The 108,181-nt window shown below is 45.0% G+C and overlaps 5 protein-coding genes and 1 pseudogene across 10 annotated transcripts; 2 read left to right on the forward strand and 4 right to left on the reverse strand.

The window, feature by feature from the left end:
• The first annotated feature begins 10,574 nt into the window (after window positions 1-10,574).
• CSTA (cystatin A) lies at window positions 10,575-37,080 on the forward strand. 2 transcript variants are annotated; one of them, XM_070072205.1, is made up of 5 exons: window positions 10,630-10,812; window positions 14,590-14,714; window positions 24,163-24,364; window positions 32,851-32,952; window positions 36,850-37,080. In XM_070072205.1, exons 3-5 carry the CDS (start codon window positions 24,299-24,301, stop codon window positions 36,979-36,981), a joined length of 300 nt encoding a protein of 99 aa, XP_069928306.1. In that variant the 5' UTR covers window positions 10,630-10,812; window positions 14,590-14,714; window positions 24,163-24,298; the 3' UTR covers window positions 36,982-37,080. The 2 variants fall into 2 exon arrangements, with proteins under 2 accessions (XP_002716862.1, XP_069928306.1); XM_002716816.5 differs by lacking the exon at window positions 14,590-14,714 and having other exon boundaries at window positions 10,575-10,812.
• A 1,868-nt stretch (window positions 37,081-38,948) lies between these two features.
• LOC138842965 (glycine cleavage system H protein, mitochondrial) lies at window positions 38,949-40,025 on the reverse strand. The gene has a single exon (XM_070073174.1). It carries the CDS (start codon window positions 39,997-39,999, stop codon window positions 39,478-39,480), a length of 522 nt encoding a protein of 173 aa, XP_069929275.1. The 5' UTR covers window positions 40,000-40,025; the 3' UTR covers window positions 38,949-39,477.
• An 8,936-nt stretch (window positions 40,026-48,961) lies between these two features.
• On the reverse strand, window positions 48,962-77,232 carry MIX23 (mitochondrial matrix import factor 23). Of its 5 annotated transcripts, XR_007924649.2 has the most exons (6): window positions 76,399-77,224; window positions 61,104-61,229; window positions 58,336-58,482; window positions 57,118-57,205; window positions 53,380-53,439; window positions 48,962-49,265 (listed from the first exon to the last, which is right to left on the reverse strand). XR_007924649.2 is itself a non-coding variant. In XM_002716815.5 (5 exons), the coding sequence occupies exons 1-5, from the start codon at window positions 76,447-76,449 to the stop codon at window positions 49,215-49,217; spliced, it is 435 nt and encodes a 144-aa protein (XP_002716861.1). In that variant the 5' UTR covers window positions 76,450-77,232; the 3' UTR covers window positions 48,962-49,214. The 5 variants fall into 5 exon arrangements, 4 of the variants coding, with proteins under 4 accessions (XP_002716861.1, XP_008265065.1, XP_017202547.1 ...); XM_002716815.5 differs by lacking the exon at window positions 57,118-57,205 and having other exon boundaries at window positions 76,399-77,232; XM_008266843.4 differs by lacking the exon at window positions 57,118-57,205 and having other exon boundaries at window positions 76,373-76,496.
• A 33-nt stretch (window positions 77,233-77,265) lies between these two features.
• On the forward strand, window positions 77,266-102,281 carry FAM162A (family with sequence similarity 162 member A). The gene is made up of 5 exons (XM_002716629.5): window positions 77,266-77,417; window positions 93,858-93,980; window positions 96,561-96,669; window positions 99,727-99,835; window positions 102,015-102,281. The coding sequence occupies exons 1-5, from the start codon at window positions 77,384-77,386 to the stop codon at window positions 102,105-102,107; spliced, it is 468 nt and encodes a 155-aa protein (XP_002716675.1). The 5' UTR covers window positions 77,266-77,383; the 3' UTR covers window positions 102,108-102,281.
• On the reverse strand, window positions 90,582-91,834 carry LOC100358368 (glyceraldehyde-3-phosphate dehydrogenase pseudogene; annotated as a pseudogene).
• A 2,524-nt stretch (window positions 102,282-104,805) lies between the features above and the next one.
• WDR5B (WD repeat domain 5B) lies at window positions 104,806-107,691 on the reverse strand. Its single transcript, XM_002716628.5, has one exon. The coding sequence runs from the start codon at window positions 106,981-106,983 to the stop codon at window positions 105,994-105,996; it is 990 nt and encodes a 329-aa protein (XP_002716674.1). The 5' UTR covers window positions 106,984-107,691; the 3' UTR covers window positions 104,806-105,993.
• Between the last annotated feature and the right edge of the window lie 490 nt (window positions 107,692-108,181).

The raw sequence follows: 108,181 nt of genomic DNA on the forward strand, positions 1-108,181 counted from the left end.
GTGCACGCTAACTTCTGACCCAAAGAGGAGACTGTACTTCAATTTGCTATCTCCCCAGGCCTGACTACACAACCAGGAAGTGATCGTAATGCGGCTTCCAAGCTGCTGGGCCCTGCTTTGCTGGTTGGTGACGTGAGTCATCCAAAACCTGCCAGGTCAAAACCTGGTCTGACTACTTCTCCTGGACTTCACGACTCCCGGCCCCACCTCTGGCTCCAGGCTCTTCTCTGTCTCGTTTTTTTCCCATGGGAAATCTGACAGCCTTGCCTTGTCACATAGTCTCACAGGCCAGAAAATGCAGAGAAATGCAGCTCAGGAGCAGGCAGGCACTGGTGCTACACAGAGCCGGTGTAGGATGATGACTGGGACGGGCAAGAATGCCGCTGTCATTGCGAAATCCAGGCCTCACTTCACCCACAACCTCCGTGTTCCTCCTATGTCTCAGTTATCGGTAGTTTTGCTTTAGTTTTTATTCGGAGTTATAAAGTGGTTGACATCCATCAGCTATGGTGAGCTTCGGCTGTCTTCGGATTGGTGTGGGAGTTGCTATGAAACCAATGTCGCTGAAGAGGGACGCTTGTGTGGCTTGTGCTGAGAACTATATCCTGGCTAATAAGCTTTTAAAACCGATCTCTGACACTCTGAATCCTTGGAGGAAAGCTTCAAAATTTCATCCTGGGTTTCTAGGTCTCACTGGCTTTTAGTTAACATTCATTTAATGCAGAGGATTTTAACTGCTCCCAATCTGTTCATCATTCACTCAACTATTTATTGAATGCCTGGAATGTGTAAGATATGACACCAGACATGGGGGATGCAGGGATGAGCAAAGCAGACCCAGTCCTTGTCTATCAAGTTCACGGTCTAGACAAAGACGGCATTATAACTGAGGTAACAGAAATACGTAGTGCAAGCCAAGAGCTATGGTGCACCATGGAAGGCTCTGGGTGCTATGATTACTGGAAGCAGGATTGGCTGTAGACTGATGGAGAAGAGGAGGAATGACCATGCCGCTGTGACGGCGTAAGGAGATGGAGACCCAGATGAAAATGTGGAAGGGACTGGAGAGGCACTAAGACCCAGCTGGAGGGGAGGAGCTTGGTGCAGGAAGAGCCTGCAGAACCTGTGTGCTAAGCTCAGAAATTTAGAAGGGATTTGACAAACAACAGGAAGTACTTGAACTACGGAGCAACATTTTTTATTTACTGTATGAGAAAGAGTTGGGATTTCAGGCAGAACTAGTAGGACAGGACCCAGTGAGGAGGAATCAGCAATAAGCCAGAAAGGGGGTATGGAAGCTTAGAGGGAGCGCTATCTATGAAAACACACGAGGACGGGTGCCTCTGAAGGAACTTGCGAAAGCAGAGCTGCTCGTATGCTTAAGTAATTCCTGACAACATCATCCCTGGCTTGAGCTGTTAAGTTGGAGGTCTCCAGCATCCTAGAAGTACTACATCAAGAACTTATTGATTCAGTCTAATGATATTAATACCGCTTCAAGGAGGCAGTATTTCTAAATATCAATGAGTATAAATAAGAGAAGTTTGGGAGCCGGCGCTGTGGTGTAGCAGGCTAAGCCTCTGCCTTCAGTGCTGGCATCTCATATGGGTGCCAGCTCGTGTCCCGGCTGCTCCTTTTCTGATCCAGCTCTCTGCTATGGCCTGGGAAAGCAGCGGAAGATGCCCCAAGTGCTTGGTCCCTGTATCTCCGTGGAAGACCCAGAAGAAGCTCTTGGTCCCTGGCTTCGAATCGGCTCAGCTCCAGCCATTGCAGCCATTGGAGAGTGAACCAGTGGATGGAATACTTCTCTCTGTGTGTCTCTCCCTTGCTCTGTCTGTAACTCTCTCAAATAAATAAATATCTTTAAAAATATAAGCAAATTTTTAAAGTCTGACTCTGCCTTCCCATCTCTTCCAGGTGGCTGGAAAAGTGCAGGGGGAAAGGGATATTACAAGGGTGAAAACAGAAATGACACAGAAGGTAACATCACTCTACAGACTGTGGAGAAATACTGATCTGCTTGGCCTTTCTGTCCATAAGAATTGTACATATTCATGGGGTCAGCTTGGCTTTTTACATATTCATTTGTTTGATTTATTTGAAAGGCACAGAGAGACAGAGAAAGGCATCATAAGCTGTTTATTCCCCCAATGCCTCAGACAGCTGGGGCTGACCAGCCTGAAATCAGGAGCTGAGGATGCAATCCAGATCTCCCACATGGGGGCAGAGATCCACCTGCTGTGTGCCAGCACCTGCTGCCTCCCAGGGTGTGCACTGGCAGGAAGCCGGAATTGGAGGCCATAGACAGGACTCAACCCCAGGCACTCCGATATGCAATGTGGGCATTTTAACTGTTAGGCCGAATGCCTGCTCCCAGCTTGGCTTTTGACAGATGATGTGCTGGCACTATAACCACCATCTGACTGAAAAGCTCCACCTGCCTAGCCATGGAATCCTCAGCTGGGATTGGGGACACAAGCACAGGGCTAGGATAAACACTTTGAGGACTGGCACATTACATACCCTCATGTAGCATATGCTGCATGTACTAGAACATGAACCCAGAATCAACCTGCATCTCCCTCAGTGTGAATAGCAGTTGTTGCCAACATCCACTGAAGCGCTTTCCCTGGGCTGTTGTCCTGCGTTTTCTCTGGGGCTTCCATCTAGCAATGGCCTGCTCTTCCATATTTCCAACTTTTCATTTCCCTACTGCCTCTAGAACTTAGGGCACCAACACTGTAAGTTACTGAGTTTCTAAATTTAATGCACAAAAGAAGTGCCAGGGTGGGGATGGGGTCTGTGAAATACAGATGCTAGGACCCACCCCTATGCAATGTGATTTAGTAAATCTGACACTGAGCTCAGGAACCGGCATTGGACAAGCACTGTGATGAGTCTTGTGTAGGTTGTCCCCAGATCACCTCATCAGAGCGCTGCTTAGTTGAATCCAGCAACCTAATGGATCCATGTCAAACACAAACACAAACATTAGCATTTATCAAGAATCTTTTGTGAACACGGCCCTGTATGTTTGCATGAGCCTTGCTCCTTTTTCCTAGGGCGTAAACCCACACAAAGTAATGCTGGAAGATTCCTGGGATCCTAATGTGTAATTCTGGTAGGGACAGAGTTTTTCCTTGGGGATAGGTGAAGCAACATTGTTTGCATAATGTCACTCCACCCTGGCATTTATTATTAGTCACGAAAACTGAGCCAACCCCAGTACTGCCCTGTTGTTTGATGTGTATTCAGGGTGCGCAGACCCCTACAACTCCCTTCCTTCTCCTCTCAGAGGAGAAAACACAACTCATAGTCCAGGCAACAGAGCAAAAGTCGGAATGACCCTTGAGCTCACACAAGCTTCTCTGGAAGCTTTGCAATCTTTGGAGATTGGTGGGTTATGCAGAGTAGCATTGCAATGGGAGTATGGGTGCCATCCTGAACTGTGGGTGTATTCAAGGAGGGAGAGGCGGGGAAGTGTGCAAAGGCAAAGTGAAGAGGATGACAACAACTGTTTTGAAACAATAATCCTTGGCTGCCAGGATCAACAACAAGGGTGAGATTAGGACAAGGTGAACACACAGGTATTGGATAGAACATCCTTCAAGAAGTATTTTTTATCCTGAACAAGAAAAATCAAAGTGAAGGCATCACAATATCTGACTTCAAAGTATACTAAAAAGACACAGTAATTAAAAATAGCTCAATACTGGCATAAAAATTGATACATAGATCAATGGAACACAGTAGAGAGCCCAGAAATGAATCCACATATGTACAGACAACAGACTTCTGACAAAAGTGCTTAGACCATTCAGTGGAGTAAGAGTAAGGATGATTTCTTTAACAAATGGTGCTGGGAAAATTGGATGTATATATGTAGAATGAAATTAAATTCATATCCCTCACCATATACAAAAATCAACTCAAGATGGATCAAAGACCTAAATTTAAGACCAGAGACTACGAAGTTGCTGAAAGAAAATGTAGGGGAAACACCCTAGGACATTGGTGTAGGGAAAGACTTCTTGGAGCAGACCCCCACAGCACAATCAGCAAAAGCAAAACTAAACAAGTGGGAATATATCAAACTCAGAAGCTCCTGCACAGCTAAGGAAATGATCAATAGAGTGAAGAGGCATATCACAGAATGGGAAAAAATATTTGCAAATCACCAATCCGACAAAGGATTAACATTCCAAATATATCAGCAACTTAACAAACACAACAACAAAAGCGAACAATCCAGCTGAGATATGGGCAAAGAACTTTAACAGACAGTTCTCAAAAGAAGCAATACAGGGGCCGGCGCTGTGGCACAGTGGGTTAACACCCTGGCCTGAAGTGTCTGCATCCCATATGGGCGCTGATTCGAGATCCGGCTGCTTCACTTCCGTTCCAGCTCTCTGTTGTGTCCTGTGAGGGCAGTAGAGGACGGTCCAAGTCCTTGGGCCCCCACACCCGCGTGGGAGACCCAGGAGAAGCTCCTGGCTCCTGGCTTCGGATCGGCACAGCTGCGGCCGTTGCAGCCAATTGGGGAGTGAACTATCAGATGGAAGACCTCTCTCTCTCTCTTTCTCTATGCCTCTTCTCTCTCTGTGTAACTCTGACTCTCAAATAAATAAATAAATCTTAAAAAAATAAAAAATAAAAAAATAATTTAAAAAAGGAGCAATACAAATGGCCAACAAATATGTGAAAAAAATGCCTAACACCACTAGCTATCAGGAAAATGCAAATGCAAACCACAATGATATATCCCCTCACCTCTGTCAAAATGGCTAAAATCCAAAACACAGAGAGCAATGAGTGCTGGCGAGGATGTAGGCAAAGGGAAACACTTAACACTCTTGGCGGCAATGTAAGTTAGTGCAGCCACTGTGGAAACCAGTGTGGAGATTTCTTAAAAAACTAAGAAGTTGCCATATGATCCAGCAATCCCACTACTGGGAATACCCAAAAGACTTGAACACAATGTGACAAAAAAGATACCTGCACCACCATGTTCATAGCAGCACTGTTCACAATGGCCACAATTTGGAATCAACCAAGGTGTCCATCATCAGAATCAGATGAATGGATAAAGAAAATGTGAGATATATATATATATATATATATATGCACACACACACTACGGAATATATTCAGCTATAAAAAAGAATAAAATTCTACCATTTACAGCAAAATAGACACAATTGGAGAGGACATAATGTTGAGTGAAATAAGCCAGAAAGAAAAACACCGCATGTTCACCCTTATATGTGAGAGCTAAAATTAAAAAAAAAAATGCAGAAAGAAAAAAAGAAAAGAAATGTCTGTGTAACAGCATTGCTGCAAATATAGTTTTGAACAACTTTGTTTTATACCTTTGACAAACCAGTGGTTAAGAATGTTATACTACTATAATTTTAATGGTCTGTGATTACTTTAACATTTACTGTACGTGGGTGAAATGGTCATTTTTCAATTCAATTATTGTTTATAGCCATTTTCTATATTCCCACTAAATTAGGATCTGTTGCTTTACTTGTTAAACTTCTTTTTTGGTTAAGTATTAAGTCTTTTTACTGTAATGTAATTTTAAAATATGTCATCTCAAAAACTAAAAAAAAAAAAAAAAGAAAAAGAGGGACAAAGAGAGAGGGTGGGTAGGAGAGGAGAGAGGAGGGAGGGACGGAGGAGAGAAGGGAATGTCATTGTGTTCTTAGAATTATATCTACAAGTCACATAGAAACTCTTAAAAACTAACTGAAATAAAATTTTATCAAAAGGAAAAAAAGAAATAAAAGTTACAAAGATTGGAAACAAAGAACTATATCTAGGAACTACATTAAATCTGTTATAAATAAAAAAAAGTGTTTGCTGTGGAAGATTGTGGTGACCCTTGTGCAAAGCTGTGGTTCCAGAAGCCTCTTGTGATAGTTCCTGCTATCAGGCATAAGCGTGACGTCCCCTCCTGCATAATCTCCCAGCTGTGTTTGGCCCCGTATATGTATGTAAGGACCTGACAAAAGTAGCTCCATTTTCATTCCGACAACTTTCAAACTTTGAAGTGAGAAAAGTCAGTGGTTGAAAATCCCGCTCTCAAAAGATGTTTCCCATCTGTTGCTTCTTCAACCCTCCAAACAATGCTCCCACCTCCCACCTCCCGCCTCGGTGTTCTGGGACCTGGGGGGAAGTGCTGGGGCAGGCACAGGCCCCAGACTTGTTGGCTTGAGCTACGCAGGTCCCACAGTCAGTCTCAGCACATCTGCAAAAGCCCCACTGATGTGGAACAAGACTGGGACAACAGGAGGAGACAGGAGCTAAAGGGCCTCTTACAGCCACCCCGGCCTTCCTGCCCTTAAGTCAACTCCATCTCCAACCCACGGCACAGTGCTCCCCTCCCACTCAGGCTCAGAACCCAATTGTTGGGGATCTCCCAGAGACCTCACTGCTTGGTCATCACTGACAACCACCTCCAATGAGAAGCCAGAGACCTCTGTGACCAGAAATTATTTTTCTTTGCTCTGTCTAGCATTTTTGTTAGTTTTTCTTGGAGTTCCATAAATGCTCGCTAGCCAGAGATGTCAGTGAGGTCCAAGACATTCCAAGTGGCTACAATGCCATGAGCCAAATAATCAGGATGGGGTTGGCTAGGAGACCCAAATTCACAGGTACATTGTATTTTTAAAAAAAAGAATCGCTAGTAAGCTAATGTTTGGTGTCGCAGTTAAAATACCTGCATCTCATATCAGGGTCCCTGGGTTTGATTTCCTGCTCTGGCCCTTGACCCCAGCTTCCGGACAATGCAGACCCTAAAAGACAGCAGTGATGGCTCAAGTAATAGAGCTCCTGCCACCCACATGGGAGACCAGAATTATGTTCCCAGCTCCCAGCTTTGGCCCTAGCCATTGAAAGGCATTTGCGGAGGGGCTGGCACTGTGGCGCTGCAGGTTAAAGCCCTGGCCTGAAGCACCAGCATCCCATATGGGTGCCGGTTCTAGTTCCGGCTGCTCCTCTTCCGATCCAGCTCTCTGCTATGGCCTGGGAAAGCAGTAGAAGATGGCCCAAGTCCTTGGGCCCCTGCACCTACGTGGGAGACCTGGAGGAAGCTCCTGGCTCCTGGCTTCAGATCAGAGCAGCTCTAGCCGTTGCGGCCATTTAGGGAGTGAAACAGTGGATGGAAGACCTCTCTCTCTTTCTGCTTCTCCTTCTCTGAGTAACTCTGACTTTCAAATAAATAAATAAATCTTTTAAAAAAAAGGCAGTTGGGAAGTAAACCAGCATATGGGCGCTCATTCATTTGCTCGCTCTCCCTGTCTTCTCTCTCTCTCTCTCTTTTTTTTTTTTTTTTTTTTTGGCCTCTTAAATAAATAAATAATTTTTTAAAAAGTAAAAAGAACTACCCAACTTCATCGAGATTAATCACTGGAAAAGATTTAATACAGATACTTACCAATCTCTAAACTCTACATTTAAGTAGACAACCTAGAGAAAACTTAATATGAATACCTGGGAACAGACACATTTTTGTTACTTTTTCAACTCTTATCTAGCATTACTGAATCCAACCTTGCTTTACCCATATTACAAAATTACTTCCTCCCTTGTGCAATGACTTCTCAATTGTCAGTCTTGCTAACTTTAGAGTGCTGGAGCTAATAGACAGGCAGGTCCCTGGAGAAGGACGGAAGTGAAGTAGACCCTGTGGATTAATAAGTCGGAACAAATTTTTGAACCAAGGAAATTTTTGCTTTACGTGTTTAAAGGGAAGATAATCACTTAACTGATCAAATTCATAGATGCTGTAAAGAAACTTACCTTCCCTAAATGTATTTGTTCACCTCACGCATGAAATCTCCCTGTTACATTCCCTCATCTCAGAGCACTCACTCCAGTCAAAATGCAAGCATCTGTGAGATTTTTCACTTGCACCAGTTTTAGGGAAGATTTACAGATTCTCTCCTCAGAGTCAGTTTTCGTAGCTTAGATAGGGAGAGTAGGTGAGTACAGTAGCATCCAAGGGGACCGGGAAATGAACGCAAACCTTGGAAACCTCACAGTTCCCGCGCCAGCAGTCACTGCATCCACATAGCCTGGTTCCCAGCCAGCCACTCGGCGCCTTTATCAACAGAAGGGCACACACTCAATGAGCAAGGCCAGCAGTGTGAGGGAAGGGGAAAGCTGACAGCCGCACGTGACCTCCTTCCACCTGCCCACTCTGGACCCCGACTGCCCAGGAACAAGCCGGAAGTCCACGGCCTCTCCCCCATCTCTTGTCTTAGTTTATCAGGCCCTGGCATGACGAAAGCCAACCTATTTACATGAAATGCACAAACCCGCATTTCCATGCTCAACTGGTTTTCAGCAAAGGCGTCAACAAAATTCAAGAAAGGATTTTTTTTCCCAGTAAGAAAGGTTGTAAGTAGCTATGTGCCAAGGCAAAAGAAGCTTAACTCCCCTTGCTACCCTCACCCAACACACACACACACTGTATGTATCATACAGAAAGAAATTTGACATGGATCATGCCCGCACGCGTAAAAGCGAAATCCATAAAGCATCAAAGAGAAAATACAAGGAGATATGTTCCTGGAAACTTAGGGCAGGCAATTATGTTTTTAAAAATACATCAGGCAATAACCATGAAAGGAGAAAACGGACTTCATTGAATTTAAAAACTTCTGCTCATCAAAAAACACCCATTACAAAAGCAAAATGACAAGCTAAACACTAAGGGGAAGGAGAAAAAAAGAATTCTTCTAAAATGGAAAGAAAAATAGGGATGGGGAATTATTTGAACAGGCATTTCACAAAAAGAAACATCCAAATAGTCAATACACACGTCAAAGGTGCTAAAAATTATTATTCATCAGGTAAATGCAAATGAAAACCACAGTAAGATACTTTATATCCCCACAAGAATGGCAACATTAGAAAGACTGACAAAACCAAGTCCTGGAGAAGATGGAGCCACTAAAATTCCCATGAATTATAGGTTGAGTCTAATTTTTTAAAAGATTTTATTTATTTATTTGAGAGGTAGAGTTACATAGAGAGAGGAGAGACAGAGAGAAAGGTCTTCCATTCCCTGGTTCACTTCCCAAATGGCCACAACGGCTGGAACTGAGCGGATCCATAGCCAGGAGCCAGGAGCTTCTTCCAGGTCTCCCACGCAGGTGCAGGGGCCCAAGCACTTGGGCCATCTTCTACTGCTTTCCCAGGTCATAGCAGAGAGCTGGATCAGAAGTGGAGCAGCCGGAACACAAACCGGTGCCCCTAGAGGATGCCGGCACTGCAGGCAGAGGATTAACCTACTGTACCATAGCGCCAGCCCCGGAATCTAATTTACTGTTTAGTTTTGCTTTATTTGAAGACAGAGACAAAGAGAGAAAGATCCATTAATTCACTTCCCAAATGCTCCCAACAGCTGGGACTGGTCCAGGCCAAACCTAGGAGTTGGGTCTCCATCCAGGTCTCCCACGTGGGTGGCAGGGACCCAAGTACTTGGGCCATCAGCTGCTGCCTCCCAGAGTGCGCATTAGCTGGGAACTGGAATGGGAAGTGAACCCAGGAGTCTAGCCCAGGCACTCCCAATGTGGGATGCAGGTGTCCCAAGCAGCATCTTAACTGCTCTGTGTTGGTGGCATTTAAAATGGCTCAACCCTATTGGAAATTGTTTGGCAATGTCTAACAATGTTAAACACACACCTTCCCTAAGTCCCAGAATTTCTATCCCCAGATATATGGCCAAGAGCAACGACTTCACAGTGGTTTTATTCAAAATCACCTAAAACAAACAAAACATCCAATGCTCCCAACAGGATGCTAAATAATCAAACATGCTATATTCATACACAAGAATACTACATAACAAAAAGAACAGGGTACTGATAAATCTAACAACACGGATGAATCTCAAACATTATTCTGAGTAAATGAAACCAAACCACAACCTGATTCCACTTATAGGAAGTATAAAAACAGGCAAAACTAGTGGTTGAGTGGATGGCACTGGATGAGAAGGGGCATGAGGGAATTTTCTGGAATGATGGAGACATTTACAACTGATTGCATGGGTGGACAACTGCAAAAATGAGGCACTAAGCTGATCACCTAAAAGTTGCGCATTTTACCACACATAAACTATACTTCAATTTTTTAAAAGGAAGGAAAAGAATTCCCCTTGGAATCCCAAAACATGCGTAACCCAAGGGGGAACCCAGGAACGCCCAGCCAATCAGAAGTGGTTGGAGCCACCTGCTCCTCCACCGCCCCCACGGGCTGGCTCTGCTCCCGGGGCTCACCCTCAGGGCTTCCAGTACGCGTTCTGCTCCACGTCAGTCCAGGCAGGGAACGCTGACAGAGCGCATCAAGCCCCTCCTCACCAAGCATCCCCGTAGGCCCAGAATTCAGAGACTTCTGCCAAATTCCTGCAGCTGTGGGGTCACAGGGCCGGGTCTCATCATGGAGTCCAGCCTGGCCCTCCTACCACCTTCCCGGCTGCAAGTCTCTCCGCCCTCTGAAGGCAAAACAAACACTTTGCTTTTGCCAAGCCAGAAAGCCAGCAGACACCCTGGTCACGGGGTTTCAGTTTCCAACCCGCAGGGGCCTGATGAGAAAATTCTCGGAGAGCGCCCTCTACAGGAATTCTGGGAAACGCAGGCTTTCCTCTTCCCCCCAGCCGGTTTGTGCGAGGCCGGGCCAACGTGGTGGGAGTGCAGGACAGAGGCAGAGCCCCCGGGGCCACCTGCTCTTTCCTCTTCCCCGTTTCCTCTGACCTCCGGCCGCCGGGGGAACTCTGAGAAACCTTCAGCGCCTCTCCAGGTACGTTTGAAAACCTCTGCGGGAATGTGGGGGTGGAGGGATTGTATAAAACTGGAGTCCAGGGGTCTTGTGTATAGAAACTGGCTGGAGCAGAGATCCTAGTCCCAGGAGTGCCCCCGACCCCGGATGCCTACGAGTGGCCACAGGCAGCCACCCACCAACCACCTCGCAAGCTCTTGTGTGTATTTCTAACATGCAGACACCCCTGGAGAGCGGCTGGCACACCTGCACGCCCCTTACTCTCCACGGAGCCCTCCTTGCCTTCCTCCTCCTCTTCTTCAAAAGTCACCGCGCAGGCCTGGGCCTGATCAGACACCCGTTGGTCACAGCTCTGATACTGGAGCCCTCAGTCCACACCTGCCCCAGCCCCTCTTCAGAGGCTGGCTCCTCTGTCCCCTGCAGGACCCTGGTCTGCTCTGAGGATGACCGGGAGGGCCTGAGCTTTGTAATCCTCCTGGCTCCTGGCTTTGGCCTGACCCAGCCCCAGCCATTGCAGCCATCTGGGGAGTGAACCAGTGGATGGAAGATCTCTCTGTGTCTGCCTCTACCTCTGTCTATCTCTGCCTTTAAAATAAAAATAAAATAAATCTTAAAAAAAAAACTTGTTTGGGAACGTTTATAACAGCATTACTTTAATAACCAAAAACTGAAAACAACCCAAATGTTCATCAGCAGGTGAAAAAATACACTGGGGTATACTGATACCACTTGAACAAAATCCTACTCAACAATAGTATTAATACTTGCAACAATATAGACGAACCTCAAAACTGTCAGGTGAAAGAAGCCACACACAAAGAGAGGCCACACTGTTTGATGCCATTCATATAAAGAACACGGAGCGAAGCGGGCACCTGGGCTGGCAGTTAAGACACCAGTTAACACCTGTGTCCCGCATCAGCGTTCAAGTCCAGACTCTGGCTTCTGACTCCTCTTTCCTAACAGTGTAGACCCTGGCAGGCAGCAGGTGATGGCTCAAGTACTAGGGTCCCTGCCTCCCACGTGGGAGACCTGGACAGAGTTCCCAGCTCTCGGTTTCCAGCTACAGCTGTTGTGGGCATTTACAGAGTGAACCCCCGGAATGGAGTCATTCGCTCTCCCTCTGTGTGTGTGTGTGTGCCTCTCAAATGGTAAACTTTTTGATTAATGATAGTAAGTAGATTAGTGCTTCCTTGGGGAAGGAGGGTGTAGAGAAGCCCGGGCCAGGGCAGGGCAGGGGGAGTTGGCGATTACAACAAGGAGTGAAGAAACTTGGGAATGACTGTGGTATCTATGTATGTCTGCATTTACATATAAGTCAGGAGTTATGCAACTGAACATTTTAAATATATAATTTATTTTAAGTCAATTATACTGCAGTAAAGCTGTAATTCTTTTAAAAAAATTTGAGTAACAGAGAATCACAGAAGAGCTAAAAAGCTCCTCCAAGGCCCACCCCAAGTGCCTCTTCTCGGATTCTTTCTCCAGCTCTCCAGACAGAGTTGGTCCCAGTGCAGACACTTCCTGTGCTGTAATTAAAGGCATTTTTGAAGACTCATTTTATTTATTTGAAAGGTAGAGTGACAGAGGGTGGGAGGGACAAAGAGACAGAGATCTTCTGTCGACTGGTTTGCTCCTCAGATGGCCACAATGGCCAGCACTGGGCCAGGCCAAAGCCAGGAGCCAGAAGTTCTTCTGGGTCTCCCAAGTGGATGGTAGGGGCCCAAGCACTTTGACCATCCTTGGCTGCTTTCCCAGGTGCGTTAGCAGGGAGCTAGATTGGAAGGGAAGTAGCTGGGACTCGAACTGGCGCTCCAATCTGTGCTGTTGGCATCACAAATAGTGGCTTAACCTGCTGTGCCCCAACGCCAGCCCCAGGAGGCATTTTTCATGTGTTCCTCTTCCTCTCTGAGCAGATAGATCCATTGGAAAGCTGGTGGGCTAAGCAGTAAATAACCATAAGATTACCCAATTATGATTTTTCCTGGACAAGACAGCTGACTCACGAGTTAAAAGGGCTTTGGCCGGCACCGTGGCTCAATAGGCTAATCCTCCACCTTGCGGCGCCGGCACACCGGGTTCTAGTCCCAGTCGGGGCGCCGGATTCTGTCCCGGTTGCCCCTCTTCCAGGCCAGCTCTCTGCTGTGGCCAGGGAGTGCAGTGGAGGATGGCCCAAGTGCTTGGGCCCTGCACCCCATGGGAGACCAGGAGAAGCACCTGGCTCCTGCCATCGGATCAGCGCGGTGCGCCGGCTGCAGCGCACCGGCCGTGGTGGCCATTGGAGGGTGAACCAACGGCAAAGGAAGACCTTTCTCTCTGTCTCTCTCTCTCTCACTGTCCACTCTGCCTGTCAAAAAAAAAGGGGGGGGGGGCTTTGACGGCTGCCCTGGAGGTCACCACACAGCGGCATTTCAGAGGGTCTACACGACTGACTTGTAGGCAAACTTTGCTCACCAGTTGAGGCCAACCCAGATTTGAACATACATATCAATCCAACGAGAGCTGCTGCTCATTCTCACCTCAGAATTCCCCAGTGAGAGCCCATCTGTGGGGACAGCAATCACCACGCACCGGCCCATTATGTCCTGGACATGCCCACCTTGACTCATGGTGGGGGTGCGGTGGAGCTTCCCACCAAGCTCACGTGAACCTGCTCATGTGAGTAGCAGCTCAGAACTGTCTCAGCAGGGCCCAGCCTCCAATGCTGACTGATTGGCAAAAGGGCGTTTGGAGTCCCATAGGGTCTTGTCTGTGCCCCAAGATCCATGAGGGGAGCTGAGTACCCTTCTGCTCTCACAGTGTGCACCCAAAGCCAGAACTGCGTCTCAGCCGATTGTCAGACACTGGCCAGGCCTGAGAGCACCACGTGTTGAGGGGGTTCGGTCCCCAGCCCAGCTCTGCCATGACTGTATGTGACCATGAGCAAGACACTTTGTCTCTCCTGCATTCAACATCCTCATGTGTAAAAAGGGCCTAGTTTCAATCTGTGATTATTTAAAAAAAAATTAGGGAAAGATGTAGACAACTCATTTTTTTAAAAGATTTTATTTATTTGTTCGAGAGGCAGATTTACAGATAGAAAGAGGCAGAGACAGAGAGAGAGGTCTTCCATCTGCTGGTTTATTCCCCAAATGGCCACAATGGCCAGAGCTTTGCCGATCCAAAGCCAGGAGCCAGGCTCTTCCTCCGGGTCTCCCACATGGGTGCAGGGGCCCAAGGACCTGAGCCATCTTCTACTGCTTTCCCAGGCCATAGCAGAGCTGGATCGGAAGAGGAGCAGCCAGGACACAAACTGGAGCCCATATGGGATGCAAGCACCGCAGGCAGAGGTTTAACCTACTGTGCTACAGCACTGGCCCCAGACAACTAATTTAACAAACAAACAAACAAAAAAACAACAAAAAAAACCTTTTGTTTTGTTTGTTTTGAGAGGCAGAGAGACAGAAAGAGCTCCCACCTGCTGGGGCACTCCTCAAATATGCCAAGGCAGGGCAAGGCCAAAGCCAGGAGCCAAGAATGCCATTCAGGTCTCCCACATGGTTGGCAGGCATCCAAGTCCTGGAACCCTCACCACTGCCTCCCAGGTCTGCCATGGCAGGAAGCTGAAGTCAGGAGCCACAGCTGGGTGCTTCAGTGCGTCTTAGCTGTTGGACTAACCGTCTGCCCCTTGACTAATTTTTAAATAGGATCACTGTTTAGAAGAAAAAGAAGTGATGCTCCAGTTAATGCAGGAGTGGGAGCCAGTGCCTCATTCCTGTTTCCTCTGTTCCTCTGTTCCTTGTCGCTGCTCTCTCCCAGGGACCCCGAGACATCCCGTTCCCAGGTTGCATCACTAGATAAAGTTGAGGAGCCACATGACCCATTCCGGATGGAGAGTTTGGGAGCATGCCTTTATCCAGCAGCCAGGGAGTGGTAAGCACAAGGTAACAGAGAGGAAGAAGACAGCCAGTGCTCCTTATAGCCTGATGGAGGAGAAAGACAAGTAAATAGCCAATTATTCACTCAGTAGACACTGACTGTCTACCGTCTGCCAAGCATCATCCCAGGCTCCAGGGATACAGCCATTTTTTCTAAGCAACAAAGAGTACAAAAATAACCCCAAAAAGCACAGGTAGTGAATGGTGTTGAAGCTGTTGTGAATAGGGTTACTGTGAGTAGAGACTTGGGCGGGGGGGGTGCCGCAGGAGAATTCTTCTCTTGGACTAGGACGTTTCCACTGAGATGTGATGGATACGAAGGCTTGGAGGAGATGGAAAGAGCACTCCTAGCCCACAAAGCATCAAGGGTCCAGAGTCCGAGGTGCAGAAAAGCTTGGCCTGCCTCGGTGGAACCAAATGAGGCCGGCACACCCAGAATGCGTCAAGGGGAAAACATCATGGCTTGATGTTGTAGAGTTAAGCAAAGACTGAATCACGCAAGGTGCATCAGGCTGTGGTAAGGAGTCCGGGATTTGTTTCCTCAAGTCAGTGGGAAGATATCAGAGGAATTTATTTATCCATTAGTTGAATACCATTTAATTGGCACTTGCAAAAAGCCCTCTGATTGCTGTGTGGAGAACAAGGAACACATGAGACTTTTTGTGCAAGAAAAGGCAGAATTTTCTGATGGGTTGGGTTTGGCGATTTTAAGAAAGCAAAGCACGGCTTTCCCCTCTGGATTGAGCAGCCGGGCAGCGGGGCAGGAGACTGCGGGAGGAGGCGTCAGCACAGGGCAGGGTGATTTCACCCCACAGCTCCAGCCAGACACAGCAAATGGCTCATGGCTCGCAGCCCAAGCCGCTGCCTCTGGTCCAGATCTTTTTTTTTTTTTTTTTTTTGTCATAATTTTATTTTTTTTTTCATTTATTTTTTTTTAACTTTTATTTTTTATTTTTTTTAACTTTTATTTAATGAATACAAATTTCCAAAGTACGATTTATGGATTACAATGGCTTCCCCCCCATACCGTCCCTCCCACCCACAACCCTCCCCTTTCCCACTCCCTCTCCCCTTCCATTCACATCAAGATTCATTTTCGATTATCTTAATATACAGAAGATCAGCTTAGTATACATTAAGTAAGGATTTCAACAGTTTGCTCCCACACAGAAACATAAAGTGAAAAATAATAGATGATTTTTTTTAAATGATGATGAAATCAGATCAGACCTATTGTCATGTTTAATCCCAGTGAGAGTCAAGTTGGGAGCTGATAATTTCTTTCTTTTTTTTTTTTTTTTTTTACAGAGGATCAGTTTAGTATGCATTAAGTAAAGATTTCAACAGTTTGCACCCCCATAGAAACACAAAGTGAAATATATTGTTTGAGTACTCGTTATAGCATTAAATCTCAATGTACAGCACATTAAGGACAGAGATCCTACATGAGGAGTAAGTGCACAGTGACTCCTGTTGTTGACTTTACCAATTGACACTCCTGTCTATGGCATCAGTAATCTCCCTATGCTCCAGTCATGAGTTTCCAAGGCTATGGAAGCCCTCTGAGTTCTCCGACTCTTATCTTGTTTAGACAAGGTCATAGTCAAAGTGGAGGTTCTCTCCTCCCTTCAGAGAAAGGTACCTCCTTCTTTGAAGACCTGTTCTTTCCACTGAGATCTCACTCACAGAGATCTTTGGCCAGAGTGTCTTGGCTTTCCATGCCTGAAATACTCTCATGGGCTTTTCAGCCAGATCCGAATGCCTTTAGGGCTGATTCTGAGGCCAGAGTGCTATTTAGGACATCTGCCATTCTATGAGTCTGCTGAGTATCTCACTTCCCATGTTGGATCACTCTCCCCTTTATTTATTCTATCGGTTAGTGTTAGCAGGTACTAGACTCGTTTATGTGCTCCCTTTGACTCTTAGTCCTTTCATTATGATCAATTGTGAACTGAAATTGATCACTTGGAATAGTGAGATGGCATTGGTACATGCCACCTTGATGGGATTAAATTGGAGTCCCCTGGTATGTTTCTAACTCTACCATTTGGGGCAAGTCAGCTTGAGCATGTCCCAAATTATATATCTCTTCCCTCTCTTATTCCTACTCTTATGTTTAACAGGGATCACATTTCAGTTAAATTTCAACACTTAAGAATAACTGTGTATTAATTACATAATTAAACCAGTCATATTAAGTAGAACAGACAAAAAAACTACTAAGAAGGATAATGTATTAAGTTGTTCATTAACAGTCAGGGCTATGCTGATCAAGTCACCGTTTCCCATAGTGTCCATTCCACTTCAACAGGTTTCCTTTTTGGTGTTCAGTCAGTTGTCACCGATCAGGGAGAACATATGGTATTTGTCCCTTTGGGACTGGCTTACTTCACTCAGCATGATGTGTTCCAGATTCCTCCATTTTGTTGCAAATGACTGGATTTCGTTGTTTCTTACTGCGGTATAGTATTCTAAAGAGTACATATCCCATAATTTCTTTATCCAGTCTACCATTGATGGGCATTTAGGTTGGTTCCAGGTCTTAGCTATTGTGAATTGAGCTGCAATAAACATTAGGCTGCAGACCGCTTTTTTGTTTGCCAATTTAAATTCCTTTGGGTAAATTCCAAGGAGTGGGATGGCTGGGTCGAACGGTAGGGTTATCTTCAGGTTTCTGAGGGATCTCCAGACTGACTTCCATAGTGGCTTGACCAGTTTGCATTCCCACCAACAGTGGGTTAGTGTCCCTTTTTCCCCACATCCTCGCCAGCATCTGTTGTTGGTAGATTTCTGTATGTGAGCCATTCTAACCGGGGTGAGGTGGAACCTCATTGTGGTTTTGATTTGCATTTCCCTGATTGCTAATGACCTTGAACATTTTTTCATGTGCCTGTTGGCCATTTGGATTTCCTCTTTTGAAAAATGTCTATTGAGGTCCTTGGCCCATCTCTTAACTGGGTTGTTGGTTTTGTTTTTGTGGAGTTTCTTGATCTCTTTGTAGATTCTGGTTATTAACCCTTTATCTGTTGCATAGTTTGCAAATATTTTTTCCCATTCTGTCGGTTGTCTCTTCACTCTCCTGACTGTTTCTTTTGCAGTACAGAAACTTCTCAATTTGATGCAATCCCAATAGTTAATTTTGGCTTTGACTGCCTGTGCCTCCTGGGTCTTTTTCTGGTCCAGATCTTGGCAGCCTCAATCCCAAGTCACTGCAGCAGCATCCCGACTACGAAGCTCAGCTGCCTGGCCTCCCGCCTCTCGCCGTGCTGCTCCTCCGTGTTGGTTTTCACGTGTCCTGTTGCACTGTTCTCATCCGTCTCCTTCCCCTGCCGGTCTCAGGGGAAGCTGTGCCTTGCTTCTCCACTGGCTGATTCTCTGCTTTCTATGGCACACTACAGAGAAACAAATGTTGACACTGAACGTTTTTCAGAGAGCCATTTAAAATTTACACCCAGACAGTGTAAAGGGAGGAACTAAATCCTAATGGTCTGTAGCAGGGCTGGAAAAGGGTGACATCTTTCCTCCCTGTACTAGAGTTAATGCGGACTCTCCTATGACAACAGGTTAATGGGGAAAAGCACTAGCAGATCTATTTTATTCTTTCACATGATACAGGAGGCTTCAGAAATGAAGACCCAAAGACCCAGGGAAAGGTGTCTACTTTTGTGCTTACAGTCAATGAAGAATGGGCAGCCACACAGAAATGTCATTGGCTGGGAAGGATGTGACCTAATGGTGACAGGCTGTGCGGGGAAACCCTGCAAGGTCTCTCTGTTCCAATTCCCCTCTGTGTGGCTTTCCTTCCTCCTCTAGACCCTCTAGAATGAGAGGCATCTGGTCTACTACCACAGAAGGTAGGCCAGGGGGCATAGCAGGTTAAGCTGCCACCTGCAACGTTGGCATCCCATATGAGCACCAGCTCAAGTCCCAGCTGCTCCACTTCCGATCCAGCTCCCTGCTAATGTTCCTAGGAAAGCAGAGAAGGTTGGCCCAAGTGCTTGGGGCCCTAAACCCATGTGGGAGACCCAGAAGAAGCTCCTGGCTCCTGGCTTCGGCCTGGCCAAGCTTGGTTGATGCAGCCATTAAGGAAGTGAACCAATGGATAGAAGATTCTCTCTCTCTCTCTCTCTCTCTCTCTCTCGCATTCTCTCAAATAAAACAAATCTTTGAATTTAAAAAAAAAATGGTAGGTTAGAGAATATCTTTAGGGTAAGCAGGAAAGGCAAGGGAAGGTTAGAGTAAATTTCTAGGTTTTATGGCTGTCATTGGAGGAAAGGGGCTCTGATTCCTATGGTCTGCTTGAAGAAGGGGAATTCTTCGCTTCGGTGGCCTGCTTGGGGTGAGACAGAGGAGCAGGAGAAAGACTGGAAAAGGCCAGAAAGGCATGACTTTGGAGTCCCTTTCAATGTTTTTTAGTTCCAAGTATTCAGCATGTCAAAGCTCCATACTTTGGGGTATCATTTCTGAACCCCAACATTAGTGAGGAAGTTTATGAGAGCAAACCATTTCTTAAAGATTTATTTATTTACTCCCCTGCTTTCCCAACAAATCATTTTTGGGATAGCAGTTTTTATAATTGCATTTAGGTGAACACACAATTATGTAAACATTTTATTTGAGAAGTAATAATTTGCTACATCTGTAATCACGTAGAAAATATAGAAAGTGCAAATTAGGCATTTTATAAGGGAAAAACTCTATTATTTTATGAGAAAATAACTAGTTTCCCAGATTAAATCTTAATTCCATTAAAGTTCTTCAGAAAATTTCCCAAATATTTCATCAAGAAAATGAAATTTCTTCTCAGAGATTATGACTTACGATACTAAAAGATTCTGTTCTAGACCATATTTGAGAAAATATATTCGATAGTAGTCAAAATTTATTATGGGAAAAATCCTTGCACTTCGTAGTAAAGTAGCAGTACAGAACTGAAGTTATTGTTGACAATATACTGAAATAAAATATATTCAAGTCTAACAAGACCTTTGTCTGCTACACATCACTGCTTCTAATTCTTTGCACCTCAAAGGTCAGTGGTCTGTTAATGTTTTCCAACCTCCTGTCTTCAGCTTCACCAAAAATGATAATAGCCAATGTGGCATTTTTTTATTTCTCAAGGCTTTTATGAAATATGATTAAAATTAAATTTCTATCTCTAAGGCCACTGGAATATCGAGGTCCATTATTTCTCATTTCTACACTACAGTACTAAGGCCTGGATTACATTGTTTTGCAAAGATCACTCTCCCCAGCATTATCCTGGCAGGGGAGAGGCGGTTTTTCTTTTGCCAATTATATTGTTGTACTTTCCTCATTGCTTCCCTTGCTTAAGCCTGCTCTTCTCCTGTATTCCTGAATTTTACTAATAATACAATTATATTCCGGGTCACCCCCCAGAAAACGTCTGTCAGCCATTCAACTTCCTTTTTCTTGTCCTTTCCCCACTACTATATTACTGATAAAATTGTCATAGCTGTCCCATTCCTCCCCAGGCCATTGGTCACAACTTTGGGTCAAGTTCTCTTTAACTTTTTGTTGTTCCAATGACAACTTCCCAACCAGTCTTTCTCCAGAATTTCCTCCTCCAGTCCAGCTGTGATGTTATGACGTATATATGTCATATCTATATAAATTGGTCTTCATCTTTAGTTCCTGGCATGAAGACCCCAAGCCCTCATAATTCACTGAGCATCAGGGATGCTGGCAGAATCCTTTGTTCTGATGTTTGGTCTTTGACCCTGGTTCCAGAAAGCCAGCCTCCAATCCCTTGGATAGTCTCAGGGTAGGCGTATCTTTTGTTGGGATGAGGCAACTCCTGGTGGGCTCTTGGATGGCAGCCTGGTCAACACAAAGACCAAGCCTTGATGAAAAGCTTAGAACTCTCAGCCCCACCCCACGGGCATCCTTTGGGAAGGGGGAGATCTAGTGGATTCCACCTTAGTGATGAAACTGCCATAAAAATCGCTGGACTGTGGGGTTTGGGGCGTTTCTGGGCTGGTGAATACATTTACATGCTGGGAGGTGGAGCCCCCAACCCCAACTCCACAGGACAGGGACCTTCCAGAGCCTAAACTCAGGACCCTTCCAGAATCCAGTGTGCACCTCTTCCTGGCTGTCCATCTACATCCTTTATTAAATAATAAACTGGCAAATGTGGAACCCTGAGCCCTAGAGCCATCCTAGCAGATTATGCAGCCTAATGAAGGGGCTGTGAGAACCCCAATTACAGCGAGTCCGTCAGAAGTACCTACCGGGCACAACCTGGGACTTATGATTGGCATCTGAATATAGGAGGCAAAGGAGAGGTCCTGTAGAATTCTGCCCTTAACCCGTGATGTCTGACGCTAACTCTGTTTAGTATCAGAATTGAACTGAACTGTAGGACTCCCAGTCAGTGTGTGTGATACGGGCGGGAGGAGGGGGACATCCCCCACTTGCGTGACCAAGTACACTGAAATGTGTTGAGCCCATAGCAGGAGCCAACAGTCGGCTGGTGTTTACGCCTGCCTACACATTGCTTCCGAGTTTATCCTCCTAAAGCACAAACCATTTCTGTAGCGCTCACAGTGCTCAGTGGCCTCGCTGACCCAAGAATCAAGGTGTAAGCCGTCGCCATGATCCTTCCTCCATCGGCCCCACCTGCTGCTCTGCCCTTCACTGCGGGACAGCCCGGAGGAGTGACGGGGTCCTCCCCATGAGCACACACCCCAAATGGGGCCCTCACCCATTCAAGGCAATGCGCAGACGCGGAGGTTGTTCAGAGTCTCCTGAGAACGTTAGAAGGCGCAGGATGAGAGCAAGATCCGGAATACGGAAGTTTTCCAAAGGCAGCCTTGCTTCCCCACCCATCTCAGGGGCGGGGCTGACGGGTTTTAGTGGCTGTGTCCGCGGTATAACCACTGCCGCGATACAGAGATGGAGCAGTTCCACCTCTCCCGGGCTTCCTCCTTCCCCTTTGCACCTACGCCTTCCCTCACCCCCATCTCTACAACGTCTTCATCCACTTTTTCTCACTGTAATTTTGTTTCTTCTAGAGTTTCACGCAAATGGAATGAGACATCTACAGCTCTTTGTGTTTCTCTCTTTCACTTTCAAAGACTTTCTGTTTATTGATTTTATTTATTTGAAAAGCAGAGACAGACAGACTCTGACAGAGAGAAGTCTCCAGCCCCTGGTTGCTCCTCAAATGCCTTCTCTTCACCTGAACGCTCACCTATATTGCTGAGTGTGCTACTAATCTTAAAGGTATTTTTAAAATAAGTGTCTATTCAACTTAACAATTAAAAGACAAAAGTAATATTTGCTTTGGAAACAGTGTTTACTTCTCAAAAAGTTCTTGAGAATCAAGAGAGAAGAGCTAAGAGCAATAGGACATAGGCACACGAAAGTACAGAAGACTTGCTGCTTATCCAGTCCCCACCACTAGGGATGTTGGATATGGATGTCCTGGACTAGGAAGTAAGCAAGGCCGTGGAAACAAACTGTGCCCTCAGTAAAAGCTGTGGGCCAGACTATGAAAGGTCTTGACTTGGGAAGGCCACACACAGATGAACAGAACCTGATGTGACTGTGGCAGGTTGTCTGTGGTCAGAGCCAGCAGTCTCTGAACACTGAGCCAGAATTCAGACAACTTTGTGGCCTCTTGAGGGAGCACCTTGCCATCCACATTAGCTATTCTCCTCAACACAGGGCATGAAGGCATTCAGAATGGAGAGCCACCTGCCCAGCATCCCCTGGATTAGCCAGCAAGACACCCATCTCCAGGGATTTGCCAAGCACCTGCCCAGTATCATAAAGAATGCAGCAACCCGCAAACTGTTGAAATCTTTACTTAGTATATACTAAGTTGATCTTCTATATATAAAGATAATTGAAAATGAATCTTGATGAAGAATGGGATGGGAGAGGGAGTGGGAGATGGAATGGTTGTGGGTAAGAGGGAGGTTATGGAGGGAAAAGCTGCTATAATCCAAAAGTTGTACTTTGGAAATTTGTATTTATTAAATAAAAGTTAAAAAAAAAAGAATGAAGCACCCCTCTGTGTAATAGTAGACAAAAATCTCTAAAATGCATTGTTAGGGAAAAGAGTTTATCAAAAGAGTTTATGTAGTAGGGTGCCATTTATATACAAGAAAAATATACATACATATATACATATACATATATATGTATGCTTAAATGTGTATATATACACAAAGATATGTGTATGAGAGGTCTTCAAAAGTTCATGGAAAATGGGCATTATCTTTTGATTCCATTTTTGCAAGAACTTGTTGTGCTCTGTGTGGGTGTTCATAGTTAATAATTTATGTATATGTGTCATAGATTATGTCTTTGAAGGAAACACAGGAAGGCAGTGGTAGTTTGTAGAATAGACTGGCAGCCAAGGCGAGGATGAATGAAGACTTCATTATTGTTATAAGCCCGTGGGTTCCTGTAGAGCATTTTTGACACGTGTATGGATTACATATTTCCAACACTGAATAAAATACCATAAGTAAATATTGAAACAGCATAGTGATTTTGCTTCTAGATAAGTTGCCCACAGAAGCCCTCATTTATGTACAAAAGGGGGAATATGTAATATCATCTGTAAGTGTGAAACATTAGAAAGAACCACATCTTCACTGACAGAGAATCACAATTAGAATGAACAGATCTAATGGAGAGCAGCATGCAGCAGTTAAAGGACATGAACTGGACCGATCTGCACCTCAACTTGGAGAGACTCCAAATCATATTGAGTAGACAATGAGCATAAGATAGAATATAGATTTAGCACACAATTTAAGCAAAAAATTTATAACACCTACCTGAGAGTATAAAACTGGTCCAGTAGAACACCAGACTCCCAGTGTCATTTACCTCTGGAGGGCAAGGTTGCACCAGACTGCGAAGCTTCCTCCACACCTGTAATATTTTATTTCTTAAAAGCATCTACAAAAAGAAGAAGAAGAAGAAGAAGAAGAAGAAGAAGAAGAAATAAACATCACAAAGTGCTAGAAGGTTCCATTCTAAATGACATAAATATAGATGCTTGTTATGTTATTCTTTGTATTTTTCCGTAATTTAAACATTTCTAAAGTATGCAGCCAAGGTCACCCAAGGAGATCCTTTTACTTTCTGTATAAAGTCAGGTCAATTCTAACCAGTCGGCCTTGCATTCTTCTCAAGTATTCCTTTTTCAAGATAAAATTTTGTAGGCGAGGTCTTAACATTGGGAAATTGTGGCTGTGGTTTCAGATTTCATACTTCTGACTACGCAACAGGATGAAACCATTGGCAAAGAGAATGCAGGGACTTTGGGTGCTGGTTGTGTACCACTTCAGCGCACAAATCTTTGTTGATCCCAGTCCAGCGCCCCCATTCTTCCAAAGTCTACTTCCATATTCTGTTGAAGACGCAGCCAGACTTGCCCTGAAGCGAGTCATTTTCCTTTGCTTCTTCGTAGAAGAGATGAGCGCGTGACCTCCTTTGGTCTTCCTGGAAAGGCGGAGCTTGTGAACACCTTTTAAAAACCTGAGACTCCACCTAACCTGAACACTTGGGTTCCAGCAACCTGCTCGGCAGAGAAGCAATTAGCCAAAATGATACCTGGAGGCTTAACTGACGCCAAACCTGCCACTCCAGAAATCCAGGAGATGGTTAACAAGGTGAGTTGTTGCGTTTCAGGAAAAAGTTTGACCCACAGTCTTGTCCCACAGGTTGGCCCTGTGGGAAGGCTGTGGGTGAATAGGAAAGCCAGAACATGGGGAAATGTGTGGTTTTGTTCAAGTTTTCTTACCACCAAAATTGGAAAACTGAGCTTGTCCGATGAGACCTTGAGTAAACCTGAAGTCTGTGAACTTGAGACCTGGAGCAAGTCACGTTCCTTCTCAGGGTCTCTGCTTCCTGTTTGCAAAGGCAGACTTGGTACTGGGTCATCTCTAAAGCCTTACAATGTCTGATTCTAGAATTACTAATTCAGTTTCTGAGAAAACCTCTGCCAATCTCATGAAGCCAACACATAATGAAAGCCTAAGCTTGTTAACAATTTGATGACGTCAACTTTGCTCTGCAGGGAGATTTTGTTTAGATGTTCTGGAGGAAGAACCATATTGTAAAGGCAATCCACTTACCTACATCCTGCAGTCTGCCCACAGAGATGTTGCTTTAGTTGGGTAGTAAGTAGAAGGTGGTTGGAGTAGAAGAGAAGGGACACAATCTATGGTGACTCCGCCAAGTTCTAAGCAGCCAAATTAACTGTGGGAAAACCAGAACTCAATGTGTTTAGCAAGCTGGCACATTTTTCTAAGTGCTATTTTATTAGCTGTCAATCACCTAAATAATAAAAATGTGTTATAGTCCATATTTTATGAAGGAGAAAAACATATAAGTGGCTAATATAGGTTTGTAGTTTTGTTGCCTTATTTTCTTGTATCATTCCCTCTTGTTTTCTCTCTCTTAAACCCCTTTCTATCCACTGCTTGAAAACAAGATGGGAGTGGAAATGGTGGGATGCTGTGTCTCTGAGGAGCCAGGTGCTTGGGATTCTACTACTCCTTCTTTGGGGCTAAATATTTTCAAGAGTTTTGTTGGTTTGTTTTTAATAACTGCCTTGAAGATGTTTCTTCTTAGAGGAGATACTGATCCATTACTGACTTCATTTGGGTCCCTGTATCAGATCAGTGTTCTGGACAGGAGTCACCTGCAGGTCTTGATAAGAGATTCTGATTGAGGAGGTCCGGGTGGCCTAAGGGTCTGCATGTTTGCCAGACTCCCAGGGGATGCAGCAGCTGCTAACTATGAACTCCCTTGCCTGCAGGACCGGAGATACGTGCTGTCCTACAAGGACTGTGGGACCTGGGGCTTTTAAAAACCAGGGTGTCAAAATAAAAGTGTTCATTCCACTCGTAAAATGAAGCCCACACCTCTCGCCTTTTAATCTGTGCAGACGAGGTGAGATAATGTGCATAAAAATGCTTGCCTAGGTGAGACATCACAACGGCTTTCTTCAAATTTTTGCCTGCTATCAGCCCTGATCCTGAAAAAATTCATCTGACTTTCCAGGGATTTGGAGCTACAGAGGGATAGGGGGAAATAGAGATTTGAAATATTGATGACTAGGAGATTTTAATGGGTTTTTAAAAGCCTGTCACCTGGTTAGCAAGAATAATTAAAAAAAAAAAAAAAAGGAGCAGCAGCTAGAAGGTCTTGTATTAATAACACCTACCTGTGAGCCACATCTTAAATTATAAAACTGATTAGAATGTGTGTTTCTTGCTGTGTTGCCTCAGGCTCCAACTTTGTCAGACAGCTGTAACGAGAGTTGGATACTAGCAAGAGCTGCTTCACCCCAGGGAGGTGCTGTGCCGTTTTGAAAGCCTTGACTTCCACTCAATCTCTCATTCGATCTTCTTAACCCCTGAGGTGGGCAGGAAAGCGTTATGTCCAGTTTCAGCCGATGAGATGAGGGTTCAGAGGTTAGGAACCACCTGGTTAGGAACCTAGCCTTCGCCCAGATTCTCGACTTCTTGCCCTTCCTGCCACACAGCGGCAGAATACGGAGAAGCCTGGTGAGGTAGGGGAAACTGGTTGACGGGGGATAGCACGGCCAACTTGTCCTGTCTGCGCAAGCGCAAGCCTCACATTCAAGTCCATGTGAGAAGAGCACGCCAGCGACTTGCTTCCTGCTACAGGCATTTCTTGGGTGTCTCCTACATGCTAACTATTATAGAAGCTGCAGAAGGGCGTAAGATATGCCCCTGCCTCCAGGAAATTTACAGTGTGCTTGGGGAAGTCAAGATATCTGAACAGAATATAAAGTGATATCCAATTACATGCTTTTTCTTTTTTTTTTTTTAAAGATTTATTTATTCTATTTGAAGGTCAGAGTTACACAAAGAGAGAAGGAGAGGCAGAGAGAGAAAGAGGTCTACCATCTGCTGGTTCAATTCCCAATTGGCCACAATGGCCAGAGCTGCACCGATCCAAAGCCAGGAGCCAGGAGCTTCTTCCAGGTCTCCCACGAGGGTGCAGGGGCCCAAGCACTTAGGCCATCTTCTACTGCTTTCCCAGGCACATTAACAGGGAGCTGGATCAGAAGTGGAGCAGCTGGAACTTGAACCGGCACCCATATGGGATGCCGGCACTACAGGCAGCGGCTTTACCCGCTACGCCACAGAGCCAGCCCTACATGCTTGTTCATAATCATAGGTTGTGGACCAGAGAGGACATTAGTGGTTCGTTATCATATCTCCTTACTTTTCAGGACTTGCTATGCGGTGCTTCAGCTCCCCGGATGCTGAACTCCCAGTTAGCTCTCAGCTGTCCTCAGGGGAATTCCTATGAAGTGCTGGAAATAAGAGGCAAAGCCAGTGAGCGCTTCCTAGTTTAGGAAGCAATTTAACATTGATTAAATCATTTATTGCCCAACAAACAACCCCATAGGGCAGGCATCCTTAGAAATGGAATCAGCTCTTTCTCCAAGGTTCTAGAACTGGGTAGGTCCCCACATAGTGCTAGGCAAATGGGTAAGGCATTGGTGATCACGTGCCCACTGTGATTGCCGGGATCCCAGGAACACCTCCACCACCAGTCTTTTACTTTGTAGTTTTTACTGTCGATTTCTGCATGCATTTCTGTTTTTCTAGTTACTTGGTAAAATGCAAGTATGCTTGAGGCTGGGCATTTGACTTGGCATTTAAGACATTGAATAGGGCCCCTTTGAGTCCCAGCTCCAGTTCCTAACTCCAGCTTCCTGTTAGTTCAGACCCTGAGAAGTAGCAGGTGATAGCCCAAGAAGCTAAGTTCCTGCAATCCAGGTCCAGGATCCAGACTGAGTTCCAGGCCCCCAGCTTAGGCTCCCCCACACACCTCCTAAATTGTGGGCATTCGGGAGTGAACCCGCAGATGGGAGCTCCCTTTCTCTCTCTCTCAAATAAGTTTAAAAAAGAAATTCTGCACTGCAACTGTTCTTAGAAAAGCAGGTGTTTATCAACTTTCTCTGTCCTTCTGTAGGAGCTCCCTAGTGGAATGCAAGAAGGGCAAGCACAGGGTCTGGGGTTGAGAGATGCGCATATTTTTGAGGGCAGAAGGAAAGAGTTTCCCCATTCGGTAGAAAACAAGCTGGGTGGGTGGCGCTGGTTCCCTGCACTAAGGGCTACAAAGGCACTTGGGTGCAGAGGGCACTTGGAAGAAGCCCCTCTTCCGAGATTGTCTGTGTTAGCTGAGCTCATTGCTTATCTCTTCCCTAAGGAAAGCAACAGTGAGTGGCCTTTCCATTCTGAAAATGTGAATGATGTAAACGATACAGTGTGAATTGCTACAGAGGGGAACAGGAATACAACGTGGTCTCTGCCCTCTAGGAAATTTACAAAACGCACTGGAGGTAAGAGAGATTAAAAAAAAAAAAAAAAAGGAAGAGGACCACAGCCATGAAAAGCCATAGTATGTGTAGTGACGGCTGATTAAACGAGTAGGCTAAAGAGCAAAGACCTCAGCGTCCTTATTGGTGATCCATTATCTTACACCCTACGCAGATATCCATTGGATGGGAATTCTGAGTATGTTTATGTGAAGAAATGTTATTGCAATCATTATTTTTAGAAGTAAGGGCCATGACACACACATACAAGCACGCACATATGCGCACACGCACACACACACACCCACCCACCCACCCCCACACATGACAGGTCGTAAAGCCGATTGCTGAATACCATTCCTGGGAAACACACACACAGCATGATTTGTTGGCCAGGACACTGCACAAACATCGTATCTACATACCATCCTGGGCACACCCTGGAGCCTAGCGTGTCGTGGCTGTCAGTCACCCCGTCCACACATTGGTGTTGCCTTCTCTTAACCACAGCTCAGCTGCCTCTCCCACTGCCCCACACCCAAAAAAACCTGCTGTCAGCTGCCCCGGAGTCCTCGAGCACTTACGCTCCCGTCTTCATCAGGACATGCCGAGGCCCACTCACCAGACTGGGCCCCATGACACATGGTTTGCACACTCCTCCACCGGGACTCCCAGGACCCGGGAACTCCTGGCATTGCAATCCTCATCAGAGATGGCCCCCACGGCCAGCACTGCCTCTCCAGCTTCTTCTGCTCTGCTCAAGGAAGACACAGAGCCACAGCAAACCCCGCCCCATTACAAATCTACAGATTCGTGCCAAGCAACCACTACAGGCCCCTGGGGCTATCAGAAACCCTGTTGGATGTTTTCCAGATGTCCTCCAGAGGTGGGCCTGTGCCTCCTCTCCCCTCAGTTGTTCAGCCCCACCCATTACCCACACCCCCACCAAGAGGACGCCTCCCTTCTTAGGAGAGTGCGGGGCTCTGGGAAGAACATGCCCCTACTGTCTCTCCTCCCAGTCTCAGGCTCTGTCCCCCTCTCTTCAGCCAGCCCTTCCTCTCTCGGGGAACTTCATTTCTTGCATCCTGGGGTCCCCTTCCTTCAAACCACTGTCACATGACAAATGTCCACAAGTCCCATCTTACCAGCCCTACCAAACTCTCCATTTTTCTGTAAAAATCCCCCCAGATATGGCCTCTCCACAATGCCACCATTATCATCTGTCCATTCTCTCTTAAATTATGCACAGCCCCCCGGGTTTCTGCAGATTGATGTGATTAGGAGAAATGCCTGGGCGTTGGGTGCCAGGTGGCTCAAATCCTCAGAGCCCAGGGGACTAACAACTTACCAGGAAGACCTGAACGAAAGCTCTGGGATAAGTGGGTTTTCCCAGGTGCTTCTCCCTGGTAGTTTCCTTCTCCTGGCTGTGGACCAAACGACAAGCCCACACTGTTCCCTCCGGCTCCTCAGCCAGCCACACGCACACAGACCGAGAAAGGGGAACGCCAAGTGCATTGAGTGCCAGGTGTGCCTGTTCACCGCCAGGCTCCAACCACCGTTCCTAGCTGACTTCCTCCTGCCAGTGCCCATCCTGAGACGCTCTTAGCACCACGCGACCCTCTGAAACGTCAGGTTTCATTGTGAGCTCCTCTACCCCTTGCCCAGCTCCTAGCTCAGATCTTACCACTCCGTGGTCTCACTGCACAGCGTGCAGCGTTCACCAGCAGAAATCTGGTTGAAGGGAAAGAGGGAGGAGGAGGCTGTGAGTTGCAAGCCTGGAGAACCAGAAATCAAGGCGCAATCTGACAGGCACCAGTGCACCTGGGGAAATAAACCAGAACACCAGTCCTCTCATGGAAAATTCTGGACTCGTAGATTGCACTCATGTAGCGGAAAGGTTACAGATGTGGCTGTGTTTCTAAACAATAAAATAAAAACTTGGGATAAACACTAACAATAACAATGACCAAGAAACTGAAAGCCAGAAGGTACATTATAGGCCAGACAGGTTATCAGGCAAGGGCTTCGAGATAATTATGCAGGTGATTTTCCCACTGAAGCACTCATGCTCTCCTCTTAGTCTCAGGATCATTTGCAAAATGAGGATGAAATTAATCAGTTCTGAGAAAGTGTAGCGGTTAACCCTTTCCAGTGAGCTCTTAACCACCGGTGCCTGGCTGCCCCCCCACCTCCTCGGGAAGCTCAGGATGGGTTGCAGAGGGGGAGCCTGACGCAGGAACCTGTGCTCACTCGGCTTCTCTCCGCACATCGCTGCCTCCCCGCATCTTACCCACACTCCCTCGCCCCGCGTCCGTTTTGTTCTCACGATCTGTCTTCTCCCTTTCCTCACGCTGGAGCTGCATTTTCCATCTCAGTTAGGCACGCACTTTCTATCTATTCCCAGAGAAACGGGTGGTGGCCCACAGAGTGGCCCCTCAAAATGGCGCTGAGTTTGCAGATGCATATGTCGTGGAAAACAATTCCAGTGCCCAAACTGTGCACTGCTGGGAAGGACTCACTAAAGTTTACAAATTGCATAAGGGACTCTATAGCTCCCTTCTCCTGCTCGGTCTGGGAATGCTGGCCTCTAAGGGCACCTCCTCTTGTGGAGGACGGAATGACGACCCTCCCAAGGTCTGCACACCCTAATCCCTGCACCCTGTGGACATGTGACCTTGCACAGCCAAAGGGACTTTGCCTGCAAGTAATTTGAGGCTCTGAGCTGGGAAGATCATCCTGGATGGTCTGGGTGCATACAGTGTAACCACAAGCTCTTTGTAAGAAGTGTGCATCAAGCCTGCACTCTGGGTTATAGATGTATTTTTCACAGGGACATAGATGAGCAATTCTGATCCTATTTTATCCATAGACTGGATCTGAAGAAATAAGCCAATATATTGTGAATAATGAGAGCCAGGCTTTTTCTTGGTATTTGAGAAGGGAATTACAAAGAAGGAAAAGACCAGAGCTAAGTGAATCCTGTAGATTAGAATCTCGATAGATTTTTAATCAGAAGAATACAAATATATCATACATGATAGATATAATGTGTCATATTAATACACATATACGAATACATATATAAGTATACACATATACATTACATCTTATGTGCCCTTATGCGATGCTGGAACTATAAGCGGTGGCTTAACCTACTATGCCACAGTGTCAGCCCGGTAGAATTCCAATTAAATGTAGAAGGAATTAGGGGCCAGCGCAGTGAACTAAAGCCCCAGCCTGCTGCGCTGGCATCCTAAATGGGCACCAGTTCAAGTCCTGGCTGCTCCACTTCCATTCCAGCTCTCTGCTAATCCGCCTGGGAAAGCAGCAGAGGATGGCCCAAGTCCTTGGGCTTCTGCTTCCATGTAGGAGACCCGGAAGAAGCTCCTGGCTCCTGGCTTCGGACTGGCTCAGCTCTGGCCGTTGCAGCCATCTGGGGAGTGAACAAGCAGATGGAAGACCTCCCCCCACCCTGTAACTCTTTCAAATAAGTAAAATAAATTTTAAAAAACAATGTAGAAGGAATTATAGAAAATTTAAAATGTTACCATTTAGCAAACACCACAGGAAAAAATATAAACAACAACCATCAATGAATGACGGTATGACGCGGAACAGGACAGCTGCATAGTCTGAGAGTGTCTCCTCTCTCCTCACAGGAGTTGCATTAATTTCCCAGGAGGGGCCGGTGCTGTGGCTCACTTGGTTAATCCTCTGCCTGCAGCGCCAGCATCCCATATGGGCGCCAGTTCTAGTCCCGGTTGCTCCTCTTCCCGTCCAGCTCTCTGCTGTGGTCCGGGAAGGCAGTGGAGGATGGCCCAAGTGTTTGGGCTCCTGCACCAGCATGGGTGACCAGGAGGAAGCACCTGGCTCCTGGCTTTGGACTGGCGCAGCGCCGGCCTTAGCGACCATTTGGGGAGTGAACCAACGGAAGGAAGACCTTTCTCTCTGTCTCTCTCTCTCTCTCTCATTTCTATAACTCTACCTGTCAAATAAAAAAAAAATTCCCAGGAGAAGATGTGGTGACTCTACAATGGAGAAAGTTGGCAGACATGTATATCCTGTAAGAATACACTACGAGTGTATCACTTTGCTGCTGTCCTAACCAAAAACCTCTCATGCTGTCCCAAGAGAAGATCAAATAAACCCAAACCGACATGCTGCGGATTAACAGGCCAGTGTTCTTCAAAAGTGTGAAGGTCATGAACAGCAAAGACCTAGGAATTAACCCAGAGTGGAGGAGAGGAAGGAGACATGACAACTGAATGCGACGTAGGCTCCTCAATGGGATCCTGGACCAGAAAAGGGACATTCTGGGGACAATTGGTAAAATTCTAGTAAGACCGATAGACTACTTAATAGTCATACTACGCCATGTTAAGTTCCTGGTTTTGGTTGTTATTGTAGGAATGCTATGAGAAAATTCAGTATACTATTTTTGCAACTTAAGTATGAAATTATTTCCAAAAATGTAAAATTAGTAGGAAGTAATGCTGTCCTGTGTTTTAGCAACTGAAAGCATACATAACTGTTAGAGCTTTAACAGTCAAAATGTTACTAGATTGCCTTGCTATACTGAGCATGTATGTAGTATGCAGCCTAATACAACAACATTTGACCGTTTAACCCACGTTGCCTTGAAATAGGTGTTTTCTGCTGAAATACTAACAATGGCTCACGGACCTCGGTACCATCTTTGAGGACATTTAGGAGCACGAGATCCCCAAGTTTGAAAATCACATAATGGAGCGCAATACAACTTTGGTAATTTGTTTCCTCTTTTCTCTTTTTAAGTTTAAAACACAGCTTGAAGAAGAAACAAATGAGAATTATGAAGAATTTGAAGCTGTGGAGTACAAAACTCAAGTAGTTGCTGGGATAAATTACTACGTGAAGGTTAGCATTTGGCATCCACCTTAACACTAAAAAATACTGTATCTATAATTTGATGTGCAGTTCCCTATTTCCCCTACCGTATAGTTTGTTCCTTCTGATTGTCCTAAAACTAAGATGCCTACTGTGATAGTTTCCAGGTAGTAGACTCTCAAGTTTGGCAGATAATATTCTATCTATACTATATTTTTCTTGTGAATTTATTTTTTAAAAGACTTATTTATTTGAAAGAGTTATACAGAGAGAGAAGGAGAGGGAGAGGGAGAGGGAGAGGGAGAGGGAGAGAGAGAGAGAGAGAGAGAGATCTTCCATCTGCTGGCTCACTCCCCAAATGGCTGCAACAGCCTGGGCTCGGCCAGGCAGAAGCCAGGAGCCAGGAGCTTCATTCAGGTCTCCTTCATGGGTGCAGGGACCCAGGGGCTTGGGCCATCTTTCACTGCTTTCCCAGGTCATTAGCAGGGAGCTGTATCAGAAGTAGAGCAGCTGGGACTTGAACTGGTGCCCATGTGGGATGCCAGCGCTTCAGGCAGCAGCTTTATCCACTATGCCACAGCACCAGACCCAGTGTAAACTATTTGTGCTCTTTAATTTTTATGTATTTGAAAAACAGAGAAACGGAGAGGCAGATACAGACAGAAGCAAAGAGATCTTCTATCCGTTGGGTCACTTGGCAAATGCCTGAAAGAGGCAGTGTGAGGCTAGGCTGAAGCCAGGAGCTGAGAACTTGATGTGGGTCTCCTACTTGAGTAGCAGAGACCGAAGTACTTGAGCCATTGCCTGCTGCCTCCCAGAGTGCGCATTAGCAGGAAGCGGAGATTGAAAGTGGAGCTGGGACCAGCAGCCAGGCCCTCTGATACATGGTGAGGTGCACCTGAACTGCTGTACCAGATTGCTTGCCCCCATTTTTGTCCAAGTACATTTTTGATTAATGTAATTTAACTTTTTTTTTGGGGGGGGGACTCAAGTAGATTCAGCTGTGGCACTCTGGCGATAAAGTAGTGAAGAACTTTATATATTTAAAAAATAATTTTATAGATCTATCAAAAATTAAGTCATGTACCAACCCATTCTAATTGAAGAAAATTCTTTTGACTTTATTTAGAGGAGATCAATTCAACAAGTCCATTGTAGGTACTTGAGAACCATTTTTGTTCTTAAGTAATAAAAAGATGGGGCCGACGCTGTGGCATAGTGGGTTAACACCCTGGCCTGAGGTGCTGGCATCGCATGTGGGCAGCGGTTCTAGTCCCAGCGGCTCCACTTCCGATCCAGCTCTCTGCTGTGGCCCGGGAAAGCAGTGGAAGAAGTCCCAAGTCCTCAGGCCCCTGCACCCGCGTGGGAGACTCTGAGGAGGCTCCTGGCTCCTGGCTTCGTATCGGCTCAGCTCCGGCTGTTGCGGCCAATTGGGGAGTGAACCATAGGATGGAAGACCTCTCTCTCTGTCTCTTCCTCTTCCTCTCTCTCTCTCTCTCTCTCTCTCGCTCTCTCCTTCTCCTCTCTCTGTGTAGCTCTTTCAAATAAATACATAAAATCTTAAAGAAAACGTATTAAAAAGATGATCATAAAAATAGCATGCATTCAGGTGTATTTACTTATCCATTGGATGAGAGCACAGTTTGTCTTTCTTCTCTTGAACAATTAACTACAGAACAGATAAAGTTTGCAGTGTTTTCAGCACAGAAACAAAGCAAGTGCAGCCAGCTGGCTCTGAGAGAGGACGTTATGCGGATTGCAGCTCAGTCCGGCCCAGTCAGCTCTTGTTCCCTGCGGAGATACTCGTGACTGAGACCCTGCTCTGTAGTGGGACAGCCACCACGGTGTTTTCCGCCCTTCATAACTTGCTGTTCTGCACAGCGAGAAAAGATAATTTCCCAGGTAAAACTGATCCTGTCCAAATAAACAGCCCGTCACAACTGGGACCAGTTTAATAACGTAAAAGTAATCCAAATGCGTAAGCTTCACATATTATTAACCCCCTGACGATTTAGTGAAACACTCATCAGAAAAGAATTCCAGAAAGCTCTTCCTCTGACTGCCCTGCGGCCCTGGTCTTAGCCAACTGTGCTTTCTCTCTCTCTCTCTCTCTCTCTCTCTCTCATCTTTCCTTCCTCCTGCTATCAAGCTTCTCCTGTTGGATTGTAGCCTCTGGCCTCAGGCACCCCCTTTACTACCTGGCAGTCTGGGTGCTGGTCCCTTTGCCCTGAGCCGCTGTGCTGATTTAAGGTCTTGCTAGTGACATGACAGTCTCTCTGGATCTTGGATTCCTGCCAAGAAGCGGGGTGGGAGAATGGAAGGACTACAGGCTTTGATGTTCCAGCAGCCCTGGGTTTGAGCCCTTGTTTGAACTGTTCTGTTAGTCAGCACCTGTCGATGAAGCCCCTCCTCTTCTCTGAATCTTGGATCCCTCAGCTGCACAACAGGTATAAATAACTTGCTGATGAGGAGTAAATATATAAGCACTTGCAATGTACCAAGCACTGTTCCAAAGCTCTGAGCTGGGCATGTGCTATCTCATTTAATCCTCACAGATCATCTATAGGTGTGATCACTTATCTTGGGTTACTAACGAGAAAAAGAAGCCTATAGGAGGTGAAGTTAACTAAAAAGGGAATATAAGTGTGTGAGGGGTTTTCAAAATCTTTGTGGAAAATGTGATTTATGAAAATCCTATGCATGGATTTCTCAATTTTTCACATCAAAATAAGCTTATCTGTTAATTCTGGTTTTCCCCAAACTTTCTGAAGTCCCCTGGTCGGAACCAGGATTTGGAGCGAGGGAGTCTGAGGCTTAGCGACTCACTGCTGCTGCTGGACAGATTTTCAAAGATGATGCATGTTCCAAGCACAAAATAGGTGCTTTAATTGGCTACACTTGGTACCATAAAGTGTTCATCTTAGTGATGGCCCATAGTAAGCATTTCATGCATGACATTTGTTAAAATTAGGAAAAGAAAGAACATCAAGTCATGATAAATATTAGGAGATGAAAACTTCTGTCTCAAAGAAGAATCCAACCAGAAATTTTTACCGTAAGTTCTCCAGGTTCTGGATAAATGCCTAATCCGCCCTTTCTGCTTTGCCGCCAACGACTTCCCACCGAGACCCTTTCACTTCACTGCTCCTCGGAGGTCTTCTGCCTCCCACCAGCAAGGCTGCGTGAAGTAGGTCCTGATCCACCCCGGATTTGCCAAGGCGGTTCTGATGTTCCTCTCTGGTGTCCAACTATGTGGCAGAGAGTGTTCCAATTTGAGAGTCGGAAAAACAGAGTCATCAAATTATAGGCTGTCACTCGTTCTCTTGCCCTGCACATCTTGTGAAAATAGAACACAATCTTGGACTGTCCTTTGTGCCAGATTATAATAAAAAATACAATGGCCGGCGCCGCGGCTCAGTAGGCTAATCCTCCACCTGCGGCGCCGGCACCCTGGGTTCTAGTCCCGGTCGAGGCACCGGATTCTGTCCTGGTTGCCCCTCTTCCAGGCCAGCTCTCTGCTGTGGCCCGGGAAGGCAGTGGAGGATGGCCCAAGTGCTTGGGCCCTGCACCCCATGGGAGACCAGGAGAAGCACCTGGCTCCTGGCTTCGGATCAGCACGGTGCACCGGCCGCAGCGGCCATTGAGGGGTGAACCAACGGAAGGAAGACCTTTCTCTCTCTTTCTCTCACTGTCCACTCTGCCTGTCAAAAAAAAATTTTTTTTAAATACAGTAAAATCACCCTGAGACCTGTGCTCCTTGCCATGCCTTTAGCCTGCCCTTTCTCTCATGCAATAAGGCAGTGGGTTTTGGAAGCAGAGTCTAAGAATGTGGGCCTGGGTCTCGAAACATTGTTTTGGTGAAGTCAACTGCTGGGTTGATACACACCCAGATGAATGAAGCTTCTTTTTCTTTTTTATGCCTTTCAGGTACGAGTAGGTGAAGACCGTTATATTCACATGAAAATATTCAAACCTCTTCCTGGACAAAATCAGGATTTGGTGCTTTCTGGCTACCAGATTGACAAAAGCAAGAATGATGAACTGATAGGCTTCCAGTAGCGTGTTCCCAAAGCGGTTTGATTCCTTGCACCAGCTATTGATTAATGATCCTTACTAACACATATAATCATCAATAAAGATACATTCTTTTCAAATAAATTATTTGCTCAATTATTACTCATTTATTATCATCTACAGAAATAACTATTTTCCCCCAAACTACTTTATTTCTTTTTTAAAAAGATTTATTTATTTAGTATTTGAAAAGCAGAGTTACAAAGAGGCAGAGGCAGCGGTGGGGGGGGGGGGGGGGTTCTTTCATACGCTGGTTCATTCCCCAAATGGCCACAACGGCCAGAGCTGAGCTAATCCAAAGTCAGGAGCCAGGAGCTTCTTCCAGGTCTCTCACTTGAGTGCAGGGGCCCAAGGACTTGGGCCATCTTCTGCTGCTTTCCCAGGCCACAGCAGAAAGCTTGATTGGAAGTAGAACAGCAAGGACTTGAAGCAGCGCCCATATGGGATATCAGCACTGCAGGTGGCTGCTTCGCCCACTAGGCAGCAGCGCGGGCCCCAGTGGGATACTCTTAAACTGGGACATAGCACCTTTATGCAGCACATCTGAGTACAGCTCGCTGTGGAGGCAAGCTGCTTGGGGTCAAGCTCTTGGTCAAGTGTGGATGGAGGGTAGCTTAGGTCAAATTTTATTTTAGTTCAGCAAATATAATCTTAAGTTTGTGAAAAAGTTGCAACAAACTTTTTCATGAAGCTTTCAGACTACCTTTCATTACCTACAATGATGCCCCATCACCAGCAAATACTAGGACACATATCAGCGAGCATTTCCTACAAAAGATGAGATTCTCCTGTGTAACTGAAACATGATATCAAGATCAGGAAGTTAATCTGACACCCAGTCCTCAGACACCATTCTCATTTCCCCAGTTGTCCCAATAATGTCCTTTGTTACAAAAAAGATCCAAGCCAAAACCATGTACTCTATTTATTTATTTCCCAAAATTTGCATTCATCCACTCACTCATTCACTTATATACTTCAAAGACAGAGAGCCCCCAACTATGGATTTACTCCCTAAATTCCTTCAGTGGCCTGAAGCTGGGGACTGGGAACCCAATCCAGGTTCCCCACACACATGGTAGGAACCCAACTACTGGAGTCACCATTGCTGCTGCCCAGCCTCTGTGTTAGCAGAAAGCTGAACTCAGGAGTCAGAGCAGGGAATTAAACTCAGATATCCCAAAGTGAGACATGGGCATCCTAACCAGTGACTTCACCACCAGGCCTAATTCCTGCATTTTTCACTCATTTTCATTCATTCATTTATTTAATAGATAAAGACAGACGATCTGCCATCTACTGGTTCCCTCCTCAAGTGGCCACAAAGGCCAAGGCTATGCCAGGCCAAAGCCAGTAGCCTGGAGCTCCATCCAGGTCTTCCATACGGGTGGCAGGGGCTCAAGTACTTGGGCCATCTTCCACTGCTTTCCCAGGCACATTAGCAGGAAGCTGGCTGGGAAGCAGAGCAGCCGGGACTCAAACTGGCACTCTGATATGGGATGCCAGAGTTGCAAGAGGCAACTTAATCCATTGCACCACAAGACCAGCCCCTTCAGAAAAGCCACTGTGCCAAATGTCTGCCTCTTCTCTTTTTTAATGTATTCACTGGGATAATTTATGTGCCATATGATTCACCTATTTAAAGTGTGTGACTCAGTGGTTTCCATGGCATTCACAGATGTGTGTGTGCATCACCACGTACCCCTCAGCTGTTACGTCTACACCCTCCCCACCTCCTATGTCCCAATCAACCACTAATTTACTTTATGCCTATACTTGCCTGCTCCAGACACTTCACATGTGAGGAACAGCATAAGATGCGGTCTGTTGTAACTGGCTTCTTTGATGGCGTAATCTTTTCAAGGTTCATCCACGTTGTGGTATCCATCAGCATCTTATTTCTTTTTCTTTTTTTTTTTTTTTTTTGAGGAAGTTGAAAATTTATTTATGTTTCTTATTTTGCTGTAGAGCTGCTCCTTCACTGCATACAACAGCACCAGCAAATGCAGTATATTGCAAAAATTAAGATAGTATTGTTCTTTCTCTGGCACTGCAACTAACAAAAACTGTTGTGTATTCCCAGTTACTTCCAATGGAAAGATCATTACATATTTTGGCCCCAAACCAGGGATGAGTATAAGCAAGTTACAATATTACATAAGGCTTAAGATAACAATGTTATCCTTGAATTACATTATTTGTAAAACTAATTTTTACCACAGATAACTTCATGTATTCTGAATACCAGTGCCTAGGGCCTACTATAAAAATCACAAGGTACTGTGAAAAAGATGCATATTGAGTTTTTCTGCAATCATTACAAAGTTAGGGTATATTTTCTTCCAGTAGCAGAGTTGAAAGTGGTATTTCTTCCATCAAGATTGCTAAAAGTTGCTATTTTAAGTCCTGTCCGCCACTAATTTAAGAGAAAACTGTGCTGGATTAAGTTATTCCATACTAGTTCATGTAAGGGTTCCACTTTCATTCCTCAATAGATTTTATGTATTTCTCATAGGCTTCTTCACTCATTAGTTCATCTAGTTCTGAAGGGTTACTCAGTGTCATCTTGATCAGCCAACCATCTTCGTAACAAGATTTGTTGACAAGTCCTGGGTTTTCTGCAAGGGCTTCATTAATTTCAGTTACTTCTCCTGATAGAGGAGAATAGAGTTCACTAGCAGCTTTCACACTTTCCAAGGCACCAAATTCATCTTGTTTTTTCAATTTTGTCCCAACTTCAGGCAGACTACAATAAACAACATCTCCCAAAGCTTCCTGTGCAAAATTGCTGATTCCCACTGTTCCAATACCATTTTCTGTTGTTATCCATTCATGTTTCTCTGTGAACTTACGGACCGAGAGCAGAGCGGGTCCAGTGCGCAGCGTCCGGACGGCGCCCGCCCGCAGCCGCCAGGGCAGAGGCGAGCAGGGTGCGGCGGGCGCCGAGGCCGCGAGCAGGCTGCAGGCCGCGGCCCGCAAGCTACGCGCCACTCGCAGCGCCATGTTCGCAGGGGTGCCGAGGGTCGCAGCGCTGCCTTATTTCTTTTTCAATATTTAATGAAATAGTTTGTATTTGAATCTATAAATATATTAGTAGTTAATAAGTTTCCATGATGTTTCTTTAATTACATATTGATAGATTATAGCTGTATGAGCATACAACGATAGGTTACAAAGTAATGTTATAATTTTTCAAAATTTTCTTTTTAAAAAAGTTTATTTATTTATTTGAAAGTCAGAGTTACACAGAGAGGAGAGGCAGAGAGCGAGAGAGCGAGAGAGAGAGAGGTCTCCATCCAATGGTTCACTCCCCAATTGGCCGCAATGGCCAGAGCTACGCCATCCAAAGCCAGGAGCCAGGAGCTTCCTCTAGGTCTCCCACGCGGGTTCAGGGGCCCAAGGACTTGGACCATCTTGTACTGCTTTCTCAGGCCACAGCAGAGAGCTGGATCGGAAGTGGAGCAGCTGGGCTTTGAGCTGTCGCTCATATGAGATGCCAGTGCCTCAGGCCAGGGCGTTAACCCACTGCACCACAGCACTGGCCCCAAAATTTTCTTTTCTTTTCTTTTTTTTTTTTTAAGATTTATTTATTTATTTATTTGAAAGAGTTACATAGAGAGAGGAGAGTCAGAGAAAGAGAGAGAGAGAGAGGTCCTTCATCCAATGGTTCACTCCCCAATTGGTCGCAACAGCCGGAGCTTCGCTGATCTGAAGCCAGGAGTCAGGAGCTTCTTCCAGGTCTCCCACATGGGTGCAGGGGCCCAAGCACTTGGGCCATCTTCCATTGCTTTCCCAGGCCACAGCAGAGAGCTGGATTGGAAGTGGAACAGCTGGGCCTCGAACCGGCGCTCATATGGGATGCTGGTGCTTCAGGCCAGGGCCTTAACCCACTGTGCCACAGCGGGGGCCCCCAAAATTTTCTTTGAGGCACAGAGAGAGAAACCTAGCATCCTCTGGTTCACTCCCAGATGGCCACAACAGCCAGGGCTGGACCAAGCTGAGCTGAAGCCAGGAGCCAGGAACTGCATCCAGGTCTCCGAGTGTGTGGCAAGGACCCAAATATTCGAGCCAATATCTGATGCATTCCAGATCCAATGTGATCAGGAAGCTGCAATCAGGAATAGAGTTGGGACTCCCACCAGGGCCCCAACGTGGCGTGTGGGAGTCCTAGGCAGTTTCCCAAGCATTGTGCCAAACACTTTGGCTAATGTTAGGATGTTTTTTAAAAGCAAAACGATATGATTAAATCAAACTTATTGACCCACCTGCCACCTCAACTATTTGACTTTTTTGTGTTGAACACATCTGAGATTTACATTCTTAGCAATATTGAAATGTACACTACTCCGTTTATTAGCTATATTTACCACACTGTGTAACAGATCTTTTTACTATTATTTTTTAAAGATTTATTTTTTATTTGAAAGGTAGAGTAACAGAGAGAGAGAAGGAGAGACAAAGATCTTCCATCCACTGGTTCACTCCCCAAATAGCCACAACAGCCAGGGCTGGGCCAGGCTGAAGCTAGGAGCCAGGAGCTTCTTCTGGGTCTCCCAAGTGGGTGCAGGGGCCCAAGTACCTGGGCCATTTTCCACTGCTTTTCCAGGCACATTAGCAGGGAGCTGGATCAGGAGTGGAGCATGGGCCAGCGCTGTGGCTTAACTGGTAAAGTCACCACCTGCAATGCTGGCATCCCATATGGGTGCTGGTTTGAGTCTGATCCAGCTCTCTGCTATGGCCTGGGAAAGCAGTGGAAGATGGCCCAAGTCCTTGGAGCCCTGCACCTGCCTCTGCCTCTCTGTAACTTTGCCTTTCAAATAAATAAATAAATCTTAAAAAAAAAAAAAAAAAAAAAAAAAAAAAAGTCAAGCAGCTGCCACTGCTGCAGTTACAGCTTTAACCACAGTGCTGGCCCCTAACAGATTTTTTTTTAAAAGCTACCAAAAATCAAATTTCTTCCTTCTATCTAATGCTTTGTACCTTTTTTTCTAAAGATTTATTTACTTTTAAAATCAGAGTTACACAGAAAGAGAAGGAGAGGCAGAGAGAGAGAGGTCCTCCATCTGCTGGTTCACTCCCCAGTTGGCCTCAACGGCCAGAGCTGTGCCAATCCAAAGCCAGGAGCCAGGAGCTTCCTCCAGGTCTCCCACTCAGGACTTGGGCCATCTTCTGCTTTCCCAGGCCATAGCAGAGATCTGGATCAGAAGTGGAGCATCTGGGTCTCAAACTGGCACCCATATGGGATGCCGGCACTTCAGGCCAGGGCATTAACCCACTGCGCCACAGTGCTGGCCCTGAGGGCCAATCTTAAAAATCCTTGTCAATGTTATGTAGTCTGGCTCTCACATTTTCTTCTAGCGGTTTTAGTTTCAAATTTCTATGTCTAATCCATTCTGAGTTGATGTCGTATCTGTTGTGAGATAAGGGTCCACTTTCATTCTTTTGTATATGGACATCCAGTTATCTCAATACCATTTATGAAAGAGATTGTTCTTTTCCCACTCTATATTCTTAGCGTTTGTGTCACAAATCAATTGACATGGATTCTGGGGCTCACTTCCGGGGTCTGGGTTCTATTTCATGTGTCAATTTGTCTGTTTTTTTTATCCCAGTTCCATGCTGTTTTCATTATTACCACTTTATAGTTTAAAATAAGGTTTAAAATAAGGTATTGTGGTGCCTCCAATTTTGTTTTTTGTTCATGATTGCTTTGACTGTTTTTTCCTTGTGGTTACTATGAATTTTATGATTTTAAATACAGCTATGAAAAATGACATTGGAATTTTGGTAAGAATTGCACTGAATCTACAGTTCACTTTGGGTAGTATGTGTACTTTAATTATATTATTTTTCCCAATCAATTAATATAGGATTCCTTTCCATTTACTTGTGTTACTTAATAGAATTTTTTTTTTTTTTTTTTTTTTGGACAGGCAGAGTGGATAGAGAGAGAGAGAGAGAGAGAGAAAGGTCTTCCTTTTGCTGTTGGTTCACCCTCCAATGGCCGCCACGGCACCACACTGATCCGAAGGCAGGAGCCAGGTGCTTCTCCTGGTCTCCCATGGGGTGCAGGGCCCAAGCACTTGGGCCATCCTCCACTGCCTTCCCGGGCCACAGCAGAGAGCTGGCCTGGAAGAGGAGCAACCGGGAAAGAATCCGGCGCCCCGACCAGGACCAGAACCTGGTGTGCCGGCACCGCTAGGTGGAGAATTAGTCTAGTGAGCTGCGGCGCCGGCCACTTCATAGAAGTTCAATCTTCTTGCATTTGCTAAAGCTTGTCTTGTTCTGTGTGCTGTGTGCAGTTGAGAAGAATGTGTGTTCTATTGCTGTTCAGGGAAATGTTCTGTATATCTCTTAGGTTCATTCAATCTAAAGATTTAATTGTAAGGTTTTGTCATTAATATTCTATCTGGATGAAGGGTCCCATATTGGAAGTGGTGTACTGATGTTCCCTATTATTGTTCTGTTTCCATCTACCTTTTCCTTTAGATCCTGTCTTGTTTGCTCTATGATTTAGGTGCTCCAGCGATGAGTCCATGTGTGTGTGCACTCTTGATAAAATGATCCCTTTATCATTAGTTAATGTCCTGTGCTTTTTTTAAAAAAAAGTTATTGATCTAAAGCCCATTTCGTCTGATTGCTGCTATTGCACTCCTCTGGTTTTATTTATGTGGAATATCTTTTTCCACCTCTTTGTCTTCAATCTGTGAAGTGAGTCTCTTAGTATATGGTTGGGTCTGTGTCTTTTATTTATTTATTTTTTTGAAAGGCAGAGTGACAGAGAGATGAAGAGACAAAGACAGCAATCTTCCATCCAGTGCTTCATTTCCCAATAGCCAGGGCTGGGCCAGACAGAAGCCAAGAGCCAGGAACTCCATCCAGATCTCCCATGTGGGTGGCAGGAACCCAAGTAGTTGGGTCATCAGCTGCTGCCTCCCAGGCACATTATCAGGAAGCTGGATCCGAAGCAGACAAGCTAGGACTTGAACTGGCACTCCTATACAGGATGCAGGCGCTCCAAACAGCAGCTTAAACCTCTGTGCCACGATCTCATCCCACTCTATGGCTTTTTATCGGAGAATTTAATCCATGTATGTTCAAGGTAATTATTGATAGGCAAGGATTCGCTATCATCATTTTGTTAATCATTCTTTTTGTTATGTAGATACTCTGTAGAAAGTGGTGGAGGTGTTTCAGATTCTCAGGGGTGGAGGCAATGAGGGGAAAGAAAAGGCTTCCAGCACTGCAGTTTTCTCAAGAATGCCCCAACCGTCTTGCATTTATCTCTGACCAGAACTGTCTCATTGTCATCTGACGTTACAAGGGAAGCCGGGCTCACTAGTACTCTAAACTAAAGCAGCATTATATTGGTAAGGAAGGGGACAATGTATACAGAGCAGGACACCAGCAGTGTCGTTGGTACCAAGCACTGAGCAGCACACAGCCAGCCCTCAAAAACTGGAGCAAGATGACTCCAGCCACCTAATTCGCACCCTGGGAGAACGGCTGATGTAGTTGGGTTTCTGCTTCCCATGGAAGATCTGGATTGATTGGATTACTGGCTTCTCACTTCAACTTGGTCCAGCTCTAGCTGTTATGGGCACTGGGGGAGTGACAGAGGATGATGCCATGTGCTCTCTGCTTCTCAAATAAATCAACTAAGTTAAAAAACAAAAAACAAAAAAAACAAAAACAAACAAACACTGGTGAAGAGATAAGCCAGCAATTTAACAGATAAAGATAAAACTATAGGGGTCGGTGCTGTGGTGCAGAGGGTTAAAGCCCCAGCCTGCAGCACCAGCATCCCATATGGGTGCCGATTCAAGTCTCAGATGCTCCCCTTCCAATCCAGCTCTATGCTATGGCCTGGGATAGCAGTAGAGGATGGCCGAAGTCCTTGGGCCCCTGCACCCATGTGGGAGACCCAGAAGAAGCTCCTGGCTCCTGGCTTCAGATCAGCTCAGCTCTGGCCGTTGTGGTCATCTGGGGAGTGAACCAGAGGAATAGAAGACCTCTCTCTCTCTCTCTCTCTCTCTCTCTCTCTCTCTGCCTCTCCTTCTCTCTCTGTGTTACTCTGACTTTTAAATAAATATTTAAAAATATATAAAAGTATAGTTACAGGAGCACATAAAAAGACAGCTAATTCAAATTTGGGAGATCAGAAAGAGGTCGCTGAGGAAGTGACAGCTGAGACAGGACGCATGGGTAGGACTGCCCAGGGAAGAGTGTGCCAAGTTCAGAGGTGAGACTGGGTCTCCTCTGGGAACGAAGTCGCTCGGTGTTGATGGGGAACAGCGTGCGCTGCGGAGGCAGGCGCCAGGCAGAACATGACTTCAGAAGGAATGTGTGTGCGTCTTCAAGACGGTGAGAAGCCACTGAGGGAATTTCAGCAGACAGATACTTCTTACCAGTTTTACTGGTAAACTGCAGTGGAACAGTCGTTCAGGCTAACGCAATACTCTTTAATTGCCAGTGATCTAGCTATCCCCTCAATGCACCAGGAGGCCCACCAATTCAGTTAAGCTCTCTTTACAGGGGTGTCCTCAGCTGGCCTCTACATTAGGGTGTGACCTATGTTTGCTAAACCTTTTATTAGCACTCTGCATTCCCTCCTCAATATAATTCTAGGGGATAAAATTAGGCTTGCTGTAGAAGTGCTGGGGTGATCACTTTATTAATTCATGTGTATATGTGCTCAATAAGGATGTTTCAGGTCAATCCAGGGTATTCTGCGAGGTTAAGTACATACACAAGCCATGAGTAACGTAAATATTCTCTAACAAGATAGATTAGATCACCTAACGAGGCAGTCTATTCACTTTTCTCCATGGAAAATGGGCCACACATGGCACTGATCTCCCAGGTTACAAGTTATTCCTGGACACGTAGCACACCGGCAAGGACCACTGCAGGAAGGAGTACTGGGTACATTAGCACTCTGTTTCCCAAATAGTATCTTTGAGCACACATTAGAAAAGTACTTGAAAAAAAAAGTATTTGAATAACTTCTTAGAAAACCTCTCTTGGTTATTGCTCTTGAACTTCTAATTAAACTGGCTTTTCAAAGACAAGGACATAACATTCTCCTACCAGCTGAGGAGTTATTTGCCACCTACACTCCATCCCTATGCGATTTTTGTATACAACGCTGTCACATTTTAACATACTATATAACTTCATTCATTCTGTACTGTTGTCTCCCTTTGTTAAGTGCAAGCTCTTGGAAAGCATGTATTTTTATGCTTCTTCAATGATGTAACAATAGTGGCTAATCCAGCCTACTATATACAAGGTGCTCTTTTCCAAAAAATCATCTGGAAACGCATTATCACAGGCGTTCCTTCACGTGGTTGTCTTCTGTCCTTCGAGGAAGAGCCAAACTCACCTCCCAATTTTTATCAATTCTGCTTCTTCTCTTTTTTTGGTGGGCTCGTGTGGCTAAATACTACCTAGTCAAGCAACAAAATTGTAGGTAGTAATTGCACACTTTTAGAAGGCAAATCAACTTTCAAGAGCAATGAACCACTCATCTTTATAGCTGAGGTCTTATATGTCATTCATCACAAACTGAACACTCATTCATACTGTCGCTGCACACCGCCATAAGCGCATGTGTCCTATGGCAGCTGTTACACTGGAGTGACTCAGGCATCCTCCTGATGCAATGGAGTAGCTGACTAGCCTCTGGCAGACCTGACATTCCGGGAAGGCCGTTATGACTCCTTTCTGAGGATCTGAATTTCTTCCCCAGAACAGCACCAGAAGATTTATCATTCTTGCAATCCATCCTTTCTACTTACGCACCCATCCAAGAATTATGCATCAACTCCATACAACCTTTTTTCACTGCTAATCCCTAGGAAATTTTTCTTGAAAACAAACTATATGACAATTTCTACGAAAGTAGTCTTGTTAACATATCCTCAACAAACTAAAACAGTGACTCACAGTTAAGTGCTCAAAAGATTTGTCGAAAGAGCAGTGAACGTTTATGCCTTTATTGTTCATTTCCAAGTGCACAGTCTTACGAGGGTCAAGGTCCTGGAGACAGAGGCCTACCCGAGAACTAGTGAGTCAGCCTAACCGGGGCACAGCCAGGCGGCTTGTGCTCACAACCTTCTGGTAGGCAGAATCCTAAACTGGCTCCCCAAGGTGTCCCACCTTCTCCTTCTAGACTGTGAATGAGACACCGTACCTGTGACTCCGTGGAAAAACAGACTTGAATTACAGATGTAATTAAAGTCATAACCAGTTGACTTTCAGTTGACCCAAAAGATTATTGGCAGGACGAATCACACAAACCCTTTAATGGCACAGCTTATCTGGCCTGTAGCAGAAGCCAGATGTCAGGCAGCTTGAAGATGGAGGAGCCCATGTGTTCATGTTAAAAGAAATGTGGTGGTTTGAGTGTCTGGTCTGGTGGTTAAAATGCTGCTTGGGACACGTTTTTGAGTCCTGGCTCTAATTCCAGCTTCCTGCTAACGCACAGCCTAAGAAGCAGGCGATGGATCAAGTAGTCAAGTTCATCACCCAGGAGGGAATCCTGGACTGAGTTCCTGGCTCCCACCTTAGGCCTGGCTGATTCAGCTGCTGTGGGAATTTTGGAGGTGAATAAGAGGATGGGAGCTCTCTTTCGTAATAAAATAAAATTACAAACATAACAAAGAAATGTGGGTAGATTCCAAGAGCAGTGGCACCTGACAATCAGAAACCAAATGGGGACCTCAGTCCTAGAATGACAGGATCTAATTTCTGCCAACAAGCTCTGACCTGATCCTTTAAAAAGACAACAAGTGAGAGCCCAGCCTGGCTCTCAGCTTTTCCGCTTTCTGAGACCCTAAGTGAGAACCCAGACCAGGGAAGCCTGCCCAGGCTTCTGATCTACAGAACTGTGGGATACCAACCAGCTACATTTGTTAAGCAGCAACAGAAAACTACTATAATCATCCCATACTAGAAAATGTTTTTCTGCAATGACCAAACCTGTAACTGTAGCAATTTTTTTTTTTTTTTTTGGACAGGCAGAGTGGACAGTGAGAGAGAGAAAGGTCTTCCTTTTGCTGTTGGTTCACCCTCCAATGGCCGCTGCGGCAGCCGGCGCACTGCGCTGATCTGAAGCCAGGAGCCAGGTGCTTCTCCTGGTCTCCCATGTGGGTGCAGGGCCCAAGCACTTGGGCCATCCTCCATTGCACTCCCTGGCCACAGCAGAGAGCTGGCTTGAAAGAGGGGCAACCGGGACAGAATTCGGCGCCCTGACCGGGACTAGAACCCGATGTGCTGACGCGGCAAGGCAGAGGATTAGCCTAGTGAGCCGCGGCACCGGCCAAGCAGATTTTTAAGTAACTCACTTGTCAAATCAAAGGTACCAACTCATTTCCCACCATGTAAACCCACTCCTGCATTTCCCTTTTCTGGAGTTTCACTGTTTTCCCTTTCAGTGTCCATGGAACTACTGCCCAGGAAAAAGAACTCCACCGAAATTAGTTTCTACATCTGAAAACAAGATAAACGGAAGTTACTAACTAGGAGAAAGTTTCTTTGGACAGTGTCCAGCTCCTAACACTGGTATCTGAAATAAACCCAGGGGGTAGATTTTTAGCCTGGTAGTTACACACTGGTGTCCTATATTGGAGTACTTCAGTTCAACCTCCAGCTCTAGCTCCTGATAATGCAGAACCTGGGACGCAGCTGGTGATGGTTCCAATAATTGGGTTCCTCTCAAACACATGTGAGACCTTGGTTGTATTTCTGGCTCCTGGCCTTGGCCATACTAGTTGTGGGAATAAAAAAAAATGTGTTTAAATTATAATGAATCCACAAAGATAAAGGGATAAATGTGGCAATACCCAAAAAGTTGACATCCACGTCAATAAATTTGCAAAACTAAAAAAGGTAGACTGCAAATAAAAGTGAAATTATGTGCAACTTCTCTCACTAGACTCAAGTTGGAAAACAAGTGAATATGTACACTGAATCAGAAAATTATTTTAATAGTTACAAAACATCTCTTTTTACAGAATTGGTATAAAATAGCAGTTGATTTCTCCATAATTATCAGAATTATTTATACTTGAGGTCTTGGCTAAGTGGGGCTGAAATCAACACAAGGTCTTGGACTGCTGGCTCAGAAATCATCCTAGGAAGCCTGCCCGCTGATGCCTGTCATGCTTAGCTCTCGTGAGATGATCCGGTCCTTAAAAAAATTCATCTTTCCTTCTTCATTCATTCTTTGGAGGCTTGAAGTGAATTCGGCAGCGTTCATTAAACACCTAAGATAGATTAACAGAAATAAAGGTTGCTGAGTCATCCTGTGTAAGTCAGGTCTGGAACTAAATTCAGTCTGCCATGCTTCAGGAGGAGAGCACCATTTTCACCCCACATCAAGAGAATTAGGAAACTGACTTACAAGGTGTAAAGCACACAAAAGGCCTAGATATCTACTCACAGGGCAATGAGAATTTTTCTAAAACTGAAAATAGTCAAAGAAAAATCAAGAACCAGCTAATTTTGTAACTAACAAACACTTCAGATCTACTTTCTGGACGTGTGTTGGACAATCAGATAACACTATCAAGTAGTTTTAAGATAAACCATTTTTCTCTTTTTTAAAAACAGACTTTGTTACTTAGATACTAGTTGTACTTCTCTAATTGTATGCTAGATCTTTCTCACAAGCAGGTATACCTGCCAGGTAAACCAATATTTTGTTAAATTGTATGAATCCATATTTCTTGTTGTTTACCTTGTTTCCCAAAAATCTAAACAAATAACATATCATAAATGTTATTTGACTATTTTCAATATGGAACTGTAAAAAAATTTTGATACAACTATGCAATGGAATATAATGCAAACTTATAAAAAAAACAAGGAAGTTCTTTATGTTCAGATTTGAAAAGCTCTCCAACAAAAATTAAGGGGAAAAAAATGAAGTGTGGCTAGGATTTTCCTATTTGTGTAACAAAGAAGGAAAAACACACACATAAAATTAGAAAGGCTGCAAATAGCTGAAAGCCTGGACCACCCTCTCAGAGGGAAAGGAAAGAAAAAAAGGAAGTAGTTGAAATAGAGGGCTGAGAGAATTGTTACTGTGGATCTTGTTTTAAAAAGAATTATTTTATTTATTTGAAAGGCAGAGTGACAGAGAGAGAAAGAGATTTTCCATCTGCTGGTTCATTCCCCAAATGGCAGCAACTGCTGGGGCTAGGCCAAGCTCAAGCCAGGAACCCAGAATTCCACCCAGCTCTCCAACATGTATGGGATAGAGGTCCAAATATCTAGGCCATCTTTTGCCATGCTCCCAGGCCCATTAGCAGGAAACTGGATAGGAATTAGAGTAGCGGAGACTCAAAGCAGAGCTCTGAAATGGGATGCTGGCACTGCAGGTGGCTGCTTAATTCACTGTGCCACAAGTCTGGCATCTGTATTTCTTTTAATACTTAAATGCCCAATTTAAGCATTGTGGCTAAGCAGGTTAAGCCACCACCTGTGTTTAACATACCAGCTATTCCACTTCTGATCTAGCTCTTTGCCAATGATGCAAATCAATCTCTCTCTCTCTCTCTCTAATTCTGCATTTCCAATAAATAATCTTTCTCAAAAAGATTAAGAATAAATAAATAGGGGCTGGTTCTGTGGCATAGTGGGCTAAGCTTCTGCCTGCAGCGCCGGCATTCCATATTGGCGCCAGTTCATGTCCCAGCTACTCCACTTCTGATCCAACTCTGCTATGGCCTGGGAAAGCAGTGGAAGATGAACCAAGTGCTTGGGTCCCTGCATCTGTGTGGGAGACTGGGAAGAAGCTCCTGGCTCCTAGCTTTGGATTGGCCCAGCTCTGCTGCTCCAGCCATCTGGGGAGTCTTTCTCTCTGTCTTTCCCTCCCTCTGTCTGTAATTCTACCTCTCAAATAAAAAAAATCTTAAAAAAATAAATAAATGAAAAATAAAAAGTTCTAGGGGTGGGAGTTGTAACACAGTGAGTTAAGGCACTACATGGGATTCCCACATCCCCTGTTAGAGGGCTTGGTTTGAGTCCAGGCTACTCTGTGCTTCTGATCCAGAAGGGAGGTATCAGATGGTGGCAAAAAATACTTGGTTGGGTTCCTGCCACCCACATATGGGAGACCTGGATGGAATTCCTAGTTCTTGGACTTGGCCTGGTCCAGCTCAGGCTGTTGTGGGTATCTGGAGAATGAACCAGTGGATAGACAATCTCTCTGTCTCTCCTTCTCTGTCACTCTGCCCTTCAAATAATTAAACAATGTTTTATTTTAAAAAAACTTAACATATAAAAGAATTTCTCAAAATTTACTCTCATGCCTCATTGATGTAAGAACAAACAGTTTTAGAGGTTTTTTCTTAAAAAGACCTCTTAGTTTTAGGGGCCATTGTGGTGGCATAGCGATAAAGCTGCCGCCTGCAGTGCCAGCATCCCATATTGGTGCCAGTTCAAGACTCAGCCGCTCCACTTCCGATCCAGCTCTCTGCTACGGCCTGGGAAAGCAGTGGAAGATGGCCCAACTCCTTGGGCCTCTGCACCCGCATGGGAGACCTAGAAGAAGCCCCTGGCTCCTGGCTTCGGATTGGTGCAGTTACGGCTGTTGCAGCCAACTGGGAAGTGAACCAGTGGATGGAAGACCTCTCTCTCTCTCTCTGCCTCTACTTTTCTCTGTGTAACTCTTTCAAATAAATAAATAAAAACCTGTTGGCTGCTGATTATTTGAAAAACTCTTAGCCACTTTCATCATATAATTCATTTCACTTCAGTTTCTAGCTCTGCCATTTCCCTGAAATTCACTATGCTCAGACCAGATGAGGCTTCAAGTTAGTGGCCCACACACACTGGTTGGGATGATATAAATGACTTGGTTGAGTCTCTCAAAACCTGTTTTCTAAATGATTTCCTATAGTTACATATTTCTTTTAAAAACGGGTAGGAGCCTTACTTTCTATGAAATGGACAGAGTAGATTTTCTTTAAATTCAAATAATGCCTCACTCTTCCTACCATATTACATTTTAGGTATCTCACAAACCTCTGTACTAGGTTTTTCAAGCTAGATGCTCACTGTACCCCAACATTCCATTCCAAGAGTAAAGATGATTTCTCCAGAGTATAAATGGGCAAAAATTGCCAGAATCTTTCAAGTAGTGCACACCTTATCCTGTCAGTGCAATGGCCAGGAGTGGGAAATCTCGGAAAAGAGGACAGAATAAAGCAATGTGATAAAGCTAAGAAAATCAATTTTGTAACTTATTAATGGCCCTCTAAGTGGATATACTCTAGTTTTTTGAATTTAAAAATTTTTTAAATTTATTTTTTTTTTTGACAGGCAGAGTTAGACAGTGAGAGTGAGTGAGTGAGAGAGAGAGAGAGAGAGAGAGAAATCTTCCTTTTTCTGTTGGCTCACCCCCCCCCCCCAAGTGGCCGCTATGGCCGGTGTGTTGCGGCTGGTGTGCTGCAGCCGGTGCGCTGCACCGATTTGAAGCCAGGAGCCAGGTGCTTCCTCCTGGTCTCCCATGCAGGTGCAGGGCCCAAGGACCTGGGCCATCCTCCACTGCACTCCCGGGCCACAGCAGAGAGCTGGACTGGAAGAGGGGCAACCAGGACAGAATCTGGCGCCCCGACCGGGACTAGAACCCGGGGTGCCGGTGCCACAGGCGGAGGATTATCCTATTGAGCCACGGTGCCAGCCTTGAAGTTCTCTTAAAACCACGTTTAATATCATTCCCTTAGTTAATTTCAAAGGTTAAAACAAAATTTTCAATTATTCTTTTAGATTTAGTAAAGTTTCAGTGGTGGGGGGATAAACAGATGCACCTTTTTAGGAAACTCTCAAGTCAGCTTTGTGCGTTTTTCTGACTGTACATGTCAAGTCCTGCATCTCCCCTCTCGTTCCCACTCAGCACCATCAGGTGGTAATAGGCACATGTGAATCTATGAGCCCTAAGACCACACAAAGCTACATAACACAAAGCTTCAGGACCAGATGATAGAGGACAAGCAATTGTAAGGGGAAACCAATGACTTGAAAATTTATGGCAAACAACTGAGTTCAAAAAAAGGCTACTTTTAACAAGTAACCTCTCTGAAGGTTCTGAACTGATTGGAGTCATAATTCTAAATATCAAATTTGCCCAAATTAGTATTAGGAGACATATGGAATGTCTATAATTCTGTTACCATGGCAGATCACAGAATCCTATTGCACACCCAAAAAGTTAATTCTTTAAGATAGCTCTATTTAGATTCTAACAGTACCTTACCATCAAAACAAAAACAAAAACCGGCAAAAACCCACAGTTCTTGAAAATGGCGATCTCAAGGCATTCCTTACTCCCCCTCCCTGTTCCCCTACTGCTATCTGAGAATTGGCATTTTATACCTTCCAGCTCCTGTCATTTACGACTTCTTCAACATTTAGTTCTGACTGCATCCATTTCAACTGCAAGAAAAAAAAGTGAAGTTATGAAATTCAAAGAACTAAAACTCAACTCTACTTTGTTTTCACAATAAAAGCAGCTATTGCCCTTCTATTCTTTATCTGTTTATGGTAACTGTGGACTCTCCTTTGACATAACCCACTTCCCCATATCCAATTAATTTTTCAACCTCATAGGAGAGTAGTTCTCAAACTTTGCTGCATATCATAAATCCTTCAGTGCCTCAAAAAAATAAATAAATAAATCCCAGTACCCAGGCATTTCACAAAAGACAAATGACCAATAAACACATTTTCGAAATGTTCAATGTCATTCATGTATAAAATGCAAATAAAGTCATATAACAAAATGAAACACAGAAAGGAATCTGATAAAACATTATTATTGATGATGTAGGAAAAGATATCGTTAAACAAATTTTTAGTAGAATTATAAGTTGCTGTAATTTCTATGGAAGGTAATCTGGTAAGACCAAAAATTTATATTAATATGTCTTTGAATACAAAATTCCAGTTCTAGAACTTGATCACACAATTCCAGATTTGGAAAGACAGCACAAAGGAATAGAAGGACAAGGAGGTGGCAATCTGATTGGATAAAAGTTATAAAAAAAAGAATACAGAGGAAAATAGGGAGAGGGCAAAGGAAATATGTAAGTCCCAAGTAATTTAAAAAGGCATGAGTATCCTATCTTTCTTTCTAACTGCCAAGCTAACCACTCTACCAAAAAACAAACCGATTCCACTGACAGGTCCAAACGGCAGTACCCATAATACTCCTTTTGTTGTATCAGGTCGGACAGACTTGAAAGGAAAGAAGGAAGAGAGCTTGGAAATAGTCAGGAAAATTAGAGAAAAAAGCATGAACTGTAGGTTGAGGCTGCCAAGAGGTTAAACCAGGATTTTTTTCTTAGGCCAAAGTTAAGAGAGGGCAGATTTGGGAATAAGATGATACCTAGATAAGACCTGGGCAACCATGAGTCTCACACCTAGGCCAGAGATCCTGACCCGTTAGGAGGACGGCTCAGGCAGAAGGTGTGAGAAACTTTCATGTAACACTAATAAGAATTCAGTAATGATCCACTGGCTCCTGGTAAACTCCTCTCCTGGAGACAGATCCAGTGTGGAAGCACAGGCAGGCACACGTGGTAGAACTGTGGAAGGAGGGCAGACCTGCACCATCCTCTGCTGTGGAACAGGGACAAGTCTGAGGAAGCCCAGTAATGCAGACTCAGTTTCTGATTTTAATCAACCATAAAGACCAAAAGTCATTTCAACTTCCCCACTCTGTCAAAGCCTGGCCAGGCCGCCACAGAAGTAGTAACTTCAGTTGAAGAACAGGGTGTGACTACATGCTACTAAGACAGCAGTTACCATAATCGCTCAAAGTTTAAAGGAATGTCACAGGGGAAGGGTTTACACCTATCCTGTATGTTCCAGAGGGAAGATTAAGGAGCAGTATTTACAAGTTATAGGGGTCAGATTTTCTCACACAACAAAATCTTTGAAATGCACTGACACAGAAGAGAGTGAGTCCTTCCTTCCCAAAACCTTGCCTTAAGTAGTGGTTAAGCAAAAGGCAGTGTTAAATAAAAATTTCAGTAGGCCTCTGTTTGGGGCTCAGCTCCTACACTAGGCCCAAAGAGACCAGCCTAAACACCAAAATGGAGTCACTTATCACCAAACAAACTATACTGTTAGCTGAGCTTCCTAGAAATCAGCAGAGGTAACAACCAAATTTCCGAGGCAGGCCAGTTTCAATAATGTAGTTCCCTTTGTTTTAGTCCTTATAGAAAAAGTAACCTGATGTTAACCAGTTAGTATCGCTTCTCGGCCTTTTGGCTAAGATCAAGTGTTAACCAGTTAGTTTTGTTGTTGCTGTTCTACCTCCCAAAGTTTCTAAAAATACTCTTAGCTGTCGGCCCCAAAGGCATTTTTCCAACTGCCATCTGGCCTTACTGCTGGTGGTTCCTGGACTGTCGTCCCAGGACCTTGGCCTTTTCTGGCCAGCATCTGTAATGACTCAATAAACCCTGTCTTTCAGAGGTCCCTCAGTCTCAAGAACTTTTACAGACTACCAAGGAGAAGTTGTAGAGCAATTAATCAGAAAGACACAAAACTACCAAGGTAGCTGGGATTTATTTCTGCCTTTGTAATCCATGTTTTTCCTGTTCTAGAACACTGCAGACAACTTCTAGTATCAGGCTAGCAACAAACTTCACTCTAACACGGTTGTTCTGGAGGCTCTGGGTCTTATACGGGTCAACATCTTCCTAAGGCTCACCTGGGTGACAGCACTACACAGTTCCAGCAAGGCAGGAACTTCATCTGATGAAGGATTCAGGTAAAGAACTGGGATTTTTAGAGTGACACCTCTGTACATAAATAAAACGAACTCACTGAAGTAATCAGAATTTGACTATTAGTCACAATCTGATGTAAAGAAACTGAGTCCAGAGTTGGAAAACTGGATTAAAGACTCAGTTCTACCACTTACTAGCTTGTGACTTTAAGAATGTTGGTTGGCTTCACAAGCCTGTTTCTGGTATATAAAACACATCTGTAAGTGTGGTAGAGGCCTCCCTAGGTCAGACAGAGAAAAAGAAAATTACCCTGGAAATGAAACATGTTCATTAACTGCTTGCCTATGAATGCTTCAACTGTAGCTATTACCTGCTTACATGTAATCACTTCAAGTTCTGTTTGCTAATACAGAGCAATGGCATTAATCCTTGCCAGAAATACAGCTCAGTATGTGTGTGGGAAAAAAACATCTGTAATATCTACACATGTCGAAGAATTGTATCAATTCCTGTGGCTGCTATTAGAATATCCAACCAAATATACCTATGTAGCCATATAAGGGAGACAAAGAAGCTAAAACCATATATAAGGAAATACCCCTCTTTGTTCAGGGCTCAGTCTTTTTGAACACAAATCCGGTTGAGTCTTAGGCTGGATAAAAATTTAAGGCAGCTTCCTGGCCTTGGTGTCTTGTCTTTGTTCATGAATCCCGCTACACAAGAGCCCCTGTTTCTGATTCCATAACCTTCATAGCAAACTTGAAAAAAAAAAGAAAAGCCCATGTTTCCTTATCTGCTTACATACTACTCATGGCTACCCTGTATCACTGTATATTATCAGGTGAGAAAGCAAGCCTGACTCACTCAGCAAGTGACCGCTTCCTCAACCCCATCTTGCAGGTGATTTTTTTTTCTGGCCTTAGAGCAAAAGGGCAGATCTGAGGGCTGCCTGGGCAAACCGTGACACAATCACTCCCAAACACCAAGTGGTTTAGAGTTTTGAACTTTGCTCTCCACTAACAGGAGTTACTCCTGTCTCTGTTTGACTTACTTTTTCACCTTAATTGCAAATAGTGATTTTTCAGTTTCTTATTTAACTGCCCTGCCCCAAGTTGCCTTTGTCAACACCTTCAAGAGTCTGTTAAAATACAAAATTCAAGGTTACCCAGACTTAATCAGTTTTACATAAATCATGTGTAGGCCACCTTCCTGAAGACTGAGGGTAGGGTAGAGGAACATTTCAGCATGATTTCTATGAGGAGTCACCACTGCCTGAAGAATGAATGGCTAAGGAATACAGACCGGAAGTCCTGTTCCCCAGTGAGACACACCCACTGGGGGCTCTGATGAAGACAGTGCAGCAGCCCGGCCTACTCACCTGTGTGCAGCAACAAGGAACAGAGCTGCTCTTTTCTCCTAGAGTCTCAGAGAGATGACAAGGTCCCCTTTTCAAAGTCAGGCAGCAGCTTGTAAATAAAGGGCAAACTTCACAACTGTTCATTTGAAAGCATAATTCTATCCCACACTGGATTCAGTCGCCTACTGTGCCATCTTAAAATAGGGACATGATTCTGATAATTTTTCACTGGCATGGGAGAAAAAGGACCCCGTTCCTAGGAAATAATCAACCTATGTAATGATAAAGGGGTATAATGTGTTCAACACACTCTCAGAACAAAAAATGTTTATGCATGGAGGTGTGCGGAAAGAGAAGGAGGAAGACGGGGGAGGATGAAGGGAAGGAGGGAGGTGAAGAGAAGAAACTGTCCAGCAGGCCAGGCACCAGGTAAGGAACAAGGGACAGAGGTAAAGGCTACATGGGGGTTCCTTGTACTGCTCTTGCAACTTTACAGTAAGTTTGAAATTACACACAAAAAAGTCACAAGAGCTGAAACAGTTTTGCCATGTCAGAACCCTACACTCATTACAGCTGACTTGGGAAAATAAGGCTTCCTCTGACACATCTGCCCTTTTGTAAAAGTGAAAACACGGCATGAGTGGGAGATGAAGTGGAAAAAGGCGTGTCCAGAAAAAGCCAAAGGCCCAGCAACTTCTACACAGTAGGGAAAAAAATTATGAGGTACTAGTCCATCTGATTATTTTTAAATAGTACCATGGTTTTTATTGTTGAAGAGGATAATGTGAAGTCAAACAACCTGTATTACATTTCAGCAGATTTCTACAGAATGAAACCAGAAGTAAATATTTTCAAATTGTAACTGTATTTAAAAGTTTCTTCTGAAGTTAAGCCTTAAAACGTAGATATAGGCATGATTTCCCTAGAATTCTAACGTGATGCTGGTCTGCACCGATCCTTTAACAGTGGGGAACAAATAAGGGAATAGAAATAAAATCTGATTATGACTTATTTTTAGCTAAAGCTGCTAAACTTTGCTTATGAAATGTGCATTAATTTACCAATTAAGCTCTAAATGTAGTAAAACAAAGCTCACTAAAAATGAAGCACTCATCCACTGGTCATTTTTTAAAAAGTAAAACCATGTCTTGATTCTAAGTTTTGCATATTAAAAAATGCCTTCATTTGGAAGTCTACATTTGGAAAAACTCTGAGAAGTATAAATTCTATTCAACTTACCTTTGTCTGTTCTTTTCTAAGTTGCTTTAATAATGTTAAATCATCCAAATTCTTTTCTCTTTCTTCTCGGAGGTTTCTTACTACTTCTGAGGTCTGGGCTATACAATTTTTTATGACTCTGTCCCTACTGGCATGAGCTGCCATCAACTAGAACAAAGGGAGGGGGGAATCACATTAATTTATCACATTTTAGTTTTTAAAAAGTCCTTATTTTGAGACTACAGAAATTTAATACTTCCTAAAATAATTTTTAAAAATTGAATCCATGGAGATTGTGTTGAGTCCACTAAATCACTTAAAACCACATAAAAGGAAGCGCCTCTGAGGGTGGAGGTCTAAGGTCCAGTGGTCTCCCCCCTCCCTCGATGTGCTCCCAGCTTTTCCTGCTCTTCCCTTCCTGTGTTCTCTGCTGGGCTTTTCTCGTCAGTACCCGGTCCTTTATAGTCCTCTACTATTCCATCCATGGGTTCCTTTATCCTACATGCACCCTCACGCACTTCTGGGCCATTTATTCCTACTTTTCCTCTCTCTCTTTTTTTTTTTTTTTCGTCCCTTTATATTGTTTTGCAGTCTCATGCTGTCAGCAAGGGAAAGTTCTTATAAACTAAGTAATCTACAGAAAATCTTGGTAATAATAAAGACAAAGAATGTTACATTTACTTATGTAAAAGCCCTTTCTGAAGATCTTAAAGTGGGGCTGTGGCTTAGCTGGTGGAGCTGCTGTCTGCAGTGTCAGCATCCCATGTGGGCGCCAGTTCGGTCCTGGCTGCTCCACTTCCAATCCAGTTCTCTGCTGTGGTCTGGGAGGGCTTGGGCCAGGGGCTTGGGCCCCTGCACCTCTATGAGACCCAGAGGAAACTCCTGGCTCCTGGCTTCGGATAGGCGCAGCTCTGGCCACTGTAGCCATCTTGAGGGTGAACCTGCTGATGGAAGACCTCTCTCTGCCTCTCAAATAAATAAATCTTTTAAAAAAATCTAAGTATTGATAAGGAAAGCATATATGAAGGATATATGTGAATAAACTATATGAAGCACAGATTAATGGATGCATTGATTGCATTGATTGAAAACAAGGACTTCTGATGGAACAACTCTTTAAAAACCACCATCTTAACATAAGAAATTGAATAGAACAGTTCTCATCTATTTTCTACTTTGATTCACAAGGAATAATAGTTATGATTCAAACATATTCCCATTACCATAGCCAAATTTTGATGACATCCAAAAAATCTGCATTGGTAAAGTGCTACTTCAAGTCCACTGACTTTTTATTTTTCAGTACTGACAGTCAACTACAATTAGAAAAATGTCATAGGTTGAAGGGAGTATGTTCTACTAGGGGGAATCTCATTCAAATTTTTTTTATTAAATATATTTTTGAGATTCAGAATTTTTAAAATTTCATAACTTTATTGATCATCTCCTGTGAAAAAGTGCTATTATCAGAGAATGCAAAATTCCTTCATCAGCTACAGAAGGAAGTTGGGTCAGGAACAAACATAAATCAGGGTGACTATGAGCAACCAGGAAAGTCAGAATTCCACTATACTTTATGTGATATTCATGTTGCCCTCTAGGAGAAACCAAAATATGTACACAAATACACCTAAGACAGAAAGGTTTCATATTTAATATGCAACAGCAAACATTTATTTGTATAATACTATATGGTAACCATTTTATAATAAAAATCTTACATAGCAATCCTCTTACAAACCTATGATCCAGGTACTATTATCTTACTATTTTATAGTAAGGAAGTAGCAAAGGTGGGATTTAATCTATATCTGGAATTCATGCTGTTAATTACTACACTATAAACCTCTAGGTTTAAATCTCATAGTCAATCAGGAACTGAACATATTCTTACTCTCAGTTGTGAGATTCTACTCATTAAATTCCACAGCTTGCAAATTCCGAGCCACAAGACTTACCTGGTCTCCCAATAAAATAACATATTTTAATATAAGCGGAACAAATATACCAAGAGTTAATGCTCTGAATTTAATTGACATAAATAAGCTTATCCAAGACTAATTTTTTCCCCAGAGTTGAGAAATGTACTTTAGGTTTTCAGTACCCTCCTTACGTGACTATGAATTCAAATGTAACCTTGAGGTAGAATTTAAAATAGCATGCGTCATTTGAACTTTAGTTTCCAAGTTAATGAAAGCATATATGTAAATAAACTGTAAAAATATTCAGCTGTACCATTCTGCTTTTGGAAATTAAAACAGAAATAAAGAGAGGCAATGGAAAAATATGTGCTTGGGAAACCAAAGCCTCAGGAAAGGGCAATTTATCTGAAGTTTCCCTTCTCTCCCAACTCCCAGATACTTCTACTCCTTGACCTAGTAAGCGAGGGAACAAAGAAGAGCATAAAAGTATGAAGGATTTTTAATTCTTCCTTATATTATATTAGCTGTCTGGCTTAGGATTGAGCCATTCAAAATCCTGCTCCTATAACTGCTTTACTGTTTCACTTTCGCCTTCATTCCTTTGTGCCCAAGGCCTCTTTAAAAGGCTGAATATAAAAAGGCAAAAACCAACTGCTCCAATCCTGTAGAACCACATCCTCACAGATTTGTACATAAAGAGCACACATTGTCTTTAGTTTATAGAACCCATATCAAAACTTCTATATATTCTCAGGTGAACAGAGAAACAGGAAGATGGTATTTTTATTCACAATAATGCCATTAGATTTAGTTTGCCTGTAAAGAAAGGCATAAAAAAAGCATGAAAGACTTAAAAGAGTAACTTACAGACTCATAAAGTTGTTTACAGGTTTGGCTGGCATCAATTTTCCCTGCAAAGGAAGCTGTTGGAACCGTAGTGTTTAATTCATGAACTATTCTGTCATCAATTGTCCTCATCACCTTGAGTAATTCCTATATATATTTAAAATAAAAGAATATAACTTGAATGGAAAGTTAAGTGATTAAAAAAGTATTTAAACAAATAATAAGGTCCTAGGGTATTTTACAACCATTTAAGTTAGGAGTGGGGAAACCAAGCCAAATATAGCACAGCCTTGAGAAACCATTTATTATGAGCACAGGTAGGCAATCCAGTCGTAATTCTAACAGAGGATACCAACTCTGTCTCCTTGACTCAACTGTGAGTGTCCTAAGGGTTAAAATCTGCTTACACATGCTTAAAACCAATTAGCTGGTATGGTGCTTAGCAAATATGCTCTTCCCATCCCTAGCACATATTCAAAAAGGGTTCTACTCAACTTGATTCCCACAAATTCTCCACAACAATCCAGCACATTCGCGCTTTACCTATCATTGTAAAATGTGGTAACAGGTAGAAAACTTCTAGAAAGATATAAAAGAAACTATTAGTTAACTTGCAGATACTAATATATACCTTCTTAGGCTTTTAGTTTTTATTATAATTGTACATTATTTTGTGACAAAAATAAGTAAATCAAAACATGCTTTAGGGAAGAAATCAAATCTTTTTATGGTTCTCTTATGTACAGAACAAGCAGGAATTAGTTTTAACTTTTTCACAGTACCCCTAGTGCCCATCTCCCAAGGATATTCCCCCTATCAAAAAGCCTCTGGCTCTCATAAAACCCAACCAAAATGGCAGGGAACTTACAAAAACTGAGGGGTATTGTAGATCCTTCTCCCCACATTGTGATCAGGGCACTTCTTTTCCACTTGTCACTAGAGAAAGGCTGCATATCAGCTAATCTGTCATCAGTCATTCATAAACTCTGGGAGAAGTTTCTAACAGCATTCTCTCTCTTTTTTTTTTAAACTGTTTCTTAAACGTATAAGCATCCCCCCAAAATATCGCTGAAAATTCATCAAGCACACAACATTAAATACTAGAAATATACTTATTTTCAAAAACATTTGTGACCAGCATTGTGTTAAGAGCAGGTTAAGCTACCACCTCTACATTCTACACTGAAGTGCCAGTTTGAGTCCCAGCTGCCCTGCTTCCAATCCAGCTTCCTGCTAACAGACCTGGGAAAGCAGTGGAAGATGGGCTGAGCTTGGAGCTCTGCCACTGAGGTAGGAGACCCAGATAGAGTTCCTGGCTCCTTGCTTTGGCTTGGCTTAGTTCTGGCCAAGGCCGTCATCTGGGAGTGACTAACTAGTGGATGGAAAAGTTTATTCTGTCTCACTCTGTCACTTTGCCTTTCAAATAAATAAATCTTTTAAAAATTGAGTTATCATCCAATATCAATACTTTTTTAAAAAGATTTATCCATTTATTTGAAAGACACAGCTACAGAGAGAGAGAGAGAGATCTTCCAACCACTGGTTCACTCCCGTAATGGCTGGAGCTGAGCCAATCTGAAGTCAGGAGCCAGGAGATTCCTTTAAGTCTACCACACGGATGCAGGGGCCCAAAGACTTGGGCCATCTTTCCGCTTCTTTCCCAGACACATTAGTAAGGAGCTGGATCAGAAGTGGAGCAGCAGGGACTTGAACTGATGCTCATATGGGATGCCGGCACTGCAGGTGGCGGCTTAACCTGCTAAGCCACAGTGCTGGCTCAAATATTAATACTTCTTAACAAAGCAACTTTGCTGGATTCTTAATTTCCCTAAACATACCATCCTGCTGCTTTCCTTCGCCAAACTGAAATCAACGCTTTCAGTTCTTTACTCATCAATTTGTTAAAACATTTAATAAAAATACTACCTTCATTTTAGAAAAATTAGAAATAATCATAGTTAATTATTAACATCTCGAGTTGTTTTTCTACATCCATGAATAGTTTTAAAGATTTATTTATTTATTTGAAAGGCTGAGTTAGAGAGAGAGAAAAAGAGAGACAGACAGACCGACCTTTCATTTGCTGGTTCATTCCCCAAATGGCCACAAGGCTGGGGTTGGACCAGGTCAAAGCCAGGAGCCTAGAACTACATCCGGACCTCCCACATGGGTGGCAGGGACTTAAACACTCTGTAGCTTTCCCAGGCACATTAGGAGGGAGGTGGACTGGAAGTAGAGCAGTTGGCCCACAAACTGGTGTTCGTATGGGATGCTGGTGTCACAAGCAGCAGCTCAATCCACTGCACCACATTGCCAGCCTGTCTGAATATTTTTATAAACTGATGTACTAACACTTTAAAGCCCTACTTTATGACATACCATTTTAATTTACTTTTAAAAGATTTTTTTTTTTTTTAATTTACTTCAAAGGCAGAGACATGGGCTGGCAGGCTAAGTCTCCGCATGAGACAGCAGCATTGCATGAGTTCTGGTTCGTGACCTGGCTGCTTCTCTTCTGATCTAACTCTGATCTAGATCTCTTTCTCCGCTTAAGGCCTGGGAAAGCAGTGGAAGATGACGGAAGTGCTTGGGCCCCTGCACCTGCATGGGAGACCCAGATGAAGCTCCTGGCTTCGGATCAGCCCAGAGTCCGGCCGTTGCAACCATCTGGGGAGTGAACCAGCAGATGCACGACCTTTCTCTCTGTTTCTCCCTCTGTCTGCAACTCATTCTCTCAAATAAATAAATCTCAAAATAAGAAAGAGAGAGAGAGAGAGAGAGAGAGAGAGAGGGAGGGAGGGAGGGAGGGAGGGAAAGAAGGAAAGAAAGAGAAGGAAGGAAGGAAGGAAGGAAGGAAGGAAGGAAGGAAGGAAGGAAGGAAGGAAGGAAGGAAGGAAAGAAAGAGAAAGAGAGAAGGAAAGAAAGAGAAAGAGGAAGGAAGGAAAGAAGGGCAGACGGACAAAGAAAGAAAGAAAAAGAAAGGCAAAGGCATAGACAAAGACAGATCTTCTATCCACTAGTGCACTCCCTAAATGGCCCCAATGGCCAGGGATTGGCCAGGATAAGGTCAGGACCTGAAACTCCTTCTGGGTCTCCACATATGTTAGCAGGGGCCCAAGCACTTGGGCCATCATCTGCTGATTTCTCAGGTTCACTAGCAGGGAGCTGAGTCAGAAACACAGCAGTTAGGAGTCGAACCAGCACTCCGATATGGGATGACAGCTTCATAAGCTGTAACTTAACCCACTGTACCATGTCAGCCCCTTGAATACACTTTTTTTTATATTTGTTACAGGCATAGTTACAGAGAGAGCTAGAGATACAGAAAGAGACAGAGAGAGAGGCTTCTATCTGCTGGTTCACTTTCCAAATGGCCACAACGGTCAAAGCTGAACTGAGCCAATCGGAAGCCAGGAGCCAGGAGCTTCTTTTGGGTCTCCCATGTGGGTGCAGGGGCCCAGGCACTTGGGCCATCCTCCACCGCTTTCCCAGGCATGTTAGCAGGAAGCTAGATTGGAAGTGGAGCAGCCAGAACTCGAACTGGCGCCTAAATGGGGTGCCTGTGTTGCAGGCCAGGGCTTTAACCCACTGAACAACAGTGCCAGCCCCTGAGTAAACTTTTAACAGCTGCATAAATATTTCACTCTGTGGAGGTACCACTATTTATTTGACTACTTCCTCATTAATAAACATTAAGGTTACTTTCAATTATAATAATTATTTAACTCAATTTGCAGTTTAGATTCTATTCCTATTATTCCATTAATTAGTGAGTTTAATGGCCCTTTCCAGATCTTAATCTAGAAACAAAATAGGTTACAGAAGGCCCATAATTTAGAATAGTTAAACATAGGCAAATTGAAGATCCAAAACCAAGTTCATTATCTTACCTCTTCTTCATGCATCTATTTTTGTTGGCAGTGTTTTCCATAAACTTTTTAAGGGGTAATTTTTAATTTTTAAGGGGTAATTTCAATATATTGATCATATATATATGCTATACATAATGGAAGACATATAATGCTCATAAGTTGTAAATTCCAAACAAATGGTAGTAGAACTCAGAAAGCCAGAAACAAACAAAAAGTAGGTGAGCAGCAGACGGGAACCCACCTTGCCAACTTTACCTCCTCTAACATGCCCATGGTGGGGAAAGCCTCCTTTAAAATCCTTTTTCAAAACCTTCCCTTCCCTCTCTAAAGTGAACTGATTTTCTGAGGCCAAGGCTGACTTGGCACCTTTTGGATAGTTTTCCTCGCTGTGAAAACCCTCAGTTTTTTTTTTTTTCCTTTAAATAATGCGGCAGTTAGAATACCACAAAGTTTGCTTATTAATTAACTCACTTTTCATTAATAATATTTACAATGTCTAGTATGAGTCATGCCATTCTAAACACCAGAGCTACAGTCATGAATAAAACCAAAAAGATAACTTGTTTCAAACAGCAAAAATTCCTGAAGGTAGAGACAGATAAAATACAAAATACCCCACAAATTAGGCAGAGATCAATAAAAGGCCTCTGTGAGCATGTAACATTTGAGTTGAAACCTGAATAATTTGAGTAACTATGAGAATATCTGGCGGAATCAAAAATTATAACAAACTTTAGGATGTTTGACAAACTAAAAGCAGACAAAGTCAGGGAGAAAGTGGGATGAGGTCAGGGGAGAGCAGGACATGGAGGACAATAAAACCATGGTGACAATGAAGGAGTCTGTTCTGAAGGCAACAGGGTTTTAGGCAAGGGAATAATTTTTTTAAAGGTAAGTTTGGCTGCTGGGTGGTGAAAGAAAACCGAATAACCCTTTAGGAGACTACTGTGGTGGCCTAGGCAAGAAATAAAGATGATTTGAAACAGCTGTGGCAGTAGAATTAAGGACGGGCAGATGGATTTAAGATGCACTTTGAAGATAGAGCTGAAAAGACTTGCTGATGAGCTGGTGGTAGACAGGTGAGAAAAGAAAATAGGATAACATGTAGATCTGAAGCCTGAGCAACTGAATGTATGGTAGTGTCATTAATGGACGGGAGTGGAGAAGACTGTGAAGGAAGAGTTGGGAGAAACAGGGAGAAGAGTTACATTCCAGGGCCGGCGCTATGGTGCAGTGGGTTGGCACCCTGGCCTAAAGTGCCGGCATCCCATATGGGCGCACAGTTCAAGACCTGGCTGCTCCACTTCCAATCCAGCTCTCTGCTCTGCCCTGGGAGGGCAGTGGAAGACGGCCAAGTCCTTGGGCCCCTGCACCTGCGTGGGAGACCTGGAGGCAGCTCCTGGCTTCGGACTGGCACAGCTCCAGCTGTTGCGGCCAGTTGTGGAGTGAACCAGTGGATGGAAGACCTCTCTCTCTCTGCCTCTCTTCTCTGTGTAACTCTGACTTCAAATAAACAAATAAATCTTTAAAAAAGAAAAAAAAAAGAAACCTTCTAAAAGAGTTACATTCCGACTCAGACTCTGATGATAATATAGGTTCCTGTTATTTATGTATGATAGTGGTATTATGTTAAAATATAATCTTTTTATTTATTTATTTATTTATTTAGACAGGCAGGGTGGACAGTGAGAGAGACAGAGAGAAAGGTCTTCTTTTCTGTTGGTTCACCCTCCAATGGCCGCCGCGGCCGGCGCACCGCGCTGATCCGAAGGTAGGAGCCAGGTGCTTCTCCTGGTCTCCCATGCGGGTGCAGGACCCAAACATTTGGGCCATCCTAACTGCTCTCCTGGGCCACAGCAGAGAACTGGACTGGAAGAGGAGCAACCGGGACAGAATCCAGCGCCCTGACCGGGACTAGAACCTGGTGTGCCGGTGCTGCAGGTGGAGGATTAGCCTATTGAACTGCGGCGCCGGATAAAATTATAATCTTTAAATATACATAGAAATATATGATGTTCGGTCTGTGATGTGTTTTAAATATTATGGCTAGAGTATGATGTACAGTAATAGGATACAGATGTATCCCAATTTGTGATGGCTTGACTTAAACTTTTGTACTTTACAATGGTGCCAAAGTAATACACATTGAGAAGAAACCATTCTTTGGATTCTAATCTCTTCCAGTAGGTATACGTGGAACATTGTCTCGTGATGCTTGGCAGCTACCACTCAGGTGATCATGAAAGTAAACCAACCTTTACTCTACATTATACTGTCTTGCTAAGCTATGATGTTCAGCAGCTTAAGTGTATTAGATGCTGGGGCTGGTACTGTGGCCTGGTGGGTACAGCTGCTGCTTGCAGTGCCAGCATCCCATATGGGCACTGGTTTGAGTCCTGGCTGCTCCACTTCCGATCCAGCTCTCTGCTAGGAGATCCAGAAGAAGCTCCTGGCTCCTGGCTTCAGATTGGTGCAGCTCTGGCTGTTGTGGTGAATTGGGGAGTAAACCAGCGGATGGAAGACCTCTCTCTGCCTCTCCGTTTCTCTCTGTGTAATTCTGACTTTCAAATAAATAAATAAATCTTAAAAAAAGTGTTTTAGATGCATTTTCAACTTACAATGGGAGTGATTGTAAGTGATTGTATAGATGAAACAAGTGTGGGAACTGATTGTTGGAGTTGAGGGACAGGTATGTAGGGATTGGTGGTGTTCTCTCTCCTGCATATAATTGAAATTTTCTAGAATAAAAGCATTTATAAAAAGGTTTGTTTGTTTAGTTGAAAGAGAGGCCAGCGCCGCGGCTCAATAGGCTAATCCTCCACCTAGCGGTGCCGGCACACCGGGTTCTAGTCCCGGTCGTGGCACCGGATTCTGTCCCGGTTGCCCCTCTTCCAGGCCAGCTCTCTGTTGTAATCCGGGAAGGCAGTGGAGGATGGCCCAAGTGCTTGGGCCCTGCACCCCATGGGAGACCAGGAGAAGCACCTGGCTCCTGCCTTCGGATCAGCGCGGTGCGCCGACCGCAGTACAGCCGCTGCCTGCAGTGCCGGCATCCTATATGGGTGCCAGTTCGAGTCCCAGCTGCTCCACTTCTGATCCAGCTCTCTACTAATGGCCTGGGAAAGCAGTGGAAGTTGGCCCAAATGTTTGGGTCCCTGCACCTGCATGGAAGACCCAGAAGAAGCTCCTGGCTCTGGATCAGCCCAGATCCAGCTATTGGGGTTATCTGGAGAGTGAACCAGCGGATAGAAGCTCTCTGTCTCTCTCCCTTTTTCTGTAACTCTGCCTCTCAAATAAATAAATAAATCTTAAAAAAACAAAAAACAAACAAACAAAAAAAACATGATCTAAGATGAGGCCCACTATTACAGACCATGATACAGGATTTTAGTCTTTTCTGAGAGCCACAGGGAACCAATGAAGTGTTTCAAGTATGGTAGGGATTGTATGCTCAGATTTGTCTTCTGAGGTGATTGCTGAGGTTAAAGTGTGGAAAACAGACTGGACAGGAACAAGAGTAGATGTCAAGAGATCAATTAGGGGGCCGGCGCTGTGGCGCAGCTGGTTAACGCCCTGGCCTGAAGCGCCAGCATCCCATATGGGCGCCAGTTCAAGATCCTGCTGCTCCACTTCGTGTCCAGCTCTCTTCTATGGCCTGGGAAAGCAGTGGAGGATGGCCCAAGTCCTTGGGCCCCTGCACCCGCATGGGAGACCCGGAGGAAGCTCCTGGTTGGCACAGCTCCGGCCGTTGCAGCCAATTGGGGAGTGAACCAGCAGATGGAAGACCCCTCTCTCTCTCTCTCTCTCTCTGCCTCTCCTCTCTCTATGTAACTCTTTCAAATAAATAAATAAATCTTTAAAAAAAAAAAAAAACAGAGATCAGTTAGGAGACTGATGCAGCAATTCAGGTGAGAGGTTACACAGCCTGACATTTCAGAATTTTTTTATTGACTGAACTTTAACCAGTTCTTAGTTTGAATACTGGCCATATGTTAATCAGTATAGGCAAATTCCCCTCTGATACAGCAATGGGAATTTATGTGCATTAACTAGATAATCAATCAATCAATTTTATAATCTTACAAATGTGGCTTATTAAATAGAGCCATGCACTGCATGACATATTGGTCAACAATGGGCTGTATTTCACAAGGTGGTCCCATGAGATGATATTACGTAGTGACACTATAGCCACCTCAGTTTGCATAAACACAGTCTCTGTTTACACAACAGGGAAATCGCCTAATGGCACACTTGCACTTCTTAAGCTGCACCCTTAGTCAGGTAGTATATGACTACTTGATTCGGAGCTTGGCTTTCAATATAGCAGACACGGTTATGTCAGGTTATTTTTTTTCTTTTTTCTTAATTGTTCTTTATTTCTAAGGTTATTCAAATTAAAATACAACTTAACAGGGCTGGCATTCCATATCAGAGTGCTGGTTCAAGTCTCAGTCATACAGCTTCTGATCCAGCTTCCTGCTAATGCACCTGGGAAGGCAGCAAAAGATGGTTCAAGTGTCTCAGCCCCAGCTACCCATGTGGGAGACCAGGATGGAGTTCCTAGCTCCTGGCTTCAGCCTGGGCCTAGCACTGGCTGTTGCAGCCATTTGGGAAAGTGAACCAGCAGATGAAAGATCTCTCTGTTCTCCTTTCAAATAAACAAACACATCCTCTATAAAAAGTAAAAGTGAACAAAATTTAATTTCTACCAACACAGAAAATTTTATTAGATGGTGCTGTATTCTAGAAAGCATGATGATACTTTGTTAAGGTAAGGTCATTGTTTAAGGATTGCAGAGAATTGCTAACTATTTTTAAATGTCACAGAAAAGATAAAGGATGAGGGTGAGGGAAAAGATGCAAGAAGGGATTTCTTTAAAATTAGAAAAGAAGAAGGAAAACAACTACAAAACACCTCCCCAGGCTCGTATTTCTTTGCAGCAGAAAAAGTGCCAGAGCTCTTAAGACATCTCCAAGAGGGTCTAGGGGAAAGGCTGGGCAGCTTTCAGAGCAAATGAAGTGAACACAGGCACAAAGGCACTCCTGTTGAATCGTGTGTATCATGCAGAAGGAATTACAGACTACCTGATTCCTAGACCCAAAGGCGTCTTCACACACACACACACACACATTCACCAAGGAAACAGAAGACATCCATCACAGATATTTTACACAATAAATTACTGCAACACATGTCCACAGAGATAATATAAAAATACACACGGTTCACTGGTTCTCTGATGGCTACATCTTGGTGTAGGACCTGGAACTCTAATCAGTTTCTAGATGGGAAAAAGTAGTAAATGACAACTCTCCAAATCTTGTACTGTCCCAGCTTCTCTTACCTTTCAGTCTCCTCAAAGTAAGAAACTTCATATACCACGAATCTCTAATTGTAGGCTAACTCTATAAAATGATTCAGGCATGTTTCTTATAATGGAATTTTACGTCTAATCTCTAATTGCAGGGAGGAACTCTCATCCTCTTGGGAGGCAATTTAGATACAGAAGGAGTGTCCATATTCAGTAGTGAGGTAGAGCAGAGAAAACTTTCCTTTACCCCTACAATTATACCACAGTTTATCGCTGGGATTAATCCTCAGGTAAATGCTTATTTGGTTAATTTTTAGGATAGACACGAGATGAGAAAGGGCTGTCACATGACTAAACCGCACTGTTCTCTGAGGAATGACCTGCAACTCCTTCAAGCTTCCTTCTCCCCTCTGCCTGAAGATAAACAGAAGAGATCGCGTTCTTCTTCCCAACCAACCCTATTTTTACAGCAACATTCACACTGTGCTTTTCCCAGGCTGGACACAGACTTGCTCACAACTGCCAGGGACCTAGACAGCCAGCACCCTTAGGGACAGGAACAATCAGCAGCTTTGTTATGTTAAAACAAAACAAAACAAAACAAAACAAAAACCACCTATAACTGATGCTAGAAAATTATCTATCCAGTCTGTATCTAATCACCATATGTCTGAAAAGCAATTCTGTATAAACAAAGGAATAGTCTTAATAGAAATACTAAGATTTAAACGTCCTGGGAAGGAACACTTAGTTGATTTTGTATCAGATAGGGTTAGGAGGGAGGGATTTCAGAGGCAACAAGTGGAAAAAGCGCAAAAACGACAAGCAGCATGATGTGTTCAGGAACAACAAACAGGTCCAAGCGGCTGGATGGTGAAGTTGAGGTGCACGCTGGAGTGGTGAGAGGCAGAGAGACTTACAAGCGCGGTGCTAAGAAACAGGACTGGGGGAGGCTCACTGGGACCCGATTTTAAAGGCCACGAATGCCATTTTAAGTAGTTTGGGGTGAATTAGCTGAGCCTAAAAATGGTTGAGATGCTAAAATTCAGAAAATATGAAGCCACAGTATTACAGAGACTAAACTGAAGGAGGGCTACATTAAAGAACAGAGTGAGTGAACACAGGGAGGCCTGCTGCAAAGCTAATTACAAAAACGGCAGGGCCTGAGCAAGGCCAGTGGCTGCAGCGCTGAATCCTCCTAAAGCGCCTCTTTTATCACCTCAGCCCCTTTACTCAGGAATGACTAACCTCACACTTAGCATTCAACGTCTTCCAAATTCCGGTTTTAGTAACTGCAACGTGCCACTGTGCAAATCCTAGTATTTCAACAATATTGATTTGCTATTTCCCTCAAATACTTTTTTTCTTACATACTATGGCCTCTGCATAGAATTCCCCTGGTCCTGCCCACATAAGGCCTAATTCAATTACCATCTCTTGATGTATTTCTCTTTGAATTCTTACTGCTATATGTTTTATACCCCTAATTTGGATTAAGTTTCTTACTTTATTTGCTGTCGACTGGGTTTCCAAGTACTTGATGGCTAGTAGATATCTGTCATGGACTGAACTGTGTCCCCCCCCCCCCCAAAATTCAGGTTGAAGCCCTAACCCCAACATGACTGTATCTGGAGATAAGGACTTCATAAAGTTATGAAAGCTAACCAGAGGTCATAAGGGTAGGTACCTAATCTGGCAGAATTGGTTTCCTTATGAGAGGAAGAGACATCAGGATCCCTTTCCCTCCTCACACAGAAATGACATCATGTGAGGACACATGAGAATGTGGCAATCTCACCAGAAACCAACCCTGACAGCAACCTGATGTCAGACTTCTAGCCTCGAGAACTGTGAAACAACAAATGTCTATTATTTAAGCCACGTATGTGGTATTTTGTTAAGTCAGTCTTAGCAGACTGACAGAGTACCCAATACACTCTTGTTGAATGAAATTCTAGGAATTTCATTATAACTATTGTTTTCTGGATTTTATTTCATTTTGGAAATAAGATGTTTTTGTGGAGTGCTAATTTTAATAATGGATAAATAAGAACTGCAAAAAAATTTAAAACACTTTAAAAATATACAGCTATATGGAATTTTAAAAAAATAGAACAGAGTTGCAGTGGGGGGAGGGAGAATGGGGCAGAGATTCAGTAGGAAGGGATATGAGGAATCTTTTGGAGGTGAAGGCGTTATTCTGTATGTTGACAAAGGTTTGCTTACAGGTGTATGTAAATGTAAACTCATGGAATGATATACTTAAAGATTTGTACGCTTCACTGTACGTAAACATTATTCCCCACAAATAGTAAGCAAATATTGAACTCTAGTTAATGATGCTTGCTGACATGTTAAGCGTAAAGTATACAAACATTTACAACTTCCTCTGAAATGCATCAAAAAAAGGGAAAAGTGGGTGCATGGATCAAGAGATGGATAGATGGATATGTAGAATCCAGAGGATGGGTACATGAGTGTTCATTGCAGAATTTTTCAAACTTTTCTGTAGTGTTTGAACATGTTTATAATACAATTCTGAAAAAAGTGTGCACCTAATCTTGAAAATAAAAAAAAATTACTTTTCTGTGCCCTAATATTGAGTATAGTTCTTTCCACTCTTAAGATATTTACATATAAAATGTAATAATTTAATAGTTTTAAAAAATATAAACTTTGGGGCCACATTCTGGCACCACAGCATTTAGCTCTAGATCACTGGTGTTTGAATATAAAAAGGGACAGTTTTTTTCTTCAATGCTACAACATCCCTAATGGTGAGAAAGGCAACAGCAGCAGAGCAAGCAGCGCCGGCATCCCATATGGGTGCCAGTTCTAGACCTGGCTGCTCCACTTCCGATCCAGCTCTGCTATGGCCTGGGAAAGCAGATGGCCAAAGTCTTTGGGCCCCTGCACCTGCGTGGGAGACCTGGAAGAAGCTCCTAGCTTCAGATCAGCGCAGAGTGAACCAGCAGATGGAAGACCCACCCCCCCCGCCTCTCCTCTCTCTGTATAACTCTGACTTTCAAGTAAAATAAATAAATCTTTAAAAAAAAATCTCCTCCAAGCTTCCAAACATACTGTCCCACAAAAAACAGGTTAAGCTGCTGCTTGCCATACTGACATCCCCACAATGGACTACCAATTTAAAACCTGGCTACTCCATTTCTGATCCAGCTCCCTTCCAATAGGCCTGGGAAAGCAGAAGATAGGCCAGATACTTGAGTCCCTGCCACCCACATGGAAGATCTGGATGGAGCTCTGGGCTACTGCCTTCCGACATGTCAGCCCCAACCATTGTAGCCATTTGGGAAGTGAACCAGTGGATGGACGACCTCAATCTCTCTCTTAACCTGCCTGTCAAATAAATAAATCCATATATATGTGTGTGTGTGTGTGTGTGTATAAACTTGGATTAATACTTTGTGAGAACAGCCATGTTTTATAATTCATAATTTTTCCAAATTCATCTCAACCTAAATGATACATTCAAATTTTACATTTTTACAGCACCTTCACTCATGTTTTTGTGTGCCTCTGAAGACGCAAATGGTCTTGCACCATTTACAAGATTAAATGGTAGCCAAGGCCAGCTCTAAAAAACCAGATCTTCTAACTTCTAAAATGGGGTATTCTCCATTATAAACCACACATTTGGGAAAGAAAGTATGTTTTACTGAGACCCAGTTTATGTTTTTATATACATCATCTCTGTGAACAGAATGATTAGTCAAGGCAGTTTAATTTTACAGATTCAGATAATACAGAAGGAAGCAGTTTTAAGTATTATTTAACACAGTTTTCTTATTTTACATATTCAAGTTAATCCCCCAAAAGTTTACATGATTAGTTCAAGGGCATAAAGCTGTTAATGGCAGAAGCAGTTCTAGAAGTCAGAACATTTAATGCCCCAACCTGTGCCTTTTCCCATAGATTTTTCTTCTTTTTTTATTATTATTATTATTTTTTTTGACAGGCAGAGTGGACAGTGAGAAAGAGAGAGACAGAGAGAAAGGTCTTCCTTTTTCCGTTGGTTCACCCCCAAATGGCCACTGCGGCCAGCACACCATGCTGATCCAAAGCCAGGAGCCAGGTGCTTCTCCTGGTCTCCCCATGCGGGTGCAGGGCCCAAGGACTTGGGCCATCCTCCACTGCACTCCTGGGCCACAGCAGAGAGCTGGACAGGAAGAGGAGCGACTGGGACTAGAACCTGGGGTGCTGGCGCCACAGGTGAGCTGCGGCTCCGGCCTTCCCACAGATTTTAAGAATACCATTGGGGCCAGCGCTGTGGCGTAGCCAGTAAAACCACCACCTGCAGTACCGGCATCCATATGGGTGCTGGTTCTAGTTCCGGCTGCTCCTCTTCCAATCCAGCTCTCTGCTACTGCCTGGGAAAGCAGTAGAAGACGGCCCTAGTCCTTGGGTACCTGCACTCGAGTGGGAGACCCGGAAGAAGCTCCTGGCTCCTGGCTTCGAATCAGCGCAGCTCTGGCCTTTGCAACCAGCTGGGGAGTGAATCAGTAATGGAAGACCTCTCTCTCTCTGAGTAACTCTGATTTTCAAATAAATAAATAAATCTTTAAAAAAAAAAAAAGAATACCATCCCTCAGGGGCTGGTGCTGTGGCGTAGTGAGATAAGCCTCTGCCTGCAATGCCACCACCCCACATAGGTGCCAGTTCAAGTCCTGGCTGTTCCACTTTCGAGCCAGCTCCCTGGGAAAGGAGCAGAAGATGGCCCAAGTCCCTGGGCTCCTGCACACCCATGTGAGAGACCTGGAAGAAGCTCCTGGCTCCTGGCTCCTGGCTTTGGCCTGGCCCAGCCCTGGCAGCCATTTGGGAAGTGAACCAGAGTATGGAAGATCTCTCTCTCTCTGTCTTTTAAATATTTTTTTTTGGTAAAAAACACCCATTGCTCAATTATATGCGTTTAGTAACTCAAGTTATGTCACATTATTAATTTGACAAGGCCACAGCCACAAATGTGCTGGTTAACTTTATGTATTCCATGTCCTTCTAATTCCAACAGTCTTCGTCTAGTCTGTTAAATATTTTTCAAGTGTTTCTATTAACAGGGTCCTCTGTTAATAGATAGGTTAATCTTCTGCCTGTGGCACCGGCATCCCATATGAGTGCAGGTTCTAGTCCCGGCTAATTCACTTCCAATCCAGCTCTCTGCTGTGGCCTAGGAAAGCAGTAGAAGATGGCCCAAGTGCTTGGGCCCCTGCACCTACGTGGGAGACCGGGAAGAAGCTCCTGGCTTTGGATGGGCGCAGCTCCAGCTGTTGCAGCCATTTGGGAAGCGAACCAACATAAGGAAGACCTTTCTCTCTGTCTCTCCCTCTCACTGTCTGTAACTACCTTTCAAATAAAATAAATAAGAAAAATTTTTTTTTAAAAAAGGCAGGAATCTTTTCCAGTAACTTGCTCAAAATCCAGATCCCTGTCCTTAGATTAGTGGTTAATAATTAGCCTTAGAGTTAGATGCTTGGATACAAAAAGATAGGGTTTTTTTTTTCTTTTTTTTTTGTAAACGCTACAACTCTAACAGAAAGGCAATAGCAGCAGAGCATGTAGCTCTAGATCGCTGGTGTTTGAACTGTAAAAAGATAACAGCTTTTTCTCAAGCGCTACCTCTCTAATGGTTCGGAAGGCACTAGCAACCAGGGCAGGTACTAGAATTAATCTCCCCTCCAAGCTTGCAAACGATCTGTCCCCCCAAAATCGCAAACTGCGCTAATCGTTTTATCTTATCTTCCCTTTCCTCTCTCCCATAAAGCTCAACTTTGAGAAAAGTAGAAGAATGGCAGAGGCTTGGAACTGGAGTTCTGGGCATTGCTACAAGGGCATTGCTACACTCCCGAGCTTGGCACTGCCACCGCGGAAAGGCCTGAAATTCCCAGGCAAGGCCTGCTCAGCACAAAGACTATGACCTCCTTCCGTCCCCACCAGTGAGCAGCCACGCTCCCTAAGGCCAAACACGCGCCCCCCATGACCTCCAATGGCTCGATAATGAAACCTTGAACTGACCGCTTTTCCCACAGCTGACCCATACGCCTTCCAAGGCCAGAACACGGAATAGGGTCTAGACACAAAAGCAAGGACACACCTGCCACACGAGGTAAAGCCCATTACCTGGAACTCAGCGAACTCCTCACAGTTCACACCGCCACTGGGCGCCGCCATATTGGACAAACGCGAGGACCCCGCCGCAGGCCAATCACCGCGGAGCAAAGGTGTCCGCGGCGCCGCCTGACCGAAGAAAAATGGCCCAAAGGAAATCTCAGCCAAACACCTGAGCGCGGAACCTGTCTGTCTGTGGCCCCCCTCCCACGTCAAAGTTTGTCGCTCTGCTGCCCTGCTTTTTCACTCCAATCCTTTTATGCACGGGACAGAGATTGTCAGAACCTGAAGGGACGGTGGACTCCAAGAGCATCTTCTTGAAAAAGGGAAGGGATCTCCCGTGCACACACCAATCAGGTCGCTCGGGGAGGGAATCTCGAAACGCGAACCTTCCCGAAGCCCTCCCATTCCACTGTTGATCCTCTGTCCCCAGGGCTGAAGGGCCTTTGTTCAGCGAGAATTTGGGGCCACTAAGAAACGACTAGAAAAAAAAATGGGCACGTTTCTGGCAGTGTGCGTGGGTAAATGGTGGAATTGAAAAAAAGAAAAAAAGCACACATTCTGATTTTCTCGGCTTGGCCCGAGGGATGCTCCAAAAGCCACCAAGTGATGGGGCTTCCAACGCGTTTGGATAAAAGCTTTCATCGCACACAGGATGGATGGTGAATACTGGCTTATCAGGGAGCGCAGGTCGGCAGTTGACAGTTCACAAACGCCCCCACGCTGCCTCTCCTCTTTAGCTCTGCTGCTTTTCGAACCAGGGACTCGCCTCCGCGCAGGGAACCGTAAGGGCAGGGCCGCCTCGGCGCCGGCGCCCGCACGCCCCGAGAGGCGCGCCCGCAGGCTCCCGCGCGTCGCGCACGTCCCGCACGGCCCGCGCGTCACGCACGCCCCGCCCACCCCGGCGCCCCGCCCGCCCGGCGCCCGGTGACATTGAGCGGCCCGGCGCCGCGCCGCCTAGCGAGGTGCTGCTGTGCTGTCGGCGGAGCGGGCGGCCATGGGGAGCCTCCGCGGCCTGCGCCTGGCGGCAGGTGAGGAGCTGGCCGACCCGGGGCAGACCAGGCGGGAAGGAAGTGGCGCGGCATCGGGAGAGAAGCAGCCAGCGCGAGCTGACGCTGGACGCTGGGGGCTGGAGCAGAGTTTTCCTAGAACCTGGCTGTCGGTCCCGCGCCCAGGCCCTGACTCCCTCCCTTTCCCTCTAGCAGTCGCCTGCCGCCTCTGATTCCCTCCTTTAGGCACCTGCCATCCCCAGAACTGCCGGCTGCCGGATTCGTTCCGTTTTCCACCCTAACCTCAACGCCTGGCGCGCTGCTTGAGTCTTGCCTCTCCTCCCCTCACCCCTCATCTCTCTGGAGTCTGCGCCTGCTGTCAGCCTGGGTCTGGGGTCTCCTGCTCCAGGGAGTATTTGAATAGGCAAGGGGTTCGAGGTCCCAGAGTTTGGGGCATTGTTTTCTTAAAATGGGGGACTCCGGTACTTTTTAACAGTTCTGCAGTGAAGCGCAGTTTTCTTGGGAGAGGTGGGATCTGGGGCTTGTTTCCATCGTAGACAGTTGTGTGATGGGTGTTTTTCTGAGCCAGGAGTCTAATTGGCGTTACAGGTAGAGCCTTGGCATAGACGCGGTTCAGACATCAGAGTGCTTGCATCCCGAGCGGCGTGGAAGGAGGCGCCGGGATAGTTGGCTCCTAATGGCCGGTCACCTTTTCAAGCTTTGATAAGGTGTAATGACCTTCCGTTTCTTGGTTCCAAGTTATTAGAGAGTTGTTTAATTTCACTTTTCCAAAGGAAGAAGTAGCTGCACACTTGGCTGTTGAAATAGTGTTAAATGTCTATTTATAAATGTAAATCAAATAATGGAAAAACAACTTGAGTATGAAATCGTTTCTCAGATTTGATACCTAGCCAAAAATAAGGTTAGCTTTTTATGTATCTTGTTTTCCAGGGGAATGAATTGGAAAACATGTTTGAGACTGGAGAGTGTTGTTTACTTCCTTTGAAATTAAAGTCCTCCTTTGAAATTAAAACCCCCCTCTGCTTAAAAAGAAAGGTCCCAATAGTCATTGCTTTCATTGCTATTTGACAGTTTTGAACTAATTTACCTAAAAGTTTTGTGTATGTCCTGTTTACTATTATCAAACTTTTCAGCAAGGCAAGTGACAGAGTCACTGCTCTGAGAAAAGGTTAAATGGGCTGCGCCGGCTGGACCATAACCAAGACCGAATTTGTTGGAAATAATTTGTCTTGCTTTGAGACTATATTGATACATCATGAAAATCCCAGTCTCTTTGCAGACTTCTGATTTTTAAGAACTTCACGACTGGGTACATAATCAAAACAAAATTACTTGAACAGTTTCTTTTACTTCAGATAGAAAAATGTGAATAGTACACTAAGGATGTTATATGAGCAACTTTCTCCAGATGATCTTGTATGAAAACCTGATGTTTTGTGAGCAACTTAAATTTGTCTTTATCTGTTTTTGGCCATCTTATAGCTAAACATTTTCACATACTTTTTTTTTTTTTTTTTTTTTTACTTGATTGCTGTCTCCTAACTGCCCTCTAAGGTGAGTCTTATCATCCCCTCTCCATTTTATGAATAAAAACCATAGGTCTTGAATGAACTATTCAAGATCGCATCACCAAAAAATACCGGGGAGTCCATATGGGCCTTCTTCTGGAATGCAGGCTCTTGGCGGTTGTTGGAGCTGCTCACTCAGCATGTTTCTTTGTATGTATTTGTCATGGCCAGCTTGGCTTCCTTAATGTAAAATGGGGAGGAGTCATCATCTGCATTTTTATTTGTGGGAATGGAAGTACACATTCATGCACAAATGGATTTTCAAGAAAGAAGACTTATTTAATAAACAACCTTAACCAAAGGGATGGTTGATCGAATAGAAGGACAATCTAGACAGACTTCACGTATCCACAGTGTCATTTGGAGGAAGTTGCTTTTGGGTGAAAGAAATTTCAAATAACCAAAACTTAACCCTTTAAAAAATGGACTTCTAATTGTGTCCACTGCATATCTTTGCTATTTTCCCTTCACAGACTGATGCCAAAATGTGATTAAAAGAGGCTTTTACAAGCTTGAATTTGTTGTTTTGTCAGTATAGTTGTAGATATCAGTAGGAATCGTTGACTTGCAGCACCTGAACACAGATAAGAGGTCTTGTGAACTCTGAAATTATGTTCAAATTTTTAGGATAATATACAGATTTTTGAGAGAGAGAGTCAGTTCATAGCTTTATCTGTTACCCAGGATAGTTCATGCTCTTTAAGTTAAAAGGTATTGATGCAGTTGACTGGGAACAGACACAGGGAACTATGGCTGCTGACCCACACTACACTTGAGGGTAAAGACTGGGTCTGTTTTGTTTTTACTAAATCCTCAGCACTTAACAGTATCCAGCTCATAGATGACAGGCAATACATATGTTTCTGATGGGGGACACTAGGAAACATCTTGGAACATGCAGATAAGGTGAGTTTTTGCACCTCTTTCCCTGTGATGGTCTCCAACAGGATGGTGATTTAGTCAGAGGAATGGAGTGGGCTTTCCAGAATATCTTCTCATGCTAAGAAATGTATTGCTACCCTAACTCCATTGGCTTGCCAGATTTTAAAATGAGTTTATTTTCAGTGTTAATATTACCAGTGTACTGTGGGCTGCCTCCTTGTCAGTTTAACCCACATCCCAGAGCATAAGAGTCGAGAGATATCTAGAAGTCAAGTAGTCTAGTTCTTTAATTTTTCAGATAAGGGGATTTAATGCCCAAGAAGGAAAGTGACTTGCTAAGGGTCACTTGGGTACAAAACTGGAACATAAGCATTGTCTCCTGGCTGTTATTCTGAGTTTATATTTCCACCACATTCTCCTTCCTCTTTGTTCTTGCTAACCAACCCTACCTGAAAATGTTGTAACTGCTCTCATCTTTGGCTTTGCTGTTTACCCCTTTCTAGGTCCTACCCAACACATTTTTGAGCACATGCTACACACTGTACCCTGTGGAAACTCTAAAATTAATGCATTGCCCTACTTTCTAGGGCATGTTTATTGAAGGGAACAAATCTATATAATACACCTAGGGAATGTGTACCACATAGTGTGTATGTAGTTCTAGATGACAGAAGAGATCATCAGGTGTGGTGTTCCAGAGCTGGTTCTCATGGACTTTATGCATTCTCTTTTCCAGTTTCACAGTCACTTGTAGCTTGAACTCTGCTCTGATGGGAATTGTTGGCAACCGTTGCAGGTCAGGGCTTCTCCCCACAAGCCCCCTCCCAAGAGCCAGTACAGTAGTGGCTTCAAGAATTCACAGGAAGGAAAAGTCATGTCGGTTAGGATTATCAACTAAAAGCTCTGTTGAACCAGTAGGGGTGGAAGTGACGTGATGAAAGTAGGCGCAGTAATGAGTAAGTCTAAAGAGGGTTGAAGGTTAGTAGGGGAAAGCATTACCTTGGATTTTGATCAGGAGGTTATAGGAAATACAATGTTGCCTTTGAGGAGTTGGAACTAGATGAATTTGGACATAAAAAGGAAGCCTTCAAGCAAATGTCATCAAAGAAACATTTTTGGAAAATTAGTAAGGCAACTGCATATGAGATGAATTGCTGCTATCTGTGAAGGTATGGAAAGCAATGTCTGAAGTGATGATGAAAATGACAAAAAGGAAAATATCTAAAAAGAGTCTTTAAAAGAAGTGTTACCAGTTTGGAGATAGTGAGTACTTTAAACCAGGACTTTAAGAAAAGTTTTTCAGTATAGAGGACTGCAGAAATGTTGGCCCATTGTCAGAAAGGAGAAAGTTGGGAGAATAATCTGAAATACCTTTAAAGACTTGTGTTAGTTTGGCAGAGAAGGTGGTGTATTTGAGTTGTAAGTGGCATTGACTTACAAGTAATGATGGGACCTGTCAGTTGAAGACCTGAGGACAAAGGATACATAAAGTTTTGGAAACAAAGATATGGGACCCATCAGCGTGGAGGAGTCCTTTCTAGAGGGTGACACAGAATAAGGGCAAGAACTAAACTATGGAGACCTTGACATAGTTTAAGTAATAGGAAGTGGCAAAGAGGACATTAAATATAGATCTTCGAGCTTGGAGATGAAATGAGAGAATGTGATGACATGATGTTAAGGAGGAATTGTGTCTTTGTGCAGCAGAGAGATCTGTAGATCCTAATGGCTATTAAGATGGTAAAAAAGGGGTCAGCACTGTGGTGTAGTGGGTAAAACCACTGCCTGTAATGCCGGCAACCCTCATTGGTACCGGTTTGTGTCTTGGCTGCTCCACTTCCAATGCAGCTCCCTGCTAATGGCCTGGGAAAGCAGAAGAAGATGGCCCAAGTGCTTGGGCTCCTGCCACCCATGTGGGAGACTTTGATGAAGCTCCTGGCTCGTGGCTTCTGCCTGACCTAGTCTCAGCTGTTGGGGCCATCTGGGAAGTGAACCAGCAGATGAAGATATCTCTCTCTGTCTCTCTCATTGGCTCCCCTCTCTCTGTAAACCCTTCAAGTAAATAAATAAATCTTAAAAAAAATAAAAAAAAAAAGATGGAAAGAATAGAGTAAAAAGAGTTAACAAAGAGACTAAAATGGATTCTTCTGGCTAGAAGGTCACTAAAGCTAAAACAATTTTAGAAATATGATTGGAGGAAGAAAGTAGCAAATTGCATTGTGAAAGAAGGTAGTAGATACATGAGCTTATTCAGTCCTTTGAGCTATGAAAGGAAAGAGATTAGCATTTTATTTATAGGTCCTGTTGAGAACAAGTGAACATTTTGTGGCATGAGGCGATTCTCATCAGCTACTGATGGGAGCAGAACTTTGTTCAGCCTTTCTGGAAAGTAATTTGTTACATATACAGAGAACCTTAAAAGGGCTCCTTCCTTTACCCTTCCACTGATTAAGAAAACCATCAGGAAATACCATCAAAGATTTACCTAGAAAACTGGTGATTGAAACATTATAGTAGTGAGAAGCAGAAAATAAATCCAGCTGTGGGGAATGATTAAATTCAGGTTAGATGTTAAACAGCCATCAAAAGTATGACTATCTTCTTAAAATATATGTGATATAAGTGAGATATGTGATTATCTGATAATAAAAAACGAATATGTTGCAAATAAGCATGGGAAAATGTCTGGAAGAAAGACAAGTTGTTATCCTCAGATGATGTGATTATAAGACATTTCTGTTTCTTCAAACCTTGTTTTAGCTTCCAAATTTTCTGTAATGAGCAAGATTTCCTTTTATAATTTAAAGGTTTTTGTTTGTTTATTTAAGATGGGTGAGATGACATTTTGGCAAGGAAAAGGCAATGGAAAGTTAGGAACCAGAGGTTGGGCTCAGTTTGATCCAACATCTCTCGGAAGAGGGCTCACAGATGGAAGGGCTCAGGAGGAGGAGAACTGATGTTCTCCGGAGCGCGCAGGGAAGGGTGAGAAAATAGGTGGAGACAGGGAATCTGTGTCCGGTCCAGTCCAGGTCATCAGCTAAGGCCTAGAGTTTCAGATTGCCTCTGCTGGCAGTGGGCTGGAATGCTGATGGGAGGAAACGCGATCACTAAGGAGCAGCCCCATCTCAGGGACACAGGCTTGAAAGGCTTTTTTGCATAAGTCTCCTCCAACTTGAAAACTGGCCAGGCTCCAGATGTTTATTTAGAAATCTGGTGTATGAACTCTGAAGGTCCCCCCACCACAGAGTCTAGCTAGCCCACAGAAACACAGTGTTCCCATGTCTTGCCCATTTTCCTTCTCGAGGCTTCTTCTCATCTGTTGGGGCTTCTTCATTACTGCAGCTGTCCTATTGGCTCCACACAATGCGCTTGGACTACAGTGTTACTCCCTTTACCCTGCTCTGCCCTCACCCCAAGGCCTCTCTTGCATTCTGTGCTCAGGTTTATCTTCCTAAATCACTGTTAGTATCACTCAGCCTGTTTGGCAAAGTCTCTTGGAGTGTGGTGGACAAAAGAACTCTCACTATGTAGGAGCATGGGTGGCCACAGTACCAGAGTCATGACGAGTTAGGCCAAAATCATCACTTGAGTCCTGGAACAGCAGCGTGGACCTCACTTACACAGTGGAATTAGGCCCATGAACACTGGTAGCCTGGCGGGCAGATCCAGGAGTCAGTGTCACATACGAGAGCCAGGAAACCAGTATTTGAAGCCAGAAAAAAAATCCATCGCTTATCAGAACAACTGCAGAAGGAGATTTCAAGCCATTCGTGTCTGGTCATGAAAAGGTTCAGAACAAGTGAATATTTCAGGGGTCTTGATTTGATCTGTTTTGTTATGTTTAGCCTGTACAGCAGCCCAGTTTTATTTCTAATATGGAGCTTAAATCAGTGGTTCTTAGTCTAAGTGAGCTCTGGGTAGGAATGAGCTCTAATTTCCATAAACAACATAATTACCGTAACCTATTCATTCCTTTTTTTTTTTTTTTTAAAGAACTAGGTCTACAGAGTAATAACAAACATTTGACCTACAATTCCAGCACAATTACCAAATACAGTAGTGATTAGTATGCAGATGAACTTGGGTATCTTCAGGATAAATATATGTTGAATTTTTTCCCTGCTGAGACTTAAAATTGATTCCGATTCAGAAAACAAACCTTCAGCGTTCCTTATTCACACTTGACCTTTTCTATGGCAGCAAATGTTGTGGTGCCATCAATACTCTTTTTCAATGTTAAGAGGATTAAATGGGCATTTACTCCTAGCATAAGGTTAAAAAAGTCTATCCATGGGAAAGCATCCTTACCCCAGAAAAGCTTCCTCCCATGTAAAGTCACAGCAGCCACCAGCCTTCTGGAACATTAGGATAAGGGAATGAAGTGGACGAGCTGTTATTCTCACATCACTGGGGTAGGATCAGCTCTGGGAATCTGGGCAGGCGTTCACTGTGAGATAACCAGACAATGTCTGCCTTTATCCACGAGGAGGGATGTGAAATAAAATCTCTTGTTCCCAAGAGGAATGAGAAGGTGAGATAAGTGGGAGCATTTCACCCTGCATTCATCAGGTACCCAGCTGTGTGTGAGGCGCAGCTTGCTCTCTGCAGTCTGAAAGCCTGAATTCTTCAATACCATCCACAGAAGTTCCAGACTTATCATTAATATGTAGAAGGGGCTGGTGCCGTGGCTCACTAGGCTAATCCTCCATCTGTGGTGCCGGCACCCTGGGTTCTAGTCCCGGTCGGGGCGCCGGGTGCTAGTCCCGGTTGCTCCTCTTCCAGTCCAGCTCTCTGCTGTGGCCCGGGAGTGCAGTGGAGGATGGCCCAAGTGCTTGGGTTCCTGCACCTGCTTGGGAGACCGGGAGGAAGCACCTGGCTCCTGACTTTGGATCAGCACAGAGTGCCAGCCATAGCAGCCATTAGGGGAGTGAACCAACGAAAGGAAGACCTTTCTCTCTGTCTTTCTCTCTCACTGTCTATAATTCTACCTGTCAAATAAAATAAATTAATATGTAGAAGGGAGAGATAAGACAGTGAATTGGCTGTTGGAAGAGGATTTTTAAACCCCACCAAAAACAAAGGTATTAAGCTCTGCAGGTATACTTTCGTCACCCACATAGCCTGTGTTCAGCAGGGCCTCCTGCCTGCTTTTGTTGAAGAGGGGCCTTTCTCAATATGGCGGTACCTTAGAATCTCGTGTGGAATCGTTCAGGTAATCCTGATGCTAGAGTGCTGCTCCCAGAGTTGGAATTTCACAGATCTGCGTCGGGGGTGTGCGAAGTGTGAAGTCTCTTTCCAGAGCAGTGCCTCTCAAACTTGAGTATGCACGGCCATCACCTGGAGGGCTGCAGGGTCCGGGGAACAGATTGCTAGGCCTCATCCCCAGGGATTCTGAAGGCTTGGAGTGGGGCCTGAGAGTCTTCACCTCTGTGAGGCTCTTAGCTAAGGGAAAGTAGTACTGTTCTAGATCTTAGGTTGTGTAGTGTTGGTTTCTGTGTTTCTGTGTGTCAGTCATAAAGTAAGTGCTCAGAAACTGTTGAATATATATGATGTCTATTTGCTTCTCAAAATTTACTATTCCTGTAAATACCTGGATATCTCATTAAAAATGCAGATTGAGGGGGCCCGGCGCTGTGGCGGAGTGGGTACAGCCGCTGCCTGCAGTGCCAGCATCTCATATGGGCACCAGTTCAAGTCCGGCTGCACCACTTCTGATCCAGCTCTCTGCTGTGGCCTGGGAAAGCAGTAGAAGATGGCCCAAGTCCTTGGGCCCCTGCACCTGCATGGGAGAACCAGAGGAAGCTCCTGGCTCCTGATTTGGATCAGCTCAGCACTGGCTGTTGCAGTCATCTGGAGAGTGAACCAGGAGATGGAAGACCTCTCTCTCTGCCTCTCTCTCTCTCTCTCTCTTTCTCTTTCTCTTTGAGCCTCTTCCTCTCTGTAACTCTGTCTTTAGATAAATAAATAAATTTTTATTAAAAAAAAAAAAAAAGAAGTGCAGATTCAGAGTATATTGGTCTATAGTGGGGACTGGGAATCCACCGTTCAAAAAGTCCCCAGGGCCAGTGCCGCAGCTCACTAGGCTAATCCTCCGCCTTGTGGCGCTGGCACACCGGGTTCTAGTCCCGGTCGCGCGCCAGATTCTGTCCCGGTTGCCCCTCTTCCAGGCCAGCTCTCTGCTGTGGCCAGGAAGTGCAGTGGAGGATGGCCCAAGTGCTTGGGCCCTGCACCCCATGGGAGACCAGGATAAGTACCTGGCTCCTGCCATCGGATCAGCGCAGTGCACCGGCCGCAGTGCGCCGGCCGCGGTGGCCACTGGAGGGTGAACCAACGGCAAAAGGAAGACCTTTCTCTCTGTCTCTCTCTCTCACTGTCCACTCTGCCTGTCAAAAAAAAAAAAAAAAAAAAAAAGTCCCCAGGTGATGTCAGCCACATTGGAGACTGAAAGGGCTGTACCGTACTGTTAACTGAAGTGCAGACTTTATTTGGAGCTCACCAGTTATTTCTGTGATATTTAAAAAGTTCTAGGATCTAACCCTGGTTACCACATTCCATTTAATTGTTCGGTCTCCTTAGTCTCTTCTGATCTGTGACAGCTTCACAGACTTTTTTTTTTTCTTGAGGCCAGCACTGTAGCGTAGTAGGTTAAGCCTCAGCCTGTGGCCCCAGAAACCCATATGGACACCAGTTCCAGTCCCAGCTGCTCCGCTTCCAATGCAGCTCCCTACTATGGCCTGGGAAAGCAGTGGAGGTTGGCACAAGTCCTTGGGCCCCTGCACTCATGTGGGAGACCTGGAAGAAGCTCCTGGCTCCTAGCTTTGGAGTGGCACAGCTCTGACTGTTGCAGCCATTTGGGGAGTGAACCAGCAGGTGGAAGGTATCTCTCTCTGTCTCTCCCTCTCTCTATAATTCTGCCTCTCAGATAAATAAATAAATAAATCTTTTTTAAAAAGGATTTCTTCATTTTTTAAAGTCATTTATTTGAAAGGCAGAGTGACAGAGAGGCTGGTCCAAAGCCAGGAGCCAGGAATTTCTTTCAGGTCTCCCACATGGGTGCAGGGGCCCAAGGACTTGGGCCATCTTCTGCTGCTTTCCCAGGCCATAGTAGAAAGTTCGATTGGAAGTGGAGCAGCCAGGACTCGAACTGGTACCCATATGGGATGCTGGCACTGCGGAATGGGGCTTTAACTCACTGTGCCCCAGCGCCAGCCCTGAAAGATTTATTTTCTTTATTTGACAGGCAGAGTGATAGAGGGAGAGGGAGAGACAGAAATCTTCCATCCACTGGTTCACTCTTCAGATGGCTGCAAAAGCTGGGGCTGGCCCAGGCAGAAGCCTGGAATCTGGAATTCTATCTGGGTCTCCCTCATAGAGATTGCCCACTTTGGCCATCATCTGCTGCTTTCCCATGAGCATTAGCAAGGAGCTGGGTGCAAAGTGGAGCAATCAGGACCTGAACCAGCACTCTGATTTGGGATGCCAGTATCGCAGGCCATGGTTTAATCTGCTGTGTCACATACCAGCCCACACAGTTTTTGGTTTTTATGACTTTGACAGAATACTGGACAGATATTTTATAGAATGTCTCAGTCTGGGTGGGCTTAACATTTTCTCACGATTAGGATTATGGGTTTTTGGCCCACAGCAGTAAAGTGCCCTTCTCATCACATCAGACCTTGAACAGTGTTTGCTGTACACAGGATTCATGACTGGTGGTTTTAGCCTTGGCCAGTTGGTTTCCCTCCTGTAAGGTTACTTGTTTTTTTCCTTTCCATGCTCTGTTCTTTGGAAGCAAGTCACTGAGATGAACTCAGACTTAAGGAGGCTAAGGGATCCAGGAGGGAGGAGTATCTACATATATTTGACATCTTTCTGTAAGCAAAATGTATCCCTTCTCCCCATTTATTCATTCATCCTGTTCATATTTATCTGGGCATGAACTCATGTTGTTGTATACCTTGGGTTGTAACCTATTGCTGCCTTACTTGGCTCAAGTGATCCTGGCACCATGAGATCAGTGCCTGTATCCCTTTCTTGCCCCCATCTTTTTCTTTTCTTTCTTTCTTTCTTTTTCTTTCTTTTTTTTTTTTTTTTATTTGACAGGCAGAGTTAGAGAGAGACAGAGAAAGGTCTTCCTTCTGTTGGTTCACCCCCCAAATGGCCGCTATGGCCGGCGCGCTGCGCAGATCTGAAGCCAGGAGCCAGGCGCTTCCTCCTGGTCTCCCATGCGGGTATAGGGCCCAAGCACTTGGGCCATCCTCCACTGCCTTCCCAGGCCACAGCAGAGAGCTGGACTGAAAGAGGAGCAACTGGGACAGAATCCGGTGCCCCAACTGGGACTAGAACCTGGAGTACCGGTGCCGCAGGCGGAAGATTAGCCTAGTGAGCCGTGTCGCTGGCCCATCCTTTCTTTTTTGAGCACATCTTTACTTTCCCACTCTTGTATTTTCTTTTCCCCAGTGCAGAATCATCCACTTTTTTTTAAGAAGCCCTGGCTCCTTTCACTGGAAAATGGTTTTTAGAAACCAAATGTGAGCATCAGGTGTGCTCATTGCTACTGAGGTGTCACTGACTCTAGGCCCTCCCAGGGAGCAGAGCTAGGAAATACGTGTATGTGTCCCCCAGCATAATGGTTGATATTTTAAAATGTGTGAATGTCAAAGTTCTTTGTTCTGTACAGTTCTCTGGGTTTTTAAGTAAATCATTGGCAGATTTCTTAGGTAGCATATTACTTGCAACCCACCTGACAACTGATTTTTTTGAAAAAATATTTATTTATTTGAAAGTCAGAGTTACATAGAAGGAGAGACAGAGAGAAAGATATTTCTTCCATCTGCTGGTTTACTCCCCAGATGGCCCCAGCAGCCTATTGAGCCTGACTGAAGCCAGGAGCCAGGAGATTCTTCCAGGTCTCCCATGTGGGTGGCAAGGGCCCAAGTACCTGGGCCATCTTCCACTGCTTTTCCCAGGCCATTAGCAGAGAGCTGGATAGGAAGTAGAGCAGCCAAGACATGAACCATTGCCCATGTGGAGTGCTGGTGTCACAGGCAACATACCACAGCACTGGCCCCCTGAAAATTGATTCTTTTCTTTTTTTTTTTTTTTTAAGATTTATTTATTTATTTGAAAGAGTTACACAGAGAGAGAAGGAGAGGCAGAGAGAGAGGTCTTCCATCTCTGCTGGTTCACTCCCCAATTGGCCACAACGGCCGGAGCTGTGCCGATCCAAAGCCAGGAGCTTCTTCCAGGTCTCCCACGCAGGTGCAGGGGCCCAAGGACTTGGGCCATCTTCTGCTGCTTTCCCAGGCCATAGCAGAGAGCTGCAGCAGAGGTGAAGCAGCCGGGACTTGAACCGGCACTCATATGGGATGCCGGCACTGCAGGCGGTAGCTTTACCCGCTATGCCACAGCAGTGGTTTTACGCACCACGCCACAGCACTGGCCCCACAACTGATTCTGGCACTGCATCATGAAGCACTGGATGGACAGTCTTTCAAAGGTCGCTTTCCCCTCCAGCAGTCTTTGAACCTTCATTCATCATCTCTGATTCTCAGATTTGTCAGATCCCATTTTGCATCACCAGGATTATCTCCAAGATGATCCTGCAGGACTAAGGAGAAAAGCATCCCTCCCTCTGTCTGCTTTCCATCATGGGCTTGGAAGGAAGGGGACTGTCAGGAGAGAAGCCAGTGCTTGAACCCCTCATCCCAGGTGACCTGCTGAAGCCTCCAGCTAGCAAAGACACTTCTGAGGCACTGGTTTTCAAATTGTGAGTCTGCAAACAGGCAGAATCAGCATCATCGGGGCCTTGTTAGAAACGCACTCTCGAGCTCCCACCTCCTAAATCAGGAGCTCTGGCAGTGGGGTCCAGTGATCTGAATCACAAGGCCTCCAGGAGGTGCTGATGCACACTGAAGTATGAGGACCTCTGTGATCCACCAGCCGTTTGCCAGTCAGAGCCTTAGAGGCAGCTGTGAGGCCTCATCTTGACTTCCTGCCGTGGCCCTGGGGACACAGCACTGGTCACGGAGGGACAAGGCTGCAAGCGCAGCCCGAGGGTTAAAGGGCTGTTTTTCTTTGGTTTGTGTGTTTTTCATTGTGACCCATCAGAGGATGGAAAATTTCTGCCTTCTTGTTTTTTCTTTTTGAAATACAGCCGAAAGTCCAAAATAAATCTTTATTATTTGATTTACAGCAGTTACCAATATGATAAGTAAGGAACCAAGTTTCTTTTCCAGAGTTCTTTTTGTTTTGTGGAGGAACATTTCTGTCCTGAATGGCTAGGGTAACACACTCTATCTCTTTGAGAAAGAAAAACAGGGTCTTAATGACACTGCAACTTGTTTGTGCTTTCATCTTGTTACAATTGCAACATAAAAAACATGAATACCTCAAGTACTTCATACTTTTTTTTTTTTAAGATTATTTATTGGAAAAGCAGAGTTTCAGAGAGGCAGGGACACAGAGAGACAGGATTTGCATCCGCTGGTTCACTCCAAAGCCAGGAGCCAGGAGCTTCCTCTGGGTCTCCCATGCAGGTCAGGGGCCCAAGGACTTGGGCCATCCTCCACTGCCTTCCCAGCCCATAGCAGAGAGCTGGATGGAAGTGGAGCAGCCAGGACTCAAGCTGGTGCCCATATGGGATGCTGGCACTGCAGGTGGCAGTTTTTACTTGCTATGCCACAGCGCCAGCCCCAATGATAACAGTTTTTTTTTTTTTTTTTTTGGGTGCAGAAGACTTTATTGATGGTTTCATGACAAGGTAGGGCTCCCTAGGCCCCTCCCCTCCTACAGGGGGTCTGGGATGGAAACCGTGAAGAGGCAGATTCTCAGCGTGGTGGGGACTGAGTGAGGGCAGGGACTCCCCTGCGGCTGAGGGCCTCTCGTCCTCCTCTGGTGCTCTCGCTGGGGCCGGTGGTTTGAGGGCTCTTACTCCTTGGAGGCCATGTGGACCATGAGGTCCACCACCCTGTTGCTGTAGCCAAATTCGTTGTCATACCAGGAAATGAGCTTCACAAAGTGGTCATTGAGGGCAATGCCAGCCCCAGCATCGAAGGTAGAGGAGTGGGTGTCACTGTTGAAATCGCAGGAGAGGACCTGGTCCTCGGTGTAGCCCAGGATGCCCTTCAGGGGGCCCTCGGACGCCTGCTTCACCACCTTCTTGATGTCGTCATACTTAGCAGCTTTCTCCAGGCGGCAGGTCAGGTCCACGACCAACACGTTGGGGGTGGGCACACGGAAGGCCATGCCAGTGAGTTTCCCGTTCAGCTCGGGGATGACCTTGCCCATGGCCTTGGCAGCACCAGTGGAGGCAGGGATGATGTTCTAGGCGGCCCCGCGGCCGTCACGCCACAGCTTCCCAGAGGGCCCGTCCACGGTCTTCTAGGTGGCAGTGATGGCGTGCACCGTGGTCATGAGCCCCTCCACAATGCCGAAGTGGTCGTGGATGACCTTGGCCAGGGGGCCTAAGCAGTTGGTGGTGCAGGATGCGTTGCTGACAATCTTGAGAGAGTTGTCATACTTCTCGTGGTTCACGCCCATCACAAACATGGGGGCATCGGCAGAGGGGGCAGAGATGATGACCCTTTTGGCTCCGCCCTTCAAATGAGCCCCGGCCTTCTCCATGGAGGTGAAGACGCCAGTGGATTCCACCACGTACTGGGCACCAGCATCACCCCACTTGATGTTGGCGGGATCTCGCTCCTGGAAGATGGTGATGGCCTTCCCGTTGATGACCAGCTTCCCATTCTCAGCCTTGACCGTGCCATGGAACTTGCCGTGGGTGGAATCATACTGGAACATGTAGACCATGTAGTGGAGGTCAATGAATGGATCATTGATGGCGACAACATCCACTTTGCCAGAGTTAAAAGCAGCCCTGGTGACCAGGCGCCCAATGCGGCCAAATCCCTTCACTCCGACCTTCACCATCGTGTCTCGGGGACGCGCTTGCACTGCACGAGAAGAAGCGGCTGCCTGTCGAACGGGGCGGAGCAGAGAGCCAATGATAACAGTTTTTAAAAAACTTTTTTTTACATTGGTCTGTTATTTCTACTGTGCACAAGGCCATATTTTTATATGTTTTAATCATTTATACTTCAGAGAGGTAAAGGTTATTTATTGCCTTACAGTCTGAAACTACAATAAGAAAAAGTTGGGAGAGGTTTTTTTCTTTTTTAAAAATTATTTATTTAGGGGCCGGCACAGTGGCTCACTCAGTTAATCCTTCGCCTGCGGCGCCGGTGGCGCCAGGTTCTAGTCCCGGTTGCTCCTCTTCCAGTCCAGCTCTCTGCTGTGGCCCAGGAAGGCAGTGGAGGATGGCCCAGGTGCTTGGGCCCTGCACCTGCATGGGAGACCAGGAGGAAGCACCTGGCTCCTGGCTTTGGATTGGCACAACGCCAGCCGTAGCAGCCATTTGGGGGGTGAACCAATGGAAGGAAGACCTTTCTCTCTGTCTCTCTCTCTCTCACTGTCTATAACTCTGTCAAATAAAATGAAAAAAAAAATTTATTTGAGGGCTAGAGACAGGTAGAGAGCTCACATCCACTGGTTCACTCCCTAAATGCCTGCAACAGGTGGCAATAGGAACGCAGTCCAGGTCTCCCACAGGGGTGGCAAGACCACAACCACTTGCACCTCACTTTTGCCCCCCAGCATTGGATCCCTAGTAGCTAGAGGCTGGAATCGGGAGCCAGAGCCAGATCTAACCCAGGTAGTCACTCCATGTGGGACAGGGATGTCTTAACTGCTGTGCCAGACCTCCTATCCCAGGGAGATATGTTCTGATTTAGGTAAATCTCTTATGTCTTCAAATCCCTATGTGCTTTGAGTTTAAATTGTAAGAATAAACTACATATATAAATATATGTCATACATATTTTATATAAAAATGTGATTTTAAAATTACATAAAATTCATAACTATTGGGGGCCAGCGTTGTGGCATAGCAGGTAAAGTCACCGCCTGCAACACAATCCCTTATGGGTGCTGGTTCATGTCCCGGCTGCTCCACTTACAATCCAGGCTCCCTGCTTATGGCCTGGGAAAAGCGGTGGAGGATGGCTCAAGTACTTGGGCCCCTGCCATCCATAGGAAAGATCCGGATGAAGAGCCTGGCTCTTCGCTTTGTCCTGGTCCAGCCCTGGCCATTGCAGCCATCTGGAGAGTGAACCAGCAGATGGAAGATCTCTCTCCCTCTCTCTCTCTCTCTCTCTCTCTGTAAATCTGACTTTCAAGTAAATAAATAAATCTCTTAAAAAAGAATTCAGAACTACATCTAAAGTTGATTTCTCATTGGAGAATTATAACTGAGAAGGAGCAAAGCTTTCTGTAGCTACTTACTGGCTGTTGAACCCCCCTACCCAGAGTTTACCAGAGTAATATTGGCAACTTGGCCAGTATTATTTATGTGTGACTTGGGGGAGGTTGCTAATCTTTGCCTAAATAGCCCAAGTGCCATACAGAATATTGCCACCAGAGCTATTATTGTATACCTGTGAAATACACCAACATAACATCTACAGCTGATGAAATTTTTATGTTATAATTTCCTAATCAGCAAAACATTTATATTTTAAAACAGCACCAAGCTTAACACTTTAAACATAGTTTGTGTATCTTATATATGGTATAGTATATTCGTTTTCTCTTTTTTTTACTTGTTTTTTTCAGATAATATCTTTTTTAATTTATATTATAGTCAAAGCTTAATGGCTCTGTTAAATAAGGAGTTCAACAAATAAAAAGTACAAAAACCATAATGCAGCAGGAAAACAGGCAAATGAAAAGATAATCATCTTCACTTATATATGTTTTAAAAGAGTCACAAAATCATTACTACTATAGTGGTATTTAATTCCTATCAATTTGTTGGACAAATATTTCAAGCAAAATTCGGCAAAACACTGTATTTGCAACAGAACTGCTAGTTGTCTAAGTGAGCTGCTTCCGATAAAATGAAATGTAGAACTTGCAGGCATTTCTCAAACACTCAATTTTCTTTCTTTTCTAGGAAATTGTTTTAGATTATATGAAAGAAATGCTTCCTCCTCTCTAAGGCTCACCAGAAACTCCGATTTAAAGAGAATAACTGGCTTTTGCACCAAACCACAAGAAAGTTCTAAAGCTTCATCCAGTAAGTTTTTTTTACTGATTTTTCTTCCATTTATGGAGTAGCTAGCTCCCAAAGAGTAGGATAAGTTGGAATGAAAAGACCCATGGGAGAGATACGCTAGGGCTTTCTACTTCACACCTGTCATATTGTTCAGGCCTCCCAGTTTGTACTCAGCTTGAATGTGCCCATGTGCACAGTGGCTTGTTTTCCTCACTTGTCATCTTCATCTCTTGCTTGAAGGGTTGGTTGGATTGGAGCTTTATTCAGGAGTATAGATGCACCAAAGTGAATAGTGGTCTAGAAATTTATCTTGTAAGGAACCCCAGAAATGAAACCCAATCAAGGGATTAGGTTTTGAGTAAAATATAACCAGAGCCAAGCTCCTGCTTCACCGTTGACTTTGGCCATGTCCAGTCCTATCCCTAATTCAAACCCCATCACTGTCACCACCATGGGAAGAAGGGGCATATAAGGAAACCGTGATCTGGGATGATTTGGCTGCTTCTTTGTGGGAGTTCACTTGGGCCAGGCAGGTCTTGGTGAGGGGGAAGGGACCATTCCTAAAGAATATTCATCAAGGGGTTTGCATGGTGGGACAGTGTGTTAAGTTGCCGCTAGGACACAAGCACCCCATATTGGAGCACTAGTTTGTGGCCCAGCTTCTCTGCTTCCAATCCAGCTTCTTGTTAACATGCCTGGGAAGACAGGAGAAGATGGCCCAAGTGCTTGGGCCCCTGCACCCGTGTGGAAGACCCAGATTGAATTCCAAGCTTCAGCCTGGCCCAAGTGGAAAAATTAGAAATAAATCTAAATGTCAAATAATGAAGGTTGGATCTGCTGACAATGAGATGTTATCCAGCTCTTGGAAATGGTGCTTACAAATACCATGTACTAGTGTGGGAAATGTTATAATGTTAGTGAACAAAGCAGGATAGAAAACTATATTGTAAGAAGCACATGCACGATATTCACATATAAAAACTAGACGTAAAGTCACACCCGCCCATGTGCATGGAGACACTCTGGCGTTCTGTGATCCTTAGCTTGTCTGCTCCTTGTCTGCAGTGACTTCCCCTTACAGTCTGCTTCTACACTTTTCTGTTCGTCCACGTCCTTGGCACGGTCCATTTCCTTCTGCTGCCTCTCCCTCTACCTGTGCCCTGCTTGGCCTCACACTCTTCCTTAGTGCTGTGTCAGGCTCCCCCTTGCACTGCTGTTGATCTCTACTCCTGCCTTTCTGATGAAACCTGCTTGGGGACAGATTCCCTCCAGTCAACAAGCCCAAACCGCAGACGTGCGCCTTCCTCCCATAACTGGTTCTTTCCTCAGGTTTCTTTTGGTTAACAGTGCAACTGTTGTGTTACTCATTCAAATTTGAGGTTCTTTGTTGTCTTAGTCTCTAGATTCTTTTGCTTTGAATTATTTTCCTTTTATTTGAAAGGCAGAGAGAACGAGAGATCATCCGTGTGCTGGTTTATGCCCTATACTTTACAACAGTCAGAGTGGGCCAGGCCAAAACCAGGAGCCAAAGACGTAGTCTGGGTCTCCCACGTGGGTGACAGGAACTCAAGTGCTTGAGCTGTCATCTGCTGCTTCCCAGAGTGTTACATTAGCAGAAGCTGATTGGGAAGCAGAGGAACTGGGACTCGAACCAGACACTCTAATGGATGTGAGCCTCCCCTGCTGCACCAAATGCCCACCTCTCAAATTCTTTGTATCATTCTCAGATTAGTTCTTTAAATCTCTGCCCCTTATTAAAACGCTGGTGCAGAAATTATAACCTAGCCCTTGTATTATATCCTCTTGTTCCCCCATTGTGTCTTCCATCCATTCTACAGGTTGGTCTTCCTAAAACATGAACTTCTTTGCTTAAAAATGAATAGTAATTCCCAAATCAAGTCTAAACTCCTTCTCCTAGTATTCAAGTTCATTTATACTTTTACCTTACAACCTTCATTCTACTGGTGTCAGCTTATTTCCTCACTGTCCCCTGCTTATGTCATCCTTACCTTCATATGTTTGTTTATTGTATTCTTTCAGTTTCAATGCTGAGGGCTCATATTGGGAAATAATGCTTTTATTTTACCTCAATCCTCATGAAAATTTGGAATTTGATTTGAAAAACAAGGCATCCTGGGGCTGGCATTATGGCACAGTAGGTGAAGCCACTGCTTGCGAGTCCCAGCCGCTCCACTTCTGACCCAGATTCCTACCAGTGTGACTGGGAAGGCAGCAGAAGGTGGCCCAAGTGCTCGAGCCCCACCACCCAGATGGAGTTCTCGGCTCCTGGTTTCAACCTGATCCAGGCATGGCTGTTGTGGCCATCTGGGGAGTGAACCAGAAGATGGACGATCTCTTCCTGTCTCTCTCACTCTCTCTCTGTCATTCTGCCTTTCAAACAAATAAATATTTAGTAAAAAAAAAAAGAAAAAAGAAAAATAAGGTATCCTAAGAAATTCCATTCCAAGGAAGTTCTAATAGCTTGAGGTTTCTCTTGTTTCTGTTCAGTGATTATCGAAAAAGCACAAGTAGTTTTTTTTGGCTACATTTAAGGGTCATCCTGTCAAATAAATATGAATTCCTGTCTGGCTTTTCTTACAGACCCTTACAGCCACAGAGTGCCACTGCACAAACCTACAGATTGGGAGAGGAAGATCCTCATATGGTCCGGTCGTTTCAAAAAGGAGGATGAAATCCCAGAGACTATCTCGTGAGTGTTAAGCTTAGCACTGTAAACAGCTTTCATTTCCCACTGATCTGTTTCAGGGGCAAAACAGTTCTGCCACATCTGAAAACACTTGCACAGCCCTAAGGCTTCATCTGTGGCAAGTGGCTGGGGTGAAGGCAGTGCCGGTACCCGGCCTTGCCACGGGCTGCTAGGTGGTGACTAAGGGAGAGCTGTCAGCACCTCTCAGATCTACCGCCTGTGTAGCTACAGACGTGTGACGGAATGTAGTTTGTTTTTACTCTGGGTGTAACAATTAGCTCACAGTCACAACTGTGTCTACAAGATCCGTTGGCCTTAGGCATAACAATATTTAGATGCAACACACTTCCTTTCTGGGATTCAGGAAGGAGTGCTGCCTTCCATCCCCATGTTTCCTTCAGCCCAGTTCTGGTGGGCGTCTGGGACTTCTCAGAGTTTGTAGCAGATGAGTACAGGTTCCTTGCACCCAGGGTTTCTCAGCCCAGCACTGTTGACACCTGGGGCCAGAGAGTGTGTTAGAGGATGTGCAGCATTCCTGGCCGCTGTCCCTAGACTCCAAGAGCCTTCCCTTCGTGGTGACCATCAAAAATGTTTCCAGACGTTGCCAGGTCGCCTGGAGGGGCAGAAATCACCTCCCGTTGGGAGCCAGTGCGCCAGCCTCGTGCTGAGGACCCCAGCTGGTTGGCTTCTTGGGCAGGAGAGAGTTTGAGGGGTAGATGTTGTTTCCCCCTGGGGTCCAGAGGCAGGGACCTTGGACAAAGCTCCGGGAAGTTCCCTTTCATCAAGAAGCTGTTCTTAGACCTGGCTTCCTGACGAGGAAGCTCTGGGTTCATTCTGGATCTCTTCTGGAAGACCGTGGCGTGTGCTTCCTGTGTATCACGGCTTCTGGAAGTCTCTCAGCGGGAAAGCCCCTGTCCTCCTCAGCCCTGGGGCAGTGTCCTCTTCTGGGAAGTGGAGCACGTGCGACGTAACGGTGACGCCAAGCTCTTGCCTGTGCCCTGGTGTCCTCCTGACTAGCCCAGCAGGAAGAGTGAGTACAGGTTGAGCACCTCTAATCTGAAAATCCAAAATCCAGAATGTTCCTCAATCTAAAACTTTATGAATACCAACATGGCACTGTTCAAAGGTTAGAGCATTTTGGATTTCAGATTTTTACCTAAGGGATGCTCAAGCCGTAAAATCTACATGAAATTCCAAGATCTGAAACAGTTACGGTCCCGGGCAGTTCAGATAAGGGGGATATTCAGCCTGTACATTCCAGTGGTCCTAATAGATGCCCTATCGACTCTGATATGGAACACCTCCCTTGTCCTGCCTAATGGTTGGCTCCAGGATCCCCTCAGGCCCAGAACACTGCCTAGCGAGTCCTGGAAGACTTCCGCGAGCCTGTGTATGTCCTTGTGCTGGTAGCATTCGGAACAGGCACTGAAGCTTGCTGATCCTCACTGCAGCCGCACGGTCCTACTTACATGCATTTGCTCTCTGAATGTTCCCTTACATGTACAGCGCATCACTCTTCCTGAGGATTACAGCACACACTTCAATTGGAAATACCAACTCAGAAAATGCTGTCAGTCTGGGCAGTTTCTGGTTGGTGTGCTCTCACAGGCTCCTACCTGAGTAACTCGCTGCCCTTCGTGTTGCCCCGGCTTGTACCCCGCTGCAGGCTCAGCACCATGCCTGGCGAGCTCACGGGCCCCAGCTCTTACGTCACATTGCGTGTGCTCTAGGGGCCTCCTCCTACCCACCTCAACAGCCCACAGCCTCTGCCTTCCTGCAAGCATTTTTAAAGAACTTTTACCCCCTCCTTCCCTCCTCCAACTGTAAAAGTAATACAGGTTAAATATTGGGAGAGGGGGAGGGTCATAAAAAAGCACCCTAATCCCATCATATAATCTCTTCCTATTTACACCTCCGCTGAGGAGAAGTTCTTTATTCTGGGCCCCATTAAGGCTGCACATGGCCTGCCTCACTGAGGCTCTGCCAGGCCGGGTAACAGACCCACAGTCCACCTGCAGAATCCACCAGCAGGGTAGAGTGGCCTCCTCTTTGGCCTTCTCTTCCCTGTTAGACCTTCTAGCTTTCACACGGGAGTGATGATGCAACCACCACGTTGTGTTATAGCACCTGGGTCTGTATTCAGTAGGCAGGTTAGAGAGCTGTATCTCAAGGTCACTGTCACTCGGTTTTAGCAAAACATTCATTAAAAGGCAAACATTAAGGAAGCATTGCTTAACAGGCTCTTCTACAATTTATTCCTGGTTCAAGACAGAGAGCCAAAAGCTGGCTGGAGATGAAGGGTCTTCAGAAAGTTTATAGGAAAAATGTAATTCAAAGGTAGGCTTTTTATGATGCCAAAAAAATAAATAAGTCTTGAAATCCATGCATAGTTTTTCATAGTATGCATTTTCCATGAACTTTTAAAGACCTTGTGTACAGAACATTAACTCCTGTGATTTTTTTTTTCTTTCTAAATTGAACTCTGTTGAAACTTACAAAACTCATTGTAGTATCTGTCATCAGGGCATCGTTCAGTTATCACATCCCATAGTATCGTCTTAAGGAGAAGCAGCCACTAGTTTCACTTCTGGTGTTGCTGCCGGGAGGCTGAGCCAGCACGGGGCTCACCAGAGCGAGCATGGATTAACAAGCCTGCCTTCTCCTTCCTTTACGGTCATGCCCGACTCCACTCGGTCTTCCCACCTTCTTCTCTTATACTACAGCTTTACGCTTGTGCTGTCTCGCTGTATTTTGTAAACAGTTATGAAACGTCCCATCCTCTCTCAAGTCCTAAGAAGTCTCCTTTTGACCTCTTTTATCTGTGTCAACACCACTGCACTTCTGATCTGGGACCTCGGAGAGAAGGCCGCAGAGTTCCCTCACAGTGCCCTCACAGTGCCCTCAGTGCCCTCACAGTGCCCTCAGTGCCCTCCCAGCGCCCTCAGTGCCCTCACAGCGCCCTCACAGCATCCTCACAGCGCCCTCAGTGCCCTCAGTGCCCTCACAGCGCCCTCACAGTGCCCTCACAGCGCCCTCATGGCGTCCTCACTGCATCTTTAGGTTCGAGATGCTGGATGCCGCGAAGAACAAGCTCCGCGTGAAGGTCAGCTACGTGATGATCGCCCTGACGGTGGCAGGCTGCATCTTGATGATCATTGAGGGCAAGAAGGTGAGAGTGGGCGAACTGTCTTCCTGTTCTCCACGAAGGACCTGGGGGAAAAGGGATTGGCCCTAACATTCACCCTCTGGGAAAAGAAAAGGAGGCTACTTTCTATCGCAGAAATGATAAGAAACGAAGACAGACAATGTAGGAACACACGAGGGATATCCTGATTTTGATTAAATTCATATCGTGTAAAGGATGAAAAGTGTTTATTAGGACAGATGCCATACATAAGATGAATACATTGCATTATTAAACAGCATATTTAACACCTGCATGTTTATAAAGCCCTCTCAATGCAGGTTTATTTCTCCTCACTAGAACTGCCTTAATCAGAGTAAGCATTCTAATCATGGTTTTTTATTTGATGCTCACCAAACCAGGCCATACGTCTAAGGGCCATAGCTCCTAAGTGGTGCATAGGAACCTAAGTGCAAAAATCTTTGGTTTAATGCAGATTGTAATTCGTAGCTATCACTGAGCACACACTGCATTCCAGGTACAGTGCTGGTGTTTGCCTCACTGGGTATTGTCCTCGTGACAGCACTATTAAGACAGGTGCCATCATTAGGGCCCTATTTAGAGATAAGGACAACTTTAGTTACATGCCCAAGGCCACCCATCTCCCTCATGACAGAGCCAGAATTGGAACCTAGACCTGTCTCATTGAGGGAGTGGTCAAGCGGCTCCCATTCACTGAGTGCTTACTATGGAGCAGGTACTGTTAAAGTCAGTTAACCACCACAGTACCCTAAGAGGTGGGTTTTCTTATTTCCAGTGTTAGAAAAGAGGCACCTTAAGCTCAGTGATGTTAAGAACTTTCCCCAACCTCTCATAGCTAACAGTAGCAAGGTGACCTTTCAGGCACGAGTTTGCAGGTTTCCAGACTTCGCGCTATATTACATTGTCATTAAGATGTAGTTATTTTTATATTCAGCAGCACTGGCCAAATCCTTCTTTTAATACCATGTATAATTCTATATATCATAGCTTCTGTGTGGAAAGATTTGTCTTTTAACTATTATCAGATATTAACAGGGTTCTCCCACACACCCGCTGTTAACTCATTTCCTTATCCCCAGTGGCTCCAAAGAAAAAAGGAAGTGAGCTTTTGGCTCCCTTTAGTCTTGCAGTGAAATGGAAATACTGACCATTTTCGGCTGACCTCAGTAGAGTACAAAGGGGCAAGTGTGCTGACCTGGGTGATGTTCTCTTGAGAACCCCATCTTGTCGCCCTTCTCTGTCTCCCTCTTTGACCTCTTATGCATAGTTCTCAGAAAACTCCAGAACCATGTGGACAGGATATATGGGTTTCTAGAAGTCCAAGCAGTTTGCGTTGCTTTTTAAATGCCTGATTATCCTGGCCAAGTGTAAGTACTCAGAAGCAAGTTATTTCCCTGGGATCCCTTCTAGCTTCGCTTCACCCAGGGTATATACCATCTCTAGACCGTAAAACCGTTACCATCTATCTCTTCTGGAATTTGTTTCCAAAAAGCTGGCAAATGTTATTGGAGGGGCACACTTCTGAACTTACTACAATTCAGATCGGAGAAATTACCAGTGTATGTGTCACCTTCCCCTACGGCTGCTATTTCCACTCCTCCCCCTCCCATACCAACTTCTTCACACCTGGAATCACAGAGATCTAAGGAAATACCAGCTCGAAAGGGTGCTGGTGCCACTTATTTGGAATAAAAATTCTCGCCCTGGTCTGTGATGTGAGCCTCTTGTCATGTCACAGTTGCTGTGGAAGGAGAGGTTGGGTGCCCTTCCCCCCCGCCCCCCGTGTTTGCTCCCAGAGGATAGAGCTGGACGGTAGATTCTGCAGGAAGTGACCCATGGTAGCGTTTTTGGTAAAGTCTGGGGTTTCCAACAGTGAAGAACTAAAAGGATGTGAAAGTGTGAGCAAAGGAAGGTGACAGGAGAAAGCAGGGATAGCAATGGCAACAAGAACGGATGGTACACAGAGAAGGTGGTAGGAGCGGACGCCGGGGAAGACGGGAATGCAGTGTAAGGAAGGAGAGCGAGGAAAGAGGTGTGGCGCCTCTCCGGAGCTGGAGCGGAAGGCCCTGGAGCAGAGTGCTGTCCCAGCAGCAGAGCCCTCCCTGCCCACCCTGTCCGCATCACAAAGACATCCTCCCACACCAGCACAGATAATCACCTGTTCTGATTTGTTTCACCATAGGCCGCCAGAAGAAATGAGTCTTTAACAAGCTTGAACCTGGAAAAGAAAGCTCGTCTGAGAGAAGAGGCAGCTCTGAAGGCCAAAACAGAGTAGCAGAGGAATCCATGTTTGGCTGGATTCTGACAATCCAGGAATCATGTTGCAGCACCAAGCCTATGTTGAAAAGAATGGGGGATGAGGAGTCATTTCATAAATACATTTTGCACAGACTTATACCATTTCCGTATTTCTGCTGTAGAGGTACAAATAAATTTTCTTGCAGAATAACTTGTCTACTATGTTTTGTAACTTTGATCCAAGTACAATGCAGCCTCTTAGCTTTTTGGAGAAAATAAAGAGACAACTTACTTTAACTTCAATTCCTTAGAAAGTCGTGTATTGTCCTCATACCTTCCTTGTATTCCCATTACACTGTGACTGCTCTCCAGAGGCCCAAACGGCCATGTGTCCCCAGCGACCGGGAGCCTGGCTTTCAGCAGCCGGCCTTCAAAGGTGGCTCAGCTATGCTGGCAGCCAGAGGCACTGAGCTGGACATCCGAGGACTTCGAAATCCCAACTTCGTGGGATCCTCTTAGCTCTGTGGCTCAAGAGTTCCCTCCTGATCCCTTCCTGCCTTCTGAGAAACTAAATTTCTCAATCCTAAAAGTCTCCTGTATTTCCTTACTAATACTGCAGGACAAGCATTTTCCTCTACTGTGTATGTCACTCATTCTCTTGACTTTGAGCTACCAAGTTGTCTCCTATGTAGGTACGGTTGTTAGTTTCTGTTTCAAGTATATATGTGTTCTCACATGTCTCCTAAGTATCACTGGGTGAAAACGTGTTCTGGCCGTGGCAATGTGCTAATTACCTTCAGAGTTACAAGATTAAAAAGTCATAAATGTAGCTGTTTGGGAACTTGGTTTACTAAAAATACTTGAGTAGAATGTAACACACTGCCTGTGGCTCACAGTCTGGTGTTTGTGGTGCCTCTGTACACTTACAGTAATAGGATCTTGGCTTCTGCCTAGGGATCAAGTGCTTTGATTTTTATCATTTGCAAACTTATCAAAAAGCATTGGTTCTTATACATTAGAAGGTCAGTTTTCCTTGATTGTTTTGGGACACCTAAACAATCAAATAAGTAACAGAGTTGTGCCATGTTCACCTTTTGAAATGCATTTTAAAAGGCTGTACCTTGGAGATTCACTGCAATAAAAATGTTTTATTCAACTAAAGCTGACAACTGTTATTATGCCCCCAAGAATTTATACAATCACTTCTCAGGTTGTTGCATTCTCCATTTGTTAACATAGAGTGACAGTCTCATTAAGTGTTAAACATAACATCTCTCAGCCAGACCTGTCCCTAACTAATCATAGTTCTCCCAGCAGCCTCACTACCAGCCTCTTCAAGTAACTAATTATCTCATCCTCATATGTGTCAACAAATAAGATTTAATGAGCAACATCATAAGGTGCTGTGAAATACATAAGGAATAATGCAGATTGCAACAGGATGGCAGGCTCACAGGATGAAAATTGGTGTGCAGAATTTAAAAGCAATTTCTCTCCAGGACCCCTTTCTTCATGCCATCAGATAAGCATCTTGCTCTTACCATAGCAATAGCAGTAATAAAATGGGCAATATCAAAGAGAATTATCTTGAAACATTTCCAGTCCAAAATGACTACCACTGCAAAGCAGGGGCTCTCTTTGACATCAGATGACAGGGCAATAGTAAGCCTCCACCCTGCAGTGGACAGCCACATGAACACAGGAAACCTATCCCTTGCTCACATCCTGTGCATGATAATGAAGACGTGACCCGGGGAGGAAGATGAGTGCAGAACACCTTGAGCAAGGACCCACGGTGGAGCTCCCAGGCGCCACTGGTGTCCTCATGTACGCCATCACAGACATTTCCCAAATGACAGGTGAAACTGAGCTTCTCCAGGGATCAAAGAGGAATGCTGTCCTGTGCCTCATTCACCATTTGCGAGAATTCGATCTCGTGTATTCGCCTAATATGTTAATACAGTAAAAATGACGTCTTTCCATATGAAGAGTGTTTCCCTGGTTAGTTTTGTCGCTCCCCCTCTTCGTGGAGGAACGACACTAAGCCCTGCCTAGGCTTCATATCCGAGTCACGGCACCATTATGTCGCTCCCCCTCTTCGTGGAGGAACGACACAGGACCCTGCGCTGTTCTATCGTCTGCTCGGCCCTCCCCGGGTTTACTGCTGGTTCTTCCCGGGTTGGCTACTATCCCTTCCACCTCCGTGGAAGGGCAGTTCCCCCTGGCCGCTTTCCCCACTTCCGCAGGGGAGCGGCACACCGCCGGCCGGCTCTTCTCGGGGGCTGCACAGGTGTTCCTTCAGCTAGATGTTCCCCTTAGATGTTCCCCATAGATGTTCCTGGTGCATGCCGTCTCTCTCCTCCTTTATAGTCCTGCTCCGCCAATCCTAACTCGGCTGCCCACACGCCGAGCACGCCGCTCTCCTCCAATCAGGAGCAAGTCCTACAGTTTATTAGTTGAACTGGAGGCAGCTGTGCGGAAGCTGTTTACTTCTCTCCCAGCGCCATATTGTGGGAGAGCAGATGCATAGAATAAGTCTTAATTCCAGTAACTCAGTCCAGTCCGGGCTGCTCCCCACAAGTTTCAGTTAAATGACTGTCGGCCTATTTTTGGCATGCTTACCTAACTAAAGGTTAGGTGGGCAGAAACCACCTTCTACTTTATATTCCTTGTAAGCACTGTTTAACAAAGTTAATATGTGAGGCTATCCTTAGGTACTTTTGAGTTAACATAAATGACAGGTTGGGGAATTTATTACCAAAGTTTATCAAAAGCAAGGCAAAGAATGAATATGTGGTGTCATTCATTGTCATTCACCCAATGTGACTTGAGCCCCTTCTCTCCACACAAACCGACAATACAAAGATGACTAAGATACACTTCCCAACTCCAGAGACCATAACCAACTGAAAGCATTACAATACAAACTGGTAAATAATGCATTTTGAACTTTGTAACAGAAGCCATGGGAACAGGTAGGAAAACCTAATTCAGCTGCTAGCTGGGTTGGAGGCAGGCAGGAAGTGACGGCTCTGCAAGTGGCGATGAGTGAGCTGAGTTTGAAGTGTGGGTAGGAGACAGACACATTGTGAAGGAGAGCCATCCCACCAGCCTGACATTCCAGCTCGCCTGAAAATCACAGGGTGGCACAATACAGCACAGGAGAGCTCCTTCACCAAAATGCCAGACACCTGTTTTGGGTGTTCCCAAACCATATGGACTGTTCCATGCAATCATACAGGATGTCACCAAAAGTGTGTGGTGGCCTCTGACATATACTTCCAATCCACCATTATCGTCCCAGGCTTATGCCTGGAATTATTTGGAATTATTCCAAACTCCCCTGCTTCCCTCAGTTAACAAGAACATATTTACTTATAAATATTCCCCAAATACACTGGGCCTCTGTCACTGGGAGGAAGGAGACCACCCACATACAGACACCTGCGACGAATGCTGACACTCGAGATGACACGTCAGAGGCTCCACATTCTACACTTGCTTTCCCAGCTGGCTTTTTTTTTTTTTTTTTAAATGAAGAAGTAGAGGACATTGAGCGCTCCCACCCAAATATCCACAATGGCTGGGGCTAAAGCTGGAAACCCAATATGGGTCCCACATGGGTGGCAGGAACCTGATTACTTGAGCCATCACCACTGTGCCCCAGGGACTGCATTAGCAGGAAGCTGGAGTCAGGAGCCAGAGCTGGGATTGAACCAGGTGCCCTGATGTGGGAACTACTAACCTAAACACCTGTTCCTTCATGTCATTTTTTAAAGTTTGGGTTATAAATTTCAAAATTTTCAAAAATGTGTACAGAAATATAAAACCAAAGGGAAGAGAAACTGCCATCTTCAGTCAGGTGTTTTGTTTTGTTTTGTTTTTTTGTCACCTCAGCTCTACTGCGCAGTTCCCTGTGGGGTTCAGTAGTTACTCATCCAGAGTTTAATTGTTTTGTCATTTTCTAATGCTGCCGATGCAATGATGTTTTGTGTAGGATGACAAGCCACTGAGATTACGACATCTGTGTGACTCTGTAATTTCTGCACAATCTCCTTAGTTTGAAGGTTCCAGATGTAAACCAGGTTATCCTCTGAACCGGACACAACCCACTTCCCACCAGTAACTGAGAAACTGGCAAATACGCAATACTTCTCATTTTTATGCCCTGTGTATGTCTTCAGGCATCTGCCTCTGCTATAATCCCACAGTTTAAGAGAATTGTCCAAAGTCGCAGTGAGAATATATTTACCATTTGGAGAAAATGTTACAAAGGAGACAGGAGGGTTGACATCATCAACAAGCACTTTTAAACACTGACCTGATGCAGCATCCCAGATTCTACAGAGACCATCATAGCTACCTGACACTATCAAGGACCCACTGCAGTTAAAATGCACTGCAGACACCGGGTCAGAATGAGCACACAAAGTCTTAAGGCACTTCCCTGTTTTCACCTCCCATATTTTCACACTCTCGTCGAAAGACCCAGAAACGATGAGGTTGGACGCGGGGTTGAAATTACAGCAGAAGACATAATTGTTGTGCCCCTTCAGTGTTCTCCAGCATTTCCCAGAGCTCACATCCCATATCTTCAGCGTCTTATCATCTGAAGCAGAAACAAGACGACTGGAATCCGACGACCAAGCAACGTCTGAGATCTCCAGTCTGTGACCATACAGGGTTTTTTCAAGTTTTCCATCATATGCTCCCCAAATTATAATTCGTTTATCAGCAGAGGAGCTGGCTAGCCACTCTCCGTTAGGACTAAACTTGACCGACGACACCGCCTGCGTGTGTCCCGCGAGGGTGGAGCTGAGCGCATAGTGGGGCTTTGCAGGCACCTGCTGGCGCTGACTGGAAGCTGAGACTTGGGACTGGGCCTTAGCGTCTCCTGGCTCGTCTGTTGCCATGGCTCTGAGGCGTCGAGCCACAAGCGTGGCTGGGCGTCCGGCCTGAAACGGGCAGTCCAGTTTTGTCTTTCTGTCCAGCAAAGTGAAAGTAAAAACATCGATCCAAATAATTGTTTGTTAACGATTCTAATGTCTGGATCGTCTTAACTATGACATATACTGAATCAGCATCACGGTTTGGACTTCTTCTTCTTCTAGGTAAATACTTGAGAGAGACTTTTAAAAGGTTCCCAAGCGCTGTCGGCCAGTAGGTACTAACCAAATCGGCGGCCGGGCCGGGGGGCTGTCCCCTCAGCTCCGCACTGAAAACACCGCAACCCCCACCAGACCGACCAGGTCCTGGAAGATGACCGAACCGCCGCTCGGAGCAGATCGTTTCAGAAGCTAAAAGAAAACCGACATAGCCACCGGCATTGCGAGGCCCAGGCCGGCACTCCGCTTGCCGCAGGTACCAACAGGGCTCCGCGGCTGCCGTCGGTGAGGACAGCCGAGCGCACGCGCAAAGGAAGGCCCGCCTCCTGCATCACCAACTTCCGGGCTGAAGTGGCCAATGGCAAAGCGCCCAGGCCGCCACCTCGCTCGGGCCCCGGCTCCGTCAACACGGGACCCACAGGACCCACTGCCTGTATGGAAAGCAGGTTTATGGCAGACCGGCCTGGGCAGCAAGGAGAGCAGCGGGTCTGTTTCACAGAACACTGCTTTTTGGTAACGGCCCCGAGAAGGGGCTGCCTTTGCCCATGCCTCTTGGAAGGCACGCTGCCGAACGTCACGCATTTCGGAAGCGCGACGCGGGGGACCCCGCGTAGCGACGCCCGGATGGCTTTGCTCCTGCCCCTTCTAGTGGCAATGTGCAGACAGGGGAAGTGTGGCAGAACTTCTGCCTGGGTAACGACCCCGGGCTCAACCTGGTAATCGTTTCGGGAAGGACGTCAGAAGCCGTTCCGAGCCAGGGGCACTGAACGTGTGAAAGGGTCCTTACTGGGGGAGATGGGGGCAGTGAGCTGAGTGGCTTAGGAATTAATGCCGTGAAAGCGGGCAACCTATACTTGCCATTCAGATGCAAATTACCCTTACAAACAAAAATAGGTGTACCCCTAGCCAGAAGCCTGCTCCATCCCTGAAATTGCGCGAGAGCGGCAGAACGCTGTTCTAAAAAAAGCTAACGGTATTCTCCGTAGCCAAGTTTAAGTGAGAAGGC

Source organism: Oryctolagus cuniculus, chromosome 4 (genome assembly GCF_964237555.1).
Source record: "Oryctolagus cuniculus chromosome 4, mOryCun1.1, whole genome shotgun sequence".
Classification (NCBI taxonomy): Eukaryota; Metazoa; Chordata; class Mammalia; order Lagomorpha; family Leporidae; genus Oryctolagus; species Oryctolagus cuniculus.

Bases quoted from the DNA above. Each gene is read 5' to 3' on its own strand.
- CSTA (XM_002716816.5), top strand. From the start codon at position 24,299: ATGATACCTGGAGGCTTAACTGACGCCAAACCTGCCACTCCAGAAATC. The intron at 24,365-32,850 runs GTGAGTTGTTGC...TCTCTTTTTAAG, and splicing joins TCCAGGAGATGGTTAACAAG to TTTAAAACACAGCTTGAAGA. The intron at 32,953-36,849 runs GTTAGCATTTGG...TATGCCTTTCAG, and splicing joins GGATAAATTACTACGTGAAG to GTACGAGTAGGTGAAGACCG.
- LOC138842965 (XM_070073174.1), bottom strand. From the start codon at position 39,999: ATGGCGCTGCGAGTGGCGCGTAGCTTGCGGGCCGCGGCCTGCAGCCTG.
- MIX23 (XM_002716815.5), bottom strand. From the start codon at position 76,449: ATGGCGGCGCCCAGTGGCGGTGTGAACTGTGAGGAGTTCGCTGAGTTC. The intron at 53,440-58,335 runs GTAAGTTGAATA...TTTTTCTTGCAG, and splicing joins TTAGAAAAGAACAGACAAAG to TTGAAATGGATGCAGTCAGA. The intron at 49,266-53,379 runs GTATAAAATGCC...AATCTATCTTAG, and splicing joins TAAATGACAGGAGCTGGAAG to GTGTTTAATGAACGCTGCCG.
- FAM162A (XM_002716629.5), top strand. From the start codon at position 77,384: ATGGGGAGCCTCCGCGGCCTGCGCCTGGCGGCAG. The intron at 93,981-96,560 runs GTAAGTTTTTTT...CTTTTCTTACAG, and splicing joins AAGTTCTAAAGCTTCATCCA to ACCCTTACAGCCACAGAGTG. The intron at 99,836-102,014 runs GTGAGAGTGGGC...GTTTCACCATAG, and splicing joins TGATCATTGAGGGCAAGAAG to GCCGCCAGAAGAAATGAGTC.
- WDR5B (XM_002716628.5), bottom strand. From the start codon at position 106,983: ATGGCAACAGACGAGCCAGGAGACGCTAAGGCCCAGTCCCAAGTCTCA.